Genomic DNA, 144,179 nt, shown 5'->3' with positions numbered 1-144,179 from the left:
GACTAGACAATAAGCTCCATGATAGCAAGGATGTGGTTTATCTACTCAGCAAGTACTTGTTCAATGAATGCTCTGCCAGGGGTCTCCTGGTCTTGCTCCTACCCTGGAGCATGATGCATCTGAGATGGGAGCCCTTTCTGCTTTGGTGACCCAAGTTTCCGTAAAAGGCAGGCAGATGCAGCTGCTTTCTCAGGTGGACCTATCCACTGTCATTTCAGTCGAAAATACCAAAAATAAAACTTTGCGGGGAATTGCTTGGGTCTCTCAGTTCTCGTCACTCCTCATGTGAGCAGACTGCTGGTAAGCTTCTCATGGACTTTTCTCTTCTCTTTCGGTTTGTCAACAACATTTCTTGGGGGGAATTGGCCATCAAGGCAGACTGAATCAGGGTGGTCCAAGCCCAGACTCCAATTGGAGGAAGGAGGGTTAGAATGGGACAGTGGACCATTCTATGCCTGACCTCCATTGTTACCTAGAGAAATAAACGTGACTTGCTTGGGTGGGGAGGAAGCAGGCAGTGAAGCAGAAATGGACTATGCTTGGAATCAGAGGTCCTGGGTTTAGTTAATCACTGTTATTTACAAGTGCAGTCCTTGGGCAAGTCACTTAACACCTCCGAGCATCACTTTCCTCATCAGTGAAAAATAGGGTAAGAGGAAGAGATCCCTGGCCTATTTCAGAAGTTGTGGTGAAGCCTCACATGAAATTATTTGTGTCAAAATCTTTTTGAGGCATAGAACATCACAAAGGTGAGTGTGTTCATTTCTGAGTGCCTGGGAGTTAAGGTAGTAAGTGAGGAAACCCGTGGACCCTTGGCATGCATTCATTCAACATACTTGAGTCTCCACACAGAAAAGACGTTACACTGACACTGTCTCTGGGAGTAGAGAGCAGAATGCAACAGCCTTCCCTGTCTTCCTGGTCTGCAGGAGGTTTAGAAGGAGGATGGATGAGTCGTATGAAAGGTGCTGAAAAGTGCTGAGGAAGGATGCCCCAGCAGCAGTGCCTATGAGGAATCTGAAGGCTCTGGCAGTACAGGCCTTTTGACTGACCCTGTCCAAGGTCATGTATGGGGTAGGGAATTCAGAACATTTGGGACAATCCATGTAATTCTGAGGCTGTAGAGAGGGGACATCTTAGGCAGGAGCTTGGTGCATGAGAGTGGCCTGTGAGTAGATAGGCTCCCTACTTAAGCCTAAAAGAGTTTGAGAGGAGTGCAATCACTGTGGGTGTCCATTCCAGGCTGGCTGTGGCTTCCTTTTTGTAGGGATCACTTGGCTCCTAGACCCTTTTGGTCTGGGGCTCTCTGGTTCTAAATTGAACAATCCTCTGCAGTCATCCTAAACATACTTGAGGAACTTCTCCTGGCTCCTCTTTGTCAGGGTATTCCCTGAAGGTCCTTTATGCTTGCTTAAAGTTCTGGGGAAATTCTAAGTGCCCATGGCCCTCCTTAGTCTTTCCTAGTGGCCTATGGTTGATGAGTGAGCTCTGTGAGGGCTGATGGGAATATGTCTCACAGAATGGGGATGCAGGGAGGGCACATGCCCTTTCTTTCTCCAATCAGACCAGAGAAATGGAGTCAGCCACCGTCTTTGGTCTTTGAGATCTTTAGACAGAGACATAAAGACAACAAGACTTAAGTCCTCATGGGCTGTCCAAGCAGTCTTACAAGCAAGATCAAACTGTAATGCAGTAGAGGTTCCACTTTCTCATATCTCTGGAACACCTTCTTTAAAACCACCTTTCCCCCTCTGCCCTGGGTGTTATCCAGATTGCTAGAATATATAGTGTTGATATTTCCTGGCTGCAGGGGCCTTTCAGTTCAAACATTGGTGAATAGAAAGCCTACATTGACATGCATATGAGTTCTCTTTGTTGGCCTATATTAAAAAAAAATTAACTACAATCTAGTGTAAATTGGTCGGGAAAACCTCTTTTGTAGCGTGTCAAGTCCTATTTTGGCCAAAGCCCAAGTTCTTTCTTCCTGTTTGGAAAAAAATCAGCCATTGTCTGTGAATGGAAAGAACAAATTTGAAAACTTTGACACTCAGACCTTCAGTATAGGAAGAACACTTGCTTTAGTGTTTAAATTAAGGATCTCAGTAATCCTTTAGCCGACCTGAGCTAAACTTTCCCAGGAGGCCTCAATGATTATAGGCCTAGAACATAAACAAACTTCTTTACGTTAAAGGGAAAAGTGTCAGCTAGCTTTTTTTTTTTTTCCAGTTAGAAGCTAGGGCAAGTTTGTTAGCCCTAGGCTTGAAGGCTTGAATTCCTATTGTTCAATTATTTGTTTTTGGTTTTGCTACAAGTAAAGAGAAAATTATTTGTATTTCTTCTTAATGGGTCTTTTTATAAAAATAATACTGAAGATTCAACAGCAAGAGAGAAAAATATTTACTGTGGTTACTTGGAAGGATTAATAGTGTATCACGTGTCCTTTTGGGTAGGGAGGGTTTTGTCTTTCAAAATGGCCCTGTTCAGAGGCCTTGAGGTGCAACCACTCAGTTGTAAATGGAAACTGGCTTCAGAGAGCTAGACAGTCAAGACGGGTAGGAGAGGTTTGTCTTCCTGGTTCCCTGGTGAGAAAAATGTGGGCTTATTCTGCATCCCACCTAGCCGTTAGTTACAGCAGCTGGTCCAACCGGTGTCCAAATTATTGCCTGGCTATGCTGGTTCTTTGGAAATCTGTAGCAGGACATTGGTTGGGAGGAGAGTCTTCTTTTAAGAGCATCTTGACGGCTGTTCTAGGGAACACCTGTCTGGAGAGGGCTCTCTTACAGCCTCCCAGAGCACAACTTCCAGCGACCAATGCCTGGGTGTCAGCTCTGCTAGGAAAGCAGAGTCCTCACTTTGGCATGAATGTGGTTTGCATGGGGTCACTAAATAAACAAGAGCTGACAATTTTGCATATTTCCTCGGTGATATTTAGCATGCCTTCATCAAGGCACTGGAGGGCCATGTTTATTTAAATCAGTAGAATCCACATATTCCCTAAGCTTGGTGCAAAGCAAGCACAGTGCCTACATGTAGCCAGAGCACTGTCTGAGGTGTCCAGTCGACTGGCTCGCAGCCGTCATGGTCTATGCTCTCCAGCAGAGCAGCAGCTGCAGAACTCTTATTTTTGTGATGTGGAGCATGTCCGGGTGTGTGGCAGGGGGAACTGAAATGTCTTCTGCTGACTTTTTATACCTTCAGATTTTCTAGTTGCTCTTTTTGAAAAAGGGAAGCCCTTACTGGGGCTGAATTCATAGGTTTTTCTGTAAATGAGTATTTTCCCCCTCCAAAACTCCACTGGTGACTGATTTCCAGTGGTGGAAAGGCAATATGGCAGAAGTTTCTGCCTGAAAAATGAGATTCTCAATGAGGGCCAAGGGGCTTGTGTTTAGGTGAAAAGTTTTTTCTCAGTGATGGATACTTGGATGCCCACAGGAGACTTACAGAGCCTTCAGACCACAGGATAAATGGTGAGAAAGCTTCAGGCTTTGAGGGGGGTTACCCAGAGCTGCAATTTCATAAGAGGGTATTATATTCCCTGGTCAACTCTATCTACTTTGGGAAATTGGATTTTTATCTTCTAATATTATTTAAATCTCCTGTTTTATTTTCTCTGGCTCTTCTTTTATTATTATTATTTTAAGAAATCATTTAACAATCAATTTTTTTCTTTTAAATATTCTAGTTTATTTGTTTTAAAGCGAGCTTAATGCAAGGATACAGAAGCTCCACAGCAAAGCAATCATGATTTCAGACAACCTTCTTTTCTTTTCCAAATTTGTATTTGTGGGCTCATTTCTCATGCCAGTAGCAGTAGGGAGTACAGTGTTTATTGTAGAATTAGAAATGTTTATTGTTGCTTTACTAAGGCTGGTGTGAAATGCACCAATCTCAAGTTTTCATCTTGCAAATACACTTGGCCGTTGGGCTCTTGTGGGAATTGTCTTGAGCTTCAGATTCTGATATTTCCCAGTCACTTTGCAAAGCTACAGTCCGAAGCACCCTCCCTGTTGCTCATTCACTGGAGTCAGTTACAAGATTCTGTGGCAGTTGGCGGTGCACTCACGGGTGGGCAGTCAGGACATCCTGGGGAGCTGTGGGAGTTCTGTGACTGCAATAGGTACTGCTCTCCATATGGTGGTTGTGCCAGGGCACACCTGTTGACACTGGGTTTCAAGGAACTCCAGACATCAGATGGTGATGCCTTCTGCTATAGCACCTCCCCAAGGCCTGTTTGTTCATTGATTCCAAAACAACAGGAGGCAGGAAGCCTTGCTTGACAAGATCCTGGAAATGCCCAGCTGGCCACTTTGCAGTCAAGTGTTAGGAGTGTCTATTCCTAGGAGGGAGCGGGATCTGGAGTGCTCTGCGTCCTTCCCCAGAAATGTACATGCAAATCGGGTGAGGGTAGGGGTTATATACTTCTCTTTGATCTGGTCTGAGATGTGTGCATGTGAGATCAAGCCTTTCTTGTCCCCAGTTGAATTAAGAGTGTGACCACAGTGCTCAGACCCCCAAATAACTCTGTGCCCTGAGTTTCCTGAGTGCAGAATGTCTCAGGCTACACTTTGTGCCTAAGAACAGCTGGAAACCCAATTGGAGACAAGTTTGGGTGAGTGATATGGGTACGAACAAAGCTGAAGTGGCCGTGGGCGACTATGAGAATGAGTAAGCAGAGTGTAGGACGGCAGGTGCCCCTGTTCTCTGCCATGGCAGGCCACACCTGGGGTCTGTGGTCAGCACTGGGCATCCCATCATAAGGGGAAGTGGTAAGTGGAACTTGTGCAGGAGTGGTGTGTGTAGAAGGAAGGTTGAAGGGATTCAACACATGTCATTAAGAAACAGCTGAAGGAAAGTGATATTCTTTCAGACTCTACAGAGGACCTGGTCTCCCATCAACAGATGCTGGAAAGGGCTGCTGCATTACTGCTAGTAATGAATATACAGGGTCAGGGGGAAAGTAGGTTTACAATTGTGAGTATGGAAAATAATACAGTAATTAATAAATAATAATACAAGAATAAACTCTGTGTTTTGTGTACTCACAACTGTAAACCTACTTTTCCTCCACCCTGTATTAGCTCACATTGATTCGATGCTTACTCGGTGCAAGCTCTATCCTAAGTATTTACACATAATTCTCAAATTACCTGACAAGGTACACACCACGATGATCATCTTTTTATAGATGAGGGAACTACTAATGTATCATGATTTGTGAGGTTCATTGCTAGGTAATTCAAGGGAAAGTGGTGCTTTGTCACCATGAGGCAGGTATGGTAGAGAATGAGATATTGCGGCTCTCCAGACAGGGTGGGAGCGGGTGGAGGGAGGGGAAGAAAAATAACATATATTGAACATCTGCCATATGCTGGACTTGGCTTGGGAGCTTCCCATGTATTGTTTCAGTTAATCCTCACAACTATTGTGTGAGACAGGAATTATTATCTCCATTTCACAGATGAGAAAACCGAGGCCCAGGGATATTAAATAAATCCTCTGAATACAAGTATTTTTGGCTCTCAAGTCCATTGTCGCTGCTACTTCGAACAAAGGTGATGGTGCACAGGTTGTCCTGGGGCACAGGCAACAACAGGCTGGCTCCTGCTATACACTCCCGTTTCAGCCTGAATTCACAAGTTGCAAGCGTTTTATTTATGCTTGTCTTTCCCACTGGACTGCAAGGTGCTTGTCAGCGGAGGCCACACCTATTTTGTTCAGCCATGTATTCTTAGTGCTGAGGGATATCTGAAAGAATGAATGAATACTAGTAGAAGTCCTTTGTTATGACAGGGGATGTTAAAAAGAGGAAATTAATCTCCTAGTAGATGTTGGAGAAAGTTTCTTGTATTAGATTAGGGATGAATTATTAGTGGTTCTCTCTTCTTAGCACAGCTTCCAAATCACCTGACTTTTATAAAATCCTGGGATTCCTAGGCCTACATTGGGCCCCTAGAATCAGACTTTCCAGGTGCAGAGCCTGGGTCTCTGTATCTTGTGTTGCTACTTGGCCAGGTTAAGAAGCCATCATGAATGCAACTGAGTTTGGGGTTCTCTGACTTCACACCAGGTGTTCCCTGGGCTCTCGGACACCCCTTGCCATGTCCTGCTGCCTTCTCTGCCTGCTGAGCTTTGAGGCCAGGCCACGAGTGTGCCTGGAGCACAGGTGGAGGCCTGGTGCTGAGTCAAGCAGGGGATCTTATCAGCTGAGTGTTTACCAAGCAAAGTTCAGCCAGGGCAGTGCTGCAGATCCGGGTTTTATAGATACCCAGGCTTCCGGGCCCTTATCGGTGGATGATAATGAATTCCCACGTGTGAGTCCTACAGGCCAGTGCTACATGTCTGGGTAGGCAGATTGTCACTGCCCAGTGATGGCTGCTTTTGTCTTGCTCTGACAGGATAGAAAGAACCCTATGGTCTTGTGCCACACTTTGGTTTCCTGGCTTTGATGACAAAAGGCAAAGGGAACAAGCCTGGATGCCCCTGGGCACATGGATCACCATGGGGTACTTGTCATGTGTCCTGGGAGCCATGGGGAGCATCGGAACCATTCACTTCAGCCCATGCAAAGGTCTGGGAGATGCAAAGGGAAGAGGAATGGCAGATAGCACATTTTAACTTATCATCCAATCAATTAATTAACAAGTAACTTACTAAGCTTATTATGAACATACTACTTGGGAAGGTATAGAGAAATAAAGTACCATATCTGACCTTGAGAAATTTATAATCTAGTTAGGGGCATCAGAAATTTATACCAAAAAGATAACATTATTAAATAGTAGACTAAAAATTAATTGAATGCTTACTCTGTATCTGATTTTATACTAAGCATATACTATGCTACCCATTAACTTATGTCAGTGACTCCTTATAGCATTCCTTTAATAAGATATTATTGCAGATTAGGAGGCACAGAGAGGTATAGTCACTTGCCCAGGACCTCACAGCTACTATGTCACAGGGGAAGGTTTAGAGGCCTGTGCAATCTCAGAGTTCCTGCTCTGACTGTCGCCCTGTACTGCCCCCTATGGTGTATACTAACCAGGTCTGGCAGTGTTTGAGTGACAGTAGGATAAAACAAATCTCTTTGGGCTGCTGGGGTGGTCCAGGAAGGTCGCCCTAACCTAGGGTTAGGAAGAATTAAGAGGTTAAGAAAAGTGAGAGGAAATCCTGACCATGGGAAATCCCAAGTAAAGATGAGGAGGTGAGACAGGCAAAGAACATGTAGAGAAGTCTAGATAGGCCTTCAGGCTGGAGTCAGAGTTCATGTCATATTTAGTGTGCAATGTGGTTGGAAAAATGGGTTGAGATCACCCTGTGAGGAACGTTCAATTCTAGACTAAGGAGCTTGTCCTTAATTGCCTGGGTAGAGGAGAGCCATAGAGGGTTGGGGGTAGGAGAAATACTGGGAGAAATATTCTAGGAAGTCTCACATGCTCATATACAACTTAGGTGAGCAGGCAGTCCCTTGAGGAGAGCAGGCACTTTGAGGTGGGGACTTGTCCGAGGAGGGAGATGAGCCCCAGTGACAATGCTTTCCACAGCCACAGCTCCAGAACAAGCCCCGGCCCCACCCCGGCCATACCAGGGTGTCCGTGTAAAGGAGCCAGTGAAGGAACTGCTGAGGAGGAAACGCGGCCATGCCAGCAGCGGGGCGGCGGTCACACCCACAGCGGTGAGACCACAGGGAGAGTGTGTGTATGGGGAGGGTGTTGGGCAGGAATGTACTTCCCCGCCCCATGGGATGCTCACTGGGGCACAAAGGCCACGCCTTGCCGTGGTTATGGCTGTTGCAGAATGGACTTGGGGTAGAACAAATTGGTGATTCCTTAAAGAGGGATGAGGGATGTGGGCTGGTGTGGCCACTGAGCAAAGCCATTGGGGCTGCTGCCAGGGCCTGGGTGAGTAAATGACTTGCACATCCTGTTGTGAGTTGGAAACCCCGAGGAAGAGGACAATAGCAGTCCCCTAAGTGCACAGCCTTCTTGCTCAGTGGAAGCAGGAATCCCTCAAAAGTGGAAGTGGTGGTGGTTAAGGATGGGGTGGGTGTTTTGTTCTAACAAGGCCCCCCATTCTCTCCTGCTCTGGGGCCCTCTGGGAAAATTTCCTGCAGGGGGCTAGTTGGAGATGGCTGAACACTGACCTTGGTCTTTTTCTCTCCCCCAGGTGGTGCTGCCCCATCAGCCCCTGGCCACATACACCACAGTGGGTAAGAGCTCCCCACAGCCTTGGGCTCCTCCAGGACTCTCACCCGGCTGGCGCCTGCAGCTCTGCAATTTCCTTCTTTCCACAGGTCCTTCCTGCCTTGACATGGAGGTCTCTGCCTCCACAGTGACAGAGGAGGGGGCCCTGTGTGCTGGCTGGCTCTCTCAGCCTGCTCCTGCCACCCTCCAGCCCCTGGCCCCCTGGACACCCTACACTGAGTATGTGTCCCATGAAGCTGTCAGCTGCCCTTACTCGGCTGACATGTATGTGCAGCCAGTGTGCCCCAGCTACACGGTTGTGGGGCCCTCCTCCGTGCTGACCTACGCCTCCCAGCCACTGATCACTAATGTCACGGTATGTCACACAAGGCAGAGCTGCACCAACTCATGCCTAGGGCACCCTTTTAGAACATGGGTGGCTTCCCAACTCCCAGTCTTCCTTGCTCTTGATTCCCAGAATAATTAGGTCATCTAAGTTCACCTTGTCCTCCTGGAAGGACTGCTGTTATTCCCATTGGTCTAAAATATCTTCCACAAAGAAGGCTCCTGGCCTCCCTTGCCATGCCTAATGCTCCTTGGGGTTGAGGCATTCTGCTTCTCTGTCCTAAAGCATCCCTGGGGCCCTGTGAGCAGTGAATCTGGGTTACAAGTCTAAGTTTTTAGTAAATGGGGTACCACGTGAGATCTCAGGGGGTCTCCTGCCAGAGTTAGACTTTTATTTCTATTCAGATAAGTTAATGGATGATCATTCCCTTAACAATGGGATTTACCAGAGACTTCTAGGCTGAGCAACAGGGGATACGCAATTTTAGAAAACTGTACTTTTGATGGAGTCTGACCCACATGCAGGGTTATTTTTTGAGTTATGCCTCTAGTATCAGATTGTTTGGGTTCAAATTCTTGCCTCTTCACTTCCTGGCTGTGTGACCCTGGGCTAAGTGACTCCATTTCTCTGAGCCTTGTTGTCTTCATCTATAAAATGGGACTCCTAACAAGAGAGTTGATGTCAGGATCAATGGAATGATGCATGTAGAGGTCTCAGCATAGTTTCTGGCATAGAGAAAGCACTCAATAAGTGCTAGTTATTATAATTATCTCAAATCAACTAACAATTTTAACCAAAGGCTGCTTTCAAGTGCCAAATGGAGAGGAATGGCCTGCTCCCCCAGGAATGAAGAAGGAAGAGAAATAGTTTAATGTGAATGGTATCTGTTTGATTAAAGAAATGGGAATTCCTTGAGTGTTCAGAGGACAAAAGGCCTATGGTTATAGCTATGTTCAGCTTTAGTCCAAGGAAAACTGGGAGGTGGACTTGAGGCCTCATGAGCAGTTGCAGAGCCCAGCCTTGATGGTGGAGCTTGCTTTAGTTCTCTAAGACCCCTTCCTTTCCCTCAAGGGCTCAGTGTTATCCTGATGTTCCCCTGCCCTTTGAGCATCATCCAGGCATGGCCTGCAGGAACCCTCCCACCCCATGCCTATCTGGCCACCCAGCATACAGGGGCCTGCATGATGCTGGACAGAAAGGAGTTAATTCAACACCTCTTCCAGGCAGCTAACTCATTTCCATAACAGGGGGCCTGGGCTGGGGATGGGGGACTTAATGGCTCCCAACCATTTCATGACCAAGGATTCCTTTCATTATTTATCCTTTCATCATTCCCACCTCCTGCTTTGAAAGTTTCTGTGTATCAAACAAACTATATTTACCAAGTAATAATTTATTTGTTTTACCATTTTGTAAATTGACTCATCAAAGCTGGTAAGAGCTACCCTGTGGGCACTCCCGATCAGCAGGGGATAAGATGAATCATGGCCCTGGGTTGATGTCATTCTATCCCTGAGCAAAGAAACATGCAGTTGCAATTGACCTACACAGGTGTAAAATGAAAAAAAATATGGGTTTCCATTTGGATTTTTGAAATATTGGAAATAATAAGGCATTGTTAGGAAGCTGAAGGCCTATAAGACACTTTGCAGCTCCCTCATTCCATAGGAGAAAACCCTTTAGCTTTGCTACTTAATCTGTGGTCCCTGGACCAGACACATTGGCATCATCTGAGATCTGATTAGACATGTAGAATCCAGGCCCCGCCCCTGACCTCCTGTACTGGAATCTTTGTTGTAACAAGGTCCCCAGGTCATTGAAATAAGCTCTTCCTAAATAACTAATAGTTTAGTCTCAAGACATGGTGGCAACTGGAGAGAAATATGACAGGGAGGGTAGGGGTGGTAGGGGCACACTTGGGCCCCTGATGCATCATTCCATGCAGAAACTTTCCTCTTCTATCTGCTTCCTCAACAGTGGGAGATAGTAAATGCGTGGGCCCCATCTCTCTCGAAGGCTTGGCCTGTGGTTTGCAGGGTGGTCGCTATGTGAGAGGCATTGTCTTAGAGTACCTGGGAGCATGGCTCTGACCTTTGTAGGTCGCTGCAGTGGCCATAGGGGCCCAGCTCAGAGACAGAGGATGCTGAGGTCGTGGAAGGTAAGTGGAGCTGTGTTGTTGGCCCAAGGGGCCCTCAGAATGCTGAAGGTGCTGTGTGCAGCCAGGATTGTCTTTATCTCTGGTCGGGACTGTGGCCACCTTTGTGACACAGCTACTGTGCTATGTGATAGTCTTATTGTTAGTATTTTCATTGATTTTAAGGTGCATATCCCCATTGTTAGCATTTTAATATCTCTGAAATTGGGATGAATTTTATAGTCAATGAAATTAGCTTCAGATGTGGAAGTGGCATGAGCAAAGATGTAGAGCTGGTGAGTCAGAGTCAGGGACACAGAAGTGTACCTGGCTTCTCCCTGCAGGGAGACCTTGAGTAGGTGGAGATGGATACCCCTGGAGTGAGACAGCAAGAAAGAGCCTAGTTAGGGGAAATAGAGATCCTCTAGAGGACAAGGGTGGGCAGTGAATACTCCAGGGCTGCTAACCCTCAGTCCTGTGTCTGCCCCATCACAGACAAGAAGCGCCACCACACCCACAGTGGGGCCCCAACTGGAGGGTCCAGAGCACCAGGCACCTCTCACCTACTTCCCATGGCCTCAGCCCCTGTCCACGCTGCCCACGTCCACCCTGCAGTACCAGCCTCCGGCCCCAGCTCTGTCCGGGCCCCAGTTTGTCCAGCTCCCCATCTCGATCCCTGAGCCAGTCCTTCAGGACATGGAAGACCCCAGAAGAGCCATCAGTTCCCTGACCATCGACAAGCTGCTTTTGGAGGAAGAGGATGGTGATGGGTACGCGCTCAACCACACGCTGTCGGTGGAAGGCTTTTAGGGCTGGTCTTACCTAAGAATCCTGGTCTCTGAAACTGGGATTGAACCTCAGATCTATGTCTGTATGGAGAAAAAACACACTTTTTATACCAAACTAGAATTGTAGACCGACATCCTTCCTTCTTCCCTTGCTCCCTTCTTCTTTCTTTCTCCTCCCTCCCTCCTTTGTTTCCCTCCTTTCCTTCCTTTCTCTCTGCCTCTCCTTTTCTCACTCGCATTTATGTTCCTTTTGAGGAAAGGAGTTATAGAGATTTTAGAGATAATACCGGATGGCAAGTGTTGCATATCTATTGTCTAGGTGCTTTCATTTCTGCCATGTTTCATTCCTGGGGAAGGCCCCTTCTCTGGAGCACCCACTGCTTCACTGGAGTAGCAGCCCTGCTGAGCTGTCTTTAGCTGAGCCAATGATGCCCTGCCCTCTGTCATTTTGAGATGTATGGGGTGTCCTGTGGGAAAACTGGCCCCGCCAGCACCTTCAAGGGCAGACTCAATGCCACAGTTCTTGAGCTGTCAGTTCTCAGAGTTGCTCCTTTGTTTGCCATTCTCAGTGTTGTCCTGATTTATAGCCTAGGCAGCAGAGTCTCAAGGTCTGGGGTTCAGGGGAGTGGGGGAGAAAAAGGAACACCAGAGTGGAGGATTGGGGTACAGTCAAAGGGACAGAGGGATGGGTACATGGTATGTGTATATGGAGTGTGTTTATATGGTGGGAGGGGGACTGTACGGGGAGGGGAAGGTTGGATTTTATAAGATAGTAGGAAAATGGAGTAATGATTTAGCTCCAGATTCGTTGATTGTTAAGGAGGATAAACTTAAGAAAAATTGCCTTAGCAGGTGGTTTTGCTACTCTCTTTGACGATACTTGCAAAGAAAGCTCAGCTCTAATAAAGAGGATGATGGATGTGTTTGCTGTTTCTTCCCATGTCCAGACCCCTGTGGTGCTGTGTGGAGGCCAAGACCCACTGAAGCACCCTGTGCCTGGGTCCTTGGTCAGTGCTGTCACATGTGCTTGTATCGTGTTTTAAAATCCTTCATAAGCCACCATTATGTGGAGCCAGGTCTTCCCCAAGCACCGTACTTCCTAGGAACCTTGGGAGGCTCAGCCAGAAGTACTATTAGATTGCTTTTCCTTCTTTGCTTCCTTGCTTCCTTCCTTCCTCTCTCCTTCCCTCCATCCCTTCCTTCCTTTCTTTTTCTTTTTCTTTTTTTGTCTGGAGGAATATAAGATTTGCAGGGGTCTTGGAACAGTTGTCACTGGGAGTGCTGAGCTCCTGAGTGTGGCTGTGTGGTTTGGGAATTGGCATATCTGTCTGCTAATGACATCATTATTAAGCAGACACACTAGTTGGTGGAATATGTGTAGAAGTAATGGCCTTTTCCAAGAAATGATGGTTCCTTTGACACTTTTTTTTTTTTTTTGCTTTTTAAAATAAAAACTCTGGAGAAAGTTGCCTTAAATTTTTTTTTTCTGGTTTGGATTTATTTTGACTCAAATTTCTCAGTATCAGACTAAAATCCTAATACAAATATCTTGAATTATTTTTATTCAGACTTAATTTTTAAATGTAAAAACTTAAGACAGCATTTTAGATAAATGATTTCCATCTTTGTTGCTAGTGATGCTGAGTAGGCCCTGGTGATGATTGAAAGCCCTGGTTTCATTCTGGCCAGGTTGCTCAGTTGGTTGGAGCGCCGTCCCATATATTTATAGAATTTGGGTTTGATTCCCCATCAGGGCACGTATGTAGGTTACAGGTTTGATCACTGTTTGGGTGTGTAAAGGAGGCAACTAACCAAACGATGTTTCTCTGTCACATCAATGTTTCTCTCTGTCTCTTTCTTCCTCTCTCTCTAAAATTGATAAACATATCCTCTGGTGAAGATTTAAAAAAAACAAAACCCTGGCTTCTTGTAAAAAACACTATGTAAATTTCTCACCTTACTTTTGAGGATTTGATAGGGCTCAGAAACAATCTCCATAAGAGCATGTAAATTGGCAAGAACTGGCAAAGAAATAAAGTATTTTACATGTTTGCTAACATTTAAATGGTGTTTTTTTCCCCTTTTTATCTTGAGGTAAAACGTTTTGGTTGCAGTAGTCACCTAGGTTTCTTCCTTTTTTTTTTTTTTTTTTTGCTAAGATGGGAACACTTTCAATAAAGACTTGGTCAGACTTTTCTGTGCCGAAGTATTTTATTATCAAATTAACCCCCCTTAGCTTGTAGTCCCATGTCTGGCAGTGTCATTATAGGAAGGAGTTTACAGCAGTCTTGTTGATTTTGCAACTAAATCTGCTGTAAGGGAAGATAACATCAGCCTCACTGTTCCTTTAGCCCCTTTCTCCCAAGCAGAACGGATGAGGCCAGTAGGTGGGTCTCTAGGAGAGCAGTGGTCTAAGGAGAGGAAGGAAAATTTTTAACCCTATTTTTCTTCCTATTAGTCATGTACATGGGGGACTTCTCATGATCCCAGGTGTCCTGGAAGAAGTTCAACCATTGACATTTCCACAGCAGGCTCGAAAAGCCCATCGGTCAGAACCTGAGGGCCTATGACAGGATGCAGACACTATGTCCAAAGGAAGCCATCTCTTAGGGCCACACATCTCATGCAATGGAAATTCAAGAAGCCAGCCAGTCCCCTGTAACGCCAATCCTTGGACTGAATAATGATTTGGAAGGGCCTCCTTTCCTGGTGGTTTTTACTGAGAGCTTCTGTGTTCACTGCCTTTATTGTTAATCTTTACTAGGTAATTATTATTATTAAAATCCATCTTATTCTTCCATAGCTCTTGTTTTCAGATTTTTGGGGATAATATTACATCTAGTCATTTAGCTCACTTTAGATGATCAGAATTGTCTTTTTTTGCTTATTCTCCATATTGATCATAATTCAGAAAAAAGACATGGAAGAAAAGGGATTTGAGATTCCTGTCCCCCTCAGCTTTATTGAGGCTCAACTGTAAGACCTTTTAAAAATGTGAAGGAAGTGTGAATACCTTGATCAGCAACTTGAGAGGAGTGACTGGTTTGGCGTAGATTGGTGCTTTGCCAGACACTAGTCCCTGAGTCTGTCCATTTCCAGCATGGAATAGGGGAGCAAGAAGGAGATGAGCATGTGGTGAGACGAAGAAGATGGACATCTACTGAAGAATGAAATCACACCAAGTGACTCAAATTCTCTGAACATTAGTCTGCACCCATGTCCAGTGGAAGTTTGAAGACATATGCTGAAGCTCAACATGATTTTCTTGGAATCATAAATCATAGATAACTTATTTAATTTTAATGTGCTTCACTTGTGGGTCAAACATGAGGTACTCAATAATTCCTCATTGAATTGAATTGATTTAAGAGGTTCTCTGTTACATTCATTCCATTTAGGAAACACTGATATGGATGATTGCAATTGGTTATACTGATATCTCCTTTACTAGACTTATAGATACATGATGCTTTTCTGAAGGTTTTTTTTTTTTTTTTCCTGAGTGTTTGTTCATGTAGAAAACTTTCATAATGGATGTTCTTAGTTTAATTGTCAGTTCTTTCATCTATAGCTATGGCTGCTGTGTAAGAGCTTTAATTCATTTTAATTAAAAATTGTTTAAAAGGTAAGAACACAAGAGATTTATCTTCTTTTTTAAATTAAATTTAATTTTTTTTATTCAGTTACAATTGTCTGCATTTTCTCCCCATCCCTCCACCCCACCCCAGCCAAACCCACCTCCTTCCCCCACCTCAACCCTCCCTTTTGATTTTGTCCTTGTGTCCTTTATAGTAGCTCCTATAGACCCCTCTCCCCACTATCCCCTCCCCTCTTCCCTCTGGCTATTGTTACATTGTTCTTAATTACACATTTTAATTGTACAATATAGTATTGTTATCTATAGGCACAATGTTGTACATCAGATTTCTAGAACTTACTCATCTTGCATAACTGAAATTTTATACCTGTTGCCTAGTACCCCATACCCCCAGCCTTTGGTCCTCAACATTCTATTCTTTGCTTCTTTGAGTTTGACTATTTCAGATGCCTCACATAATTAGAATCATGTAGTTTTTGTCCTTCTGTGAATAGCTTATTTCACAGAATGTCATCAATGCATACAGAAAAATATGGTATCTGCATACAATGAAATATTATTCAGCCTTAATAAAGGAAATTCTTCAATATGTGACAACATCTATGAATCTTGAGAAGAAGTTCATTTATTCATTGAACATATATTATTGAGCACCAACTCTGGGCTAGATAGGCATCATGAATTATTACAGATTTCTGCTTCAAAATAGTTTTCTGTCTCAATGACCTTTATTTTTAGTATGTGTTAATTCTTAACACAAGTATACTTATTTACTTATAAATTGTATCCCTGAACTACTCCATGAATAAAATATCCATTATAAAACAGTCATAATAATAGAAATTAAAAAATATGAAGTATAACATAGATAATATTTTAACTATTTCATTTATTAATAATAGAAAAATACTTTGACCTTATTATCTATAAATAATATTTAGAAGGAGGAAAGTTATCAAATATATCTAATTGCTTTAAAAAATATACCAATTTGAAGATTTGGGTTTAAGTTCAATTCATATCAGTACTCTAAATGGTTGTTGACATTACTGAAAAAGAGGCAACCCAAAGCCATTTAGATACAAATAAAAATAGTGTATTGTTGTTTGCGCTAAATATTATAAGAATCATTTTAAAATTTCTTCCATCAGTTATGCAAAGGTTGTATTTTAAAGTTTGGCTAATAAATTTGTATTTTAGCTGATGTCAACTATTCTTGCAACTGATTGAATGTGTTGCCTTTTTATATTTTTAACACATTGAGTTAAAGGCATTCAAATGGTTTATTTAGAAAAATTTTAAACAATCTAACAAAATATTCTACTACTTTTTAAGAGAACAGTGTGAAGATATGAGAGGTTTTATGGGTGACACAGACCTATATTGTCTTCGGCAAAAACATCACAGAGTGACAGAAACATTCCCAAACATCCATTGAACTACTTTTTAAATGTTTTGTCCATTGCATGGGTTTCTAAAAGCATCATTAAAATGTTGTCTTTATCTTGATGAGCCAGATTAAATGCAAATTGTGTTTATTACTTAAAAAATATCTGGAGCCTTCCCTGACCAGTGTGGCTCAGTTGGCTGAGTGTCATCCCGCAAAGCTAAATGTCGCTGGTTTGATTTCCTGTCAGGGCACATGCCTTGGTTGTGGGTTTGGAGGGACAGGGGACAGGGCACATACAAGAGGCAACCGATTGATGTTTCTCTCTCTCATTGATATTTCTCTCTTTCTCTTTCTTCTTGCTTTCCCCTCTCTCTAAAAATAAATAAATACAATGTATAAAAAATATCTGGAGCCCTGGCCAGGTGGCTCGGTTGGAGCATTGTCTGTACACCAAGACAGTGTCGGGTTTGACCCCGGATCATGGCAAGTACCGGAGGCAGCTGATAGATGTTTCTCTCTCTCTGTCAATCTCTCTCTCTCTCTCTCTCTCTCTCTCTCTCTCTCTCTCGACCCCGCTCTGTCTCTAAAATCAGTAAACAAACATATATATCCTCGGGGAAGGATGTAAAAATATATATCTGGAGGTAACATTTTTCCATAGTTAACGTACAAAACAAAAAAGATCAGCAAAAGTAATATGATATTTGTATTTTTAAAAAATACATAATTTATTTTTAAGTTTGATAGTTCTTTGAGATCTTTTACCATGAGAAAGTCATGGTAAGTCATTCTCTTACCATTATAAAGATGGTATCATTTAAAGATATGGTGCCTATAAAATTAATCACACTTATAGTCATCCTGTAAACCGCAGTATGTTGGAAGTCAATGAACTGACAGAGTGCATCATCATCATCACCCCTCCTCCTGTGAGTAACTCGTCCTGGGGGCGCTCCCAGAACTGGAGATCATACGTGACCAAGGTAGCCCACATTACTGTGACCAGTTCGTCCTGGTTTGCCTGGGACGTTATGGATTTGACATTAAAAGTCCTGAATTCCATCCTTCAATCAGGGGCCAACTAGTAGCCTGGGATATACAGCCATTACACGCCTCCCTAGAATTAAAGTCAAGTTTTCATAAATGGTTTTCTTTCTCCAACCTGGTCCTAAATGACAGCTATATTAATATGATAATGTGAACTCATCTGGGAAAATCTTAAGAGAAAGTAAATAGGGTTTTTTATTTTATATGTATTTTTAGCTTTACTGAGATATAATTGGCATATGTTTTTTGAGAAGAGAAATTTTGTTTATTTTTTAGTTGAAGTGTAGTTAGTATACAATATTATGTTATATTAGTTTCAAGTGCACCATAGAGTGATTTGATATTTTTATACCTTACAGTGTCATCCCCCACTAATTCCAGTAATCATCTGTCTTTGTGCAAACTTACCACAAAACTACTGACATTACCCTTCACCTTTTCACCCCTCACCCCTCATATATTCTTATTTAATTTTAAGGGGTACAGTGTATTGATTTGATACATTTATATATTACAAAATGATTTACTGCTGTTCCTAGCTAACACCTCCATCACATCACATAATTATCATTTATTTTTTTGTGTGTGGAGAATATTTAAGATTTACTCATTTGGCAATTATGAAGTGTGTAATACAGCATTATTAACTATAATCACCATGCTATACATTAGATTTTCCAGAACTCATTTGTCTCATAACTGGAAGTTTGTATGCTTTGTCTACCCTGCTAACCACCATTCTGGTCTCTGTTTCTCTGAGTTTGGCTTTTTTTAGATTTCACACATAAGTGATAGCACACAGTACTCAAACTCTTTTCACAAGGTCAAGGTGTCATCTTCTCCCCTGCAATTCAATTAGGTGGGAAACTGTAAGAGCAGTTCTGAACCTTGACTCCACATTAAAATCACTTGGGGAGCTTTAAGTGTCCCTGTGTCCAGATCACGCCTTAGACCAATTAACACGGAATTGCTAGGAGTGGGAACCAGGCATTAGGAGTCTTTAAAGCTCTCCACATGACTTCAAAGTGCAACCAAAGCTGAGAATCAGGGCTCGTCGACCCTTCCCCCTCCAGTGGTATTGGGATTGTTGTCCGGTCTGAATGCTGAAAGAGATCTCAGATGCAACTTGTATGTGCCACATAAAATTGATGCTCTTTTATTTAATTATAGTTGTTTTCCTATCAAACCAGAGTTACAGTATTGGCATAATCTCATCATTAGAAAGTGCAAGTCCAATGGCCTTAGCAGTCACTAGAGGCAACCTCTAGAGTGGCTATCCTCAATCGAGAGATAGCAGGTAAAGTTATTTTAGATGCTCATTATCTGACAGCAGGAGGATTTTCTTTTAATGTGTGCACACCCATAAGCAAATGCAAGAATGAAACATAAAGGAAATAGAATGTTGGAGATTTCCCCCCCTTAGTTTCAGCTGAGTGCTTTCAGCTGAAGTACTTTCAAACCTTAGTAATGAACTGATGTATTCAAATACGGAGCAGGTTGGGCCAGCCGAAAAGAAAACGGAGACAGAAGCTATGGTGGGCTCCTCCGTTTAAGTCTTTGCTGTGGTCAGCTCAGGGGCCTCCCTGGGCAGCAGCTTTGTGACATTCAAGACAAATCAAACTGTAAAGAATGAAGAATGTAGGACTGAGAAATCTGCTTATTGCAATAATAGGGATTAACTAAGTCATAAGTGATGGCCTTATTTGGTGTCCATATTTCAGTGGACGAAGATTTTGACGTCTGGAAGGCCTGAGAGAACTGAAGGGCTTGGCTCCCAAGAGCCTAAGGAAGGTTGTCACCTATGTCTGGTAAATAAGACTGGAGACCCATGCTTCATTTACCACATGCACTAGCGTTCAGTGTTGGGTGCCGTCAGGGAATTCGAAGAAAAGTCAGGCAAAGCCCTGGCCAAAAGAAACTAGGAGTTAGTAGGGAAAATGGAGGGTTACAATGCAGTAAAGTAAGTAGAGTGGTAGATATAAACACAGGTGCTTTACCTGGCTCACATTTGCTAATGAAGGTGTTACCACTATCTCAGTTAATGCTCTCAAAAGGCAAATAAGGAATGCACCATTAAAATTCCCATTTGTAAGGGGAAGAAATAGTTAATGGCCATGCTGGTGTTCACATTTTTTTTTAAGTACAGTTAACATTCAATATTATATTAGTTTCAGGTGTACAGCATAGTGGTTAGACATTTCTATAACTTATGTAAGTCTAGCAGCCACCCGACACCATACACAGTTATTACAATAATATTGACTGCATGTCCTATGCTGTATTTTACATCCCTGTGACCGTTCTGTAGCTGCCTAACCGCCAATGTACTTAACCCCTTCCCATTTTTCACCCTCCCCTCTGGCAACCATCAGTTTGTTCTCCGTTATCTACGAGTTTGTTTCTGTTTTGTTTGTTTGTTTACTTTGCTCTTTAGATTCCTCATAAAAGTGAAATCATATGGCATTTGTCTTTCTCAGTCTGACTTATTTTACTTAGCATAATACCCTTCAGGATTATCCATGTTTAAAATTTTATTCTTTTTTATGGTTGAAAAATATTTCATTGTATAGATGTACCATATCTTCTTTATCCATTTGCGTTTTGATTGTAGCATTTAATCTGTTTACATTTAATTATTGAACACCACTCTGGCCACCTCAGAATAACTTAGATTGTTCTTTTAACAAGCAAGGCTTTCTCTCTGGATTGAGTCACTTTCTGGGCCTGTGGGACTGAGTGACGCTGAGAGCCATCTTTCATTCTGGAGGTGGAAGATGGCTGAGGTACAACGTCTTCCCATCGTGTTTATAGCTAATATCGAAATTATATTAATTTTAAACATGTACAAAGGGCTACACTTTAATTCTAAAATTGCTTCTCATTCCTTTCCTTATATTGAGTTTTCTCTTTTATTCTGTTCAAGAGGAACAGCTTAAAACAAGTGCACACTTGGAATCTTTGCTGACTTTGCTCCTTTAGCAGTGAGCATGGAGGGTTAGTTGAGAAAAAAGCTTTATTCTCAGGAAAAGACTTGAATGATCATGTGATCCTATCATGTTTCAGTGCTGTGACAGCTGTGTGATTAGGGGAGTGACAATATTGTGTTGTACATGAGATGCCTGGTTTGCTTTCTGTCGTGGGAAGTAGAGACTAAAATATATACATTTCTCTAATTGAGTTGTTTAGAGGAATAACTAATGTCTCATATGATGTATTTACTTATTTTAAAAAGAGAACAGGAATGAGATGTCCCTGAACTGTACTTTTCTATCATTATAGGGTATTTAGGCATCACTGCATCTGAGTTATCAACATTGTCTCAAATGTTCTTACTGTAATTTATGTTCTTATATTTATGTATATACATTAAAACTGAAAAAAAATTTAAAGAATTTTCCTCAATATCTGTGCAAGATATATGTATAGCTTAAAATTACTTGTGACCTGAGGTTTGAATGTATGAGACCAGGGTATGTAACTCATATTTTAAGTGTACAAGATTGTGTGTATAATATATAAACATTAAAAATGGTTTATTGCAAAAAAATTAAATAGATTAATTACTGATAGGTATGTAGTCATTGCCATTTTATTCGTTGTTTTATTTTTTCTTAAAATTCTCTTTTATTTTATTTTATTTTTTTATGGTTGTTCAAATATAGTTGTCTTCATTTTCCCCCACCACATTCCCCCACCCCACCCATCCTTATCTCCCACCCTCCATCCTACCCCCCTTTGGCTTTGTCCATGGGTCCTTTATATTATGCTCCTTGACTACCCCTCTTCTTCTTTCCCTTATTATCCCTCTCCCCCCTCCCCTCTGGTTACTGTCAGTTTGTTCTTTACTTCAATGTCTCTGCTTGTATTTTGCTTGCTTGTTTGTTTTGTTGATTAGGTTCCACTTATAGGTGAGATCATATGGTATTTGTCTTTCACCACCTGGCTTATTTCACTTAGCGTAATGCTCTCCAGTTCCATCCATGCTGTCACAAAGGGTAGGAGCTCCTTCTTTCTTTCTGCTGAGTAGTATTCCATCGTGTAAATGTACCATAGTTTATTGATCCACTCATTTACTGATTGACACCTAGGTTGCTTCCAGCACTTGGCTGTTGTAAATTGTGCTGCTATGAACATTAGGGTACATAGGTTCTTTTGAATTAGTGTTTCAGGATTAGGGTATAAGAATCCTAAATCCCAGCAGTGGAATTGTTGGGTCAAAAAGCAATTCCATTTTTTTGTTTTCTGAGGAAATTCCATACTGTGTTCCATAGTGGCTGCACCAGTCTGCATTCCCACCAACAATGTATTAGGGTTCCCTTTTCTCCACAACCTCACCAGATCTTATTATTTGTTGATTTGTTTATGATGGCCATTCTGATCTGTGTGAAGTGGTATCTCATTGTAGTTTTCATTTGCATGTCTCTGATGGCTAGTGATGCTGAGCATCCTTTCATATGTCTCTGGGCCCTCTGTATGTCCTTCCTGGAGAAGTGTCTGTTCAGGTCCTTTGCCCATTTTTTAATTGGATTGTTTGTCTTCCTGGAGTGGAGTCAGGTGAGTTCTTTATATATTTTGGAGATCAAACCCTTGTCTGAGATATCATTTGCAAATACATTTTCCCATACAGTTGGTTCCTTTGTCGCCATGAGATCTAGAATCCAGATAGTGGTGTTTTTTCTTAAAATCATAACATGTTCTCTAGTAGTCCCATGGTATCTCAAACTTTCATCTCATGTCATGGTGCTGATTATTTATGTACTAATTTCCAAACCCTGTGGTTTTTACTACTAGTTGAGGTAATATCATTTTGGACCTATAACATACACATACAATAGATGAATGGGTGTAGATATACACAATTAGATATATTAAATGGGTTACACAGATTGTAGCTGAAATTCTCACCATTTTGTACTTTTGTAGTGTCTATGCAGCTTTGACTTCAAGTGACCTGCAGCCAATGGGTGGGTAGGCAGAGGCAGTGGCACATGTGCTGAGGCTATTCCTCAAGTATGTGGATTCTGAAAGTTGCCATTAAGATCCTGAGCCTGTCTTGCCACCTGTGGGCTCAGATTTTTTATTTTTCTCTATTAGTCAAAGGGAGTATCATTTGACCTTTTTTTAGGGTAAGGCATTCTGAGGATTAGTAGATGGTGGCTGCAAAGCATTCAATGCAAGCTGATGTGCTTTTCAAAATCAAGGGACATGATGGTGGTAGCTTTATTTCCATCATGCTTTGTTTTGGGCATTCCTTTGATATTTCATTCATCCATTTGACAAATGCTTTATGAGTTAAATTCTGCAACTCTTTCTTGACACTGTCTACCTGGTGATAGCATCAGATCCCATGGATTAAGGGCTCAGTCCCAGGAGACAACCCCTGCGCACTCTTCACATGCCAATTGCAAGTTCAGGTTGTCATCTGTGCTTCTGACTGACTGGCTGTAGATTGGAGGTTCCAACGACATCCTCCTTGGATTTAATTTGCTAGCGCAGCTCACAGAACTCAGAGAAACATTTGACTTAACAGCCAGATGGAAGAGAAGCACAGGGCAAAGGAATGGGGAAAGGCCCTGGAGCTTCCATGCTTTCTCCTAACGAGTCTGCGCCACTCCCCAAATCTGTGTTCATCAACCATGAAGTTCTCTGAAATGTGTCCCCACCTTCTTTTTGGGTTTTTATAGTGGCTTCATGACATCTGCACAAATGATTAAATCATGTCCAGTGGTGATAGATTCAACTGCCAGCCCCTCTCCTCTTCCCCAGAGGTTGGGGGGTGGGGCGAGTGAAAGGTGGGACTGGCAGCTCCAACCCTCTAATCACATGGTTGACTCCCCTGGCAACCAGCTCCATCTTCTGGTTACTTTGGGGCTTTCCAAAAGTCACTTCATTAACATAACAATAGATACCTTTCCACACTCAGCTCTCTTCGCTTGGGAAATTCCAAGGTTTTTAGGAGCTCCTTGCTGGTAATTGGAAGAAGACCAAATATATATTTTCCTTATTATTAATCACAGTATCAGAGAGGGCAGCTAGTGCCAGCCAGCCCTGGTGCTGGAATACTTTCCAAATAAAGAATTTGTTGCCTTACTTATCCTGACATATTTAATACAAATCAGAATATTTGAGGGGTTAAAATGAAATGTATTAAATATTTTGGTCAATTTCAGCCCAATATTTTGTTCTGGTAAATTACTTATTAAAGTCTCCAAATCTGTATTCTTGTTTAGAAATGCCTTTCAGAAGAAGGAAAAATGTGATCAATCTAAAGTATTTACAGAGATAATTTGAAATAGGTATTTCTCTCTATTGTGAAAGAGATTCTTTTTTGTTTTTCAAATGACTTAGACTTACATGTCCATGTTCCCCCTTTAAACAGAGATCCACAAGCCATTTGACTACAAAGAATCCCTTCTGCACAAGCCCATAGAGTCCAAGGGGGAAAGGTGTGCAAAAAAAAAAAAAGTAAATGCTATGGCCAACCTGGATTTCTAGAGGCATGCCTTTCTTCTGCTTAGGGAAATAAGTCAGGATTTTTCAGAGTTGCAGCATTTGGTCCTATCCTGAAGACAAGGAGGCAGACAGGGGACACTTGTGATGCTGAAGGGGCTTTTGAGCTGACCTGCCAGTTCACTGCAAAGTCCCAGGGACAAGTTCAGGCTGCTCTGCATTTGCTGCTGTGTTCCATGTCCAAGTCTTGACTAGATGCACGTTTGCAATGGAGTGTCGTGAGCAAGGGAGCATCCCTGAAAGGAATTACTCATTCATGTTTGCTTCTTTTCACGATGCCGGGTTTATTAGGGGAGACCTCCTCAATAAGCCAATAGAGTCACACGCATGCAGGTTACACAGAGAGGGGGAGCTGACACCCTAGAGGCAAGTAGAGTGAACATCCTCTTGGAAGCTGGGTCACTGGTGCCATCCACAGATGGAGAAGCAGGCAACGGTCTCAAGCCAGGAGGCTGCAGTGGCAGCACACATCTGGTGGAGTGGAAGTCCTGCAGGGCTCCGAGAACGACCCATGGTACAGCCAAACTTGAAAGCTCCAGCATTGAATGGTCAGAGCTCTAAGTTCTTGGAGCCCACAATGGGCAGAGGTCTCACTAATATCCATGTCCAGATGCAGTCCTTATCCCGATGTCAGACTTGTGGTCTTGGGCATTCCAGGCCCCTCTCCAGGGCTTTCCCGTTACACCCCATTACCTCAGTCTTGACAGAGCACTTGACTTAACTGTCATGGCTGACAGTGACTCTATACGGGATTACTAAAAGTGTTCAGAAAGTCTGCTCTGCTCTTGCTCTATACCTTGAGTACCAGGCTCTTCCACATATCAGAATCTTTGGTACCTCATCTAAGGTCCTGAAGCACGGTGGAAAGAAGAACAGTTTGGTGCAGATGCAGACAAAACTAGGTTTGAATGGGGATGATATATGCGATAATATAATTAAAGTCCCCACTGTAATATTTTACATGTCTTCCATAAGTGTTAGTTCCTCTTAAGTAGACAGTTAGAAGCTCTTCTTGCATCTTAAGGTTTTAAAATTTAAAAACAGCTCACCGGTATGTTACAAACAGTTTATATAAACAAGATTTAAGGACAAATTAGTTTTCTTATAGCCTATATTGAAATAGAATGTCCTGGCTAGAAAATAATTTGCCTTCCTGTTTATAGCAGTCATTTTTACCAGTTTTAGGTCTGAATAAGAGTAACTTTTATATGCTAAAATAATGTAGATGTCATAGAGTTTATCATACCAGTAACCACAGTTATTAAAATAGAATGTACACACAGATTTACTGTAAACACTGCATGTTCTTCTTCTGGGAAAATTCAATGCAGTGACGTGGGTTTATCAGAAGCCTGTCCATGGTGCAGGTGAGCTGGTGGGCTGATAAGCAGTGGGGAGAGGAGAAACCCAGCTACCAGAGGATGGATTCCTCAGGGTGATGCCCTGAGGTTACCAGGGAGCGTTTTGATATTTCACACCATTATTACTTTGTTTGTACCCATCTTTTATTATGAAAAATTTTAAACATGCACCAAAGCTTAAGGAATTGTACAGTGAACACTCATATACTCACTACCTAGATTCTACAGTTAACATTTATCTCTATTTTATCACAAATCTGTCCAATCCATCTATCTATACTCTATTACTTTGTTAATCTCTCTTAAGTTTAGATACATTTCAAAGTGAGTTGCAGACATCAGTATACTTACTCCTAAATACTTTAGGGTGCTTATATTAAACTGATAGTAGATTAGGGTTCTTGTTTTTTATTGTGAGGCCCAATTTACATGTAATGAAACATATAAATCCAATGAGTACACCTGTGTAACTTAAATCTCTAGTAAGATACAAAATATTACCATCAACTCCAAAACTGCCTTATGCCCCTTATTAGTCATTCTCCACTTGTACCTCCTTAGAGACAATCATTAATTTTTTCTTGTGACATAGATTAGTTGTAGAATTACTGTTGTAGAATTAACAGGAATGGAATCACACAATGTCCTGTAACTTTTCATTCACTCAGCATAATGTTTTGTATTCTTTCATGTTGTTGCATATGTGTGTAATTTGTTCTTTTTTATTGCTAAGTAGTATTCTACTGCATGAACATACCAGTTTGTTTATTCAATTTCTTATTGATTGTTTTCAATTTTTGGCTATTATAAATACAGTTGCTAAGAACATTCTTGCACAAGTTGGTTTACTGTGTGTGTATGTACATGTATGTACATATGTTTTTATTTTTCTTGGGCAAATACCTAAGAATGAACTTACTGGATCTTATCGTAGGTATATGTTTAGTTGCATAAGAAAACTGTCAGATCATTTTTCAAAGTGGTTGTGGCATTTTATATTCCTACCTACAACATATGAGAGTTCCTGTTAGTCCACATCCTTGCCAACATTTGGTTTATTTCACTTTGGTTTTATTTTGTATTTCTTTGAAGACTAATGATATTGGACACTTTGTTCTGAACTTATTGTTTGTTTATGGTTCTTTGTGAAATGTCCAAATCTTTTGCTAATAAAATAAATAGAGTAATTTGTCTTTTTTTGTTGAGTTATGGAAGTTCTTTGTATATTCTGAAGATGATTCCTTTCTCAGGTATACGTTTTGTAAATATTTTTCTCTACGCTGGAGCTTACCTATTCATTTTCCTTTTTCTTTTCTTTTTTTAAAAAATTTTTATTTATTTATTTTTAGACAGAGGGGAAGGGAGGAAGAAAGAGAGGGAGAGAAACATCAGTGTGTGGTTGCCTCTTGCGTGCCCCCTACTGGGGACCTGGCCCCCAGCCCAGCCATGTGCCCTGACTGGGAATTGAACTGGCAACCATTTGGCTTGTAGGCAAGCGCTCAATCCACTGATCCACACCAGCCAGGGCTATTTTTCTAATTGTGTCTTTTAATGAGGATAAACTTTTAAATTTGATGCTGTACAGTTTATTAGCTTTTCTTTTATGGGTGTTATTTCTGTGTCTTATTTAAGAAATCATGTCCTATTTTCTTCTAGAAGCTTGGTAGTTTTTTGTTATCTTAAGAACTAAGGTCCAATTTTTTTGTTGTTGTTGAAGTAAAATGACTATATAAGTGTGATTCTGTTTCTAGACTTTCTTTCTTATTTGTTAATAGATTTATCTATTCTTATGCCAGTATCATACTATGTTAATTAATGCAGCTAACTTTGTTTTCCCCTTTTCAAGATTGCTTTGAATATTTTAGGTCCCTTTTATTTTCATGTGAATTTTAGAATCAGCTTGTCAATTCCCACCAAAAAACACTGGTGAGATTATGATAGGGATTGCACTAAACTTGTAGATCAATTTGTAGATAACTGATATCTTGAACCATTGCATCTTCTAATCCATGAACATGGTATTTCTCCATACATTTGGATCTCTTAAATTTTTTCTCAATGAGAGTTTTTTAGTTTTCAATGTACAAGTTCTACACATTTTTAAAATAAGAATTTTGATGTTATTATAAAAGAAATTATATTTTTAAGTTTGATTTTCTAATTGCAGCTAATATATGCAAGTACAATTAATATTTGTGGGTTGACTTCATATTCTGCAGTCTTGCTAAACATATTTATTGTTTCTGGTAGCTATTTTCTTGTAGATTCCTTAGGATTTTATATGCCATCATTCGTATTTGAGCAGAGGTTTGACTTCTTCTTTTCCAATTTGGGTAGATTATTATTTTCTTGTTTTATTGCATGGGTTAGGGCCTTTAATAAAATGTTTAATAGAAGCAGAAAGAGGCAACTTGCTTTATTCCCAATCTTAGAGAGAAACTATTCAACATTTTACCATTGCGTATGATATTAGCTGGAGGATTTTAATGGATGCCTTTTATCAGATTGAGGAAATACTCTTTTGTTTCTAATTTGCTGACTTAAAAAAAGTCGGTGTTGCTTAACTTGTAATATGATTTATTTCTTGACTCATTGAGATAATCATGCAGTTTTTTCCCCTTCGTTCTGTTAGTATGGTGAATTAGATTGGCAGGTTTTATCTGAAAGTTAAATTAACCTGCATTCTTAGGGCAAGTCTCACTTGGAACAATGTAACTTTTGGGGTAATTTTTTTGTCTATATTAGTGAGGGCTATTGGTCTGCAATTTTCTTTTCACATAACGTCTTTAGCAGGTTTTGTTAATAAGTTATGCTAGCCTCACAAAATGATTTGGGAAGTGTTCTTTCTCCATTTTCTGTAATAATTCATATAAAATTGGTGTTAATTTTTCTCTGAAATGTTTGATATAATTTACCAGTGAAATTATCTGGGCCTATAATTTTCCTGTGGGAATGTTTTTAGTGACATATTTAATTAGGGTCCTGAATCTTAACTACTGACATTTTTGACTGATGATTCTTTGTTGTGGGAGGCTGTCCTATGCCTTGTAGAACACTTAGGACCAAACTCGGCCTCTACCCACCAGGTGCTGGTTGCTCTCCTTCACCCAGCTGTGACATCAAAAATATCTCTAAACATTGTCAAATATCTCCTGAGGAGCAAGATCACTTCTGGTCGAGAATTACATTTGATCTATATTTAAAGATCTATCTTAAGGTCACTGATTTTTCTTTTAATACATTTTGTAAATATATACATATAAATGCACATTTATATATACATATATATACCTATATAAAGATACATTACATTTAATATAGATACACACACACACATATAAAAGGTCTGTCACGAAGAAGTCCAGCCATTGTTAATATAATGAGAATGGTTTGTGTGACATGGATGTAACCTGGCAGCCAAAGAGAGTGAAAGAGAGTGGACTGGAATGCACACGCGTGAACAATGATGACTTCACTGTACTAGTCAGTGGGGGCAATAGATACCATTGCGTGAGCATGTGTACTGTGTGGCCATCACATTCAAAATGACTGAGTGAGTAGAGACCAACTAATCTGCATCAAATTTTGCATTAAGCTTGAACATTCCTTTGCAGAAACTATTTGGATGATTCAGAAGCCTGCAGCTATAGGCAACTGGTGACTGGCAACTTCATTACAACAATGCGCCCACTCATGCATCACATCTCCTGCAGAGTTTTTTTTGTGAAACGTCAAATTACCCACGTGATTCAACACCCCTACAACCCAGATTTGGTGCCCTGTGACTTCTAGCTTTTCCCAAAACTAAAATCACCTTTGAAAGGGGAGAAATTTCAGACCATGACAAGATTCAAGAAAATACAATTGGGTAGCTGATGGTGATTGGGAGAATTGTGTGAGGTCCTCAGGTATTTTGATGGGGACTGAGGTGTCATTGTCCTATGTATAATGTTTCTTGTATTTTCTATCTTCTTCAATAAATGTCTATTTTTCATAATACATGGCTGGATATTTTCTGGACACACTATATATATTCCTATACACAGTCAATATTTAGTTAGAAACATTTTTTACTTTCCCTTGTAATCTCTTACTTGGTCCATGGGTTATTTAGATGTGTTTTGTATAATTTCCAAATATTTTGCTATTTTCTAGATGTCATAATATTACAGGTTTGCAATTTAATTTCATTGTGAGAGTAAATACTCTATAAGATAGCAATCTTTTTAAATGTATTAGGATTTGTTTTATGGACCAACATTTGATTTTTTAATGAACATATGTTCTCTTTAAAAAGAGCAAATTTTTTAATTGTTGGATAAGTATTCTGTAAGCATTAATTCAGTTAAGATTGTTGATTGTATTATATTGATTGATTGTTTTTGCCTACTTATTCTATTAATTATGGATAGAAGGGTGTTAAAATCTCTAATTATGATTGTGAGTTTATTTTTTCATTTAATAAATGAAATGTTGACCTTGACACATGTATGTTGAATTTCTCTTATTAGGTAAACACACATTTATGATTGTTATGCCCTCCTTATAAATAAATTCATTTACCTTTATGCAATGTAGTCACTTTAGTCTCATTATGCTTATTGTTTGCTCAATGGTATTGGTGTTCCTTTGTAAGTAAAATAATACTATAATATTTTATATTTATAGTGTATTATTTATGAAGAGATTTAGCTTCTATGTTCTTTGATCTTCACATCAATCTATAGAAAAATGATGCCATTGTCTCCATTGTACAGAGATAAAATTGAGTCTGCAAGAATGCAGTGACTTTGCCAAGAGCATAGTGGTTAGTGAGTGCCAGCGCCTGGTTTCTGTCTTACCCTAATGCCTGGGCTTTTGGTCATTATGATATGCTTTTCTTCATAGATTATGTGGAAGGGGAATTTGAGAAATCCAATTTGACATGTTAAATGATAAGTGGTTCATTTTGTATCATCTAAAGACATGAATGTTCACAGTTTTACTCCAGGGCTCAAAGTTGACTTTAAAGTTTTTTGTTATAAAGGTGGTGAGATATTCACCAGAGGGTGAATGAACTAATTAAGAGCTTTATCAAAGGAAGGGCTGGTCTGTGAACAACAGTGACACAAAATACATCTGATGAGCATCGGCAATTTATCTTCATTAGGCTGTATGTACTATAGTTTGGCCTAGAGGCAGAGGGGATGATAAGATGATCACTGGTTGGCTGCCTGCCCTAAGATTCCATAATTCCTTCTTATGGTGGCTACAAGAAAACCTGATACCTCAGCTGCCACTCACCTGGAGAAAGTGACCTTCCTGGCTTCTCACCTGGTAGTCTAAGCCCCAGGTGGCCACGATGTTGGTCTTCCTGGGGCATGGCTGCTACAGCTGGACCCAGGAGCTCAACTATGCAAATATCAATTGCCAGCTTGTATTTGTGCAGACCTTACCTTCTGGTTTTAATCCTCTGATGCCCACCAGAAGGGAATTTTTGTCTAGGGAATTTTTTTCTTCTTCTTTGTCATCCAAGTGGTGACATGAACCACTTGGATGAACTTATGATTTTATTAAATATTCTTAGCTTTGTTAGTGATTTTTCTAACAAAAAATATGAACTTTGCCTTTATTTACCATCTAGTCCACTTCATTTTAATCACTTGCTGTTCCTCAGATAAGCTGTGGATTTTCCTGCCTCTGTGTCCTTGACCTGCCCTTTCTTTCCTTGTTGACTCACCTCCAGTGCTGCAGTCAAATACTGCCTTCTATGAGAAACCCTCACAACCTGGTCAGTCAGAGTAAATGAGTCTGAGCTCCCAAGGCCATTGAAGGCCCTCTCACATCCAGTGAGCCTCAGAGATCCCCTGGAAGGAATTTATTCCCCTTAAAGATGTACAGGCAGGCAGGTCTGGGGCTTCAGGCCCACGTTAAGGACAACCCCACCAGATGAGTTGTGTGCCTGTCACTCCAGCCCCAAGCAGTCTCACGCTCTGTTTATCAGGTTGTTGTGTTCTGGAAACCCCTTTGTATTGATCAGCAGTGTCTAACTTTGCTATAGCCGGGTAGAAAGGGTTAAGCAGTCAGACAATTCCCCTGTGGCTTGACAATTTCTGGAGAATCCTGGCATAAGTGATTTGCATAATGCACACTTATCTCCTGCAACCCCAATGCCAACAAACTTCAGCTGTATTATCTCCTAGGCTTAGGGGACCGATTGGCCTCTTCCTGGGAGCCCTTGCAGAATATCAGCCTTCCTCTCTCTGGCCCCAAGGAAAGCAAAAGTACAGACAGAACTCCTTATGTCTGGGGTGAGAATTATGCTGGAGGTGACTCTCCCTGCCTTCTCACCACATGGGATTAGGAGTAAGGTCAGGAGTTTGAAAGGGACAAGGAGGGCTAAGAGACTCTTCATCCTAGCCCCACTCTACTCCTTCATTTGTAGGCTTCATCATGACCACACAGATGTTCAAGGTCATCTTCTCCTATGGTCCCACAAGGCTTTTTATTATTTAATAAACACTCACATGGTGCTTACTATGTGCAGGCACTGCTCTAAGTACTTCATAGTATTAATGCATTTCACCCTGTAGGAACCTCAGCAGTTCAGCTCTGGAGTCTGTGACAGGCTGAGAGCATGACCTGTGAGGTCAAACAAGTCTAGTTTCAAATCCTGATTCTATGACTCAGTTGTCAAGTAACTAGGGGCAAGTGGCTTGGTGCCCCTCTGCTCTAGTTTCTCCATCTATTCAATATAAAATAGGTCTTCAAAGGACTGAGATGAAGATTCGATGAGATAATGTAGGTAAAGCACTTAGCCTAGAGTCTGGCATTTTTAGTGATTGTGGCTGGGATGACAAGGAAAAAGAAAGCCTATCTTCTCAGAAACTCCTCTCTGGAGCCTCTGAGATCCAATGTCTAAACATTCTCACCTAAACAGAAGACCATCTGCAGTGTTTTACAGACATGTGGTCCCCTATCCCTGAACTCTGAGACTCTTATCAGGGGATGACTGGGGTCCCACCTGCATGGCGATCCCCATCCCCTTAGACAATCTGTTGACCATTGAGGGGCAGAAGGGAACAAGGGATGGCATTGAATCAGAGATTCAGAAAAGTCTAGGACACTACGCAAATAGACACACATGCCTTTGTGCTGTGATCGGGTTCACTTCTCTGCCAGGGGAACAGAAATCTCTCACGGCCGCAGAGCAGGCCTCCTCAAGGGAGTTACAGGAGCCTCGATCCCCACTTCTTTATCTGCAGTGAACCTTGCCATCAGCACCCCTCTTCGGGAGGAAGACCCTGATGGCCTCTGTCCACAAGGAGACCTAGAATGTGGGACCACCCCCCCTCATCCCCAGGGAGATAATTGTACGCTAATCATGACCCTTTTAGCAGGTGCTCATGGCGAGGACAGGGGTCTTGATCAGGGACCTGGGATGTACCCAAAGAAGACACTACAAGCAGCTGTGGCACATGGTTTGATGGCCAGTGTGGTGATAATTGGGCAAGCTGGGCTGAGGACAATCTTTGTCCTTTAGAAATTTCACTCCAGGCTGGCTCTTTCCTTTAGACCAGGCACTCTTAGACTCCTTCTGGCCAGCAGGCCCCACTGACCTCTGGGTTGGAAGGCTATGCCTCAGGCATAGGCATCAGTTCCCAGCCCTTCCCTCCTTCCCAGTCCCCACTCCTCTGCATCTGCAAGGTAGAAAGTTAATGAGTGAATTATTAAGTCCCATAGGTGATATTCCTGCTCTTTGCCACCAAAACACAGGTGGCTGAAGGAGACTTTTATTTTAGGGTTTAAGAATTCGGAGAACTTATTTTGCTGAGAAGTTTGGATTGGGTTGGATGTATCTTAGAGCAGTTTCTTTGCTGTGATGACTCGTGAGGGGACTCTGGGGCATGCACAGCTCCTCAGAGAAGGGGTTTCCAGCAAATCAAGATAGGGCCGGTAGAGCTCTCATTGATATTTAATCAGAATACATGGGATTTGCCTCTATAAAGGCAGCACTCAGGAGCTGTGTTTGCAGACTCTGGCTACGCACCAAGGGAAGTACTTGTCTCTCCATGTTTTAAGGTCGAGATTATAGAGTTATTTTCCCCAAAATTCAGCCACAGGAATTCAGATGAGTACTCCATGCCATAGAGCCCTCGAGACCCCCAGAGCTCTAAGAGCCAAGCTAGGGGTTTGTGTCTGGGCTGGGCTGGGAGGGGCAGGGCCTGAGGCTTCAGCTCTTACTCTCTGTGAAAAGGTCCTCTGTCCTACCTGGACCTTGCCCCCATTTGCTCTGTCTACTTTGTCTGCTCAGCCAGCACTAAGCAGGGTCAACTGAGTGGTGGCCTTACAAGAAGGAAGAATGTTTTGTTTAAGTTCTTATATTTGCGTCTTTCTATTTCTAAATGACTCTTTTTCGGGATTTGGTAAGGGGTTCTGCCACACTGGGAATAGGACATTAGATACTGTGAGGCGGAGTCCTGGTCCTGACCCTGCTTCCATAAACATCCTCTGAGCTCAGCAGACAAGTGCTGTCTCCCTAGCTCTCCACCCTACTCTCCTCCTGGGTATCATGGCCCTCTCGTTTCTTCTCCTGTGGTGTGTGTCTGTGTGTGTGTGTGTGTAAAGGTGTCAGGGCATGAGCTCTCGGTATTTTCCAGATAGAAATCCTGGAGTTGTGATGGATATTTAGCATGTCTGCCAGCTTCACAGATCATAGTTCCTCAGAGGTTTTCAGGAGCAATAAAAGTTGCCAACAATTACTGATTATTATTTATGCTGTAGGCACAGGGTTAAGAACTTTACCCATTACCTTATTTAATTACTCACTACACTGTCTGTGTTATTATCAAGTGTTATTATCAAGTTCATTTTATAGATGGGGCTAAAAAGACACAGAGAAGTTAAGCAACTTATTTAAGGTCACACAGCTGGTGAGTGGTCAAGCTAGGATGAAAGCCAAATTCTGAGTTTAAAGTATATCCTTTACTACTACATGCTACCATTTCTCTAATGGACATAATTAAACCAACTTTATTTTAAATTCATTATGATTGTATAAGTAGCACATGGATACATTATTCTTGTGAAAAAATCGAAACTGCTCAGATGAGACTTGAATTCCCTTTGATGAACATCCCCTATTTCCTGTCACTTCCCCCACTCACTGGGTAAGAGTTTAGCTAATGTAATTTCAGAACGTTTCTTACATACTTACATACCTGTAAGTACATGCACAGAAAACATCAGCATCATGTGCTGTTGATTAACACACAGAAGCACGCCGCCAGCTTCATTCTGAGCTGCCGCTTTCACTTCATGATGGGTCTGGACCCCCATTCCGTGTAAGTGTAAGCAGATTCACTCATTCCTTTGCACTGCTGGCTAGCATTTCATATTGTGTGTATATACTGTAGTTTTATTTTTTCTATTTTTTTGTCATTCCCCAACTGGTGAATATTTGAGTTGTTATCAAATTTTCATTATCCTGATGTTTCAACCAAGATCTTTGAACATGGCTGCTGTGTACTTTCACGACTCTTTTTCTTGGGCAGAAGAAGTGGAATGGCTGTGTGATAGAGTATGCAAATTAAAAATTTTAACAGATACTGAGAAATGATCCTCCTAAGTGTCTGCACCAATAAGTATATAACTTTTTAACAATTGATCCACACGTGTTGTGGAAAAGTATGCTCTCTGTAGCAGAGAAAATGGGCTTACATAGCAAAAAGACACACATGCAGGCCACAGGCAGAGTGATGTGAGCTGTGGCTTCACAGCCTTCCCCTTGGGCACGGGACAACCTCGGAGCCTCAGTGTTCACATCTGCAAAACAGAGACAAAAATATCACTAACTCAGGTTGTTGTGAGGATCAATTAAGATGTTACATGAAAATCTCACAGCATATGACCATGTGTTTACATACATAGTACTTGATGGCAGTTATCATTGGCTACATGGAAAGGCAAGAGAACAGGGGAGGTTCAGGGATGTCTTTCCTGGAAAATGTTTAGGGACAGCAAGCCCGCACCTGGACTGGATCCCACTGCCATCTCCCGGAGGCAGAAGACTGGATAATACTGTCATCCAGCAAATTTAAAAGTGGAGCTATACGCCAGAAAAACCATGACCTTGAGCTTGACAGGCCAGCCTAGGAGAGGTAGAAAACCATACAGCATGGGCATCACCTTTATATGAAAATTACAAATTCACAAGAAATACTCTTGATGTTTTTGCCTTTAAAATAGCCTAGCTTTTAAACCCGAACCTCTTTAACATTCTGTGTGGCAAATGTGTAGGATTCTGGGTCATCAAGACAATGTGGTGAAGTAGTAACGCTCTCATTTTGTGGATTGAATTTTCCCATTAGCATGGTGTAGTCATCATGGCATAGCGAAGGCTCTGACCTTCACTTGGTGAGTGATCTTGAGAAAACTGTGGAACCCCTTTAAGTCCCTCCCCATCCCTTGTAAATGCTAGATAATATTATCTGGAAGAAAAGCTAATGCTTATAAGACACTTAAAATTTACCAGACATTGTGCTAATTAATCACTTCATGTGTGTTATTGGGTCATTATCTCACAATAAGTAGAAGTAGGTGGTGGTCCTAAGGGGCAAGTGTGGGCTCAAGTGCTCTAGCAGTATGATCTTGGGCAAGTGACGTAGTGTCTCTGTGGCTCAGGAAGTTTTGTTGGGAAGGGTAATGGATTGATATACAAGACTCCTGAAATATCCCATGGGCTTTCAAGGAGAGGGCCCCTTCCTGACCATGATGGGAGAGAGGAGGAGAATAGGTACAGGACTCACCAGTGTAGGATGCTGCCCACTGGGTGCACTCTGGCCGTGTGACTGAGCTGGGTTTGGAAGCCAGGAGGCCAAGGTTCTTGTGACAACCGAGGTAAATATAACCATGAAAGTGATAACTGACCCCAAATGCCAGGTTGGGCCCAGCTCTCCTGAGAAGTGGCCTTCTCATGGGCCTGGTGGGTAAGACCAGTGTTGGTAATCCTTGGCTCGAGAGAAACAAAGGGGTCACGAACTGTGGACCTGCTTCTTGGAAGCCTTCATGATGATCTGGTACTTGGCATGGCAGGTTGGGACTGGAACCAGAGCTCCCGAATCCTTATGAGCTTGTTAAAAACTATCATTTCCCCCTTCCATCCTGCTCTATGCCCAACTCCATTGTGCGAAAGGATTGCCCAAAGCTTAGTCCCCCTTTTTCTAGCTTCTAAACTCCAGTTTAACCTAAGGTAGAAATTCCACAGGAGGAGCAGCACTTCATCATCTTAGCACCTTGGATCTCATTAGAGCTGGATTTCTGTCATATGGGAATGTGAGGACAGGGCAGCGAGAGAATGGGACAACACAGAGCTCAGCTTTGATGGTGGAGAAGTTTGGACTCTTGCCCTGGGGCCCTGGGAGGGCAGGTCTAAGTATGGTACAAAAGGGAGAGGGGGGGTGGGAGAGAGACAAAGAGAGAGAGAGAGAGAGAGAGAGAGAGAGAGAGAGAGAGAGAGAGAAGGAGCTTTTGAAGAAAATCTTTATGCTTGTGAACATCCCTGTCTTGGTGACTCAGCTGTCTCTCCTTTAGCCCCAGGACTATGAAGTTAGTTCTCCCTTCTCCAGAAGTGACAACAGTCACACTGGGCACACACTGGGCAGCTCAGGAACTCAGATGGGAGCGCTGCCATCTCAAGTGCCTCTTGGAAACTTTTCTTTCCTGAGAGAGCAGGAAATGGGGGCATCTGGGCATGGGAAGGAGGGTCAGTCTGGGTACCAGGGGCTTTTTATCTGTAGGAAACTGCACACCCCAGGACCTTCAACAGTCATGCTGAGCAGCACCAGCCCATCACCACCCTTAAAGAAAAAGCATTTCGTGTGGGTTTGCTTGGCCTGAGCTGCCCTCTCCAAAACCAACATAAATGGTGATCTAGTCCAGGTGTACCCGATGGAGCACAGGACTGGGAGCCCTGAGACCAGGATTAAGTAGTTGGGTAACCTTGGGTAAGTCTGCTGGCACTGAGCTTTGGTTTTCTCATCTGTGGGGTGAGAGGCTTGGGAGATTGTCAGTCAGCTCACAGTGCATAAGGTCGAACACGTCTGGCAGGTTTGGCAGAGGAGGCTTGTCTCTTCCTTGGTGAAATTAACAAATATTCTCTTTCTATGAAACTGAGTTTCTAAGGAGTCATAAAACAAAGCCAGTGAGTCTGAGGGGTGTGAAGAGCTTCTGATCTCTGTTTTTCCAGGAGCACTGTTCCTAGGGTAACCAACTGTCCCAGTCTGCCCCAGACTAATGGAGGTTTGGGGGTGTAGGAGTTTGAGTGCTAACATTGGGAGAGTGTAGAGCAAACCAGGACAAGTTGGTTTCTACCCCAAACTCTCTTCTCCAAGGCCTTGGGCAAGACCTAGGACAATTGGCAATCCCACCCCCATCATCCACTCTTAAGAGTCAGATAACCCTGGATTTCAACCCTTGCGTGTGTTATTTCACCAGTTCTCACCTGGATAGCACAAAATGACACACACTGTCATTTTATCAGGTACCAGGCAATGTGCTAAGAACTGTATACATCTTAGTTTGTTATTTGTCACAGGAACCCAATAAGGTATTATTAGTATCTGTATTTGTCAGAGTTCTCCAGGGAAATAGGACCAATAGGGTCTGTCTATCTATCTATCTATCTATCTATCTATCTATCTATCTATAAGATGAATTTATTTTAAGGAATAGGCTTACGAGATTAAGGAGGCCGGCAAATGCAATGTCTGCAGTGCAGGGCAGCAGGCCAGAGACCGGGAAAGGACAGATGAGTATGTTATGTGCACAGTAACTGGTAAAGAGGAGACACTCCACACTTGGTAATTCCCTTCTCCCGGTTCTCTTCTGTCATTGAATATGACACACACATGGCCACAGTCTGGTTACTGTCACTATTAGACTTGCACACCTTAAGCCCTGAGAAGTGGGTTTTTAGACAGAGGAGCATGTGCCATGTGTCTCTGTGATGTTGGATGGCTGGAGGCAGTGGAGGTGCTGGGCAGGCCACCTGCATTCCTCTACCTGTTCCTTAGTCAGATTGGGGCCAAACCCTCATCAAGTCTGGAGCCTGGAGAGAGATAACAGGACCTGACCAGGGGCTGACCTGTAAAGTGTGGGGCCCTCAAGCCAGTAAGGAGATGGGAGCTCAGTGGCTTCAGGGGCTTTACGAGCCTGCCCTTTGTACCGGACTGTGGCCTTGGCATGCACTGAGCCCCTGTCTCTGCTGCCAGACACCAGGTACTGATGCAAGGACACAGAACCGGTTAGATGATGATCCCCGAGGCCACTTCAGCTGAGCCTCTGCCCCAGTTATCAGTCCATCTGACCTGAGGCCCAGGATGAAGCAATTGAGCTGCCTGGCTGTGGTTTGTGCAGGTAACGCTCTCATGCCCGCAGGCTCCTTGTGCTGGCCCCTGTTGGCTTTTAGGGGAAAGTGACCAAGAGCAATGAGGTGAGCTCTGGAGACTGCAGGCCTAGGCTCAAATCCTGACTCCATTACTAACTTCACCTCTCTAAGCTTTGGTGTCTTCATCTATAAAATGCGGGTGATTTTACTGATCTCTGAGCTGTGGTTGGTTCAGTTAAATGTGCTTACATATTTCAAAGGGCTTGGCATAAAGCAGGAGCTCCATTCTTCTTGTCTCTCCTTGGAATCACTCCTCATCTGATTAAGACGTTGGTCCTGACAATTTGCTCTGTCTTCCATGAGTCCAGAAGCATCAATAAGTGCCCGCAACAACCTGGGGTAGGCCCCATGCTTGCAGCCAGGGCTTAGAGTAACAGCCAAAGCCAGACCCGGCTCCCTGTGCAGCACCAGGATAGGGGAGGCCACACTCGGCTGAGAACCAGATGGCCAGCCGTGACAGTGTCCTGGCAGGGAGAGCACCACAAACCGCTGGGGTGGATTCTTGCACACTTCAGTTATATTTCCTGGGAACGAGCCCTGGCTGGCTCTGATTGATTTTTTTTTTTTGGCTTTCAAGTTATAGCACATGAATTTCTAAATTTCAAAGTCCTCCAGCTAATATGCAAATAGTTTTAATTTGAGTTATAACTGACAGGTGGAATTAAAAGTCATTGAAAGCCAGTACTTCCTGGTATATCCTTTCATAAGGCTAATTGCTAAAAAGCAAGATTATTATTTTCTGTAGAATTTGTTTGTGTCTCTTTCACCCTGGGGTCCTTTTAGGCTATGGTGTTGAAGAGGAAAACATTTAAGGGGAAGATTCTAAACAGAAGACAACTTTTTCCATGCCTTTGCTTATGATGCATTGTTTTCTGTGTGTGGGTTTCGCAGGAGTGGGTTTAGCTGTTGTTCAGACGATGACAGTTGGGTCAATCTTGGATCAGAGAGGAAAGCACTAGCCAACTCTGGGCGCCTGTTTCCCCAGGTTTTGTTTTGGTCCTTCCTTACCTATTTTTCCTTTTATCATTAAGTCCTGGTAGGCTCGTGTGTATGAGAGACACTATGGCCCAAAAGAAAATAGCCCCTAAGTAACTGGGATTAAGATAATGGTTAAATGCATGAGCTTTGAAGTTGGACAGATGTGGATACAAATCCTGACTTTTCCCACTTTCTGTCCTTGTGACTATGGGCTTCATTTAACCACCCTCAGACTTGGTTACTTAAGAAATGGAAATAAAAACAGAACCTACTTTATTTTGCCAGGATGAAATATACACTTATGTAAATCACACAGTACAACGCACAATACTTAAAGACTCTCACAGAATGTTTTATTCGGTTTAATGTATTGTAATGTAATACAATGTTTGTATTGTAATGTAATGTATTGTAATGTATTATCAACAAACTTAGGCACCCCAACTCACCAGCAACTAATGGGTCATACTGTGGTCTCAAACTGTGCCCAGTGCTCCATGGGGAGACAAGAGAAAGGTGGGCCTTATTTCCTGGCTGTAAGGAGCTCTGGGAGAGACAAGACTTACACTTGACTAGAAAAAGATGAGCTGAACAGATCTAAGCCAGTGTTTAATAAAGTGGTAAGTTGAATGAGGCAGGTGATAAGAATTGAAATGCAAGGATACAGAGGCCACTATGAGGAGGTGCCTAGTATTTACTGAGCATCTACCATGTGCCAGGCTTCACAGGGTTGGGCCCCTTAATTCTTACTATAGATCTTGGAGGTGGACTTTTTACTCGCATTTTATTTACGAAAGGGCACTGAGGCTCAGAGACATGACATAACCTGTCCACGGTCATATAGCTAGTGTCGGCATTGCAGTGTGTATAATGGAAGGCAGCTTGAACTGACCTTGAAAGAGGGGTAGGGTGGGGAAAGACAGAGGTCAAAGGAGAGTGTTGTTCCTTGGTTTCTTGCCTGTTGGGGTTGTGGAATTGTGGCCCATCAGGAAGACATTAGGAGTGATGTTTGGGGCAAGAATAGACCCCCTGGGAGAGCAGCACTGGGCTTGTCATGTCTGGCAAGCTGCAGGCATCAGTGCCAGCCAGTCCTGGCAGGTGGAGACCATGTACGGTTTCTGCCTGGCAACAGCCCAACAGTGAAACTCAATCATGTCGTGGCTGCACAAGGTGGCAGGCATTTGCCTTCTTATCGGCTGAACACATTCCATGGCCAAATGGTCACCTAGACTGCTTCCGTCAGGGTAGATCCACTTCTGGCTGTGTGCACATTTGCATGGTTGCTTGTTATGTGCATTTTGCATTTTTAAGTGTCTGGCCTGGCTGCGGGGGGGCAGGTGTGCTGGGTGTGCTGCCCTCACTGCCACAGAACCTTCAGCAGCGAGAGAGAGGCAGGGAGCCCCGGGACAGGCCCGGTGCTGGGGGAAGAGCACCTGGATCCAATCCTGCCAACCTTTCTTGGTTGCATGACCTAGGGCAGGTCACCTCAGCCCTCTATCCCTCACCATCCTTTGTCATATAATGGGAATGATAAAAAAAATGCTTACCTTCAGTTTCATTTTGAATACCAACTATTACCAAGACCTAGACCTACCTTGATAGTCGCTCCTTAAAAGTAATAATCATTATTTTAATGTTATTTAAATAATACCAATACCAATGGTATTTAAATAAATACCAATCTTTCAGCTGCTTCTGAAATATTGACAGTTCTGAGTTCTAGAATAGTGCTCAGAGGGGAGGGGGCTAGAATGAGTCAAGAGTGTGTTGTGAGGCTGCCTGATATCTGGCTTATTTGGCCTTGAAGGAGCCCCAGATCCTCAGCTACTAGAGGGAATTTGTGCTGCATTTGAGTGGGTAGAAATCTTGTGTTTCACCAGTTTGCTCAGAAAGGGCTGTGTGATTGTGATAAAGCTTTACCCCTAAGAAGTCTCTGCTGGGCTGAAACTGGGCTCAAGGAAAGTTTAACTCAGCAGTATTCCCCAGCTGCAGCGGTCGCCACGTGCAAATGCATGGAGACGTTTCTCATCCATCCTAACCAGTGCTTCGTGGAACGAACACAGTAAGTGTCAGACACCTGGGTTTAAAGCATAGTTTGCCACTGTGTGAACTTGGGCAAGTTTCTTCACTTCTCGCTGTCCTTTTCTCGTGTCAGGACAGCCGTGTTCCTTTAACCCTTTCTTCCCATTAGCGTTTACAAGAGCCCTGAGAGGTTGACATTATTATGATTGTTATTGTGGTGAGCTAACCAAGCTTTGATCACTTAAGTGACTTTCCCAAGATCACTTGCCTAAGAAACCCAGAGTGAGAGCAAGGTGTCGCACCAGGATGTAACATCCGATGTTGAAAACCTCAGCCAGGTCCTCCGGGCCCTCTTGAAGAAGTTCTGGGCCAGTGTCCCGTTTGGGACTACAGACTGGCCTCCCAGTCACTGTGCTTTTCCAAACTAAATTCCTGTTCTCTGGTGATACCAACTGGATATTTGCATAGTGTATCTCTGAGAACAATCTCAGGACAAAACTCTGATGCTTTATGAGAAGTTGGCTAATTTTATGAGGCACCATTGGTCGGCTGCCATGGAGCAGATAGGGCACACTGACTATTTCTGGGGCTTGTAAAAATCCCCTGCACAGCCTTTGCTAAAAATGCTCTAAAATGGACTGTAAGCTATTTCTACAGAGACATTATTTGGGGAAGGTAGTTTTATGGAGAGTCATAAGAGAGTTGTCTAGATTGACCTGAGGTTTTGATTTTGATGAACTCTTCCTGAAATAAACTTTATTCTCAACAGCCTGGTTGATCAGCCTGCAACTCTGAAGCCCTGGTCAGGTGAACACAATGCAGATTTGGGTGAGAGGGTGGAGGGCAGTTTTGGTTCACTCAGGGTTCTCTGAGTTTCAAAAAAGTGGAATGACCCCTTAGAGATGTGGACCAGTGGATCAAACAAGATAATTTTATTTTCCTCCAGCAAATGAAGGAGAAATTCACAGTGGCCAGAGGGGAAGCTGACTTCCTGGGGTGACCCCTGGCATGAGCTCCTTGTGATCAATAATAAAAAAAAATAGCATTCTGCAAGTTGTTACCAGGACAAAACCGATTTTGAAGAGTTTTTTGAATGAGTAGGTTTTACTCCACTGATTTGTGCACTTTTGTCACTAAATTGTAGCCTAGAGGTTAAGGCACTTGTCCAATATCACAGGGCACATAAGTGGTAGAATCAGGAATCAAACCCAGGTCTGTCTGGCGGCAGAGCACTTAAGTATAGGCAGTACCACTTTGTGTGGAAATGATGGAGTCCATATCTGGGAAGCTGGATCCCACTCTTCCTGCTGCAGGAAGAAGAAGTACAGAAGTGAATGTACCTTGCTCCCGAAGGACTGGGAGGGAACACCAAGGCTCAGGCTCTGCATGACTAACCAGATCATAAGGCTCAGTTACGTCCTCCACACATGGCCTCCTCCAGTTAATCATCGAGCTCTTTCTCTCCAGCCAGGGAGAGGCAGTGTGCCAACACAAGGTGGGGGTCACCAAGCAGGGGTCCCTCTGTAGCCATTCTCACAGCAGAGGACACGAAGACTTAGGAAAGGGCCGCCAAGCCCACTGTGGCTGTGATGACTCCTTACCCACTTCGAAATATTGGGGACAGATTGAAAATCTCCTCTTTTCTTTTTCTTATTTACTGGCTATGAGTGAGTGCTTAAAACTCTTAAAGAGATATTTGAAAAAGGTACAGGGAGATTCTCCAGCATGTACATCCAGTTCTGCTTACTAAGCCCGTGGCCGAGAGACAAACTGCTCAGGAATAGTCTGGCTCCTCCAACCCCATTCAAGTTGGCTGTAGCTGGTGGACTGATGCACAGGTCCCAGGAGTGCGGTCAGAGGAGGGGGGCTCAGGCTCAGGAGCTCCAGGGTTCCATCTGCCACAGCCACTTCCAGAAACCCTCAGTCCATTGCAGCTTTCTGGGGTCCAGACTCCAGTGAGAGTGTATATGGATGTCCTGGCTGTATTTTTCTGTTTCAGGTAAAGGGTGGTATGCAAAAAGATTTACTAAGGCAGGTGAGATGCTCAGACTAACAAGGGCTTAGGCTGGAGCCATATCACTCACACAGGGTCCGTTTTCCATGCACTTCCCTGGATGTGCCGTTTTCAACAAGGAGAAAGCAGTTTGAAGCTCATCATGAAGGAGCAGGCTACTGTAGAAGGAAGAAACATTTCTGTGGCGTACTCAGGGTAAAATCACGAAAATGAACACAATGAGCCCCATAGAGAGTAAGTGAGCTCTCCCACCAGCCTGGCTCAATGCCTCAAGTGGAAATGGGAAGAATGTTCTGGGGAGAGCATAGCAGGAGGTCATCTTACCAAGTGTGACTGTGTTCCCAGCCACTGAAAGGGCAGCAAGCAAAAGGAGCCACACGGAGACAAAGTCCAAGAATGTGAGGATGCCCATGTGCTGCCAGATGTGTGATCCCTGAATTCTCTGATAATAATACTGAACTTGGAGGGAGATTTATTATTGTCCAGGGCCCATGTTTTTCATGAATCTTAAAAAAAATTATGTTTTGTGCTTGTCCCTTAAGATAACCTAAAAAATTAGGCCTATACCCCTCTACCGCTTGCTCTAACCCTCAGATTTTTTCAATAGCACATTGTTGGCCTGTTACAACTTCATGCCTGTTAAAGAACCCTGGACAATAACCAGTCCACTGCCTTCCCTGCTGAAGCATGGTGGTGTCCTTGGACAAGTCACAGTGCTGAACTCAATTTCCTCACCTGTGGAATGCTGGTGGGTTGGATAGAAGCATTAGTGCTAATCTCCGAGATGAGATCATCTGGATCTTCAGGAGATTAAAGAAAGACTAGTGTTCCCTTCTTTGAACACCCCCCCACCAATAACACATAAATGCATGCATGTAAAATGGTGAAACCTGCATAAAATCTGTGGTCTAGCTAATAGCATTGTACCAGTGTCAACTTCTGATTCTGATGTTGTGGTGGAGTTATTTAAGATGTCAGTCACCGTAGAGGGGAGCTGGATGAAGAATGCATATGACTCTGTGTATTAATTTTGAAACTTCTTGTAATTTCAAAACAAAGAGTTAACAAAAATTCCAATGCACAAATCCCATCCCAGAGATTGTGATTCATTGGTCTGGGGCACGAATGTCAATGTTTTTAAAAATCTTTTCAAGTGATTTTAACATGCAGCCAAGGTTGGGAACCAGTGAACTGGATGATCTCTGGGTCCCTAAAATGCTATCAGTCAAATTAATCTCAAGGTCTATAAAACTATTTAAACGTTCAACTTGTAGGGGTAATATGGTTTTTTAAAGTTTATTACCTTATGTGTAAAAGCTCTCTTTTATTTGTCGTAAAGTATTGGAGTGACCTGAGTTCCAGCCTCTTTCATTTTCAAGCATTGTGATTCTCTGCTTGTGTCTTGGAGCTGCTGCTTCTCAATCCATGTTCTTTCCTATGAGTCTCATCTCCACTGTGGCCACCACTCACTGGCTGCAGACTACTTCCTGTTTGCTCTGGACCACAAGTCCTTACAATAAATGCCATCAGCTTCACACAAGTCTCAGCACTGCGAGTTGAATTGGGCAGGCCACATATCCCTGTAAAGTTCCTTCACTTTGTTCTCTGTACCTATACCCAACTATCTACCTGGAGCCAGACCTCCTGAATAGCAACTGCGGTTAACCAACAGGAATTATAGTGTGGGAGGGGAGAAATTCAAACATAGTGCTGAATGGCGTTGTGATCTCAGTTGAAAAGAAAAGCCCCCTAGAACTGAACCTCTCACAGGAAGCCTGCTTGAGGATTACCCCAATTCTTAGTCTAGATCCTCTGTCCCCTTACGAAACCTCCTTTCAGAGAATGCCTTCCTCTTTACACATGATTCTTACATGCCCCTCCCTAGGGAAAGTGTGACCTACCCCAAACTGGTCTTTTCCTAGGATCCACCACATCCTCCCATCAAGGCAACTTGACTACTGACAGTAGGGCTCTCCTTAAAATCTGGCTTATTCAATGAAGAATTTCATAATGGTGGTGAGAGGTGGTGACTTTGGAGCTTTGGCATTCAGGTCCAGTCCTGACAGGTTAAAGGGCAAATGTCTCTTCTTTCTTCCTGATTATCCAGATGGCAAAGGATGGATCACAGACAAACCCACACATGCCTGCACTTCCACCTTTGCCAAGGACCAGTGGCATGTTCTCTATCCATATTAAGGAAGACAAACTGTTTTCTAAGTGGACACATATTCCCGCCCTCAGTGAGGTTGATGCTTTAGTATTATGTAGAACTGAGTCCTCTCAGATTTGTCTGTCCTCCAGCCCCTATATTTTACCCAGAGGTCTCTTGGAACATATGCAATGGGGCAAATCTCCCTGCCTGTACAAGCAGAGTCCCCTAGCCCTGAATGGCCCCTCTCTGCCGTATTCAAATCTAGCCCCCTGGCTAGCCCCCTGTTTTCTAGGTAGGACATTCTCACCCTCTTATCTGTAAGAGGAAGGAAGGTAGTGTGCAGGTTCATTGCTTTCCTGGGCAGCCCTGCCAGGGCTTGTACTGGGGGTTACATGGGGTTTGAAGATTTAGAAATGATGGTAAGTCATGCTTAAGTTATAGTATTCACAATTTTATTATTTTTGATTCTCACTTTTTAAAAATAATTTTAATTTTTTATTGTTATTCAATTACAGTTGATTCTCACTCTTTTTAGCCTTCATCTCTCTTGACTGAATATGATTTTTAAAGAGTTTCTTTAATCAAAAGGTAGCACCCCACCCACACCTTCTCCTCTCCCCTCCCCTCACTGCTAGGCTCGTCATCTCAACTATGCTTATCTATACCTGCTTTCTGCTCTCCACCTGCAGGCTCAGGCCTGCTGCCAGGATGTCGCCACTCTGGGCCATTGCCGGAGGTAATAGTTTCCACATGCTTACTAACTACCTTCAACTTTGTCTCATTTTATCTATCTCAGGCTTGAAGGGTTGGCCCCTAAGTTAAGTTAAATTTCTTAAGAATTTGAAAATCAGTTCATACCAATCCTAACCTGCATAATTTTGTTTACCAGTTTCACTCCAATAAATTCAATAAAAAAAGGAAAAAATAAAATTAAAAAATTATGTCCTCTCACCTGAAAACTGTATAATTTTATTAACCAATGTCACCCAAAATAAATTCAGTAAAAGAGAAAAAAATTACATGCCCTTTAAACCTTTGACTGGCTGCATTTTGAAGACATCTAATCAATCTTGCATAGGGTAAGCATTTAATTAATATTTTGTTTCATTAATCTCTAATGGTTCTGAATAATAAAATCATTTGAACTTCCATAATAATCTTATAAATGTCTCTGTGGTATGAGGAACTGGCTACAGATATACATGCGACTTTTAAAGCAAAAGGTCAAATTCTTCCAAGTGTAATTAATGTTTGGAAACTTTACTGAGGCTTTTGGAAGTTCAGACCGTGGCACCAGACAACCTGAGTTGGACAGTTCTTACCCGATTTACAGGTTGTGTGACCTTGGGCAAGTTATTTAACTCTCCAAACTTCAGTTTCATCATCAATAAAAATGAGAACAATAGTATGTATCTTGTGTGGTTGTTTGAGCATTCACTAAGATAAGGCCCATGGTGAAGGCCTATAGAAAGAGCTGAGTTCGTGTAACTTATTCTTATTGTACTGCTAGGTCCTACAAGTGAACAATCAGACATTCACTGTCAGTGTTTTTCAGGAGTAGACAGAAGACCATTTATATCAGAATCGACTTAAGTACATTAAAAAATGCAGATGGCTGGGCCCCTCCACAAACATACTGAATCATTCTTTGTCACACTGAGGCACAGGCATCTGTATTTTATACAACTTCCAAGGCCTATGCTGAGGAGAGGCATTCTAGATTGCCCCAGTGCTGCTGGCAGTGTTTGACCTGCCGCTGTAGTTCTGTGTGTGCTGGGGTGAGTAACAGACTGGGTGAGCAGCATCCAGCCGCTTCTCTGTGTGCCACGTGACCTGTTAGTGCAAAGGTAAGGAAGATCTTAAAGATCAGTTTAAGGTGGATTTATTCATTGTGGTGCACAGTAGCTATTCAGCCCTTGTCTCACATTCCCTTATGAATCTTTTCTCACTTGATTCAGGCAAAAAGTCAGAGGCATGGGAAAGAAGAACAAGAAACAAGGAGGTAGAAATGTTATGTTAGAGCTGCAAGATAATTGACTCAGAAGGCAGAGGACACTAGTTGGGGATCAAAAAAAATGAATGATGTCCAAGAAAGGGGTATTTTGGTGCCAACCACCAGGCATCTTTCAGTTCTCTGCTTTCTGACTCTTGGGGGTAGGGTGGAGGGTGTGCAGGGGCTTTGGTCTGTGTGAAGATATTTGTTGACAACAGGCCAGTTTCAATTTAGTTTGAAGCTATTAAAATTTTAGTTTTTCTGGCATCTTAGAAAGGCAGTAATTGTTCTGTTTCCTTGGCACATTTGTCCCAGGAGGCAGGTTGCAACTTGTCCTGTTTGCCCAAGCCTGCAAGGGGGCCCCAGGGAGGAGGCGATCAGACAGTGCCATTTTGAAAGCGTGTCTGCCTACTGAGAGAACGAGGCCACTGAAGTGGCATTTGGTCAGCTTCTTCCCTGGTCCCTAAACCGAAAGCTCTTATGCTTCCCATCTTTGTATCCTACGGACAGGTTGGCCCTTCTGGGGAGCTTTGACTACTTATGATGAGGTCACACCTGTGTGCGCATGAGGAAGTTGGGGTTTAGTGGGGGATGATTCCACAGGTTCCTGAACATTCTTTCACAAACGGTGGATCAAACTTTATACCATCCCTGAAGAGTGAGTAAGAAGCATGCATTTATGTCCTTCAGACCCAAGTTTGGGTGCATATTGGCTGGGTGACCTTGGGCAGGTGACTGAACTTCTCTGAGTCTCAGACTCCTCATTTTGCTACACGTGTTGTTGTAAAGATTAAATGACATGATCTGTGACAAAACCCTTAGACAATTCTGGCACACAGGAAGCACTCAGAAAATGGCAGCTGTGGCCCGTCCAATGCCAATGGTACCAGTATTGCTGTAATTGTGCTAAACCTGGGGACTTGGAAAATGCCTCCCAGACTCCAGTACAGGGATTATGTCCTGTGCGTTAGTGCCCTCAGCAAACAGGTTTTAACAATATGGTCTAGCCTAGGTAGCTTAAGTAACTCTCTTCACCTTGATAGATGGCTGGGCTTGTTCAAATGACTCATCAGAAAAAATAAATTCTGAAATTCAGTTGTAAACAACACGGCCAATCCCATAAATCAATCTATAAATATAAGTGATGCATATTTAAGGACCTGAAGCAGAAATTCAGAAATAAGATAGCGACAAATTCTCAACTTCGTGATGTATCAACTGCAAGGCAGCTCTCAGGAGAAAAAAGATCACATATTTGCCCAGGAAGTTTACAAAACAATACTGTGGAAATAAAAAAGAATTACCTGCAAGTTAACATTGCTGTAGGTAAGATGTGCTTTTTGGCCATATTAATATTTCATTGACTAATGTTACATACGAGAAACTAATGATTCTTAAATGTCTTTCTCTGATGTTGCTCCAAGATGTACGTACACCCTTACTTAAAGGTGAGGCTGATTTTCACTTTTCTGCCATCACAGCTGTGTCTACTCTGCATCCCCCTGGGAGCCCAGGCACCTCACCACATCAAAATAATTTTAAATTCATTAATAAGTGAGATTAATCTATTGAAGAGTAATTAGTGATTTCCAGAAGTAACTGATGCTATTCAAAGCAACTGGAAACTATTATTCAAAGACTTAAAAAGTAAGCCAACATTTAGTAATACAAAATTATTTATTAGTAAAAAAGTTAGAATTTGTTCATTATACAGAAAAGTAAAACAATTGAATGTTCCCTACAAAACTTTTAACTGTAAGCATACAAAATAGGCACAAGGACTGGGTCTGATTCATCTTAATGCCTAAGTTAGTGTCAGAAAACTGAAAACGGTGACATGTAAACTGTGCCTGTGATATTTTGTTAACAAGTTGCCTATTTCCAGTTGTCATTTGGTGAGGCAGAACAAGAGACATATGCACGCCATGTTCCAAATTAATGAAATTCTATGAACTATAGCAGATGTCACAGTCTGTTTCCCTCGTATAGAAATCAGTGGTTGCTGCTGCCGTGGGATCAAAGTTCACAAAGTCTGTGCCGGGATAGGGAAAATACTCAGATGCTCTGACGGTGGCCAAGTGTTCTGACTCACAGGACACACAGTAGCAACCTGAGGTGGGGGCTGGGAAGAAGCAGTCGTCCTGGGCATGCGAGGGCAAGGGAGGGTAGGAGTAGTCTTCTGACGGATAGGCACAGTTTCTGGTGTCCAGAGAAGGGGGAGAATTGTAATTCTCCGCAGCATATGAAGGTAGATGTGCTGGCGAGTAACTGTAGTCTAAGGAGCCAGAGAGAGTGGAGGAATCTGAAGGTGATTCTGGAGTCTGGAGAAATGAAAACCAAGGAAAAAAGAGCATGATAACTTAGACAGGATTAAAAGGACTGAATAGAGTGGATTTAATAACTTAGTGTAAGAACATTAGGGGTAAAGACACAAAACACTCAACCCAACCCAAGTCTGCAGCAGTAATTTCGTTTGCTGATTGCATGATTTCATAACACCACATTCTGTATTTACCTATTTTTTTCCCCAACAATAAATTGCCTTGCTTCAGTGGCTTCCTTTGTTATAACCATACTTTAGAGGATGCTTTGTCCTTAAACCACAAAATCCCATTGTGCTTCAAGTCACCTGCTCATCAAATCCTACCGTGTGCCACAATATAAGCTTTAGGTACAATATAAGCTGCAGGTGGCACCTTGGACGTTTCTCCACACCTTCGGCTGTGGAGAACAAGGTGAACATACTCAGGCAGAACTGGGGCTGGAAGAATGGGGGCCCTGTATGCATATTCTGTGGAGTTCATTTCCTATCCCCTCAATATTCAGTCTGATACCTACACAGACTTTTGACAAATCCAAATAAAAAAGGATTTACATTAAAAAACACTTACTTTTTAAGGTTTAAAATATCTATGAGTCATCTAAAAGGCATCTTAAATGACTGGTATCCTCCTACTAATGCAAACCTTTCTGTAATTTTTTTTTCAAACATTTGAGGTCCATCAAGAACAGACCATCCAAATTCTTTCAAGTATTAGGGCTTCATTTTTACTAAACATCTGAGGCTCAAATGAATTCTTGTGCCTAAACCAGACCAAAACAACCAGTTAGTAGAACAAATTAAATGGCAAAATAAAACAAAGCCCATTTATCAAAATGATAGTTTGGTGTTGTGTAGACAGAGCCTTAAGTCCATTTTCAAGAACACCCTAATCCAAAGGCTATTGTTTAAATCAGTAGTGTCTAATTAGTAGATGTCTTAACTTTATCATTTAAAACCATTAAATGTATATTGCCAGGAAACCTTTTCATCGCCACACACCAACCTGGCACAGTAACTTGGGCGATGTGTGGCTATTTCCACCTCCACTGACTTGTAAATGGTTCTGTTTGCTTCCTGGATTCTTTCCTCGTTGATGGGATTTGTATACTTTCTCATGAGTATTCTTTCAAAGCATTATTCTTACAAGGCATTATTACCCCATAGCAAATAATAAACAGATTTTGTTAAGAACAGAGATAAATTACCAGGCTCTGGTTAAAGCAGAAAGGGGCAGCCTGGAAGCTGTCCTGGAAATAGTGGGGAGTACTTTGCATGGAATTGAGCAAAGGGTCCGGGTGTGTCTGTGTCTGAAGGTAGGAATCCAAGATCTGGTCAAGGCAGCTCGGGTTTTCTTCACAAGAAGCATGACTGGAAAATTCTTGGGGTTGAAAATAATTAGGTGTGGAAGAATTCGATTCAGTTTCAAAGTAGACTACAAGAGAAAGGAAAAAAGGTATTTTTTGTTTAAAAATTGCAGTTATCAATTTGAATAAAGTTCTAGTCTACATTCTGAATGTTTACTATGTATAAGGGAAAACAAGGCTTAAGAAGTTCCAGAAAAGTAAACAGTCAGGCACTTGGGATTTTTTAGTTGCCTTAGCTAACTGAAGGTCCAGAGAAATGACTCTGGTCAATAATGTGAGAATTGGCTGTGAATGTGGGGGGGGGGGGCTAAAATAAAATGATGGTGATCCAACCTGCGTCTGACTATCACAGTCAAAAATAATGGCTCAAGCCCCCACTTTCTTGGACCACAAAAAGCATCCACATTCAGCTCCTATCTGCAGTTCAAGTAAACCTCTCAGAAAGGGCTTACAGAGTTGTTTGAGGCTTTAGGAAAACTTCTGATGTCATGGGAAATAATTCTGTTGACTGAGGGTTATTCCTCTCCTAAACTTTTCACACTTGCTCAGTAACTTAAATTTTGAGGAGTGAAGTGATATAAATGGCAAGGCAAATTAGAAATAGAAACCAGGAACATAAAGGCCAAATTAGTACTACTCGTTCTAAATTACAAAAGGGAAAAATGTTTTCTTAGTGAATTTGTTAACATGATTAATAGAATTAAAATACGTTGTTAAATATCAGACAAGAGTATTTCTGAAACCATGACTCCTTTTCCATTTTGGTAATAATAGGCCCCACCTGTGTTTATTATCCTTAAACATTCAAAGAAGACAGATTTAGAGTGTGTCCATTAGAGGAATTTTTTGAAGTGTTAAGGTTCCTTTGAAGTTAAGTGTAAGTGGCAAATTCAGTGGTGAGCCACCATAAGCAGGTTTCCTTATATTTGAACTCTTAGCTGTTGAGTGGCACAGGTAGGAGTGTTTATGTAATAGAGTTATTCGTATTGGGCTGAGAAAACTTCCAGTTGTTTGAACTGCTTTCTGGGAAGAGAGAAAAAGAAGGGGAGGGAAGTCCCTGTCGGCTAGACACTGATTGAACAAGAGCAAAGGCACGATATAGGACCTCAGGAGTTCTGTATTCCATCTAAGGTACATTGAAAAAGACAAGTTCCTAAAAACAATTTTGCTCTTTTAGTCTAGTTTAGTTACTTAGAGATGAGGACCTGGAATAAATGAGAAGAACAAACTGGGGACAAAGTAGACAGCAAAGAATAGACAGTTCAGAAAGAAGGAAACATTTGCTCTTGTTCCCTTGCAGGGCTTCCATCTGGAGTCACTGTGCTCTTTTCACCTTCTGATTGGTTGGACTACAGTTAAATGGTGGTGCCTATCTTAACCCCTGAATCAAGCATTGAAAGACTTTCGAGATGCACTTTTGAAAGAGTTTTTGAGGAAATTGCAATGCTGGCTGTACTGACCTGAAGAAGGTGGTGTGACTGGATCCGAAAGGTGGACACTGTTCCCTCCAGACAGCTGCCAAAGCAAGAATACGACCATAAAGCAAAGTGAAATGAAAGTTCTGTTTAGGGAAAGCTAAGACATTTTGATGTGAACTATGTTGCCTCCTGCTCTAAGGTAAGCCAGATTCTTTCTTCTAAAAAAAGTTAAATAAAACTGATATTATATTTTATTTAGGTTCAATTTTTAGGTTTGCTTGGGGATATATATTTTTTAATATCAGATTCTCCCATTTAAATTTTAAAGCTATTAATTTTGATAAAAATTTAATTTAAATGATTTTTATATTACAGAAATGTAACAGTTCAAGAAAACAGTAAATAGCCTTTCTATAAAACTATTCAATTTAAAATGAATAATAACTTACATTTATTTAATCCCAACTTTCATGACTTAGTCAATTATTTTCTTCAAAACTTTCATATTCTATCTGGCTACTTAGCGTTAGGAATTTGTTTTCCCCAAAGGACACAATTCCTAACTCTTTAAATCCTGATAGCTCAAAATATTCACATGTTCTTACTAGCTATGAAATACTAAAAAAAGATTTTTGTTTCTTAAAGCTGTAGTCATCGAGTTGGAGCCCATCTATATTCTAGTTTATGGTCAGGCAATATTTCAACTCCTTGTATGTTTTTTACTAATTTTTGTACAAGTTGCTTTTTTCACTACTATAATACTTGAAGTTTATAAGTGTGTTCCTTTTAACTACTTAAAGTAAAGCAGTCTGTATTTTCTAGTTGAATTGATAGTTATACTAACCGAGTAATTTAGGATTTATTATTATTATTGTTATTATTTTTTAGGTTTCAGGTGGTGGCTTTAAAGTTTAAAGGGATCAGCATTGCTCTGTGACGCTGTGCTGGGAAGCTGAGCTCACCACACCTCTCCCTCTTGGGTTACAGGGTATACTTACTCCCATACCTGGAGCAACCAGGAGATTGTACAGCAGCCACTGCTGAAAATGGAGGTGGTGTTAATTCTGAAAACAATCCATGCTGTAATGTCATGAACCAGGAAGCTGGAATCCTTCACCAGCCCTTCATGCAAATATTTGGCTGCAGCTTGAGCTGAAGGACTTGGAAGGAGTGGGTTTTAAAAACTCATTGTAGAGTTCTCATTAACCCCATTTCTCCCCAAGAACGGTCTATTTGTCTGCCTCCCTGTCTTATCTCCCTAAGGTATATTTACAATATCGTACTTGATATTCTCTTTCTAGTTCGGGTTCATGTTCTACTTTGCTTCAAGAATACAAAGAAAGGCACCTCTCTTTTAGATTTCAAACAGCACAAAAAATCCACATTCTACAATTAAAAAAAACACAGCAAGCCTGTTAAAAAATTAATGGTTAAAAAAGGATAAATTATATCTTTTGATAAGTACTAACTCAAGTTTCCCTTTATACTAAAGGTAAGAGGTGTGTGTGTGTAGGGCTCTTTGCAAATTCACCTGGCCTGGCCGAAATAAGTTTTTGTGAATCAAATTTACAAATCTTGCATGCACTCCTTTCTCCTGGCCCCATATTTGTCTCAGTCGATAACTTCCATTCACAATTTCCTTCTTAAAATTTCAAATTTGGATACTACTCTGATTTTATAACAAATTAAGATAAATCTCTTCCTGCTTTGTGTATTTTATAAAATTAACTCTCTCCTTGGCTGAAAGCTTCCTAGAGGTGTCCTTCAACCACTGAACAATTTAGAGGTCATCTCTGTTGGACCAGAAGAGTCTACACCAAGAAGCAGGCATACATTATGCCCTGGTATCTGCCATCCTTGCCAGCTGACCATACCTTCACAGCTTTCCTGGAATCCCAGATCCTTCTGCTGGTTGCCACGGAAGGACTGTACAGTTAGCTCTCGTAATTAAATCATCTGTGTGCTACTCCTCCTGCCTGCGAGGATACAGGTGGATATACTACACAAGGAACCTCTCTGCAAGGCACCGCTTCAGAAGTATTGCCTTATCATTTCTCAAGGGGGGGATTGAGAAACGCTTAGTTAAGCCAAACCTCTCCAGGGAACAGATACTGATCAGATACACAAGTGAAATATTTAACCCTTGCTTTCCTTCCTGCAGTTAGCTAGCAGGGGAATAGTGGCCAAACCAACCTGTAAGCGGCCAACAGCAATAAAATCGCCATGCCCAGCGGGACTTCTCCAGGGGCAGCTGAAGCAGAATTCTACCTTGTACTAAAGCTCCGTAATGAAAAATTACATTTTGTTATGAACATCTTGATGATTTTTTTCTCCAGAAGCATTTTCCAGTTCCCTTGTTCCCGGTTTTATTAACTTTATAATTATCTGTGAATTGAAGGGGCTGATGGTTGAGGTTACCAGACTCCTGCTCAGCACAGCTGGATATGCTGAAACATGAATTTAGGGAGCTGATAGGTGGGAAGTTTTTTTTTTTTTTAAAAAATTAAGAATAATAAGACCTTGATTCTACTTTTAGCTCGACCATCAGTAACTGCAAGACTTTGAACTTAGCTGTAATAGAGGCATACAGATTCCTAATCTACTTACCTCCCCTGCTTATTATAAGAACCAAATGAAAAAAATGAGTGTGCAAAAAATGCTTTTAAAGAACCACTGTAGAACCCTTTACAAGTGGAAGGAAGTTTTATTGTGTTAGCTGAAGTACTGCATATAAAGGTACTAACTTTGCCACCAAATTTAAAATTTGCACAGTACAGGCCATATCACAGAAAATTCACACCTGAACCTCTAAACTCTGAGCAAAGGGTACAGATGAACACTACTGAAAAGCTGGCTTTCAAGCCTTGGTTGCAATTTTATTGTAGCTGCTTTTCACAAATGATAATGATAGCTAGCATTAATTGAGCACTTACTATGTGGAAAGCACTCTTCTAAGTGATTTATATGCAATAACTCATATAGCCCTCTCACAATCTTATCTTCAATTTAAAGATGAGAAAACTGAGGCAAGAGAGGCAGAATAACTTGCTCAGAGGATACACACCCCATTGAGGTGCTGAGATCTGAACCTAGCCCACTGGCTCTGCTGTGCTCACCACCCCTAAATCATTTGCCTCTTCTCACAAAGACCCATTTCATGAAGTCCTGCACTGCGCACAAACAGCACCAGGCACAAAACCCATTGCCGGGGCATGCACCAATAAGCTGGAGGAGCACCAATGCTGGTGTTGGCAATATGGGCCCTAGCTGTCAGATCCGTGCACAACTAAACCAACCCACAAGCAATTGTACAATCAAGGGCTTGCAGTGATGGATTTCCCTCTCCTGGGAGATAACCTGACCTACTTTATTTGGTTCTGCTGCTGTCCTGAGAGCTCTTGGCAGCACTGTCTGTTTAGAATGTACATAAATGGCAGGGTACTCTTATGACTATCCAGACCTATCCTGTGAGGATCTGGAACAACAAAAGGCTTCACTACATCTTAAGGAGGTGGTTCTTTATTCCAAGCTGTCTCTTCTGCAGAGACATGGCCCCTTTCCATTGGGAACTTTCAGTTTGGTGATTTCCAGATAAATGACTTCAGAGGCCAGGTTCTAGAAGAATGAAGAGGGAGGGGGTCGGTTCCACAGAGATTCTGTCCTTGAAGGAGCTTCCTAAAACGAAGTTTCTGGGAGAGATTTTTTTTGGATATGTGAGGGCACACACACTGTCTTCCTAACAGAATAACAACCTACTTACCTGCTGGCTGCTCCTCTCCCTACACAGGATCAACAAGCCCTTCTTACTCAACTAGGATCAGGGAGGGATGGGCTCCCCCAAATCCCGAGCCCCAAACATGCCACAGCTGTTCTTTGTGTCTTCCTGTGGTGAACTAGGATGAAGCTGGACACGAAATTTACAAAAACACCTGAGGAAGGCCAGGTCTGGGTGGTGACTGAGGCCCAGGGTGGTCTCTACACATTCCCAGATGCCTAACAGGAGTCGGGAGTAAGTGAAGGGTTTATGCTTACTGTTCCCCCTGAGGCTGCCTGGTGAGCCCTTCTCTGCTGCAGCAGCTCCTTCACTGTGATCTTCACCCGGACACCTTGATACACCTTTGGTTTTTCTGGGGAAAGACAGCTGGGTCAGTGGTCAAGTGTGAGGTTTGGGTGTCAGTCTGAGGTGTGGGGGTCCTCTTTATAAATCTTGGCACCTGAGGCCAGCTTTCTAGGTTTGGAGAACACAAAGAGAATGCCTAAAGGCAAGTGGGAAAGAAACTTATTTGGAGGGGTGAAGAGAAGCTGGGCAGATTGCAGGGCCTCAGTGGGGACCAGAACATATGGAAATCTGGGGGGCCACCCACCTCAGGTTGGGTTCTATCCCTAGACCAATAGCATACAGGTTTTTCCACTTAGGAATGTGGAGACCAGTCCAGGGGAGTTTACCATCTTGGCTAACTAAGTTGGGGGTACCTAGGCCCAGCCCACTGGCCTGGCAGAGGGTATTATGGACCAGAGGAGGGGCTGCGCACAGTTTCAGGGGCACGCTCTGATCTGTAGTTGCTGACCTGTTCCACTCCCTCGTAATGCTCCCACTGGTATACAATCACTGATTCCCTTCCTTCTCCACCAAGCCAGATGTGGCTTCTGGGGAGGCTTCGGCCTCTACGTGCTCTTGGTCTGGAGGCCAGCGGGGCAGGTTGTGAGGTTGGGGGAGACTCATCCTTGGGCCGGTGAGGGACCTGCCAGACTGATTCCAGTACAGGGCCCAGACCCTGGGAACTCCGTCCCTCTCTTCCAGGATCTTTTTCTTCTGCCTTCCCGCCCTAGCCCCCTTCCTCCGCCTTTCCTGCTCTCCATCTTTCCCTCCTCCCTCTTTAGGCCCGGCTCCCGCTCTCCCCTTCCTCCCGTCTCTCCCCACCCCCTCCCTTTCTGGTGCTGGCAGTTCTCCGCCACGAGTGGAGGCTCCGAGTCTAGTCCGCGTAGCGCGAGTTCCAGGAAAGCCGTGCAGGGATCCCGAGGATTGGGCGCGCGCGGCTGGAAGGCTGCTCTACGGCTGGGGCTGCCCTCCCGGCCGGCGCGGCAGGGCCGGACCGTACGTCTCCGGCCGGCTGAGCGAGCCGAACGCGCGCCTGACGGTCGGCGGGGAGGGAGCCGGAGTGCGCCGGGAGCTGGGCCGTCCCGGGGCCCCTCTAAGCCGCAGTGAGTAGCTCGGGCCGGGCTGTTAGGTTACGCGGGGCCGAGTGAGCGTTCCCGGTCGGGAGTGGCCGGGGGAGCCTAGTGCGACTTCCTATCTGACCTCAACTTTGGAATGAGGGCCGCCGGGGTAATCGCGCGGGGAGGGGTCGGGCCTTGAGCCTCGGGGCGGCCGCGCGACCTGTCCGGGAGCGTGGCGACAGTGCCTGGCCGCCAGCGCCTCGCCTGGTGGTTTCGGAGACCGCAACTGGACTGCAGGAAGCCCCCAGGCCTAGTCTTGGGAGTTAGGGGGTCTCCTCAGGAGAGGAGGTTGCGCTATTTGTCGCCCAATCCCAGGGAATCCCAATCCCGTCCCGCAGAAAATGGGGGCCGCGTCTTCTCCTCGGTCCAGTCTCTCCCCGCGATTTTCTCTCCGGGTTTGCGGCTCCGCGGGCTGCGGGCGCGGCTAGGGGTCCGCACAGAGACCGCCACAGTTCAGCTCCGTGCAACCCGCGCGCCCGGCTAGCGTCCTGGGCTCACCGCGAGCCTCTAGCTCCCCCGCGCCGCCGCTTTTGGGCGCGCACAGCCCGCGCCGCGAAATCCCCGTGTCACAACTCTGGCCAAGTGGGAGGGTGGGTGGGTGGGGGGCTGGCGTAGGCGGACGACCTTAGCATTCAACTCGGCACCTGGGCCTCTGCTCTCGGGAGCAGGCGCCGAGTGGGAGCGGCCACAGTGTGGCCTGTGCCCCCTCCGGATCCCCGGCACACCCTTGTATGCTCTGACTTTGTGCCTCTCTGTTCTATGCAGGAAAAGCTGTGGAAATACACCCATATCAAAACGCCCCTGGCCCGCGTGACCCTGCCCCAGGAGAAGCAGCTGAGTTACCCGACATGGTGGTCAGCAGAAGCTGGGTCCGTGGCTGGGTGCTTCAGCTGCAGGGACTCAGCGCCTAGGAGGGCTCCTGTGCGAGGAGAGAAGCAGAGATGCAACATTTTTAAAGTTTCACAAAGCATCCAGCTGCATCCAGGTTCCTGGAGCAGGAGACAAACAGAATTAATGTTTTATACCTTCGGGTATAGGTTTGAGTTTTTTCCCCCTCATGCCAAGTATTTAAAACCTCTAGAAACCCATGATTTGACAATCAATGATTGCGCGGTACTTTCAATTTGAATATTCAAAGGCTTAACAAAATGGACTATCTTCTGCAGAAATCCTGCACACAGACACCCCACAGAGGGTCCAGAGAAACAGGGAGTGACACCCCTTTGGGTCCTGACCCTTGCTTTTATTCTATTTTGAGCATTTTGCCCACCTTCCCACAGACAGAGCAGGAGTGCTCAAAGATGCTCTGTATTTCTGCCTCAAAGGCAGCTCCGGGAGCCCTGAGTGACTCAGGCTGCCCTTGATGACCACCTGAGCCAGGCTGGCTGGCCGGATTGATCCCCACGTCCCCTCTTTCTATTTTAGGGGGAAAAATCTTACTTTTTGCACAGTGAACATGGCAGCCAGTAGGTATGGCATAGCAAGGAGTCACTCTGGGCCCAGGTTGCAAGCCAGAGGCCCAGCAGAAGCCTTAGCTCTGCACCGCATCTCCTTCTGGCCCTGCTTGGCTACCAGCAGGCTTCCCTCCCCTTTGGCCTGCTCTCTGTCTGGGGCCCGACCACCGGGGTTTCAGCAGAATGCCTGCTCATTAAGATCCTTTGCTCTTCTGCAAGGTGCTGGGGGCTGCCCATGGGGTCTTGCAGTTTGGAGATTTTCTGAGACTAGTGGTTTCTTCACTGTGAAGTTTCCTCTTCTCCCCTTTTTCTCCCTCTAGAGCATCCCTGCTAGTTTGCTGCAGGAGCTTTTGTTGAGAAGTAATAATACATTTGACTCCTGCTCAGTCAAATGTATTATTTGAGCTGAAAGAATGTGGATGCACTTAAGCCTTCACACTTTGGCAAGAGAGGTGGGGGGTGGGGGCAGGTGGTCCAGGCCTGAGCCCCTCACTAATGACCTGGGGCTGTGTTGGGTCATCTTTTCCAAGCACTTACTGTGCCTCTTCTGTGTGACTTGGAAGCTTGAGAAGACAGGAGTGGTTCAGGAAGGGAGAGAGTACCAGGCCAAACCTTCTCCTAGCCCCTGAGGGAAGGGGAAAACACTGAAAGACAGAGGCATGGTGAGATTCCCTTTGCAAATAAGCCAGACATTCCCATAAGGCCAGGCCCGGGAATGGTTATAGGCCTCTACTGGTGTTCCCAGAGTTCTCTGAAATGCAGAAGTAGAATTGAGCCCCACAGGGCACCAGAAAAAATCTGAATGCCCTCAAATGTGACTGATGCAGGGTGGAGCCTAAGGGAATGAGGGAACAGGGCTGTCTGGTAATGACAAGACTTCGGAGGCTGTGATGGGTAGGAATTGCTTGGCAGCTGAAGCCTTGTCTCTGGTGGAAGGGACCAGGGCTGGGAACCCCTGAGGTGGCACCTGACAGTGGAGGGCAGGACAGGGTGTGCTTGTCTCCAGCCCAGCTGGAATCTGTAACAGCTTCTGGAGCCTCTTTCTCCAAAGGCCCCTGAGCTTGTGTCCTGAGTTTCCCTGCTGGAAGTCAGACTGCAGACCAGACTCAGGAAGAGGGGAAGAACACGAGGTCAGAGGGTTCCAATTTCCTTTCTCCCTGCCCTGCCCTGCCTGGGCACTGCTCCTTCTGCAGGAACAGTGAACGAAGCAGCATAGATTCAGATGGTGTTTTGTCTTACTAGCTTTTCCCACTATTTCTTTTTCCTTTTGTCATGTACCTTTTTGTTTTACAATTATTATTTTTTTTGGTTTGCTTTTAAAAATCTTCCTCTTTTTTATTTGGCCACTTTGTTTATTTTTTCCCAAGTTTCTTTTTGTCTGCCTTTCACTGCTTTCCTCCATTTCTTGCCTTTTTTTTTTTTTTTCCTTTCTCCCTGGCTCCCTGTGTGTGTGTCTGTTTGCCCCTGTTCTGAGGTGCTGTCTCACGTTTTCAGGCTCAGTCTCCTTCCTTTCATGTGGAGATGGGCAGGGATGGCAGGAAGCCATAGCGTTCCCTTGGCAACATCACTGAAGTTGATGTTGATATTGGCTGCCCTGTGAAGATGGCGGGCAGCGCTGGGTGAGAGGTAAGCTCCTTGGAAATCACAGGGTCTGTAGGGACAGTGAAGACCTCTCTGTCCTTCCACCGGAACACCTCTGCCTGAGCCACGGCAGCGGTTCTGGGGGCTTGAGTACTGTCACCTGCGGCTGGGACAGGTGTTCCGGTGCAGTTGCTGGCCTGCAACTTCAGACAGCTGGGTTTCCTCACACCTGAGCCCTATTTTGAGAAAGAAGTCCTCATTTTTTAGCCCAACATTAAGAACTCTTAGTTTCTGCTGTTTCTATAACTGCAAGACCCCAGCTCAGGTATTCAGGAGCCAAACACCATACTTTTGGGCATAAGGGAGAATCCTTTCTAAATGTATCCTGTGAAGCCTGTTTTAGACCTGCATGTGCCATGAGGCCTGGGGCAACCATGTCTGCCCTGGGACCCCATAGACTTGGGTGTTTCGAACAAGAGACTTTGAAAGTTGTCATTAATTGAGTGTTGATTGGATGCCAGGCACCGTCTGGTATAGTCTTCTCATTTCACAAAAGGGGGAACAGGCACAGAGGGGTAAGCAACGTGCCCAAGTGGCCCCCTAAATGGCAGGAGTGGGAACCAAACTTGGATACATCTGATGCTAAAGCTTTTCCTCTTAACTATCATTGCTGTCTTCCTGATCTTTCACAGCACAGGCTTTCAGGCTTTTTCAACTTCAACCCACAGAAGAAATCCACTTTGCATGTTCACGTACTATACCTATAACAATATCTACATATTTACGAAACGAAAGTTTCATGAGACAGTGTACACCTGTGTGTATGAGGCACTCTGAAATTTTTTATTGTATTCCATTTTTTCCATTTCATTCTGTTTATGAAAACTCTATGTTGGCTGGGAGTGACTAAGATAATTTAACGGCCCACTAATGCATTGTGACTGGTAGTGGAAAAATACTGCCTATAGGACGTGCAAACGCACATGTCTCTGTTGTGCATGTGGAGGTGGTTGGTTTGCTGTCTGTTTTACTCTCTGGTTGTGGGAGGAGACTAAGGTGGCGCAGCAAACTGACTTGAGAGTATTCTGTAAACACAAGACATCAGAACCCAAAGAACAGGCTGGCCAGAAGGGAGGGTGAGCTGTTAATTATGCTAAGTACAGTTTGTGCTTTGCAAACTGGGAACTTACTCCCTTTTGCTGGGGGCATTGCCACCTCTATGGTGTCCTGATAGGCATTTTTGGGTCTTACAAGCATAGAAGGCTGAAAAATATTGTGGGGTTTCAACAGCTTCAACAGGCTCACTTGCTTAAAAATATAACATAAGGTCCTGATGTTTGCACGTTGGAAGGGATCTTTAAGGTGCTGAGAAACTTGTCAATATCCCTGCTGGTGGTTGTCCAGCCTCAGGCTCTCTCCATTGCTTGCCGGGCTGCTGACCCACGAAGCTGAGGAAATGGGAGCTCACTATTTATCGGGCAGCCTGTTCTACTATTAGACTGCCTTAAATATAATCATTGATGGAGCCAAAAGCCAGTTAGGTATTAACTGAGCACCACCTATATGCCAGGCATGGTATCAAGTACCAGGGATGCAAAGATAAGTAAGTCCTGCTTTCTATCATCAACTGCTCTGTGAGTAACGTGGAATAACTGCTTCCTACTTCCACACTACTGATTCCCCACTAGGGGTCTGTTTGGCCATTCATTCACTCATCCATTCATTCAAAAAGCATATACTGATTATCTACTCTGACCAGGCTGTGCTAAGGCTGAAGAAATTACCATGCCCACCCCCCACCCAAAGCTTTTCTTTTTGAGGCTCCCCATCTTGCGTTTCTCTAGTTCTTCATGTATTATAGTTCTGCAGGACTCTGGGCCACTGCACTAAGAAACCCTTTAGTTTGTCATTGATCTTCATAAAGTCACTCAGCATGCAGAATAATGAGAATAGAACACATTTCTTTTTAAAGTTTCAAATTAACTAGTTTAACTCAATTTTTGTTAGTGTTTTGTATGTAAATGACACTGCAGAGCACTATATTTTCCCCACAAAAGAGGAGATTTTATTAAACTTAGACACAAAGATGAAAAGGCTTTCAGTGTAAGGAAAAGGGGGAGTTTATTCTGTTCAAATTTGACTACAGCTCTAACCTCTATTAATGCAAACTTCTTTTGTCATTTTGACTTTGGGGTACTGTTGCCAAACCTTGTGGCAAATATCAAGTTCCAAAAACATGGAGGAAATAAGTAGTTACTGGGCCCAGAGTGAATGTTTGGTCCATATGAAAGTGACCAAGCAGACCATTAGGTAGAGATCACTTAATAATTTGTACTAAGTCAGTCTCTTCCATATTCAAAGTTTTAACTTTCCCTTCAGAGGCTGCCATAGGGAATGAACATTTGATAATTTTTCATTTCAATAAGGGAAATACATCACACAAGATGAATACCATTACAGAGGATGAAAAGTTCATCTTCTACTCAAAACTTTTATTATGCAACATATGTCATAGAAAACATACCTAAAAATTACCATGATAAAAGCCTGTGAATATTAAGATATAACACAGTTGATACATAGTTGAGTTTCCTTTATGACCAAGTTAATTTATTAAGCATTAAACTTCTGGATTATTCCACTCAAGACCCTTGGTTAGGGTGAAGGTCAGTAGGGACATCTATCAATTTTCCTAACGCAAAAGAGATAATTCTTAGGTATTATTTGGTTTGTCCACATTTTTTTCCTTTTGAAACTTCTAAAATTTTTTGCAGATATCTCCTCTGAGGTTGCAATGACATTGCATACTGCAAACTACACATCTGTTTATCAGGGGTTCTGATTAGAGGACCCTTCTACATCAAATGTCAAAAATAACACTGCATCATCATTTACAGATAATTGTAGAAGATTTTTTTCCCTATTTAGTCTGATTTTTGGAGATTCTGTTTACTACTCTACTTTTGTATTTGTTTTAATCACACTGCAGATAATACCAAACATTGGGAACTTTTATTTATAATACTTCCTAACATAGTACATAAGGATACAGAATGAATATATAAACATTCTTCTGTCCTACTCCAAATATTCAGTAATTTTTCTTTTTAGAGACATTTAAAAATACTGAATTAACTTTTAAAAATATATTACCACCACAGCCCGATACCCAGTGCCGTCGGCATGTGCAGGGTGTCGCTGTGCTGAACCCTAAACGTGGCTGAGATGGTGGGGAGGAGGTGCCTGGGGGAGCTGTCACCCACAAAGTCAGGGTCTCGGTAGTTATTCATCTTTGTGGTGTAACTCCAGTTTAATTTAACAAAGATTTTCCTGAGCTTCTGCAGTGTGCTGGCCACTGAACCAGCGACTAGAGACACATGGCTGAGCCCTTCCCGACTCCCTGCCTTGGTGAGTCCGTGAGATGGTCACTCTATCTGGAGGGTAAGATTTTGTGCCTTCGCTCTCTAAGTCAATGGTTACTGAGTTTGGTGTATAAAAGGAATCGGGTCATGTTGAATAGAGAGGATACTTCATACAGAACCCAATAATAGAACCTAAAGAAAATATAATTTAGGTGTGTGATTGGTAGAATCATGATAATGTAAAGTGACTTAAACTTGGGACATCAATTGTTTTTTCAGTTCTTTTTTAAGTTTATTTTTATTATAGTTGGCATACAATATTAGTGTCAGGTGTACAACATAGTGATTCAACACTTATATACCTTAAATGTGATCACCACAAGTCCAGTGCCCTCTGTCACTGTGCAAAGTTATATCGACGCTTTCCGCAGGCCGTACATCACATCCCCATGGCCTATTTGTTTCATAACCGGAAGTCTGTACCTCCTATTCTCCTCACCTTTTTCTTCCGTCTGCTCCCACCCCCCCACTCCAGTAACCATCAGTTTATTCCCTGTATGTATGAATCTGTTTCTGTTTTATTTTAGTTCTTTAAATATAACTAATGCCTCACTTCTTATGAATGTATCATTTAGATTTATGTATTGAATAGTGGGTCACAAAGCTACTAGTAAAACTTTTCTATCTATTACGTATGTATGTATGTAAATATGTATTTTACCATTGGGGCTAACAACTCTTTTCCCTTTGTGGAATTTACTGTCGTGGGCTCTCGTACGGAAGCCACGGAGCGTTTCTTCCCCACCCCTTCCCCTGTCACAGCAGTGCCGTATGGTGTTACTGACCGAGCTGCAGCAAGTCGTTTGCTCCTTTAGGAGCATTTGTTCAACAGCAAGGTAAAGGTGTGGTTTTCTTCGCTCATTTTTAGGGTTTGTGTAACATATAAAGAGACACAAACACTTCCAACTACTACTGTAATGTCTGTTTCCAGTGATTTATGGGAGGGTTGTTTAGGTTGCAGCTTTTGCATAGGCAAACTTTGCTTTCAACTTCTTTTTGATATTATCACCTAGTAAGCTTTTTTAAGCAGCTTGAACTTGACATCACTACCTCTGCTTAATCTTCAAGGACCTGCAAGAGCCGGGTGTTTTGAATCCGAACTCTCTAATTTTCTCTTGCTTCCCCAGAATAGTTGTGAGTGGGAGCACAGCAGGTCTAAGAAGGTGAGGGAGGGAGAGTGCTCACTTTTTCTTATGCTGGCGTTGTGCATTATTATGAGAAGTTAGGCCCTGGCCTGCAGCAGGAAATGGAGAGCAGTCTGATGGGAAATGGGATAGGGAAATACAATTAATTTCCTTGTCATAATTTTATGCTTGGTTTTACTTTTTAACAAAGTATTGTAAATTCCTAGAACAATAAAATAGAACTAAATTAGTATATGCAATATAAAAACACACTGTCAAGCTAAATAGAATTCTTAAAAATCATTTACATGTGGAATTATTGGAACCCCCCACTCCCCACCCCCACCCCCTTTAGGCTAGCTAACTTAAATGGATTCTAGATAGAATATAGGCCTGTGTATGTCTCCTTTTTTATAAATTAATTTTGTCAAACATGATGAAAGGGCTTGGATGCTTTAAGAAGAATGCAGACACTGCTGGTTGCTGGGCAGTACTTACCTGGTAGCCAGTATGTCCTCCAGTTGTGAAGGGATGAACATGACACACGAGAAGATGACAGCGAACTAGGAGGAGTGAGCACGCCCACCATTTGGCATTATAATCAAACAAAGGTTAAAGTGATGTGGAGATACACCTATGATTTACACAGCCATTCTTGCGTATGCTGTTTAGTAACAGGGGGTGAACAGATGACTACAGTTGTGAATTTTATACAGCCAATGTAGAAAAATGACTTTGAGACCCTGCTGAAGACCCCTAAATCTATAGAGAGGGCCAGCGCTCCTCTTTCTGATGCAGGAATTGCTGTCCAGATGTGAGTGACACAGGCTGACAGGTGGCTCTCCCGAGGATACTGGGAACCAGGACTGAGGTCTCAAATCTCAGTGGACTGAAAGGGCAGCTCTCTCTCCCACAGTAGAATTTGCCCGCAACCCATTGAAGAGCAAATACTGAGCAAAGTAAGGATCAGGGAATTGAAAGGAGGGCGGGGGCCCAGGAAAGTGCGGCCCTTTAGCCAAGGACCACAGATGCCCTCAGATCTGCTCCTGCAGGGATGTTCCCCCAGGACTGTGCTCAGAGGTGTGAGGGAGAGAAAGTTGCCCTATCCAAGCACTTCGATCGTACTCTACACATCAGGGGTGTGTTCACTTAACCAGAAAATACTCCTGAAGGCCTGGAGAAGGAGTAAGATCAATTATTCACTTCTCAGCGTTAATTAACGTCTTCATTTGATTTTCCGGACTCCTACCTCACTGAGGTAGAGCATGGGGCACTGTCACAAGGGATGTGATGGAGACTCTTGAGGGGCTTTGGGCAACCAGGTAGAAAATGAGAGGACTGGACCCCTAGGAGATGGAGGGAAAAGGCATTGGGTAAGGAGGGACCAGAGGGGTCAGAAAAATGTGTAAGGGAATAAAGGACGGAGGTAAGATGAAAGAAGGAGTGTGGGTGTAACCTGTGGGCTGTGATCCATGCATTGCAAAGTCAAAGTGTGTGCGAGGCATTCAGGTGGCCTAGAAGAGGGTACCCTGCTTGGTGGAAATTACTCTGGGAACTTAATTGGCGAAGGAATCCACACCGATCAAACTTACATAAGAGAGACGACTGCCTCAGGTGTCAGTTTCTTCATTCAAACATAGAAAGAGCTGTGCAATTCTGACCAATGAGCCATCGACAAGATCTCCCTTTAAATGGGGGATGTTATGTGTAATGCCACTGGCCCACACCTGAGAGTACATCCGCCTCCAAGTCCCTTTGCTTCTTGGTGTTCTGTGGTCTGCGGTTTCTTGCTGACAGCTCAGTCCTGCTCTCTGCATTCCCTTTACAACACATTTATTCTTGTTTGATCACTGACTGCCCATTTTGCTAACCCACTCTGATAACTGCAGGTTTATTCCATCAGAGAGACAACATGTAGCTAAATTGTGGCAACCATTGATCAACATAAGTTTTTGCCTTTATTGTTTTTTTCCATAGCCTAATTTTTGGACACTCTGGGCTTTAGGGAAGAGTCAAAACTATATATTTATGAAGCCATAGTCTTCTGACCTCATCCTATTTTAATGACAAGAAAGCGTTCATATATGGTGATATATTTGTTACTGGGCCTCTTTACAAGCTGCTGTAAGGAGAGAAATGTACAGAACAAATGCTTAGTGCTTTACAGTCCCACGGTATAAAATGGAGTAGTTTTAGTGCCCTAAACTACATTGTGTCCTATGCATTCTCTTTACTAAAGAACACGCAGAGTCACAGCTGGGTGGGGAGGGGGTGGTGGCGGGTGGAGGGACTGAGCAAAGTGGGAAAAGGACTCATGGACACTGACAACAGGGTGGTCATTGCTTGGGGGGAGGGAAGTGTAAGGGGACTAAATGGTAATGGAAAAAATACAATAAAGATTAAATAAAAAATTAAACAGAAAAATCAGTATGTTTTATGGATCTGCATAAACTTTTAATGTAATTTAAGAAAAAACATTAATGCCAAAAATGATACTTCAAAGATAGGAGAAGAATCAGAATGCATTGGGTTACTAAAGTTCCAAAAAGACCTCATTCTCATTAGTATATGGTCCCTGACAAGTTGGGGAAATAAATTCCATTGTCCATTAACAAAGGGAGGCACCATGGCTTATCTTGAAAATCCAGTTCTGAGTGAGCTGCCACACCAAAAACAATCTGTGGCACATAGAACCCAAGTTAAAAAATAAAATGAAAGCATAGATGCTCTTCAGTGCGCCCCTCAATAAGCTCTGCGGCATTCATATGACCCCCACACCATGTTCCCATCTTCTTTGGTCCATGGTGAAGGGTCCTGAGGGGCAGAGGCATCTGCCCCCTCGTCTGGGGCGAGGGACACCACCTTCGGTGGCAGGTCATTGGACATTGCTGTGAATGGGGTGAAGGGGTATGGGGGCGGGGTGGGATACCCTGGTGTGTGATACAGATCCTCCAGTGCATGCAACGAGTAGGACTGAGCCCCAGCCACGGGTCCCCCCCAGCTCGAGTTCCTGTGCTGGGTGGTGCTGCCTGACTCCAGCTGGGAGAGGCAACTCATGCTGGGTGGCAAGGTCTGCAGGGCATCGGTGGGCACGGGGTCCAGCTGGCTGAGGCCATCCGGCACTGTCTGCTCCCATGAGTCTCTCTGAGGAGAATGGAAAGGTCACTGGGGTTAGTCAAGAGGTGATACTCTGATGTGAACAGATTTCCTCCCCCACGTGGGGTGCTGCTGGACGAAGGCCTCTGCTGTCTGAGGCCTCTGTACCAGGCAGCTTTTCCCTTGGGTTATTGACACCAGCAGTGAAGGTTTTAGCTCCCTTTGTACTCCAGAATGAGGTTCTCCATATGTATTAAGATTCCTTTCCCCAGAAAACAACATTAAATGAGTGAAATATGAGAATAAGAAAACAAACATTCATACAGCATTTTGACATTTACAATGCACTGTGTCTTGCATTCGTTTTGAACTTCACAATATTAGGTGTGCTGGAGTGCCCTTTCCACAGTGGGGAACAGGCCAGCGGCCCCTGGAGGGAGTGGGCCTTGGAGTAGGCTGGGAAGGCCACCTGATCTGGTGAGCAAAGCTGTGGGAATCTCATTGGCTTGGAAGTGGCAAGATTTGGGGTTCCACTCATGGCTGTGATACCTACTAGCTTCCTGACTGAGCACTTCCCTTGGTTTACAGTAAAATGGGGCTTTAGTAACAATATCCTGGGAAGTTGTGAGAAGTAAATGACCAAAGACACATAGAAGGTCCTGACTGGAATGGGGACTCAGAAATGTTAATTCCACCCTGCCTCCACCCTCCTTTTGTCTAAAATTCCATCTTTAGAGAGATTCATTCCTTTGTGGTTGAAGGCTCTCCAGTTTTCTAGAAGGAGGGTGTTAGTGTTCTTCAGATCTTTATGAACATCTCTTTGGAAGGACTGAGAGTGAGCGAGGGTCTATTAGGGTAGAAGTGCTGTGGGGAGCAGAGGGGGTTACAGTCTAACTTGTCTGAAATTCAACTTCATGGCTCTTCCCTTGCTCTGGAAGAATGGTGGGAGACCATCTGGTCAAGCCCGCAGGGCATTAACCCAATGGATGTAAATCCTGCCTTGTTAGCCATCCCCGCCCAAGCCCCTGGATCACCCCTCCTGCTGTCCTGGGCGGCAGGGATCTCTGAGGGAGGGAGGCTCCACCGGAGAGTATCCTGGCTGTCCTGGCGTCTCCAGGGCAGGTGTAGAGCAGCCTCCCGGGTGTCCAGGGCCAGCCAGGCCTGGCTTCAGCCTGGTTGCCAAGCGTTTGGGCTGGTGGGACCACCTGAGCCCTCATCTTAGTGACTCCCTAACCATGGAATATATACACACTCACCAGCACAAAGTGTGTGGGGTCGCTGGGGAAGGGGGGCGGCAGGAGTGGTGGCAGGGGCGAGGTGCCCAACAGAGGGCCCGTGCTGGGCGTCAGGGCCGGTGGACGGTGGTCCCCATAAGGCTCCGGGAAGTAGGAATCCAGGAGGGTGGGGTGGCTCTGCCCCCCGGAGGATTCGCAGGGGAAGGGCTTTGCCACGCTGGAGGTGCAAAGGTCGTTTGCAAATTGTTTGGTGGTGTGGAAGTCGGAGTCAGACAGGAAAGATCTTCTGACACCATAGTAACCTGACATGACCGGTGAACCTGTTACCAAATGAAAAGCAAACAAGCAAATTTTTCCTCTTGGGAAAGTCAAGGCGTTTCTGTTGCAACCGAGTCCCTCCATCTAGGAAACGATGTTCCCAAGACATGCCTCACACCAAGGCTAACATTTAAGTAGATACATGCCTTGAAAGTGTTGAATACTGCTGCGTTACCACTTTTATCTAGTCCAGCTCAAACAACGTGTGTTTCACGTTCACTCTGCCTTTGGGGATGATTTCACTTCAGGTGGTGCAATCGTTCACTGCTCAATCGTTCAGTCACTCAACACACATTCATCGCGCACCTTCTTTCTGTGTCAGGCACCCGTGCTAGGGAGGGGTTGGGCTTAAAGAGATAAGTAAGCTGGCATTCACATTTTATCCCACGAAGCATCTTTCCCACTGCTTCTGAGCTCTGTCCTCATATACACAGGACCATTAACAAGAGGCTGCTTCTGGGCATATTATCTGAGATTCAGTATCTCTAGATAAGGTGATACTATAACCTCACCCCAATTCCGAAGTCAGGTTGTATTCTTCTAATCCTCTGTATACGGACGGACTTTCAACATCGCGTCTGGCATCTAGCAGGCAAGGCTTGCTTGCTTTGAAATGATAGGGCTTCTGTGCAGCCAAATTTGGGGAAGGAGCACAAAAAAAATATTTCCTGGTTGAGGGGTCTCGTGTTATTTGCCGCCCTCTTGTGGCCATAGTGTGGGCACTGCAAGTTTGGAAAGAGAAGGCCTGGCACAGAAAGTTTTCCTTGGGGAAAACAGGAAGAAGCTGAAACTGAGAAACGTGGTATTCAAGGCAAGGAGAGTGAAATGGATTCAGAAGGGAAAAGATGTGTTTGCTAAAACCTTTCTGACTCTCTAGTTCAGCTGTCAGCTGTCGCAGGGAACACATTATCATTTAGAACATGTTCAGGGGCATGGAGTCAAAGCCTGTGAAACAGTTTCCAGCTGGTGGTGGGTGTGGGCTCGTTTGCTAAGACCCACACCTCCAGGCCACAAAAGGGCTAGACTGGGAGGAAGATGCAGATGCTTGACGTTCTTACCTCTCCCAACCACAGGGGACCACTTCTGAGCTTTGTTCCTGCCCACCCTGCCCAGTCTTCCGCCGGGTAGAAGTCCAATGCATCCTGTCCTTTGCGTCCTGACTCAGTCATGTGTTACTCCACGCTCGCTGCACTGTTGCCCTTGTCACACCACGTGGCCCTTCACGTTCTGCTCGCTACTCCTGCACCTGAGTTACATACTCCATCCTTCTTACATGCTGCCTGAGGGGCAGAGCTTCTGTCTTACACATTTTCTGTAAATCCAGTATTTCATTATTGTGTTCAACAATTATATATAAATTTATTCATTCATCCAGAAGAAATCAAAAGCCCTTGTCAGAACTTACAGCACAATTCTACTTACTCTACTTTCATCTTAAAAGTTATAGACCCAAACACCTAATCTGCCCATGAATTCGAAAGCTGCTGTTAGAGGTTTTACCATAAGCATATTTCCCTAGAAAAAAATTGGAGCAAATGATAATTAATATCAATACTATGGTTCTGTTTCACACCACCAATCTATATCCACAGGAGTGGTTAAGACTAAGAACAGAATTAAGACTACATAAACAAGGCTCTCAGGTCTTATGGCTATGTTTCCAATTTCCAAATAAAAATAAGCACACAGAAAAATGCTCTGCTCTTTTAAGTACATAATGTTTTTCTCCTTAAAGAGAAAAAGAATCTTGTAGGTGGTGAGAGAAGCTACAGAAATGTTTCCCCGGTAAAAGGGAGCAGAATCCAGTGACAGTAAATGTGATCGGGAAACAAGGTGGAGACATCCAGGCACGCAGATCTTCTACTGCTCTTACTCCTTTCCCTTGTTCCTTTCTGAAGGTCACTAAAATCACTGAGAAAGACGATGCCACTTCTGGTTTGGGATCTGGAAGGGATGTGTGTGTGCACGTATGAGAGTGCCTATGTCTATCATCAAGAATGCCCCCTTTCTGTCCCTATGGGGCTGTGTAGTAAGCATATGTGTGGAAGTGAATACAAGACGCTTAGCTCAGTGCCTGGCATTCTGAGAGAGCACTCATTACATGACAGTTTCCTCATCTGCCCACAGGTCTCTCTGTTTGTGTGCTGAAGCAGGCACATAATCCATCAGACCGTGTTCCCAGAATTTTAGACATTCTGAAATTGTATCAAGGGCCTAAATGCCATTCATTGCTTTTGCCCAATAAACTTCTGCTAGGCAAGTGATCAAAAGGCTGCCTTCAAAACAGAATGATTTCTAAATTCGAGAATGACCGAATTAAAGGAGCAATGTTTTCAATGTGCTGTAAGACAGTTACAGGAGAATGGAAGCCCAAATGGCCTGTTCACACTCAACAGGGCATGAGTGAGCAGCTCGTTGAGCCGAAGTACTCACCGGGCATCTGGACGAATGGAGACGGAGGGGGGCTGGCGCTGCCCTGGAAGGCAAAGACAGTGAGAGTTTCTTTTGTTAGTTGCACATTTGGATTGAAAAAAAAAGATCAGGAATATATTTTACAAGATTTATTTCCTGATACTTAAAAAAAAAGGTTATTTGGATGGTTAGAGTGGTGGGAGTCAATCGAGAGTGAGAATGCAAGTACCGGAGAACAAAGTTTCACAAGGGACAAAGAGAAACCACAGTTGTAGATTCTAGTAAACGTACCATAAAGCACTGGCTGGATGAAATGGAATAATTAACTCTTTGGTTTTCACTGTTTGCATTAATGTCCTTCATCAAATATATATTGAGTATCTGTCTGTCTCTCTGTCAACATTCCTTGGCATTTGGCTTCAACATTGAATGGTCATTTTTTTTTTTACTACCTGCCTCCATGTAGAACTGAAATGCCATTAAGGGTCGGAATCTTATCTGTGACTTGTGTTCAGTGACCAGATCAGAGTGTGGTTCATAGTAAACACAATGAAAATATGTGGAATAAACATATAATCCTCAAAGCCACAGTCTGGTGAGCATGGGAAGCTGGGGATGTTGTCAGTTGAGTTAATCGTCCCAGAAGATATACCAAAGTCCTTCTTAACCTTCAGTACCTGTGAATGTGACCTGATTTGGAAATAGAAACTTAGAAGATATACTAGTTAAATTAAGACGAAGTCATGCTGGATTAGGGTGGGCCATAGAAGAAGAGGAGAGAGACACAGGCACAGAAAGGGGAAGGCCATGTGAAGACAGAGGCAGAAATGTGAGTGATACAACCTCGAGCTCAGGAACACCAAGGATTGCCAGCCACCACCAGAAGAAGCAAGGGAGAGGCAAGGAAGGAGGCCACCCCCAGAGCCTTCAGAAGGAGCCCGGCCCTGCTGACACCTTGATTTTGGATTTCCAGAACTGTGAGACAATAAATTCCTGTTGTTTCAAGCCATCCCATCTGTAGGTTTGTTACTTCAGCCCTAGGAAACTAGTATAGGGAGCGGCTTACGATGAAATAGTTGACTACAGTGCGAGAAGTGGCATGGTCTGGGGCAGATGCAGGGAGGAGGGCACTTGAGCAGGTATTAGGGGTGGAGTGAGGAACACATCCTGGAGGAAGTGATACCCAGGCTAACCTCTGAAGGGAAGTGTATCCAGGTGTGTAGAGTCTTGAAATATACAAATGCAAATCTGGCTTCAAGATGCTCAGGAATAAAGTTAGGTGGAAAATGTAGCTGTTTTAAGTTATCCAGTTCCTCAATATCCAGTTCCAGTTCTGTGGATCTGAGCTCTTAGCTCTGACCCTCACAGTTCTATAGACTCTCCAGTGCAGAAGAGATTCTCATGGAGGGTCTCACCCAACCACCCACTCCACGTTGGGCGCACTTAGCCTCTGGTGATAAAGAAATCAGCACTCTCTGAGAAAGCCCATTTCTTCTTTGGAGACCTCTGACTCTTACAAAGCAGGCCGAGAAGAGTTACATTATTAATTGTAATCTCTTTGTCCATACAGAGTAAGATTTACCCCATACGGCCCTTCAAATATTTGAAGACAACCCATCACTGCCCAACTGTCTTAATCAGTTTGGGCGGTTATAGAAAGTGCTATGGACTGGGTGACTTAACATTTCTCAACAACAGCAAACATTTCTTTCAGTTCTGGAGGCTGGAAGTTGGAGACCTGTCAGTGAGAAGGTTAAGATATTGTTTGTAGTCTTTGTTAAATATGCAAGGTGAAAATTTATGGGTCACTGTACAGAACGGACACAGAGGCTGGCAGTTTGCAACCAGGCTGCCAGGATGGTTGGATTCTTGGTGAGGGCTCTCTTCCTGAGACGGTTGGCTGCTCCTGTGTCTTCTTGTTTCAGACCAGAGGTCATCTTTCTCATGTGTCTCCTCTTACAAGCACACTCATTCCATTCACGAGGGCTCCACCTTCACAATCCAATTACCTCCCAAAGGCCCCATCTCCAGACACCATCGCCTTGGCTCTTAGATCTTTAAGACAGGGATCCTGGAGGGACACAAGCATGCAGCGCACAGCACAAACCTGCAATTCTATCTCCTCCAGGCAAGATGGCCTCCAACCACTGAGACGCAGTGTAATATTTAAGAGTGGAGACATTGGAACCAGGGTGCCCGTGTTGGAATCCCAGCTCTGTCTCTTAGTAGCCGTGTAATCTTGGGCACATGAAGATTAAATGACATCATATATGTCAAGCACTTAGAATAGCGTAAGCAGGATATCAGTATTAGCTATTATCATTCAAATGCGTTTTTATGTTCCTTCAAATCTATGGTATATTTATCTAAATGAATTCTCATTTATGTTTTCATGTTTAATAAGTTAACACCTTTAAGTAGCAGAAGGGAACTCCGTGGGGTCACAGGTGAGTGTAGATCAGGTGCTTTGTGCAGGGAGGAAAAGAGGCAGCGATTAATTCTGGGAGCATGTTTCCCCACCTTGTCCAGCGCTTCCTTCCAATTTTCTGTCTCTGCCTAGCATGGTCTTTTGTTGAAGTCCTGTGCCAAGACCTATATGCTCTGGCTTCTTCTGTCTCAGCCTCTTTCTGCAGGTAAGTAGGGTGTAGCAGGCTGGCAGCTGTCCTGGTGCTGCCTGGGATGATATTCCATTGCCCTTCTCCCACCTTCCCTCCCTGCCTGCTTGCTGTCAGTTGCTCTGGCCAAGGCTGGGGCCAGGGGGCAGGCTTCTGTGAGACCCCCTACCTGTGCCCAATTAGGTGGATGTAAGTACCTATTGTCCCCTCAGCATCTTCAGCCATTCTTTCACCAGGTGTCATGGCTGTGCCTCTGGCCTCCACCCAAGGCCTGGGTAAATCTCAGCCTATGGTGCCAGAACCCCTTCAGCTCCAGACATCTCTGCTGTAAAAGCTTTCCTCGATTTTCCTCCCACCACCGGCGGTCCCCAGAATCTTCTTACACCCTTTTTTCTTCTTTTTTCAAAATATGCCCATTGTAACTACTACTGTGGAATTCCCAGCACTGTATCCTCCCCAACGCAATTTTAAAACCTTGAGAGTCTACACAGGTTTCCCAGTCACCCGTGTGGTTGTTTTTACTCATTACACGATCAAAAGAAACCTCTTGTGTTCGTTTCTCCTACCTAATTTTGCCCTCTACCTGCTGTGAAAATTGAACTATTTCCATTCCCATTACGGTTGCCCATAAAATTTTACCTTGTATATTTAACAAAGACTGCAAAGACTCTTAAACCTCTCACTGATGGACCAGGTTCTTAGAACACTCACTTTTATTAGTGCTCTCCTCATTTATATGTGTACATTTTCTTCCATGTTAGCTAGTTTCTTTTTATTAACTTATACAAATTAGACCCTGTAATTGTCATCGTGTTATTAAGTAAACCTGCATTAGATTTACTTACATATTCATAATTTTCTTTGATTGCTCCTCTTCTAGACTTTCCCCCTAGATTCATTTTTCCCTTCTTCTAAAACAGAGGTTTTCAGTCTTTTTCATCTCATGGCACACATAAACTAATGACTAAAATTCTGCGGCATGCCAAAACACATATATTTTTTGCAGATCTGACAACAATAGGTACAATTTTGATTTATTCACACCAGACAAGTATTGTTGTGTTGGCTGTTGTCATTTTTTATTTGACAATCTAGGTAGGGGAAGAGCGGTCAGTGCCCTAACTAAATACGCAGGTATTGCATGTTTTAAAAATCCTTGTGGTACACCAGTTGAAAATTGCTGTTCTAAAGTAAAATTTTAGAACATTCCTTTTATGAAGGTGGTATTGGTGGTAAACTGTTTCAGTTTTATTTATCGGCAAATATCATTTGTTTTGCCCTTGTATTTGAAACATAATATTGCTGGGTTCACAACTGTAACCTTGTAGTTATTCTACTATCGGCCTTTTGAGACTTCATTCAATGATTGGCTTCCATGATTGGAAGCTATTGAGAACTTTGCTACCAACCTCACATTCATTCTTTGTGACAATCTTTCTTTTCTTTTTGAGTACATTTTAATATACTCCCTTTGTCTATGAGATTTTTCAAGTTGACTTCATTTTATCTAGAGGTAGATTTAAAAATTTTATTCTGCTTGTTATAGGATGTGCTTCATGTGTCTGAGGACTTAGGACTTTGTGTTTCCTAAGTTCTGGAAAAGTTTTGTCCATCTTCTCTTTAAAGTTTGCCTCGTCTGTATTATCCTGTTCTCTCCTTCTGGGACTCTGTTTAGATGAGTGTTAACCCTTTTACTTTTATCCTCCATATCCCTTAACCTCTCCTTTGTTTTCCTACATTCATGATTCTCTGTTTTATATTTTGATATAGATTAATATAGATTTTTCAAATCTATATCCAGTTCAGTTATTCTTTCTTCAACTGTAGCTTGCTGTTTAACTCATACAATGAGTTTTAAAAAGTATTAATGATTACATTTTTTCCATATCTATAAATTCCATTTGATTAAAAAAATATGCTTGGTAATTCTTGAGTCTTTTGTTGAGTGTTTATTATTGATTAAGTTATTGGTAATTCTAATATCTGAAAGTTCTTGGAATTTAAATGTATTGTTTATTGTTCATGCTGACTCTCATTCTTAATGGTATATTTCCTTGAGCATTTGGTGATCTTTGATTGAAACTCATACCTGGTCAACCTTAACCTGGGAAAATCTGGGGGCCTAAATTGAAGTTACTCTTCTCCAAAAGATTTATGTTTACATTTCTTGGGAGCCAGCTTCCTTCCAGGCTTCCCAAATTAATCCTGGACTCCCAGGTTCAGTTCTTCAAACTTGGCAGCAACTCAAAGACCAGTCTTCACATGTAAAGCTAATTTGGATACCTGTCCTCAGGGGCACCTGCCTTTTGATGTGATCACTTTCTCATCATTCAATGTCTTAATTTCTGCTTAAATCTTTCCCCAACCTCTCATGTGAACCCTATCCACCCGCAGACCCAGCTTTGGAGATCTTCCTTACTTCCTGCCAGCTCAGCCACTCAGTAAATGTGTTTCACGCAGGACCCAGTTTGTCACGGGTGAGGTCTCCCCACCCTCAGACCATCTAGTCTGCCTGACACAGAATCAAATCCCTAAATACTGAAACCAGTTATAGATAGTTTTCTGATTTTTACACAGGACAAAAGCTTTTATTTTTTCATGATTTGCAACATTTTCCACCAGATATTTAAATTATAATACAAATAACCAGAAGCACATACTTGTAGTAATTTCATAAACACACTGTTAAACACATGGGCACAAACATCACACTTAATAACCACAACAACCCCAGAAGGGAGTGACCCAAGCTCCCCTGCAGGTGGTGGTGGTGGTGGCAGGAGCCAATAAGGGCCTTTTGCCTTCTAAGCATTTTAATAACTCAAACATTAAAATAGGAAAGCATCTTAGTTAATTTTTTTTTACTACAAAGGAGACTTAGGGACATCCAAGAAGGATCACATAATTTTCTAAAAGCTCACAAAAATGACTGAGTAGGATTTATACATCCTTGTCTGATATTTATCTGTCAATCAGTTTCTTAGTCTTTTGATGAATGAATGAATATTCTATTTTTGGAGGGTCATCTTTAGTGAGGTATAATTTACATATAACCAAATGCACAAAGTTTAAGTATACAGTTTGATGGACGAGGAATTTTACAAACTCCTGTGACAACCACATTTCCACAAAATTAGTTTTTTTATAGCTATAATTAGTGCTGCCCTCTCTGTGGTGGTCTGGGAAGTGTTTAGAGGGACAAATGTTAAAAGCGATGAGAACGCATCACTTTAGTTCATCTCACAGAACACAGAAGAGTTCTGAAGGGCCTACGCTGCGATTGGGGAGGATTTCACTGGGCGGATTTCAGAGCTGACTCTTCCTTCCCACCCCTCCCCGGGTTTGATAGCTGAGAGAGAGCAGCCTCAAACACGCGCCTTCAGCGTGAGCACTAGTTGTCGTTGCTCATGCGGAGGGAAAGCTCACACTCCTTCTTCCTCGTTCAAGACTGAACACTCCCACAGATGCCTCTCACCATATGAATCCTCCAGAAATAATATTAATATTGAAGAGCCCATAACTTTTGACTAAGCGAGATGGTATATAATTCTTATTTTGCATACTCCAAACAACAGGATCCTGCCATGCCAGGTACCCAAATTAAGAGGTTTATATTTGAATGAAATTTGCTAGTCTGCAACTTCCTGTAGCTACCCCAGCAGCCTCACAGCTGCCCCCAAAGCCCTTCCGTGGAAATGAGTTAATTTGAACTAATAGGTCACCAAGGTAGTAAAGTGATAAGAGGTTCCTTTGAGAACATTTATAGTCATTTTTATGACCCTATAATAATTTTAGGTGCCAACCTAGATGAAGGAACATATTGAAATGTACCTAGGAAAAGATCTCTGATTAGCATAAGACTTTTCACACTGCTGAATAATATACTTTTAAAATTCTGATAATATAATTTAGAAAGTGTCTGTTTAAAGATATTGTTATTATTAAAAAATAAATAAAAATAAAGATATTGTTATTAATGCTTAAATAATAATAATCATAGCCACTTGTGAATACCTGGGGTCCCTTTTCAAAGAATTTACAGTATTTTTTGTATTTAATTTCTTATTGTCATTATATCTATGGTTGGGAGAGGTGGAACTGATGTTATTATACCGAACATTCTAAACCACATTTTAATACCTGGATTTAGACCCACCCTAGGTAATATGATTTTTCTCCAACTTTGAAATGAGTGGAAAGCTAATGCTGGGTTTAAGACAACCTTTACATAGGTACCCGTGTTAGACTGAGATACCTTCTCCCTCCAGAATAAAATGGGCAGAGAGAACTACTTATTGTGACTAATATGTAGTAGAACCAGGGCTATTCTAGTTGGTGTGAAATCTTATACAATGACTGAACTGTACCAAAGCTGTTCTAATAAATCTTACTGTTCTGTAAAGTCTGAAACAGGTTTTGATTTTTGGATCACTTATCTGAGTTATGTAGTAATTTAATCATGAATCTGAAAAATACTCCATCATGCATAAGAACTATAGTTATAAGGATCTATTATTTGCCAAGTTTTTAATATAATGTTATCTCATTAAAAAGTAGTTATTATCATCTCAGGTTTACAAAGTATGGAAGCACAAAGAAATTAAGTAATGTGCCTCAAATCATGCGTCTAGTAAACTATAAAACTAGGACATAAACCCAACTTCTCTGACTGGTCCCTCAGCCTCTCGGTGACTTAACAAGCAGGTTCTCTGCACTAGCGTTTCCGTCAAACCACAGATGCGTACTGGGCGCCCCGATGCACAAGGCATAGCGCCGAATGTTGCAGACGCCAGGAAAAAATACAACCAAACAGCTTCGATTGGGATGTACTCAGGGACACAGGCCATTTATATTAGATTAAATACGGCCACAGTTTCTTTGTAGCTCCTCCCATCAAGCTGTGGAGTCTATCCCTTCACCCCTTTGAATCTGGGTTGGTTGTAAGACTTGTTCTGACTAATAGAATGTGACTAAGGTGATGTTGGGTGCCTTTTAGAGTCTAGGCTTCAGGAGGGTTTGCAGCTTTTACCTTTCCTTGCATTGAATGTTGCCTTACAACTTCCTTTTAAGAAAGTCCTGGATGATGAGTGACAGCGTGGAAGTGAATCCAGAGACTCCTGCTGACAGCTGGCACCGATAGACAGGCACGTGAGGCTGTCTTGGACTTTAGCTAAGTGCAGTGCACGGGCGAGCCCTGGGGAAACCTTCAGAGAAACTTCTAGCCACCCCACAGAATTATAAGAAATCATAATTATTATTATTAATTACTGAGGTTCAAGTGAATTCTTAAATAACCGACACAGACACACCCAGGAAAAAGTAGATCATGGTACAGAACAGCATGTACTAGTTTCTAGATGCATGGCCCATACTCTACATACTCCTGAGGTAAGAAAAGGGAGCAATCAATTTGCTAAGGATTTGGCACTGAAGGATGAGAGGATGCAGAAAAGAGAAAGAAAACTCTCAGGTGCAAGGAATTTTGTGAATGAAACACGGAGGTGGGAAAGCATACCCACCTCTTATTTGTTAAGGAATCATAGCAAGTTGGTTTGTTAGGAGCAGCTTTAGTTAATTGATTAAATAAAAATGTATTATGTGCCCACTATATATCAGGGTTGTGGTAATTTCCAGAAATACAAAGAGGAGTAAGGCATGGATCTTGTTCTTAGAGAGCACACAGACACAGCACCACAGTATTATATATAACTATGTATATAACTATAACAATATAACTATATAACTATATATATATATATATATATATATATATATCTGCAATAAAAGTAAGGGTTGAAAAGACTAGCATTTCATGAATAATTACTTCATGGCAGACTCTGTGCCAAGCACTTTACATATATTAGTGTGTGTTTCATCATTTTTAGTAACAACTAACATTCCTTTATGTCCTTTGCACTATGCTAGATGATTTACATGTATTCTCATTAAATTTTACCATGAATCAATGAAATAGATTGTTACAAGTTATTATCTCTAGGTTTATATTGGAAAACTAATAAGCATTATAAAGGACTTGTCCAAGGTCACAGAACTGGTAAACGACATAGGCTAGATCCCAATCTAGATCTATTATAACAGTGATTTAGTGCATGTAGGGGTGGGGGGCTAGTGGGAGGTAAGAATGAGGGTAGGGAGGCCGGCGGGTTGCTGTATTAAGAGAAGGTGATTGAACACATCATACTGTAGATGATATTTGAGTCTAGTTTTGCAGGATGAAAGGAAATGAGTAAGCAGATAGGATAAGGGATGTTATAGTTGGGGTCCAAAGCAAGGCTCGAATGTGCGGATAGCATGTCACAGACATGGAATATGTTCTGGAAGGGTCAGACAGAGAAGCTGAAGAGAAGCAGGAGGAGGGTGTAGGAGCCAGGTCAGAGAGAGCTTTCTGGAGGCATGCTAAGGAACTTGGTCTTTGTCTGGTAGCAGGCAATGATCCTTTGGACGTTTTTGCAATACAGATGTGGTGAAAGTGGCATTCTAAGTAATTTAATCTGGTACTGAAAACGGTAGGTCAGGAATGGTTGGTGGGGTGGGTGTTAAGTGATTTGCTTAAGGCCTTCAAACATACAGAAGTAAAATGAAGACTAAAAGACACATTTAAATTCTATTTTGGGGAAGGGAATTCACTGTGAAACATTAATTTATGCATTTGGTAAGTGCATGTAAATATCTAACACTGATTTTGATCTTCATTAACTTGATGGTACAGCAACTTAATTTCTTCATAATATAATCACAGAAAAGTTCTGGAAAACTGTACATGAAACTCAGTGTGGTGAGCCCTGGAACGCAGGAGGGGGTAGGTGGGGGGCGTGGGGGTCAGTAGACTTCTATTTTTCACTTCATACTCTTTCATTCTGTTTGAAATTTTACCATGCATTATTTTTGTAGTTAAAACAACTAGCTAATAAAAGCTGAAAAAGTGAAATTTAGGTCTTATATCTTTATCGTAAATCTAAAACCTCTTCCTTTTTATCAGATTTATTGGGGTGACACTGGTGAACAAAATCACACAGGATTCAGGGGCGCAGTTCTGCTGCTACACGTCTGTGCGTTGTACTGTGCGCTCACCGCCCAGTCAGGTCTCCTTCCCTCACCGTCTGTTTCTCTGTACCCTCCTCTAATTCTTAGTAAAATTATGAATCTAAGTTTCTCCTATACAAACTATTTTTATTTATTTATTTAGTATTTATTGTAAATATGACATATATTCTTATTTATTTTTACTTCATTTTTATTGTTGACACTATTACAGGTGTCCCCATTCTCCTCACCCCCCGCCCATTTGCTTTCCTCCACACAGTTCTCATTCACCCTTCCCTCTGGCCAGCACCGCACTGTTGTCCATGCCCATGGGTCATGTGGATATGTTCTTTGGCCAATCCCTTCACCTTCTTTCATCAGTTTCCCCTTCCCCTCTCCCCTCTGACAGATGACAGTCTGTTCTGTGTCCATGTCTGTTTCTATTTTGTCAGTTTATTTTTGGTATATGGACCATTGTATATCCTTCAGAAAGCTAACAGTTACAGAATTCCAACTCTCAAAGTTTCTCAAAATTTTACTGTTAAAACTCTCCTGCTTGGCACAAAATTATGCCCCAGCTGTCTCTGTAAGGAAGTGATTTCTGTTGCCTAAGTTACAAACTGAAACACTTTTTTTTTTTTACCCCTGGGTGTTCCTGTGCCTTTGGAATGCTTTTCGTATTTATGCAGCTAAGTTAGAACACAGGAACCACGGGGATGCAGGTTAATAAATGGTCTGGCATGCTTGGGCCAGGGCAGAATCTGCAGGAATCCATCCCTGCCAGACGGGCTTGCCACAGCTCTTGTGCTGCAAACCTGATCATTTCTGCAAGCTGTGTGAAAGAATTCACCACCAGGAAATATTTTAAATTTCATAACATTAAAAGAAATGGCAGACCCAATGGAACAGCTGAAAAAATAAGATGTTTGCAAAATTCACTTTTATTATTATTATTTTAAAAAATTTCTGCAATTGTGAAGGAGCAGGTGGTTGGTTGGGGAACCCAAAGGCCCGGGAAATGTGGTTCAGTTAGCTAAACAGGGCAGGACAGTGGGCTAACGTCAGACAATGGGTCATTTTGAAAGCCTTAGATAAAACATTCATTCAAATGAATGCCAAGGTTATAATGTGTATATCTGTATTCAAACATTCACATTTTGAGTTTACAAGGCATTGCCTACTCAGAAAAAGTGTTTTGTTTTGGATTTGTTTTTTTTTAAAGATTCCTGCTAGGCTCATGAAGGGGGTTAGTTGGCAATGTTAACAAGCAATGTGCAAAGCACTGTGCTACAAGAGTGAGTAAAAAAGTGCACCAGGGTAGACACTGATTCCCTTTATCAACAACCTTGCAGACCTGGCAGCCAAAGGGTCCCTTCTGCTGGCAATTCAGAAAAAAGCAGGAAGGGCAAATGAGATGTACATATTAAAGAAAAAATGTAGTTTTCATAAGAAAACACAAAGAGAAAAGGTACTGCTGAAAAATAAAAAGAAAAACAGTACAAGAGAAATAATGCACTAGCCAATAACATACTGGCCACGTGATGACCGTTTGCCTTGCCCAGACAAGCGTGAAAATCTTACTAAAGCTGGAACACATGGTAGGATAGGTTCAATTTATGAGGCTTGAAGAGATGACAAATAATTTTTATGGTAAATTTTAAGAAATCAGAGGAGAGCATGGATATATCTGGGATGGCAGTGGTGCAGACTTTGTTGTGCTTGCAGGTCTTCAGCGCTTGGGATGCCTGCTAACCGCGAACTCAATATAACATGCATACGCTCTGCTCTTAGATTTGATCATGTGGCGATGGCTGCAATGGCCGCGATTTCTTCCTTGAATTTGTGCATGGCCAGCTTCCTAAGTTTAAGGCATGGATAATCAGCTTTTTTATTTACATCAGCTTCTTTCCAGTCTGCTTCTTTCTTCTTTTGGCCTTTTTATTGTTGTATAGCACTACTATTACAATACTACAATATATAAATTGTCCAAGTTTTAGCAGGGCTTGGAGGGTATATCTTGATTAAAATTAAATTTTATGTTAGTCAAGGCTTTCATATATCTTTTGTATGGATTACTAAAAATAGGCTTTGTACTTAAGAATTGAGTCCATTGGTGGTCCCTATCTTCCTATCTCTTCTCATACTTTCATAGGGGAAGAGCATGAGGAAATTGCCCTTCCCTTTCCTCAGTGGCTATTATATTATTAAGAATATGCATATGACTCTTTAGTGTGTAGGACTATGAGAGAATGCTGGATACCATGGAGGTTGGGAAAGCATCTAAGAGGTGGATCACTGGAGACAGCAGGTAAAAGCTGGTAAGCTCTGTGCTTTCTTGGGCTCAGATATCCCTTCCAGCCCTCAAAAGGGAGGTGATACCATTTCTGCCTTCTAAGTGGGAGAGTAGCATTTGACATACAGTCCTAGGCATGAGCCATGGATTACCTGCCTCTCAGGTCAGCTTGGCAATATTCAGAAAACAAATCACACCTCATAAAAAGTAATAGCAGGAGAGTAAACTTCAGGCAACAAGAAAAGGTCAGTACCAAAGGGGTTCGGTGAGGTAGGCCCTAGAGGTCTCTAGGAGAACAGCAAAGAGTCTTGTGTAAGGTCAGTGTGGAGAACCTAAGAGATCAGGGGTCCAGGAGTGGTGGGGAATGACGCAGAAGAATGGTATTCTGGAAGCAGGCTCTGCGATGGAACTAGAAATAGGTTCTAGAAAGAAATTAAGGACTTCTTGCACCTAGATATCTGAGTATTATAGGAAAGAAGGGCTTTGGTTCTAATTTGATCTGAGCAGTCTATAGAGTCACTGCAGGACGGGCAGGGAGACAGACGTGAGGTGGCGAAGGAGTGAGGGTCACGACTGGAGCCCAGCCGCATGTGTGGAGTGTGGAGGCGGAGGTGAGTGGTGAGCAGAGGAGCTAAGCAAGGTGGGAATTCCAAAGCTAGTCCTTCCCTGGACCAGCAATGTCCATTTAAGAAGGCAATACATTAGGTAAAATAAAGACCTTGGAGTCCAAAAACCTGAGTCCAAATTTAAGCTTCATTGCTTTCTGTGAGCCTTAGTTTCTACATCTGAAAAATAGATGAGTGCCACCCCGTTGCATTGTAGGGCTTCTTGTTGACAAGTGGTATATATTTAGAAGTGGATACCTGAAAATATTTGTAAAGTTTCTATTTAGGAACCTTGCAGTAAATAATAACTATTATTATTATTATTAAAAATTCTTATTTCTCCAGAGAGAACAAGATGATAGAAGGGGACCCAGGCCTAGAAGTCACCTCAACTGTGCCACCCGTGCCGACCTTTGACCAGATAAGAAGTGTGTGTCACATTTGCACTCTACATAATGGATCCTGTGCTGTGTGTGATTTTTCTGTTTCCTATTTTTCTGGCAAACTCAATCTGCAAAACTTTAGTGGAACTAGAGGAAAGAGGACTTATCTTTCTTAGAGGAATGAGAGTGTTCAGCTTGGCCTTGGAAGTTGGGGTGCCAGTGGACAGAATGTGTTCTGAAGTTGGGAAAAACTATCCAGTCAGGATGCCCATAGGGAGAAGGGGAAACTTGAGAACACTCTGAACACTAGTCCTCTGCCATCTGTACCATTCATAATATCATACAATTCTTTGTAATTGAGGAAATGTAGGTTTAAAAAAGTAACATTACTTCTTAAGTCAACAAACTGATTAAAATGTTAGGATTTTTACTTCCCTCTTCCTACTATTTGAAGTTGGAGTTTTCATAAAGCAGTAGCCCATGATTGGGAAGTATAATACTTGGTTCATTATCCAAGACTGGTTAAGTGTTTGGATATTATGACTGCAGAGTGAGAGCAGTTGAATTCATATCAATGAAATGCACCAAGTCGGAGCTTCAGCTCTAGCCATCTTTGGAATGGAGGACGGTGGCATTGCTGAGTCAGAATAAAAGTGAGGCCGCTAACTGAGGCTTCTGCTGCTTTATTATTCCATTCCTCACAGTGAACCAATTCCAACCTACAAAAGGTACCCAGTGGCCTTTTAATAGTTTGATTTCTTTATATTATGTTAGAATCTATAGTAATGAAAACCGGGGGTATCTAACTGCCAAGGCTGCTATTCAGAGCTGGCCGCAGTCTTGTGAATATCTACTTTTGCAGAGCATACTTTTACTGCAATGTGTACGTGATACCATGTTCCAGGTACTGTAAACACTGTAAGAGCTGCCATTTCTTGACCACTTACAACATGCTATGTACCAGCTGTACCAGGGGCTTTATATACTGTATCTAATTTCATTTTCATGACAGCTTTATGGTGGTATCACTATCCCCATTTACATGGGCAGAAACTGAGGCCCAGAGAAGTTAGATCACTCTCACATATTGGAGTCAGATTGTCAGTCTGTCTGACTCCTAAACACAAGCTCTTAACCATTCTATCACACTGCCATTCCTCCTGGGCTCGAGATTCCACAAAGAACAAATGGGAGTAGAAAGACATTAGCCAGTTGGGGAAGAGATTTAAGAAAACAAACAGTCATAATGCAATGTCATAAATATTTTAGCAGATAAATATGCTGGCATCTTGGGGAGTAGAGGGGAGTGTCTGGAAGACCTTAGCAGACAAGGCCAGCCCTGAATTTTGAAGGGTCATGTGCCAGGTCAGGCCTCTCAATCTTGTCTTTCACTGCGCCCTGAACACCGGATATCGCACCCGCCGCACATCACAGACAGACGCCCCTCTCTGCTAGACTGCCTGTGTTCTGTTGGGACTCCCGCCCTGCCTCACTGCTCACTTGAGTTATCCTGTGCCTTCAAGGCTTATCCTAAGGCTCATCCTCCTTGAAGAAGTCTTTTGCCACCTGCCCTGTCCATGCTTTGCTCACCCCCTTCTAACCCCACATATTCAGCGGTGGCCACTATCACATGTTTGGCACTTGGAGCAAAGCCATCATTTTATTTTTAATCACTTATTTCATGTAGAATTCCTTCTTCCACAGCTGGACTATACATTTCTTCAGGTCAATCAGTTTCTTACATCACTTTGAATTCTAATGTCCCTTGCGTGCAGTCAGTGATTAACAACAGCAGCACTGATTGAGCATATACCGTGTAATAAGCCCTTAACAAATATTAAATTTAATCCTTATGATACCATGCAGGGCAGGTATCTCCTTCCTTTGACAGCAAGATCAAGTCATCACACAGCTGCCAAATGGCAGAGCTGGGATTTGAATTCAGGTCCCCTGGATCCAGAGCCCAAACTCTTCACCATGCCGTGCTGTCTGTGTTGTCCATGATGAGCTCCAGACAACCCAAGTGCTGTGGGTTCCCAGATGACAGTAGTCTCAGACATCAGCTCAAAGGTGCTTCAGCTTGGCTCTGAGCTAGTTTTCTGAGACTCGGATCTATTTTAAATCCTAAACAGTGAAATGGGAACATGTGAAACATGAAGGTGATAAAGAAGATAAAGAAATGGTATAACTATTGAAAGTTTGAGCACTAAAATTGAGTACTGAAATGGGAGAGGTCTAACTCTCATCTTTTAGAGAGGAGCTCAAAGAGCAGAAAGGAATTAATTGCCCAAGACCACTGAGAGCCACAAGAAGGGGTCCAAACAGACCTAGGAAGGGACGATTTCTCCTTTGATGTGAAGAGATGTCTTGGATGCTTTTCCCAAACTTCAGAGAAATCAAAGAAACTTCAAGATGCTATAATATACAGTCCCCAATTGTGTATTATTTTAAAATATTTCACAAGAAATCCAAATGCAAATCATAGATACGGACATCACAATATTTACACTCAGTGGTAACTGAAGTGTGCCTGCATTTGGTGCCACGAAACAACAGCTGGATATTAAACTAAACAAACCGCTAACCAGCAGTCCTGACAGCAAAACAGACAGGCATTAGGCATGGAGCTAGACAACGCACATCTGCTCCACAGTTAGCGTTTATCCACTTCCCAACCAAGATCAAACACTTTCAATTACTCTATGCCATAAATGCAGTACACGGCACCCACTGACCGTCTGTTCCTCCCAATTTCCCATCAGTACATATTATTGTCATACTTCTTTCTGGCATACAACGGTCTTCTTCCAAAAATATTTAGGAAAGATTTTAATCATGATGCTCAGCTAACAATATGGTCTTATCTTATGTGTCTTTGATGTGGAGATTTTAGCAGCTAATTTAACTGTTGACATTTGGGAAAACATAGAAAAAAGAAAATATTTGTGATTCAAAAAGCAAATACTCAAGGTTGGTATAAAAGAATAATGCCAAGAGAAAATAATTAAATTTTGGTCTGTATATGTGTAATATGTATAATTCAAGGCTGATATATACAATCCAAATACATTTTCCACTTGGGATGCATGCCTTCAATATTTTGCTCAGTTCAGACTTTTCAAAAGAACCAGAAATCTTCACTTATTTTCCTTCATGTTTATGTAAAATATTAACCTCAAGTAACTTTCACAGCCATTTCCTTATTGTTCATCACCATCGCATTTTGATGACTGAGCACAGCAGGACAGCTATTAGCATGTCCATACCACCCCCTCCCCCTAAAAAAATTTAAAAAAACAAACCCTCCAAGACCCCCAAAATAGATTGATCATCAAGATCCTGATTCCCAGGCCCATTTCAATCTCCCCCAAACTACAGTGTTCCTCTTTTCCATGACCCAATTTTAACTCCAAACTGACTTTCATTTTCTACTCAGCAAGTTTAAAAATATTTTCCCCTCATGCCAACTGTTGTATATTCAATAATTTTAAATGAATCTTTATGATAGCTTAAAAAATTAATTAGAAAGCTCAATAACTTGCAAATTGTTCATTGAATTTCAAACCAAAATGAAAAATTATGGCTATTAGGCTTAGTATTTATTTTTCTTGTTATTCTTCCCCCCTCTGCTATATATAACTGAGAGTTCACTGAATTTTGTGACATTATTAAAATTTTTCAATGATTAGCCTTTATGGAACTCAATTAAAATAGTGTAACTGAAAAAAACCCCCACAACCTACATCAAAAGTTTAATTATATATATATTTTTGGTACTAGATGTTGATGAATGGCTCATATTTTAAATATCCTGGTAGAAGATTTGGTAGAGTAGTAAGGAATAACAGAAGAGTTTTAGAAAGAATGAGAAAAGCCATTATTTAAAAACAGATATCCACAATAACAGCGTGAAACCACAGGATTATGGCTTCCATGTACAGAGTGGTTTTAAATGCAGTCTTGGGTGAAAGTCTTTTTTGATGGGAGGGATTGTTCTCCAGTTTGATTCCTGCTGCAAAGACGTGAAAAACATTTTATGGTGTCACAAACCGATGCTCTTAGAGAAACTGTGGTGAAGATGGGTCGGCGCAACTTGTGGAAACCTATCACAGTGTTGCTGCAAAGAGCAGAGCAGCAATTTGGATGTTAGATAGGAACTTCCTAAAGGCTACTTATTCAGGGTGACATAGTTTCATTAATATACATGCATTAGCTTCCTAGGGCTGCTGGTAAAAAATTACCACAAACTGAATGGTTTAAAAAGACAGAATTTTATTCTTTCACAGGCCAGAAGTCCAAATCAAGGTGTTGGCAGGGCTGTGTTGCCTATAGGACTCCAGGGGAGAACTCAATTCTTCACGTCTTTCAGATTTTGATGGCTGCCCTCCTTCCCTGACTTGTGGCGGGCGGCATGACTCGGCCTCTGCCTCTGTCATCACAGTGCCTCTTCCTCTTTTGCGTGTCTCCTCCTCTGTGCATGTGTCTCTTTCACACTCGTCCTTACAAGGATGCATATGATTGCTAATCCTGGGAGTCTCCTTCAAGATCCTTAACTTAATCACTCATTTTACCATGCAAGGCAACAGGCACAGGATCCACGGATTTGACCTGGGGTGTTTTGGGGTTCATTTTTGGCCTAGCACAGTGTGTATGGTGAAACTTCATGGTAGGACCTCCCATCTCCTCCAGTTAGCCTTTGAGTAGTTATAATCTATCTTGTCAATAGCAAATTTTGAACTTGTGTAAGGTTGGCTCCACTGTCTGAAATTATCCAAGAATCTGATTCATTGCCTCCTCGTGTATTGGTATGAAAAATAAGAGGTACTCTTAGGCCTGCCAGTGATGTGATTCTCCATAATTCCTGCTCTTTGGTCATCCAGAGTGGATGATTACTGAATACAATATCCTTCTTGGGATATAGATATTCTAGAATGGTGGTTGAGAAGATGAAACATGAGCAGGTAGACAGTAAAGTCATTTTATTAAGATACCTAAAGTCCAAATAACCACATTTCAACTTTATATGCATTTAATTACTCACATTTAAAAGGCTATTGATGTGACATAAGAGTAAGATACTAGCATTGAGACATTGGGTAATGTATATAAATGAGGTTAAGGTCAAGTTCATATGACCTATGTATTTGATGTGTAAGAGTAAGTGTCACAGTTAGAGCTGGTTTGCACTTTCCTAGTCTTAGAAGTTCTTTCTACATAATATATTTTCTTATGTTTTGATTTCCTTTGTTGGCATGTGCCATGGTCTGAGTATTTGTGTCCTCCCCAAATTCATATGCTGAAATCCCAATGCTCAATGAGATGGCATTAGGAGGTGGGGCCTTTGGGGTGATTAGATCATGAAGGCAGAGTCCTCATGAATGGAGTAGTGCCTTTATAAAAGAGACCCTAGACAGCTCCATAGGCCCTGAGTGAGAATACGGCGAGAAGTGTACAACCCAGATGGCCTCACGAGAACAAGACCGTGCTGGCCACCTGGTCTTAGACTTCCAGCCTCCAGAACTGTGAGGAATGTTTGCTGTTTATAAGCTACCCAGTCTGTGGTGTTTTGTTATAGCAGCTCAGATGGACAAAGACAGCATGAATGAGAGATTTTTCTACTCTAGTCCACAGTGATCTTTCCATTTAAAAGGAATATGGAATTAGGATTCAGAAAACCTGCCACTTGCTAACTGCACCTTGAAACAATCAATTCCCTTTTCTTGTTCTCAACTTTTTAATCCGTAAGATGGGAACCCATGTCAATATCAATGTCACAGAATTAGTGTGTCTATCAAATGAGATAACACATAAGGAAGTGCACTTTAAGTTGTCCTTATGTTAATAGTATTACAGTCTTCCTATCACATGGCCATGCTGCCTGGTCTTTTGTCTTTAGCATTCAGTCTAGTGCTTGGCTATATGGTCTTGTAGTTAGTGTATAAGTATTTTTCTTTTCTACCAGGTTATTTGGTGTTTAATGGCACAGGCTATGTATTACACATTTCTTGTAGCCACTTGAACTATAACACTTTCAGGGTCACTGGGCCAGCAAGCGTTTATCTGGGTAAAGTAAGAACTGTGGCTGTGGAGTGTGAGGCTTGGATGCTTGCTCTTTGTTTGATGGCAAAGTTCTCAAAATGTGATGTGTAAAGAATCACCCAACAAGCTTGGTAAAAATGACCATTCCTTGGCTCTAGCCCAATAACTCTATGTTAGTAGATGTGAGACAGGGACCAGGAATCTGCATTTTAAATAGAATAATGTGGCTTATTATTATGTTTATATTGGTACATCTTTTAAAAAGTGAAAACATCAAAAAATAAAGAAAACACACTATTTGATAGTTACATATCTTGAACAAGAAGTCATGTTAAATAATTTTTAAAGAAAAATATATTTATATCCACCATTTGGACATATACCTTCTGGTCTTTTTATGTAACCCTGTTGGGTACAGGTATTAATAACAATGCCTGGGACTGAATTACATCCTCACTCACATTGGAAAGATACACTGTTAGCTCCTTGATTAGGGTGTTATCCTAATTGTGACTTTTGTCTTCCCAATTGACAGTTTGCATGGAACTTTCATTTAGTTGCACAATTTTAGCTACAGTTGTGGCCAAGCAATTCACATGACTTCTGTGAAGCTGTGGTTCATTTAGAGTAGACTCTGAATCTCTCCTCCCAGCACCCCCCCTCTGTCTCATAGATTGGTATGGATATATATTTTTTATCCTCACCAAAGGACAATTTTTTGTTGCTTCCTTTAGATTTCTCTTTATCAGCTAAGCTCTATCTGTTGAACTAAAAGAGAGGAGGTGGTTTAAAAGAAAAGGAGGCAGAAAATATGCAGCAAAAGGTGTTCTTGGATAGGAGGAAATCGAATCTGGGGTTGTTGATTTAAAACATGTCCTAGAAGTTTGATTTTGGAGTAGTGTTGCACGTGATGCTGGCATTCAGAGCAGACACGCCGAGGAACCGGTGCCTGCCGTGTACCAGCCCTCGTGCTGGCTGCTGTACACATTGCTCTAGTTGCTCCTGGCCACGTGCTCTCAGGTCCTGCACCCAGCAATGCCTGACAGATGCCTGACATTCATGTTGTTATATTTTCCCAATAGGATCATGATTATATACCCATCTCGATAGTCAAATGTTATTTCCATTCCAGAATCATTTTTATTTTGGAGAATTGGATGCCGTTACTTAAACATTTTAGTCACGGAGCGTAGCTATTTATGAAGATATACATGGCAGATAAGGGATTTAGACTTAAGACATCTCTTACTAAGATTCATCTTTTGTTTTTGAATTTTTATTAAATTTATTGGGGAGACATTGGTTAATAAAATTATATAGGTTTTGAGTGTACATTCTATAACACATCACCTGTATATTGCATTGTGTGTTTACTACCTAACGTCAAATCTTCTCCCATCACTATATATTTGACCTTCCTTTCCCTCAGTAACCACCGTACTGTTGTCTTTGTCTATGAGTTTCAGTTTTATACCCTACATATGAGTGCAACCATAGGGTTCTTGACTTTCTCTGTCTGACTTACTTTGCTTAACATGATATTCTCAACAAGGCCCATTTATGTTGTCGCAAATGGCAGTATTTCATCTTTTCTTATGGCTGAGCCCTACTTGGGTTTTAAAATCAGACTTTGCATGTTACTGAGAGGACTCTTCTAAGTTGTTTCTATCAAGTTTAAAGTAAGATGTGATAAAGGTCAGCTTTATTTTCACCACTGAGCCTTTGTTAATTCATGACTAAGGGGAAAGGAAAAGTCAGGACATATTTTTCCTTCATTGCCACTAGCTGTAGTAGTCAGCCAATAAGTTTGTAGGGCTCTTGGAATGCTTATATGTTGTTTGGCAGATGTGCCATAGTGTTAATAATGGTAATTATATAGTAAGTGCCATTGAGGGAAGGCTTGATATCAGACTCAAGAGGTGGGAGGTTGGTGTGTAAATAAAGGGAGAAGGGAGATAACTAACCTTAATAGAAGACGTATCCCCCCCTGCCCCCACCAAAGACTTCAGAATGTATTAAATTAAGACTTACATTAAATCTTGAATTACTCGTCTGCCTGGATCGCTTTTCTGCCAGTAGATCTTTGACTGTGTGCTTCACTCTTACGCCTTGATACACTCGTTTGTTGTAGTCTCCTGGGACTTAAGAAAATAGAATAGTAACAATCAAATGTAGATGGAGTAATTAGGTTAACCTCTGGAGGGAGGTATTCAGAGTTGATAATTGTGATGCTATTTTCTCGTTAGAGTAATAGATGTTTTTTATCCTTACTTGAAGATATGTTTTTATTGGCTTTATAGAGAGGGGGAGGGGAAAAAAAGAGGAGAGAGAGAGAGAGAGAGAGAGAGAGAGGGAGAGAGAAACAGAGACAGAGAGAGAGAAACATGGATGTTAGAAAGAAACATTGATTGGTTGCCTCCCATACACGCCCTGATGGGGATCAAACCTGTAATCCAGATATGTACCCTGACTGGCAATTGAACCCACAACCTTTCGGTATATGGGACGATGCTCCAACCAACTGAGTGGCCAGGGCAATAAACTTGAATTTGAAGAGGCTTCAAAAAAGGTCATTTATTCTTATCTCTGGTCCTTAATGGAAACTCATCCAAGCTCTGATTAAGAAACACCACTCCATCTCCTACACAACAACTCTTCTAAGTGTCCTCTTTTTTGTACTCTGATTTGTCAAGATTTACTCAAGGGAGACTTAAAATTTATGCTTTCATTGCATGATCATGGATTGGATACAAGTGGAAATAATGCTTCTTAACATATAATGCAAAAGTTATATTTGCATGGTTTAGGTTACAGTGTGACGGTATTCCTGCTGCATCATGTAGATGAGCAGGTCAACTGGACTATTTTAGGAAGATTATGTTATTAAGGAGACAGTTATTTGTTTCTGTATGTATTTTTTTAATTTTTGAAAATATAGGGATTCAACATGAGAGTTGCTGGGTTTTTAAAAATTTTTATTGTTATTCAATTACAGTTGTATGCCTTTTCTCCCCATCCATCCACCCCACCCCAGCTGAACCCACGTCCCTCCCCCACCTCCACCCTCCCCCTTGATTTTGTCCATGTGTCCTTTATAGTAGTTCCTGTAATCCCCTCTTCCCACTGTCCCCACCCCGCTCCCCCCTGGCTATTGTTAGATTGTTCTTAACTTCAATGTTTCTGGTTATATTTTCTTTCCTTTTTTCTTCTGTTGATTATGTTCCAGTTAAAGGAGATATCATATGGTATTTGTCCCTCACCGCCTGGCTTATTTCACTTAACATAATGCTCTCCAGTTCCATCCATGCTGTTGCAAAGGGTATAAGCTCCTTCTTTCTCTCCACTGCGTAGAATTCCATTGTGTAAATATACCATAGTTTTTGGATCCACTCGTTTGCTGATGGGCACTTAGGTTGCTTCCAGTACTTGGCTATTGTAAATTGTGCTGCTATGAACATTGGGTTAGGGAAAACATATTTGCTGATGATACCTCAGACAAGGGCCTGATCTCCAAAATATATAAAAAACTCACACGACTCCACTCCAGGAAGACAAACAACCCAATTAAAAAATGGGCAAAGGACTTGAGAGTTGCTGTTTTGAAACTAGGCCAAAGATAAGGGAAGAGTCATTCGTTAATTTTACAAATACTTATTGAGCACTTAACACATGTAGTTATTGAACTTATTATAGTGCTTGACAATTTACATGTATTATTCCATTTGACCCATTTTCCAGATGAAGAACCTGAGGCTGGGGACTAAGTTATTTGCCAAGGTCTCATACTTACTAATAACCAGACTTAGTAGCTATGACCCAGACATAGGTCAAGTTGTAGCTCTAACAACCTGAGAGTTCCCTATTTTTACCCTGATGAAATTACAGAGATATAACAGATGATAAAAGAAAACATTCTCCCAACATTCTGAAATTGTCAACACTGCTTTGGGGAATAGTGAGTTCCTGTCATTCAGGATGATCAAACAAAGACAGGAGACCATTTTTGTTTGGATTATTACAGAAAATACTTAAGCACCGAATTAGCAGTTAACTAGGGGGATTATAAGACATTTTCTAACTCTGACACTGTTGTTCTGTAGAAGGTTGGATGGTTTTGATTCATTGAGGTGTTGCTGGCTTACCAGCAATTTCAGCAGCACAGACTTCAGCATCATGGGTCTGGCAGACCCTACTAGCATACGTATGTATTAGATATCTAACCAAACTGTTATCCAGTCTGGCTGTGTTTGTAGGTAGTCTAGCATGTATCTGACTTATGAGCCAAATCTCATCACAAAGAGAGTGAAAGAAGGGAGGAAAGGAAGAAACCAAACCCAAACCAGAGGCAAAGTGATGCATTGGAACCAAAGGCTCCTGGCCTAGGAGTCTGTGCTGCACAGCCACGTGCTAGTCACTGACTTGGGAAAATCCTGATTGTTTGGCCTCATTTTCTTCATCTTAAAAGGGGTATAATCACTCCATAGTTGACTTCAGAATTTTATAATATATGTATATGAAAGTTCTCTGAAAACTACCAAATTTTATACAAAGTACCTGTACAAAATGGAGAAAAAAAATCTAGGTTCCAAGACAATGTATTATTTAATACAAATAATGCCACATATAACCTAATTTTAGCAAAACAAAGTTATTTGAATGGCCCCTTGGGTCTAATTTGGCCTGGATTTGGACTATATATCTTTTAATTAAAGTAGCTTGAAGTAGATCTTTCAAATCAGCCTCAAATTTAAAGCTTAATGACCTTATGTATATTCCAAAGGAATCTAAGTGTTGCTCCTAGAATTATGTGTGACATCTTATCTTTTAGAAAAGCTTAAAGCTATATTTATTCATCATTATTTATTGAATGTTTTCTGTGTCAGGCATTGTGTCAGAACTGGGGATATGAAAGAACATGCTATCAAGTGGGAGGAGAGAAATACTTAAAAAATAATTATGATGCAATGTGCTAAGTACAACAAGAGAAATATGCCCCAGATATTCAGAAAAACATAGGCTGTGGACACAGCCTATGAGTGTGGGCGGGAGTTAGGGAAGGCAGGGTGGCACCGGAGCTGAGGCCAGGGTTGTGTGGAGACGGCAAAGTGGGCAGGGACATTCAGGCATAGGGGACAGCACGGGCGATGGCTGCAGGCAAGGACAGAAAGGTGTGTGAGGGAGGATGTGGCAGACAGTGAGCCTGGGAAGTAAAATGACTGGGGCTCGTTCATGAAGTTCCTTGTGTGAAGGAGTTTGGACTTCGTCCTGTCGACACGGAGGTCACAGAGGCATTGGAGGCTGTTGAGCGTGGGGGTGTTGTGGTTAGATTTACATTTTAGATAGACTTATCTGGCAGCTCTGTGAAGGATGGATTTAAAATTCCCCAAACCACAGGGAGATCAGGCAGGAAGATTCTGGAATAATTCAAGCCAGAGATAATGGGGTCTGAGTAGCGGTAGTATAGGAGAACAAGGAGCAGATGGACTTGGAAGTTATTTATATGTGGGAGGGAAAGGAGAGGGAAAACTCAAGGGTGATTCTCAAGCTTCCTCCATGGGTTCGCTCTGAATACATAAGGTCAGAGCCATCATGCTGTTGATGGTGATGAAACCAGGAAAGAGGATGAAATCTCTTGGGGAGTATTTGAGAGATAGAGTCACAGGATGGCACACATAGAAACAGCACGTGTTGGGCTGGAATAAACAGGCCTGGCCATCCCCAAGGTCTGAGAGGATCAATATCCTGGGAACTCCTAGAATACCGATTCCTGAAACGCGGGTTGGGAAGCTCTGGACTAAATGGTCAAAGATGGAAACCTGGGGGACATCCTTGTTTGGAGGGCTGTCAGAGGAGGAGAGAACCCTGTGAAGATGAAATGGCTGAAGAAAAACCAGGAAAAACCAGGGGCATAAGATACCACAGAATTCAGGGGAGGAGATTTTAAGAAAGAAGGAAAAAGCACGAGATGCAATAGAATGATCGAGGAAGATAAAGACAGCAAAGCAGCCATTGCTTTCCATTGCTTTCAATTTCATGATTGGTGTTAGACTTTATTAATGGCAATTGTGGACACGTAGAACAGCTAGAACCTTGTTCTGTGATACCTCTTCCCTCATCTCCCAGTACTCTTCCCTTTACAGAAAATAATGTCAAGGGAAGAGGTGGAGACAGGGAGGGAAACAACTTCTTGAAGTTTGAATGAGAAAGGGCAGCAAGACATTGGATCGTAACTAGAGAGAACTACAGTGTCAAGGAGAGGTTTGCTTATGGTTTTATATCCATTTATGTACTTATGCGTGGCAGAGATTTGAGGATATTTAAACAGGATAGATGAAGGGTATAAAGATTTAGGAAAGAGGGAGAAAATGATGGAATGACATTTTGAAAAGGAAGAAAGAAATTGGGGTCAAGGGCACAAGTTGGCTCTCAACCTCTGAGGCTGGAATAAAGAAGGAGGGGGAGGGGTGGTGGCTGAGTGGTACACACGGTGACCAAGACCCCTCTAGTGCCTCTAAAAGTAGTCTGGAGTAGGAGAATGACTCAGGTACTAGATGTCAGACCAAGGTAGAGGTCAAAGCCAGACAGACGAGTCACAGTGGGAATACACACCAGTGATCCTAGAAGTGTGGTCTGCAGACCAGCAGCAACGACATCAGCTAGGATTGGAAACATGCAGATTCTCAGTCCCTCCTCTAGATGTACTGAATCAGAGACTTTAGGGGTGGGGGCCCAGAAATCCATGTTTTAATAAGCCCTCCTGGTAATTCTGATGAGAACCACAGGTAAACATAGGAATAAGGACTTCAGATAAGGTTCCTGTGGAGGCGGGGCCGGCTCTAACACAGGCATTCCTGGCTAAGCAAAAAGGAGAACACCTGACTGGTTGCTGGCAGGTGTGTACTTGGGTCTGAGAAGGAACAGAAGGTGGAAGTTGAAGAGGTTCAGGCTGGATCCTTTGTGTGTTTGCAGAGAGTCTTGGCTTCACTTTTTCCCAAAGGGCTTTTTAATTGATGTTTTCAATCTGAAAGATCTACTTATACTTTATGTGTATGCCAAAAAGCCTAGAGGAAATACACCTATTCTAAATAAGTTTAACAAATAACCACACAGTCATGAATAGAGGGATAAAGTTCATGAGATGGCAAATAACCAGATCAACACTTCTGAAGTTTCGTCATAAAACAATCAGTCTTATGTACCAGTTGGCATTGACTTGGTGCAAAGTATCGGGCTATATGCCACAGGGGATGCAAAATAAGTATAGAACACATAACAGATGTCCTCAAAGAGATCCTATTTTAGTGAGAGAAATCAGACGTTTACATGTGAAAGAGTAGGGGAGGGGAAGGAGACATTTTTGATTGTTGATGAATGTTTTGTGGGAAAGGATGGGACTTCAGTTGGATTTAGAAGGGTGTGGATGGGTTAGCAGGAGGGAGAAACGTATTTTAGACATCAGGCATGGCATGAGCAAAGGCGGAGGCAGGAAGGAGCAAGGCATGTGTAGGAAGGGTAAAGACTAGTGTAATTGTGGTGGCTTAATCAAATAAAATATCTTATATATGGGATAGGAACTTTGACTAGGATGAGAACTGCACCTCTAAGGATCATCATTAAAACTATGGTAACTAAGGCTATGAAAATATTCTCCAAGGAAGTCTTTGTAGTAAAAGAAGAATAGAAATCCAAGCACGGAGTATCAGGAAAAGGCTAGATCTCGTGCTCAGGGCAAGGCAGGGGACTGGGAAGTGGGGTGAGGGAGCCAAGGGGTGGGAGAGGTCAGAAATGTACGTGTGCAATGTTCCATCAGAGTAGCACCAGAGAACTGAAAGAAGGGGGGAGTGTGGAGAAATAGAAATCGCCAGTGGCGTCAAGTGTCTGGAACCTAGTGGGTGCTCAATAAATATTTCTGGAGTAAATTAAATGCCTTGGAGAAGTTGAGGAAAATGAAAGCCCAGAAAGACCACAGGGTTTGGAAAGGCGCAGGTCTTTTTTAGAGTGTGGCAGAGCAGTTTCATAAGAATGGCAATGAAAGCCCTTCTCTGGTTGTGAGAAAATAGGGGCAGTGGGGATAAACAATGATCCGAAGCAGTGGTACCAACATTTTACACAGCACTTTAGGTGAATTAAAATAGATTTTAACTAAGCAATGGAACCTACTACAAATTCTTTAAACTATCATCTGAATATTCTTCATGTTTTTGAGAATTCTGAAAGTGCCTTCACTCACCCTGCCCTCCCTTTTTGGAGTTCCCTGATATTTAGAGTCTAAAAATGTTACCAGTATCCCTACTCCCAAACATCAGTTTCCCTGTGCGTTGTGTCTATTTAAAGACACCACACCTGCATAAACCAGGAGAGGCTTGAGTTTTTATTCAAATACTCTAGATACAAACTTGCATTCAGATCGGTTGTTGAGAAAACAAAGACACATGTTTTCGGAGAAAAAGCCCAAACAAATTAATTAATTAATTAATTAACTTAATAACAGACTTTATTTTTTTAAATTATTTTATTGTTGTTCAATTGCAGTTGTCTGCATTTTCTCCACACCTGTTCCCACCACCCCACCCAAACCCACCTCCCTCCCTTGCTTCCACCCTCCCCCTTGTTTTTTTTTTTAATTTTTATTGTTATTCAATTACAGTTGTCTGCATTTCCTCCCCATCCCTCCACCCCACCCCAGCCAAACCCACCTCCCTCCCCCATCTCCACCCTCCCCCTTGGTTTTGTCCATGTGTCCTTTATAGTAGTTCCTGAAAATCCTTCTCCCCACAGTCCCCTCCCACCTCCCCTCTGGCTATTGTTAGATTGCCAAACAAATTTATTAGTACAAATCAATTTATCCTTTAGAATTTGGAAAAATTGTACTGTAGTATTGTGATGGGGTGTGGTGTAGCACTGTGTAGCATTGTGTACCAAGGTGTATGCAGCAGATCGTCTCCACCACATCCTGTCCCTGTTCTGTTTACTCTGCTGAAGAATTCGGCCCCTAGTAAATTTAATGGTGTTTTTACTTTAATATTGTTTTGAAAATTAAACATTTTCTGCATCAAGTCAGATTCATATATTTTGAAATTGAATATTTAAAAATGTAGGCAATTCCTAAACTGTTTTTAGTTATTAAATATCAAATACATTTATGGTGTTTGAAGCACATTCTTATTTATTATTTTTGATGACATTCTCTGGAATACATTTCCTTGCTTTAAAATTTTTAGAGTCTCAAAGCAGGTGCTTGTTACATAGGTAAGGGAATAAAGAGAGAGTTCAAAACAAAACAAAACAAAAGAATAAAATAAGACCCGGGCAAGATGGAGTCATAGGTAGAAACCCTTTGCTTCCTCACACAACCAAGAGGAGAAGAACAACCAGTCTAAAATCAATAAACAACCAGAAGTGCCAGAAAATCAAACTGTATGGAACTCTGACACCCACAGAATTAAAGAAAAACTCAACTAGAAAAACCAGACTGGTAGGGCGGTGGACGGAGAGAAACCGTGGTGAGGTGGTGGACTGTGGGGGTGGGGCTGGCTGCAGCGCAGTGGCAGGCTACTTGGGAGGGGCTGACTTAAGGGGAAACTGAGACTCAGAGCTCACCGTGGACTATGGCAGGGGTTGCCGCAGTGGGAGAAACTCTCAGTTTTACATGAGAGTTCATTGGAAAGTGGGCTAGAGACCAGCAGGCGAACTGCATTGTTCCCTCTCTGGCCCCTCCCTCAGAGGCAGCTCCAGAGCACCGCAAGGAGGGTTGCCCTGCCTGGGTGAAAACCTAAGGTCCCACCCCCTTACAACTTATCAGGGGCCCTGAGCAAAGAAATAGGCCCAAATGAAAGAACAGTGTAAAACCCCAGAAAGAGAGCTAAGTGAGGAGGATATAGCCAACCTATCTGATGGAGAATTCAAAGCCCTGGTAATCGAAATGCTCACAGAACATATTGAGCTTGGTTGAAAAATGAAAGAACAAATGAAAGATACCCAAAGTGAAATAATGCAAAATATTCAGGGAACCAACAGTGACAGGAAGGAAACCAGCACTCAAAGCAATGAGTTGGAGCAAAAGAAAGAAATAAACATCCAACTGGAACAGAATGAAGAAACAAGAATCCCCCAAAATTAAGAGAGGCTGAAGAACCTCTGGGACAACCTGAAATGTTCCAATATTCAAATTATAGGGGTGCCAGAAGGAGAAGAGGAAGAGCAAGAAATTGAAAACTTATTTGAACAAATAATTAAGGAAAACTTCCCCAATCTGGCAAAGGAAATAGACTTCCAGGAAGTGCAGGAAGCTCAGAGAATCCCAAAGAAGTTGGACCCAAAGAGGAACACACCAAGGCACATCATAATTACATTACCCAAGATTAAAGATGAAGAGAGAATCTTAAAAGCAGCAAGAGGAAAGGAGAGAGTTACCTGCAAAAGAGTGCCCATAAGACTATCAGCTGATTTCTCAAAAGAAACCTTGCAGGCAGGAAGGGGCTGGAAAAAAGTATTTGAAGTCATGAAAGGGAAGGACCTACAGCTAAGAATACTCTCTACAGCAAAGCTATCATTTAGAATGGAAGGACAGATAAAGCACTTCCCAGATAAAGTCAAGTTAAAGGAGTTCATCATCACAAAGCCATTATTATATGAAATGTTAAAGGGACATATCTAAGAAAAGGAAGATCAAAAATATGAATGGTAAAATGACAACAAACTCACAACTATCAACAATGAACCTAAAAAAATAAAAGAAAGAAAAACAACAAACACAAAAACTAAGCAAACAACTAGAACAGGAACAGAATCACAGAAATGGACATCACATGGAGGGCTTTCAGTGGGGGGGGGGAGGAATGGGGGAAAAGGTACAGGGAAGAAGAAGCATAATTAGTAGGCATTAAATAGATGGGGAGAGGTCAAAAATGGTATAGGAAACAGAGAACTCAAAGAACTTATATGTATAACCCATGGACATGAATAAAGGGGGGATGCTGGAGGGTTGGGGGTTCAGGGTGGAGGGGGGATAAAGGGGGGAAATTGGGAAAACTGTAATAGAATAATCAATAAAATATAATTAAAAAAGAATAAAACAACCCCCCCATCTCATAACTTTAGAAAAGAACAATTTATACTTTGAGTTATATCATTAGACAATGCCAGAATTGAGATAGTAGATGATGTCTCCTTCAATTGTAGACCCTGAAGGTATGGAATATAGTCACAATCTCACTCAAGACAGAACAGAATGAAAATCCTAAATGATGAGTTATTGGTGGACAGCATCCATGTTGGTTGTATTTCTCTGCCTGTCCGGAAAGTGCCAAGAATGAGGTGTGGACAGGCCAGTGACAATAGTGTGTTGTTGCACCGTCTGGCTCTGGTGCCACCCTGGGCACTGTGGGGGTCCCTCTCCTCATGCTGCTAACCCAGGTCGGCCTGCCTTGCTGAGGAACAGAGCCCCCTCATAGGGGGAGGCAGATACCCACCTAGGAATAACAGCACTAGGTCTACCCCACGAGAGGCTCAGCATTGGTGGTTCCACTTCTGACATGGGAAATTATGTCATTGTCATTGTATCATGGGAAACCTCCAGGAGAATACAAGGAAAGGCACACTGAGCAAGTTATGCTGAAATGCTCAAAATATTAATTATTAAGTAGAAAATAATATATACTGCTTATGAAATCTTAAACTGGAAATAAAGCCCAAAACTTTTAAAGAACTGAAGCCAAATTACTTAACCTGTTAGGATTTTGTTGAAGTTTGGTTTGCCCACACAGCAGGCATCTACCCACAGGCCTTCCCTGGAGCCGCCCCTCTTTCCCAGCTTGTAAGACTCAGAGGAGCTGGATCCAAAAGCTTAACAGTTTTGTCAATAACCAATTTCATGCTGCAGAACATAGATGCTTCTATGGATCGTACTGTCTTATCATTTGAGACCAGACCTTGAAGAGCTGTGGTATTTTTAAAAATATTAGTTTTTCTTGCAGGGTACTTTACAAAGCATTTTTGAAATACTTCTTGTCATTATTTATTGATATGTAAAATGCTAACCTTTTAACCTCAAATTTGGGTTTTACTCTATGATTTGTATCTTCAGACTGAACACACAGAGAAAGGTCTCCATACAGTGTGAGTTCATGCAATAGCGGCTCAGGCTCTTCCTCATCTCAGGTGTGTGGGAAGTCCTTCATCCTTAGCCTGAGACCCCGAAGCAAGCTGCGTGAATAAAGGATAGTTCGAGTTCTCTATATGTGTGGATTCTGCTCTTGCACTTTCCTTAAAACAAAGGGCTTGCTGGAAGTCATTTCATTTACCATAAAATTTTAGTCGATTGGAAAAGAATGCTTTAATACCCAAGTCCTCATTTTATAAAAGTTATGTTCAATAGATTTTATCTTTCAGAATAAATACCAATCTAAACTATATGCAGAAAAAATAAATCAACAACTAGTAATTAAATGTGACTAGAATTATAAAAATGTTACCAAGAGTTCTAAATAGTTGGTCTCTGGCATATGTTTTTATATTTTTATATCTTCTGGCCAGAGTTAAGGATATTTCTCCTTGTTCTTTGCTTCAGTTATGACTTTGTGATGTCAAAAATAAACATTAGGATTATTGAAAGGCTTTTTTGTCTTTTTTAAATTGTTCCTTTCCAGTTGTCCCAGTTTTTTCCCCATTGTTCTCCCCTGCCCTGCCCTACCTCCCTCAGTCAGTCCCCACCTTGAAAGTTTCTTTTAAAATTTAATAATTGACACTGACTCACCACTTTCCATTCTTGATGATTCTGGTGAATTTCCTTAACAGCAATGTAGGGTTTTTGGTGAATGGCGTATTTTCCTTGATCAAGAGTCCTGTCTCCTGGAAAGGTCAGGCTGATCTTGATGGGAAGGGCTTCTCTACACGGTAGTGATGCTTCTGAATGACTTGTTCTAGATTTTATTAAATGCAAATCCTCTGGTGTCTGTTTCTCTCCAATTTGCATCCCCAATGTAGATTATATATGAAGGTACTGTTTTCCTCCCCAAGAAGATTTTTATTCAGTAACAATGAGTTTCCACTAGGAACACACGCTTTCAAAAGTTTATTATGGAAACAAGGAATCCATTATTTGTCTATGAATAGCAGTGGAATTTTCTATTCCTTTAATTTAGATTTAGGTTTTAAAAAACAGTATGTGTGGAAAAGAACTATAGGAAATATAGGTACTATGCTTGTAAATACTTAGATTATAAGTATGTGATTTTAAAAAGCTAGGTATCTTTCAGAATCCTAGGAAGATATTTTTGCATAGGAATAACAATAAAATGAATGTCATTTTCATACAATTGATTAGCCTTTTCATTATGTACAAAACATAAATATAGGACCTATGGCAGAATTCCTAACCTACGCAGCACACCGAGTCCTCGGTGGAGCTGGTTAAAAAGACCTGCGCCCAGACCCCACTCTCATTCAGAATCTTCTGAAGGGAGGCCCAGGGTAGTTGTATTTTTAAACCAAAGTTTCTGCTGTTTTTACAAAAGGATCTTTTTCGGTCAAAATTACGAACACTAAAATGAAAATAAATACATATACATTAACAATTTAATCTAAAAAACAAAATAACTGAATAAGCGGAACAGAAACAGACTCAGAGATGCCGAGAACATTTTGATGGTTGCCAGATGGGAGGGGGTAGGGAGGATGGGTGAAAAAGGTAAAGGGATTGAGAAGTGCAGGTTGGTAGTTTCAGAATAGTTTGGGGATGTTAAGTACAGCATTGGGAAAATAGCCGATAATGTTCTAAAAACTATGTATGGTGTCAGATGGGTGCAAGATTTGCTGGGATGATCACTTAGTAAGTTATTAATGTCTAATCACTGAGGTGTACACCTGAAACTAATATAATAATGTGTGTCAACTGAAATTGAAAAATAAAAATGATTTAAAAATGGGAAGGGAGTCTTTTCTGATGTACAGTCATCATAATGAACTCCACTAGAGAAAAATTTAAAGAAATGAAAATTCAGGTATTTTCTGACATTTCTCTATTCATCTTTACTCACAGTTGCTACTTAACCTAATTTTTGGTTCTGTCTCCTGCCCTTAAACAGAGTTAGTTCCTGGACACCTTTCTTGTCTCTCTGGATTTGTGTAACACTTGGTGTTTCAGGGCTTCAGATGGATGTCATGCAGTGGTCCTCCAACCTGGGTCGGAATCTCATGTGCTAACCACCATTCAGACCAGCGGAATCTAGAGAACAGCAGCTCTCAAAGTGAGTCCAGGAGAATCCCAGGGGTCCCAGCAACTGGTTCAGGAGATCTGCAAACTCCAAATTAATTTCGTAACAAATTAGTTTGCCTTTTGCTCTCTCATCTTCTGGTGAATGTACAGAGGAGTTTTCTAGAGGCTATCTGACTTGTGATATGCTAATAGATTAAATGGAGAACCAGATATGAGAATCCAGCTGTTTTCTATGGAGCCAGACATACCAGGACATTTTTACAAAATTATAAAACAGTGTCACCTTTTTTAATTTGGAAAACACTTTTTTATTATAAGGTTATTTGTCAATATGTAGTGACTCATTATTGTTATTTTAAATGAATAATAAGTGTTTAAAGATTTTAGTATATATACTAAGAATTTTATATAATGCATATCAATACATATATGTTATATATTTATTAACATAATAAAGATATCTTAATCAATTAATTTTAATTTATTTATATTTTAATAAGTCATATTAAAACAAAGCTCTTTTGGGTCCTCAATAATTTGTGAGAGAGTAATAGTGTTCTGAGACCAAAATGTTTGAAACCTTCTCTTCTGGAAAAACAGCTGCAGTTTCAGTGAGTTTCTTGAATGTACCAATACGCAGTCAAAATTGAGAACTTTTTGTCTGTGCTTCTCTTACTGACAGAATACATCTCTCTCCTGGTTGCTGCATTTCTGAAGGAAACCCCTGCCCTTCCCACTGCTGTGTTCTTTTTTAAAATTGAATTTATTGGGGTGATATTGGTTAATAGAAGTGTGTAGGTTTCAAGGGTACAATTCTATAATATACCATCTGTCCATTGTATTGTGTTCATCACCCCAAGTCAAGTCTCCTGTCACATTTATTCCCCCATTTACTCTTTTCTACCTCCCCCCCACACTCCCTTTTCCCTTTGGCAATCACCATATTGTTGTCTGTATCTATGAGGTTTTTTTTTAAATCTCTTCACCTTTTTCACCTAGCCCCCCTCTCCTCTGACAGCTGTCAGTCTGTTTTCTATAAGTCTATTTCTATTTTGTTTGTTAGTTTATTTTTTTCATTAGATTCCACATATAAGTGAAATCATATGGTACTTGTCTTTCTCTGACTGGCTTATTTCACTTACCATAATGTTCTCCAGGTCCATCCATGCTGTCACAAAGGGTAATATTTCCATATTTATGGCCAAGTAGTATTCCCTTGTGTAAATGTACCACAGCCTTTTAATCCATTTATCTGCTGATGGACACTTGGGCTGTTGCCAAGTCTTGGCTACTGTAAATAATGCTGCAATGAATATAGGGGTGCATGTATTCTTTTGAATTGGTGTTTTGGATTTCTTCAGATACATTCCCAGAAGTGGAAAGTCTGTCAACCACGTGATTCTTAATGAATACTGACGGTTGAGGGCCCCTGCTCTAGCTGTGACTGACAACTCAGTGGTTTTCAATATTCAGTGCCAATGCTACCTTCTCCACGTAGTTTGCTTGTACACTCACCAGGATGGATTCAATGGCCCCTCTCATGGTGTGTCTTACTTGACTTTCTGTAATGACACTGATTTCATGCTGTTTTCCGTCCTGGTTATTGGCTTGCATATCTATCCTTCCAGCCAGAGAGTCTCTTTCTTCTTCTCTGTATTCCTATAGCACTTAACTGTGTTTATGGGGCTCTGCACATAGTGGGTCCTCATGAGTGCTGGCCATGCTGAAGCCTGCCATTGGATCCATCAGAAACGATGGTCTCTGGGTATGAGCAGCAGCACATAAAAGGTGAAACAGAGCAGAGGGGATTCCTTAATTTTTCATGGTAAAGAAACATTACGAGTATAACCCCTTTCTCTTTCCACAAGCTGAATACAACACTGAAGAGTTTGTAACCTTCACCCTGTAGCTGGTCTGTACCCCAGACTCAAAGACATGCTGATTTCTTAGGGAAAGTTTGATGAAGAAATGCCCAGTACCTTGCAGAAAAGCACTGTAGATCTTAAATGTCATGGGAAGAGCTCAAATGCATTGAACCTGAGTAACTGATTTGCAAAAGATACATTTCTGTGCTTTAAATGACCCTCTAGTACACTTACTTCATTTGTATAGAACTCCAGAATTGTTTACATAGAGCTAAACAAAGTTTTAAAATTCCTCAGAAAGGTTGTTTTCATACACTAAGGAAACAAGTCTTCTGCAAATCTGAGTGGCTGGTTGCTCAGTGGGCTGGCGATGGGTATTGTCTGTTTTGCTTCAGTGGCTGGTGGGTTCAGAAACGGCACACATGCAGCCAGGCGGGTTGTGGGGTCGTGGTGAGGTGTGGGGATGGTTTGGGCAGCCTGTTGGGAAAGCAAGGGTAGGTTTGGGCACAGTAAACACAAACCCGCAGAGCGCAGGCATGATTAGTATTGGGCTCCTTTCTCTTGTGTGGGGAACACCCTGAGATACTCCCAACCTCAAGTTTCTGTAGCAGCTTCCCTGTTCATTGCATGGCTGGGCACCCGCTGCATGGGTGGGCTAGCTCCTGACAACTTGGCAGTCACGGGGGAGGTGAGGGTGTGGAGAGCAGGTGTGAGGGACCCTGGAGTAGGCACCACTGTGTCCCTGACCCTGCCTTTGTTCCAAGGCTTTCTATTTCTGAGTCCTCTCTCTGGGGGAGAGTAGAAGGGAGCAGTAAGGCTGCTGAGTGGTTTGGGCAATGTCACGCTCCACTCCCACAGTGCATAGGGGCCCAGAGACACCCTTACTGTAAGGTAGGAGAGAGGATTCTACTGGGAGGTAGAAGAGAAATGTGCTATTGATAGTAACCCATGAGATACCTCTTAAATGGAGAAAAGAATGAAATTGTGACAAAATTAGAAATATATATTTGGTTTCTGCCCTTACTTCTTGACACAGAGATCCTAAAACCCTTGTAATTTCCTGAGCTATATGAGTGCTAGGAGCATCTTTTCCCCTAATAGTTGGTCTTTGTTTCCAGTTACTTCCATAGAGCTCCAAAATCCCTTGGAATTTCCTGGGTGATAGGAGTGTCTTTGTTTCAATGAGGCAACACTCGATGGCTTCTGGATGGGACTAGTCACCAGGAAGACCAAGCCATGATTAGAAACTTGGAACTCTCAGCCCTGTCTCCCATCCTCCAGGAAGGGGAGAGGGGCTGGAGATTGAGTTAATAACTATCACACCCGTATGGTGAAGCCTCCATAAAAATCCCTGACCTACAGGGTCCAGGGAGCTTAAAGGCTGGTGAACACACTGAGGTGCTGGAAAGGTGATGCCCCCAGAGAGGGCATGGTGTCTCTGTACCTTCTGCCTTACTCATCTTGTCCATTTGCCTGAGTGGAATCCTTTCTAATAAATCAGTTAATAGTAAGTAAACTCTTCCTCTGGGTTCTGAAGAGATCTAGCAAATCATTCAACCTGAGACGGGTGTCATGGAAAATCCTAGATCATAGCTGGGTGCTCAGTAATACACGCGTGTGCTGGCTTGGGACTTGCGACTGGTGTCTGAAGTGGGGAGGCAGTCTGATGGGACTGAACCCTTAACCTGTGGGGTGTGTACTACCTCCGGGTAGTTAGGGTCCCAGTGGAGTTTAACTGTAAGTCACCCAGTCAGGTTCTGCCAAGAATTGGAGAGTTGCTCGGTGTGTGAAAATGCACACATTCACTGTCAAAAGTGTTGTGAGTAGAGAACTTTGTCACTTTTTTTTCTTTCAGGCATGAACAAGCACATGCCCCGTGGGCCCAGTGGGCCCAGTGGGATTCTTACATGCATACAGAATTTTCTTTCCTCCCTTCACTTAAGTGCGAAGATTGGTGTGGCTCAGTCACCCCTGAGGGGGTGGCAAGTTTCTGGGTCTGCTCCAACTGCTCCATGCTTTGTTGGGGTGGGCATAGTCATCCTGATGGAGACTGAGCAGGGAGGAGGGGCTTGACCCCCTGAGTTTGCCATGTAAGGGTGAAGATGTCTTGAGAACAGAGCCAATGGTAAGGCTGAGGTACAGTGAAGGGCAGGGAAGATGCTGGATGTGGCCACCCAGAACCAGCTGAACTGTCATTTAGAGGGACCTGTCAGACACTGAGCGTAGCGTGTCCTGGCCACTTATGACCTTTCTGCATGTGGCCAGCTTCATGGCCATAAACTTTCCCTTGAATGCAAAAATAGCTGTTTTGCAAATACTCTGGCATTGGGCATGTGGACAGTCAGTTGAAGAATAAAATGCAGATAACAGAGTGTTGCCACTGGAAAGAACATTGATTAGGCAGCCTATATTCCTTAATTTGCATGGGAAAGATTGCTATCCTAGACCTAGATCCTAGATCACCACCCGTGGGAAATTGACTAAATCCATCCTGGCATTTATTTTGGTATCAGAGGCACGTTGGAGCTGTAGAGGAGAGGCATCTGGGGCTGCTTGTGGCAGGGCCGGCTTCGGGGGGCGGCTGACCCCTAGCCCCAGGAGAGGGTGAATTAGGTGGCCTCAGGAAGCCTTTGGAGATTTTATTTTATTTCTCACACCATTCTGTGACACCCACTGGTCCCTCCAGGAAGCAATGAAATTGCTCAAAGTATCTCTGGGGCAGGGGAGGGAGATGGGTTTATTTGCTGAGCAGTACTCTTAGACCCTGAGCCTTACACTTAAAGACACCAGTCAAATTCTTGAGCCTATTCCCAGAATCCATCAGGGGATTTTAAGGATAGGGGAAACATCTGAATGAGATGCTGTGGTGGTGCAGAAGGTGGATGCCTGCCCTCTCCCACCCCTGACTCTCGTGCCTTTTTCTTTACTGGAAGAGCCTGCCTCTGAGTCCTGTAGCTCTAGTGCAGTGAGGGGAAGAAGCACTGACGAAGGGGGAGTCGAAAAGAAACTTTCCCCCTGACCACAATCCTTGATTAACAAAAATGCCAGGATTTTAGGATCATAGGTTCCCATATCTTAGGTATCCTGGATGCGACTGTTGAAGTGGAGGACTTCACTATCCACATCAAGAAGTAGACAGTAGATTTTATTTGAATAGGGATTTCACCTCCCATTTCTTAGGTACAAGAGGCAGGTAAGTCCACTCAGAGATTCTTGCGTTGAGGCAGAAGCTGGGCCTGAAGGTGGCCTAAGCACACCTCTGGTAGGAGTTGAAGGCCCTTGAAAAACCACCCCGACAGACAGCTTCCAGTCAGAGACAGCATGGTCCGCAGTGATGAGGACGGCCTTTGCATTTCTGTGGGCAAAGTGGTGCATGTCTTGAAGTTATAGTGCCATGGACTGTAACGCACACCGTGATTTTGTGTATCCCAGACAGAAAGCAGACTGCCATCTAAGGTATCAGTGACAACAGTCCTGATGTAGGAATTCATCACAGAGCCTCTTCTTGCTTTGAAAGATCTGCCTTCAATTTTGAGGGATGTGATGATTTTTCCTGCCTTTAATCACATTGTTTGGCATTTAAATATATTTACTAAAAATACACTCTCCCTGGCCAGGTGGTTCAGCTGGTTGGAGCGTCATTCTGTACATCGAAAAGTTATGGGTCCGATCCCCAGTCAGGGTACATACTTAGGTTGCAGATTTGGTCCCCAGTTGGGGCTTGTATGGGTGGCAACCGATTAATGTTTCTCACATCGATGTTCCTTTTCTCTATCTCTTGCTCCCCCTTTCTCCCTCTCTCTCCCTTCCTCTCACCCTAAAATCAATAGACATATCCTCAGGTGCAGATTAAAAATATTAATAAATATGTTTTAAATACATTTACCACCCAAAGTATAACACACCTCTATAAACTTGAAGTATCTATTTTACTTAGTTTTTGCTTTGTAAGAAAATATGGAGTTATAATCATTGCTCCAAAAATGAATATTTGTTTTACTAATATCAAATTTATGTCCCACTGCTGTTTTCTGTGCTTCTTGTAGACATGACATTTTTAACCTCAATGCTTATCACAGTGTCCTCTCTTTGAAGACATTTTTGAGTGACATTTAAGTCCAGCATACATGGTACCAACAAGGTGCATCACCAGGGTGACCCTCTGTCCGTGTTTGCGTGGGATGCTCCCTGTTTACACTTGTCATGGCATCCTGTCTGGTTAGCGTTCCCTTTCACTCAAAAAAGAATCTCGGTTTGAGCATCAAAGTCTGTGGTCACCTTACACTTACCTCAACTGAGGTGCAGCATGAACGGCTGGGATCAAGTCGCAGTGACACAGGCAGTGACAGCTGGCCGTGACTGCTGCCTGGCAGGCACCACTCAGTTTCAGAGATGCTGAAATGTGAAAACATTTGTATCTTAAGAGACCATGAAATAAGATAGAACTAACTCATAAGATCTGTGTGTCTTCGTATTCATTTTCCAAGCTGCCAACCTTTTCCTCTGGTAAAGAATATAAATTCATTCTCTTTCAGTTCTTCACGGATTCCTTACTGTGTGTGAGGAAACTGCACAAGCCATTCATTCCTATAAGGGGCTCATGGTTCAGTGGGGAAGACAGGAGTAGGTGAATGATGAGCATGCCGTGTGACAGGTGCCCTTTGAAGGTGATTATCCCTGCCCTTAAAATGTTTATGGTACAGTGAAGTGTTTCTCAACCATTTAAAAATTCATGTTTCTTTTTGTTAAACATTAAAAATCTTCCCCTCCTAAAGATTTAGAAGGTGACATTTTCCTCCCTATTTTTCTTCTCTTTCCCCTCCTACTCCTCCTCCTTCTCCTCTTCCTTCTCTGTGGACAAAATAATTTAGCTCAATTTAAGGAATTTAAAGAAGAGCATAGATTCCCTAACATTGTCAGAATGTCTAATATTGGCACAAAGTGCCTACGAGTGGCCTCAAGGAAGTGTTCAGAATGCAGGAAGGGCTCCTGGAGAAGGAGGCATTTGAGCTGAGTCTTAAAAATATGTGTGTTGGTATATAATTAAAAGTTTCCTATCAACCTATCCCTTTGGCCCTGTAGATTATCATTATTATTCATTTCTTGTATATTTTTCTAGGGATCTATATGTATTTACTAGTAAATATAAATATAGATTCTTATTGGGCTCCCCGTTTCTCCAAAAATGTTAGCACACTGTGCACACTATTCTTGCACATTCCATTTTTGGCTTCCTAACTTTATTGTCTTGGAGACTTTTTTCCAAGTGTCTGCATAGTATTGTTTTCTATGAATGTACCATCATTAATTCAATCAGTTTTCTACTAGTAAACATTTGAGTTATTTCCAATCTTCTATTACAGACATTGCTACAATAGAAAATCGTGGGTATCCATCATTTCATCTATATGAAAGTATACCTGTAGAATCAACTCATGAAATAGAATCGCTGGATTGAAGGTTATGTGCATTTAATTCATTTATTTAAAATTTTTTAATTTTTATTTTTTCAGTTTTATTGAGATAGAATTGACATCTAACATTGTACAACTTTAACATATTCAGCATAATGATCTGATATATGCATGTATTGTGAAGGTTATATACATTCTAAATCTTGAGAGGTATTGCCAATTGTTCTGCACAGTCCTTGCAGCATTTTCCCTCGCCCAGCCGTCATGGGGTGCCTGTTTCTGACAGCCTTGCTGGTAGTATATGTGGTCAGGAGAATAAGGCCTCCCCCTAAAGTTGCCCAAGTTCTACTCCCTTGAACCTATGGATAAGTTAACTAACATGGCAAAGAGGAACTCAGGTTGCTAACCAGCAGAGCTAAAATAGGGAGATGTTTCTCCCTAGATGTTTCTCCCTAGATGTTTCTGGATTATCTAGATGGGTCCAAGGTAATCATAAAGGTCCTTAAAAGCAGAAGAGAGAGGTATGAGTTCTGTATATATCTTGGATATTAACTCCTTGTTGGAGCTGTTGTTTGCAACTATCTTCTCCCATTCAGTTTATCGCCAGTTTTGTTTTGTTGGTGGTTTCTTTACTGTGCAGAAGATCTTTAGCTTGACATAGTCTCATTCATTTATTTCTGCTTTCACTTTCCTTGCCTTTGGGGTCAAATTAATAAAATCCTCTCTAAGACCAAGGTCCATAATTGTACACTTGAAACCTATATAATTTTATAAACCAGTGTCATTCCAATAGATTTAATAAATTTAAAAAATACATTTAATAATTTTTTAAGTAGAAAGGGGAAGTTGAAGAAAAGTCAGTCAGAGGAAGATGTGACTACAGAAGAAACGCTCACAGAGATGCAATGCTGCTGCGTTAAGGTGGAGGGATGGGGCCACCAGCAAAGGAATGTGGGCAGCACCCGAAACTGGAAAGAGCAAGGACACAGATTCTCTCCCAGAACCTCCACAGAGGAATGTAACCCTGCCGACCCCTTGATTTCAGCTCCAGGAGACCCATATTGGGCTCTAACCTATAAAACTGTGAGATAATTAATTTGTATTGTTTAAACTTAAATTTTGCGGTAATTTGACACAGTAATGATAGAAAACTAACACTGTTACCGAATTTATAGATAATTGCCCATCTAAGGTGATGAATGTTATCTCAGTATAGTTTTAATTTCCATTCTCCTTACTATGAATGAGATCGAGCTATCTTTATAGATTTATTTCCTTTTTTGTGATTTGTCTGCTTTTATATTGGGTTGATTGTGTCTCATTTTATCAAATTCTAGCAGTATTTTATAAATTGAGATCAGCTATTTCTGTGATATGAGTGGTAAGTAATTTCCTCCAGGTTGCCATTTATGTTTTAATTTTGCTATGGCTTTAACTTTTGTAGGTTTTTTTGCACAGTTTTTATTTAGCAGGATTTATAAATTTTTTCTCTAGGACTTTTAGTTTTTCATTTCAGTGAGAAAGGCCTTTCATGCCAGGTTTATAAAGGAATTCTCCCATGTTTCCCTTTAGTATTTTAATTTTTCATTTATTTTTAAATATTCAACTCTTGGATCCTATCAGAGTTCTGGTGGCAAAACTATTTTTTGAATAGTTAATCTTTTCTGAACTGATTTGAGATGACTCTTTTATCATAATCTAATTTTCTTATATATTTTAGTGTATTTCTTGACTTTATATTGTATTCCATTAGTCTACTTATATACAAAATCACCATTTGAATTATTGAAAGTTTATGTTTTAATACCTGATAGGGATCGTCGCTCTTCTTGGTTCCTTTCCCCCAAGGTTTTCCTAGTTATTCTAATTTGTTTTTTTCTTTAGTGAAAGAAAGAGAAAGAGAGAGAGAGAGAGAAGAAAAGGAAGAAAATTCTTCTGGTATTTTTGTTTATTGGGTTCATGTTACATTTACAAATTAATGCTTTTTTATTTGTTCAATAAAAAATATCTTGGTGTTTTTCTCTAGTGTTTAAATTTTATTTGTATATTTTGCCTATTTCCTATTAATATTATTCTAATAACTTTACCTATTTTGTTGATATTGAAAATGGAGTCTGTTCTTCCATTATTACTCCAACTTATAACTGTTTGTATATATGAAAAGTTGATTTCTATGTATTAATTTAGCACTTCTGTATATTGCCAAATTTCTTATTGTTTCTAATAGTTTTAAAGTTATTTGTGTTGTGTTTTGCAAATATACAATCATATCATACAGGGATGTTATGGTAAATTATATATACATAGAAAATCTTCCTTTTAATCTGGATTTTCAAATTTATTTGTTAGAGTTGAGCAAAGTAGACTATTGTGGTTCTTTTAATATCTTCTTTATGTGTGGTGATTTCTCACTTATTTATTTTTATGTATATTGGTGCTTTATCTTTTTGTTAACTAGTTTAGCTAATAGTTAATTTTTTTAAGATACATCTTTTCATCCATTTATTAGTTCTATTTTCTAACACATTAATTTCTGCTTTATTAATTCTTCTACCTGCCCTTGGTTTGTTTTGTTGGTCCTTTTCTGACTTTCTATGTTCTTTTCCTAACTTCCCCAACTGACTGATTAACACATTTGTTTTTATCTTTCCCAGTTTACTCAAATACACTCAAAAGTCAGGACCTGCACACTAAGTATCCGATCGAATGTCTCCTCCATCTGCATCGTCCCAGAGTTCCCTGTGTGTTTGGTGTGGTTGGCCTTGTTGGGAGCCTTTTTTTCTTTCCCAGGACATGGCACACTTAGGACTTTTTAATTTAGCTTTTCAGATGTCTTCCTTTTCTTATTTCCCCCTGAAGATTCTTCCTTGCAGTATTACTGTGTGTGGGTTTTCTAACCCCTTTCTTCTGTAACCTGTTCTCTTATCCTTTTGGATATCTTTCCCTGAAGCCTACTTTTAGATCCAAGTCTTACACGTAGAAATAACTTTATCTTCTCAGCTGCAGACTTCCATTTTGAACTGCTTTTAGAAACCACTATGCAAGCCGGCCAGAAATTTCAACTTAACATTTGGAATTGCAATGGTCGCCCTTCCGGCCTCGCCCAATCTCGTTTACCCTCTGGCGTTCAGAGCTCAGCAGCAGCACCGTTTGTTGGTAGCTAAACCGTAACCACTCTGAGTTGCTTTATTTCTCCTTTTCACGTCCAAAATTCAACCAGTTGTCAAATCTCATTGGTCCTGCCTCCATTGTGGGTTTCCCTCTGGCTCCTTTGTCTGCCCTATACCCTGATTCCAGCCACAGTTGTCTCCCTGACTGTTGTGGTGATTTTCTATTAGTTTCTTTATCTCCAGGCTTCCTCTTCAGTCCACCTATCTTGGTTAGCTTGAGTTCTCACCATTCATTCTTCAACTTGAAATCCTAAAAGATACCCCATTCCCCACCATGTGAAGTGTTGGTTCCTCATCCACCCTCTGCAGTGAGGGTCTCTTCTCCCCTCTGAGCCTTGCTCTGTCAATACACCATATGCTTAGGCTCCTTGCTTCCTGGATTTTTTACGTTTTATTGTCTTCAAGCTTTTGTTCATACTGTTTCCTCTACTGGTAACATTTTATTCTCCTCTTCTTTATCTATTGACATGTAATTCATCCTTCACATTCCATCTCACTCAGGACTTCCTCGGTGAAGGCTTTCCTGTTGCCCCTGAATTGAAGGCGAGTCCTCCCCCACTTCATCCTTGCAGACTTTCTATTGTGCTTGTTTTTCTTCCTTTAACATAGGTCCTCATTTCCTTGTGAGGAGGCTGAGACTGTACCTCCTGGGGAATGTAACCCAGCACCTTTTAAACAGTAAGTGCTCAGATAGGAGAATTCTCTAAAATATGGTGAAGAAATAAAATAGATGAGACTTTGAATGACTGTGCCCAGAAAACAGCTTGTAGCTTTTCTGAACTGAATGTAACATGAGAGAGAAAGAAACTTCATTCCTAAGCTACTGTAATTCAAGGTCTCTTTGTTACAGCAGTTTAGCTTTTCAAACAACTACAATGGGGAAAACACATAAGCAGGGGATGCCAGTAACATCTACAGAGGAGGGCTCATTCATTTATTGATCTCAGGGGATGCTAATAGCTCTGTCTGACAAGTAGATGAAGACCCAGGACTGACCCCTCCACCCTGAAGGAGTGTGGGGAGCTCAGTGGTCTGAGCCTTTGCAATAGACAGAAACAGTGGTCTGGCAGGCAGCAGGGATCTGACATGGGGCGGAGGGGCTCCTGACGTCTTCAGACCATGTGACTGCTGGTGAGCCTGAGCCCTGAGCTCAGCTTAGAACAAGAGGTGAAAAAGCCACACTTCACCAAGGACAGAACCAACCTTGAAAAAGGAAAATACAGATGAGCTAAAATACACAAGAGAGAACTGGCGCTTTAGGGACTTGACATAGAGACTAATTACGAAGGTGAAGGAGTGGACTGCAAAGCCAGTCCAGATGTGTCTGAGGGTAAGAATTTTGAGGCTAAAATAGGAGAAATACCATTCCCTGCCTTGGTCTGAATGCTGGGGTTTTGCCGGGGCTGGAGTGCCTGCAGTGCAGTTGTAATAAAGCCCAGGGACAGAAAGACACATCTGGAGACTCATTCTTAGAAAATGTACCAGAATCCTGGTTCCTTTAGGGTCAAGGGTCTATCACTACATCTGGCCGCTTCCTGAATCTACTGTCTGTTTAGACCTTTCCCATCAGATCCTTTAAATACCTGGGTTTTCTCCATCTCCCCAGGTTTCTTGAGGGGAGGGAGGCTGCTGCCCAGTGTCCTGGGGCTGGGTCCAACACAAAGCCTCACCAACCACCCTGAATTCACTTTGCCGGTTACCCGCCTCATGTGCACCTGACACTGGAGCGTGGGACACTGCTCAGAATCCCAGAAGCTGTGCTTACACCCGGGTCCTCCAGATTGCACCTCTTAGCTGCCCCGCTTTCTTATAACTCTCCATTGTCACATGCCTGACCTAGGCCAGGGTTCTGTTAGGGGAGTGGACCTGACCTGCCTGTCTCTCTGCCATAGAATTGTGTGACACTTCAGTCTCAGGTGAACTGCCTTGCTCCTGCTTGATCACGTCCCCTCTGGCTGCTCCTTAACATGTGCCAAGTAAGGGACCGGGGATTTCCATCCACTAATAACCCCGAAACCACAAAGAAGGAGGGGCACACCCTGTAACAGTGCATTCTATGGCCCTTCCCTTTATTACTCTGAGGTTTTTGCATAAGATCCTTGGAAACTGTTCTTTGAGAAGGAAAAACCTTCTCTTTCCTATTTCTCCTTTGTTTTCCTGCTCCTTCATTGTCACTAACATCTCTGTTGAGTTTCCTGCAGATGTTGAGTAAGGTGCGCAGATATCCAGGATGGTTTTCAGTTCTGGGAAGATACTTAGGAGACACAAAATTTTCAGTCTACCGGGGAGTAAGTGACTGGGGTCTGGAGTTAAGGTCACCTGGATTCTAACTGGTGCTTTGTTCCTGATACACTGAGTAAACCCTTGAACAGCATAGCATAAATAAAGACATCTTTTAATGATGTGTTGCCAGCGGTTACAGGAGAGACTACAGCAAGGCTTGGGGCGTGGGTAGCTTTAGCTTTCGATTTTCTTTTCCTGCCTTGGACAGATCTCCCGTTTATCTCCTGGTCTGGTTTTCCAGGATCATCCTTTGGGAGTATTTTCAGTTTCAGCCACTAGGTGGCACCTCAAGCCCATCAGTCACTCGCCAAAGCGATGGATCTGACAGCTGGGTTTTGAGCCAAGGGTTTGAGGGGAACTGCAGTGATATGGAAGGAATTTACCCCTTTCTTCCTGAAAATCCTGAAAGTCAATCAACCTAACGTGGTTTTCATGGCTGCCTGCAGAGAAAGAGGTCATTTCCCCAACTTCCTTGCCCATTCCTCTAACTCTTTCCCTTGCCCTTTGCTGCCACTTGGGGTAGGTAATAAATAGCACGTAGAGTAGGAGCCTGTTTTAGGGAGACCCTGGGGTGGGAACTCCTCTCTTGTTCATGTGAGGCAACAAAGCCAGGCTGTTAAAAGCACAGGCTCTGGATCTGTTGGGTTAGGTCTGAACCTGGTTCCACTTATAAACTATGTAAACGTGGGCAAGACACAGGACTTGGTTTTCTCATCTATAAAATAGGGATGAGGAAAGTGACTGGCCTCAGGACTGCTACACTGTGGTGGCATAGCTATTATTTATTAGGCCTGTCCAGGTTAGATACTAAATCAAACCAAGCAAAATTTAGTCCTTGGCAGGATTAATCTGCCACCTCACTGGCTCTCATGAGAGAATCAGTTTATGCATTTTCTGGTCTTTTCTCTTGGTATGTCTCCTGCTCTTAGGACTGGGAGAGCTCCACCTCTGACCGCAAAGTTGGGAGAAGACTGTTAGGCTGCTCTTTCAGTCTTGAACTTCTTCCAGTTGACCATGTGCTTGCATGCAGAGTCCCCAGACCATACACCAGTGTTTCAACTCAGGGCTGGCCTCCTCCCTTCGCTCCCGACCTCCCCCTCTTCCCTGCTCCCATCAGCCTGCTCTTGGCATTTCCTCCCTTTGTAACCATCATGTATCTAACTTGGTATTTTTTTCCTTTACAGTTTTTGAGACTCTGCTAGATGTAACACTTTTGAAATCAGTTTGGTTTAAAAGACTTAATTGGTGGCTTTCATGTTTAGTGTCGGTTGGGCTGTGGTGACTGGAGTGTGCCTCCCCACTGGCGCAGCCTGGGGGTAGGAGGCAGCTCTCTGCTCATAGGGACAGGAGGGACTGCAGTTATCAGCTCACTGTGTAGCTATCGGGGATACAGAATGGTGAAGGGAGCGAGCAGGGTCTCCTGGATACACTAATCCTCTGTTCTCCATATAAAGTTATAAAATAAAATCCATATCTTCTCAGGGGTCCACCCTGAAAATCAGAGGGGATACCCTAACAACTCTCTAATTGCTAACAACTCTCTTTACTTCTTAAATTCTTCTAGTTGTCCATGGTTGATGGACTTCGGTTTTGTCCTCCAGTTAATAGCTTTTTGACTGACTTTTTGGGTTAAGTGGGAACCTGAGAATGAGGGGAAGTTGAATCCCCCTGGGCTCCTGTGTCTGAGGGGGCACAGGAGGGCACTGAAGCCTGGAGGGCCTATTCCCCATGAGGATCTATTCTCCATTTCAAACAGCTGTTTGGTTTCCTCAACTGGAGAATAATCCTCCCTGACTGGCTCACAAGAGAGATGAAACTTCTGGATGGGAGAGGATTTCTGTGACTACCACAAAAAAAGACACCGTCTCACTCATCCTTGACAAACAGATTGGTGCTTTGGATTCTCTGGTGAAAATATTCATTTTTTTAAGCTTGTGCATTTTTCTGTTGAACCCTGCTAAAGGATGTAGAGTGATCTTTCTCCTGATATCTCAAAATGGGCACTAGGGCCCACAGCAGAAAACAACAGGCTGGAACTGCCTGCCAGGGTGTTAAGAGCCACCAACTCATGGAAGCCCCTGCAAGTCCCCTCCTTTAGGCTCATTACGAAGCAATCAGGCACTTGCCACCTCACCTGCCCAAAGACTGTAGAAGAAGACTAAAGAGGGAGTGGGGAACAAAAAGCTGTGGTTGTGCCATATTCTGTGGAGAAGTTATTTCGTCTCCTTCCCCTGAGACAGGAGTGAGTTACATGCAATCCTTTCCTCACCCCAAAGTCAAGACGGATGAGGCTTCAAAGGATGACCCATAGAGATTGGAGAAGGGGAGGTGGGAATCTTGGTCTCTAATTGGATGACTTGCTGATCTTCCCTGGGCAGATCCCATCTGATCCCAATTGAGCAGGGGAAGGAGGATTAGGAGTTGGTGGGGCTGAGAGAGGGGTGGCTGTGGTGAGGATACACTTGTCTCCCACGGGCCCAGAGTACACAGTGAGGCTGGGCATCACCTAGGAGAACTTCCCATGGACAGGGCACCTGGGAATGAAGGTGGAAGTGGTGGCAGAGGTCACATCTGTCTTGATTGATTGAGTTCAAATACTTGGCCTCCAGGAGCTCCAGTTTATTCTCTTATGACTAATGGAAAACGAATGGAAAGATGCACCTTCTTGGTGTGGGTCACCACTTTTGCCTGGATACCAAGCTTGGCTTCTCTTAGCCCGTGGTTACTTTTCTTGCCTGACCTCTGGCCATCAGCTGTGACCTTAACTTTGTGTAACATTCCCTTCTCATTGCCCCTGACCATGACCTCAACTTAGCCTAACTGATTAAATTCTGTTGTTGGGCCATGACCTTTGCTCTGCCTATTAAGCTCTGCTGTCTATCTTAGTTAAACATTTTCAAATTGTATCACTTTTTGTTTTCAAACCATTTTGCTTTTAAAGAGTGCCGCATGGGGGGTGAATAAGGAGAGCAGTTTTCACCAAGAAGGAAGGGTACTGGTTGGAAAACATTTATGGCAGGGCTATATCTCATAGTATTAAATCTGTGTTTTCTGACATATGTTCAGTACATCTTTACCCCCTGCTCTCTTGCTGGTGCCCTGGGGGCTGTTTCCCTTCCCCAGACCACACAGAAGCAGAAGCAAAGACTTAAAGGAGCCCTGGCCTAACACAGAAGAGAAGACTCTGATTCATGCTTACATTTAGCTAGAGTTTTCCATCCCCAAAAGTAAGGTGAGTTGGATGTATGGGAAAGGAAGAGAGAATCGGGAGACAAAGCAGACTGGAAGAGGGAAGAAACCCGGGCTTGGTGAGGATTATGGATGGAGCAAGTGGTTGGTCTCAGGACCCACCAATTCATCACTGCTGTGCATAACCAGTTGTCTTATAGCCCTGGATCCCTGCAAGCCCCCTGAACAGAGGGGCAGGGATTTGAAACATCTTATGTGAGGAAGGAGTTACAACAGGAAAACTTCATCCCCTGCCAAGGAGGAACTGTTCAGAACGTTTCCCCTCCGACCCAAGGAAACCGTAGGCATGTTCCCACTGCTCAGTTCCCTCAGGGTGAACTGAGCTGGTTTGCTAGCTTGTCAGTAAAAACGCATTTTACCTGAATTTTAAGTTCTGTGTCTGTGAATTCTAGAGGGGCTAAAGTTCCAATTCAAAGTGTTGGTATTTACAGATTCAAATGAATTACCAGGTAGGAAATGATATTTTACCTGAGCGATGCCTTTTGATAGTGATTTGGGTATTCAGTTTGCTCTGGGCGCAACACTGGTCTTTCCATTGATCTTCAGGGACTTCATCTGGTTCTTTCTTTAGCCGAGGACAGTTGGACTAACCAGCGGTAGCTTTGCAAGTGGCCAGCTATTGATTTAGCTGGAAACTCAGCAGTCCAAGCTCTGGCTCCAAATTATGTTTCGACCTCAAACTTGATTGCTTTTGTAGAATTCATGCTTGATTGCTTTTGTAGAATTAAGTATACACTGATACGTCATCAATGAGTCAGCTACCAGTATTTATTGAGTCAGTGTTGGAACAGAAGTTATGTTTCTGTGTGTGCGCATGTGTTGCAAAGAAGTAGAAAGTATGGTTACAGCACTTGAGGAATTTATAATCTAGAGAAATAACATACAATTAGTAGGTTTACATTTGGGATTGTGTTTTATGGCTAAACATTTCTTAATATCTGAACATGTACTTGTATATATTTGAAACAGGACATTAAAATTGAAGTCTTAAGTGAGGCATCGAGACAAAAGATGCTGTATACCAAAATGAGATGAGAAGAAAAAATCACTGGAATCATACAGTGTGTATGACATTTTCAGACTGGCTTCTTTCACTTAGCAATATTTAAAGATTCGCAGATGCCCTTCTGTGTCTTGATAGCTCGGTTTTTTAATCATTGAATAATATTCTGCTGTATGGATGTTCTAGAGGCTGTTTATCCATTCCCAACTTGGTTGCTTCCAGTTTTGGCAATTACAAATAAAGCTGCTACAAACACTTGTGTGCACATTTTTGTGTAGACATAAGTTTTGAGATAATTTGGGTAAACACCTAAAAGTATATGATAAAACTATATTTAGTTTTCTAAGAAACTGCCAAAGTGTCTTTGGTATGGTTTTGCATCCTCATCAACAATGAATGAGAGTTTTTACTGCTTTGCATACTTGTCAGCAATTGGTATTGCTGGGTTTTAAAAAATTTTTAACTGTTCTAATAGGTGTATGATGGTACCTTATTGTTCTAATTTCAAATATTCTGATGACAAATGATGTTGAGCATTTTTCATATGCTTATTTGTTATCCATATGTCTTCTTTGGTGAGATATTTGTTCAGGTACTTTGCTCACTTAAAAAAATTTTGGGTTGTTTGTTTTCTTATTGTTGAATTTTACAAGGATTTCTCCACCCCCAGTTTGGATAAAATTTCTTTATTAGACAAGTGTCTTGCAAAGATTTTTGCCCAGTCTGTGGTGTGGGTTTTTATTCTCTTCACAGTGCCTTTCATAAAGCAGAAGTCTTTAATTTTAGTAGATTCCAACTTACCATTTTTTCCTTCATGGATTTTGCTTTTTTTTGTATTTAACAATTCATTTCCAAATCCCAGGTTACCTAGATTTTCAATTGTAAGTTCTTCTAGAAATTCTATGTTTTGCATTTCACATTTAGGTCTATCCTTGACTTAATTTTTTAAAGGTGTCAGGCTTGTGTCTAGATTTATTTATTTTTCTTGTTTTGCATGCAGTCTTCTGCTTTTTCCAGAGACATTTTTAAAGAGGATATTCTTTTCCCATGGAATTGCTTCTCCTCCTTTCAAAGTTCATTTGACTGTATTTGTCTGGGTTTATTTCTGGGCTCTCTATTCTGTTCTGCTGTATGTTTCTCTTCTTTCACCAATACCATGTTGTTTTGATTGTTGTAGCTTTTCAGGTTGATTTTTAGGTAAAATACACAGAATAGTACCTGCCCTTAGTAAGGACTATAATGAGTGTAAGGTATTACACTCATTACCTTACACTCATTATACTCATGTATAAGGTTGAGTGGAGATTGAAGTGCTGATTAAAGTCCCGAACTGGATTCTTATTTTTGAAATGAGACTGTATTTTGTTTCTTGACAGTGGCAGTGTCCATTACTCTAAAATGAAATAAAAACTCATTAGACCTGCTAGGGCAGGAGCAAAGCTTCATTCACTGAATAGTTTCAAAGGGCATTGGGGAGACAAAAATAAAAGTTAAGTTTTAATGAAACCCCACTCAATGAGCCGATTCAACATATGTGTCCACCATATAATTATTGTAGAAATCATATAGCATTTTAATAGTTATTTCTTGGATTTGGATTAACATAGGGCAAGTTGGTCCAAGTAACATTTAAGTTTTGTTTTCTTAAAGACATAAAATTTTGATTGTCTTAATAACATTACAGGCTGTTAATTACAAGCCATTTCTCAGTGTTTGTAATTTTTCCAAACTGTGGGTCTAATACCGCATCAATTATGCCTTAAATTGTATAGCATAATTATTATTTAAGGACTTTTCTATCTCTTATCTAATATTGTGTCTGAGACAAAATCGTAACGTGCACTGTCCTATGCGCTTTTCTTCAGAGAGACGTCATCAAGATGCCTTGTGAGGGGCTTGTATAACTGCCCTTGTCCAGGGGAAACAATGGCAGCTGTTATGAATTGACCAGTAATATTAAAGTAGCTCAGAAATGACTAGGCATTTGCTCACTAATCCATTATTTTCCATTTTTTCCATGTTTGCATTTTGAAAAGAAAGATATTGTTGGAATTCACCTCTTTGTGGAAATAATTTTTTTTAGGTAAGAATAACTAGTTAGCTTAGATCAAGGGTAGGTTAACTTTTTAAAATAATATTTTAGGCTTTCTGGGGCAAACACTCAATGTCTCAACCATTCAACTCTGCCATTGTAGCATGTGGGAGGTGTCGGGGGGCTTTAACGCAGCCCCCCGGGTCCGCCACGGATGAAGAATAAGACTACCAAGACATGATCTGCTTGGGGAGGAAAGGTGGCCGCTTCTCTCAAGGGGAGAAGGGCCCAGATACTCTCTCTCCAGGGGCTTTTATTAGGTTCATTCGCATAGGAATATGGATAAAGCTCATCAATCACTGTCAGCCAGTAAGGGTTAAACAATACATGATTTACAGAGAACTCTGAGGGCTTATTCTGAGTTACAGCCAATTAGTTAGAGGGCCATAAAACTTTAGGCACCAGACTCATCTCAGGTCTGGACCCTTATCTCTTAAACCTAGGGTACAAATTAAGTAGGTTTCACAGGAATGTATGTATTTTTGTTAGGCCTGATTCCCCAGGGAATCCGCCCCTCCCAGCACAGGACTGCACTGCCCTCTGTTATTGCTTCAGGCTTAAGTCAAGCAAGGGAAGTAAGGCAGCCAAGAGATTAGGAGACTTCTTGCAGACAGAATGAGGACTCAGGCTATTTCAAAGCCGAGGGGTGAGGGTCCATCACCCCCCTTTTTCCACAGCCCCCCGAGTCCTTCCCTGCGGGCCTCTTCCGTGACCAGAGCCTGTCTTAGGTTGATCCTCCCTTGAGGATTCTTACCCATCGTTGGCTAACTGGCCAAGCTCAGGGCCAAGCAGGGTGAAGTGGGCAGAGGTGGCACTTCTGCCAGGGAGACAAGCTTTGTCTGCTTAGTGGCTTATGGTCCCAACTCTGACTCAGCCTTAACCATGAGGGGGTACAGCCTCTGAAACCAGGCAGGGCGGTTCCCAACAGGGAGGGGCTCCACCTGCAGAGCCCCACTGTCCTCCACAGATGAGAACAAGTCTACCAAGAACATGATCTGCTTGGGGAGGGAAGGTGGCTGACCTCTCAAAGGAGAAGGGCCAAGAGCCTTTTCCTCAATGGGCCTTTGTTGGGTTCAATTTTCACAGGAATACAGGTAAAGCTCATCAATCATTGTCAGGCAGTTAGGATCAAACAATAGATACCATTCAAAGAACTATGAGGGCTTATTCTGAGTCAGGGTCAGATAGCTAAAGGGCCATAAAACTTTGGGGAAACAAATTCATTCTATGCTTGGACCCTTATCATTTAAATTGAGGGTATTAGTAAAGCAGGTTTCACAGGATTTTATGCATTCTTTCTTAGCCCTGATTGCCCCTGGGAACCTGCCCTTTCCAGCACACGCTGCACCCACCTCCGGCAGTGTTTCAGGCTTAAGTCAGGCAGGGTGAGTAAGGCAACCAAGAGATTAGGAGACTTGTTGCACTCAGGATATGTCAAAGCCAAGGGGCGAAGTTCCATCACCCCCTTTTTCTATAGTCCCCCAAGTCCTTCCCTAAGGGCCCCTTCGAGACTGTGCCTGTCTTAGGTTGTCCCTCCCTTGAGGAATCTTACATGTCATTGGCTAACCAGTCATCCACCTGGGGCCAAGCAGGGTGAAGTAAAAGGGGGCAGAGGCAGCACCCTTGCCAGGGAGATAAGCTTTGTCTCCTTAGTGGCTTATGGTCCCAAAGTGTCTACTCAGCCTTAGCCATGGGGGGTTACAGCTTCTGAAACCAGGCGGGGCAGTTCCCAACAGTAGCGTGAAAGCAATCACAGATTATATGTAAACTAATGAGCTGAGTCCTAATAAAATTTTAGTCATAAAAACTGCCAGCATTTGACCTGCAGGCTGTAATTTGCTGACCATTGGTTCAGAGAGTAGAATGTCTACTTCTAACTTTCTTTATTTAAAAGTAAATAGAATTAAATAAATGCTGGTAGGCAACTTATAAAATCTAGTATGGAATAGTAACGACAATGGGTGCTTTTGCTACCTTTTTGTCAGGAGTCCTTTAAGAAAACTCTCTGAGTACCAGAATTTTATCTGAAATTTTTAAAGAATAAGAAAAAAACTCATATCAAATGCCACCTTGTCTGTGCAGAGGAGCAATCAAAAGATGGGCAAATTCTACAATGGTGCAAATAAGCCACCAAGATTGATTCACCTTGGACTTGCAAACAGTGGTCCCGTGCTTAGCGGCAGCTCACCATCTCAGAGGGAGCGTCGAGAGCCTCAGTTATCTGGGGCAGGAAACAGACACACATGCCGAGCTTAAAAAATGGTTCATGCACCCACGTTAACACATTTCCTCCACAGGAAAGACCCTAGCCTGTCAGTAACAGCATATTTATTCTTACTTCGAAATAAATTACCTAATTTCCTAGATGGATCATGATCAGCAAATTAGCAAAAGGGACTAAAAACGCCACCAGAGGCTGACAACCCAACAGTAGAGGAGGACATAGGCTTAAAACAGGCACAACCATTAAAGCCCTCAGGCTTGTAGTCATTCACTGCCAGGATAAACAGTCCTTACGTATGGATTACTGCTTTGGATTTTGTGGAAGATAATTGTAAAACATGGACCAGATCAGTCAGGAGCACTGCGGAAATAAAGGGGTATTGGCACATGTGTGCTTAGGAATAGATGTTGCTCAAGCTTAGTGAAACTGACTGAAGTAATGGCTTAAGTGGATATGGAAAGGGGTAATTTTCTAGAGAAACATTCATAAATTGTTTAGTAGCCCAAAGTATATAGGAAACTACTATTATATGTATATTTCCAGAAGACAAAAGTGAACAAAGGTCCTTTGGAATTATAAGAGAAAATGAGATTAGGAGCCTAACTGACCTTGACCCCAGGTCAATATGGAAACCTTAATCATATTCTGTCTGCTGTGTTAAGAAAGGGGAGAAAAACATCCAAATGTGTAATAGCTTTCCAAAAATGATTCTAATCCAAGTGGTTAAAATTATTAATAAAAAAGTCTTGGCACTTAAAGGCGTAAAATTATTTGAAACACTTCATTTCACAATGATGTTAAATAAATAAAGCATTACTCTCCTTAAGTAAGACCAGGTGTAGAAACAAATTACTTTTTTGTTGTTGAACATTTTGGAGATTTGTACTTGCATAAGATTGTTTCCACATAGCACAAAGTGAAGTGTGGACTTGACTGCTCTTTGGTAATTATGACCAATTTTAAATGCCCAAGAATAACTTATTCTGCAGATGAATTAATTTTATGCAGATTTTCAGTTTAAATGTCTAATACTGATACATTAACTGAATAACTGCCAACCATCTTTCTTTTTTCTAAAACAATACTTACATTGTTAGGAGATTATTTGCAGTCTTTAAGTTATCTAAGGTTTCTAACCTCATTGCCAAAAAATGAGTAAACATATTTTTCCTGTTTTTAAAAATTTACCTGTTCCTCATGTTTAACTCTTTTGCCTTATTTCACATTTCCTTCTTTCCTTTTTAAAGTAATAAATAAAACATAGTAGATACAGATGAAGACCATTTGTACCCATCCTCTGCCCCATTAGCCCTTCTTACCCCGTAAACAAACTTTATCCAAATTCATGTTTTTATTTTTTGTAGATATATTTCAATTGCTATATACCATTTCAGTGTATTAATAAGCCAAAATCAATTTTCTGTTTGTCTGTTGATGGACATTTTCTGTTTATACCAGTATACTGGTATAAACAATAATGAAATCAACTTTGCAATGTTTGTTTCTGTGTATGTGTATCTAGAAGTAGTATTTCTGGGCATGTTTATCTTCCACCAGGCTTTTTTTTTTTCAAAATTGCTGTTTACTGTGGCTGTACCAATGTACAGTCCATCACTGTGTGAGAATTCTCATATTATTAGGCTTACAATTTAAAAATTTTTGCTAATATGATAATATTGAAAATGATGGATTTTGTTTTAATTCATATTTAATTGCTCATCACATTGAACATCTTCCTATATATTTTGTTTCCTTCTTATATTTTTAAATCATATTTTATTACTTATGTTATTACAATTGTCCCAATTTTCCCCCTTTGCCTCCCTCTTTCCAGCTCCTCCCCCAATCCCTCAGGCAATCCCCACACCACTGTCCATGTCCATGGGTCCTGCATATAAGTTCTTTAGCTACTCTATTTCTTATGCTGTACTTTATGTCCCCATGATTATCTGTAACTAACAATCTGTACTTAAACTCTTTACCATTTTCACCCATCCCCCTGACCCTTCTCCCATCTGGCAATCATCACAACGTTCTCAGTATCTATGATTCTGTTTCTGTTCTGCTTGTTTGTTTGTTTGTTTTTTTAGATTAAATTGTTGATAGACATGTATTTATTGCCATTTTATTGTTCACATTTTTGATATTCTTCTTAAAGAAGAGCCTTTAATGTTTCATATAATATTGGTTTGGTGATGATGAAATCCTTTAGCTTTCTCTTGTCTGGGAAGCTCTTTATCTGTTCTTCAATTCTAAATGATAGCTTTGCTGGGTATGGTAATCTTGGTTGTAGGTCCTTGCTTTTCATCACTTTGAATATTTCTTGCCAATCCCTTTTAGCCTGCAAAGTTTTTGTTGAGAAGTCAGCTGACAGTCTAATGGGAATTCCTGTATAGGTAACTAACTGCTTTTCTCTTTTAAGACTCTCTCTTTGTATTTGTCCTTTAGCATTTTAATTATTATGTGTCTTGGAGTGGGCTCCTTTGAGTACATTTTGCTTTAGACTCTCTGTGCTTTCTGGACTTGTATGTCTGTTTCCTTCACCAAGTTAGGGAAGTTTTCTTTCACTGTTTTTTCAAGTACATTTGCAATTCCTTGCTCTTTCTCTTCTCCTCCGGACACCCCTATGATGTGAAATGTTGTAATGCTTGAAGCTGTCCCAGCGGCTCTTTTACACTGTCCTCATTTTCTTGGATTCTTTTTTCTTCTTGCTGTTATGATTGTTGTTTTTTGCTTCCTTATGTTTCAAATCGCTGATTTGATTCTCGGCTTCATCTCCTTTACTGTCAATTCCATGTAAATTCTTCTTTATTTTAATTAGTGTATCCCTCATTTCTGACTAGATCTTTTTTATGCTGTTGAGGTCCTCACTAAGTTCCTTAGTATTCTTATAACCAGTGTTTTGGACTCTGCATCTGATAGATAGCTTTCCTCCATTGTGTGTAGTTCTTTTTGTGAACTTTTGTTCTGTTCTTTCATTTGGACCGTGTTTGTTTGACTCCTCATTTTGGCAGGCTCCCTGTGTTTGCTTTTATGTATTAGGTAGAGCTACTACATCTCCCAGGCTTGATAGAGTGGCTTAATATAGTAGATGTCCTGTGATGTCCAGTGGCACAGCCTCCCCTATTACCCAATTTGAGTATTCAAGGTGTACCCCCATGTGTGAGCTGTGTATACCTTCCTCTTGTAGTTGAGCCTTGATTGCTTTTGGAATGTCCAAGTTCAGCTACCACCTGTGTTGTTTCTGAGGTCACACAGCATGAGCTACAAAAAAATCTCCAGATGGCTGCTACTTGTGCTGGGCTTGGAGTTGCCCAGGAGAGGCCAAGATGTGAACTGTGGCCCATTGCTGCTAGTATTGGGCCTGGCACAGCTTAGCAAGAGGTACAAGGGTTGCTGAAGTCATATGTTGCTTGTTTGAGAGAATTTAGGAAAATCTAAAGCATGGGCCAAGACAAGCCATTCATATGGAAAAGCCACTGAAAAAACCTTGGGGATCTTGAAAGTTAGGTGAAGCAGGGCCTCAGGGAATCACCAGGGTGGGGCAAACAGGTTGATGGACTCTCAGATATGGCACCCACCTGCTGGCTCTATGGGGAAAGGGCTCAGAAAAGGAACATTGGCCTCTGCTAACACGTCTGTCAGGAAGGAAACTGTCCACCACCTCTCACTCTGATGCCAGACAATACAGTTCCTCCCTGTATATCTCTGGTGCCTTTAAATCTGCTGCCCTGGCACTGGGTCTCAGAGGGAATGAGTCTGAGAAAGTCTATGTGTGGGCTCCTTAAGGGGAATTGCCTGGGATTCCCGCAGTTTCTGTCTTCCACAGCCTCAAATCTCACTGGTTTTTATAGCCAGAAGTTATGGAGATTTATCTTTCTGGCACTGGAACCCTGGGCTAGGGGTCTTGGTGTGGGGCTGGGCCCCATCACTTCTTAGGTATCCCTCCCAGTTTTTATATACCACATGTGGGTTTGGGACCAGCCGATTAGGCATCTCTGCCCCTCTTGCCAGTCTCAATGTAGTTTCTTCTTTAATTACGTAGTTGTAGGACTTTCATTAAGCTCAATGTCTGATGGTTTTGAATAATGGTTGTTCTACAGTTTAGTTGTAATTTTGATTTGGTTGTACGAGGAAGCAAGCCAAGTTTATGTACCACACCATCTTGACTGGAAGTCCTTCATATGTTAAAGACCATATGAGACAACAGAGAATAATTATATGTTGGGGAGCCAAAGTTTTCCATGGCTAGGACTCGAATTCCTTAAAAACTGTTGGCACTGGCCCTGCCATCCTTTTAGAAGAGGTCAGAACCCTGTGTAGTGGGCTGGTCCTCTCGATGGTATGACAGCTCCCGGGGAGAGAGACTGGGCTTGTTCTTATTCATTTGTGGGTCCCATGAACCTGATGTGGTGTCTTTTTTCTGAGTCAATAGTTTCCTCTGCTTCCTGTCCTTTAAGAGGCCCAGATAGCTGCAATCAGAACCTAGAGTCAGAAGCACTTGATAATCTTTGCTTCTACAGTAAGGTTAACTAAAAGAATTCAGAAATTAGAAATAAAGTTCACTAGAGAGTTACCTTCAAAAGTGTTTTTCAAAATATTTGTGTTTTAGCTATATAAATATGAGACTTTTGGGGGGTTTAGCTTATCAAAAACAGGAAATTAGTTTTATTATTTAAACATGGCTTTCCACTGGGACTATATTCTATGCAGACAACAATTTTGAAAGAGTCATGGATGGTTTGGCTTCATATATTGCATAGAGTGTGTTTACTTTAGGCACATTTATGTGCAGTTAAAGGGATATATTTTGGGAACATTTGTTATTAGGAGTGTTACTGATGCTTACAAAAATCAAATCCTATACATTTTATTAAAACCTGGTGTGAGTAAGGAAAATAAGTTTTCTTCTGTTGTGTTGCATCCAATTTATAGCAGTAAAGCAACTGCAGCATGGAAAACCACACACCACTTAATCAGTATACTACTCATAATTTCTTGGAAATTAGTGAGGACTTTTCAAACTTACCAAGTGAGTAAGACAAACTTGCCAGCGATGAGTTTACAGAGAGGAATTAAGGCTAGAACCTATTTGGTCCAGTGCCTCATGTGAGGTAAAATGATGAGAAGGCATGTCCTGCTCCTGGATTTTGCTTGTCACATTGTGGCCTCTTGTTTTGGGTGTCTGCTCCCTTTGCCCAGATGGAGAAAACACATTTCTTATAACTGCAGCTATTTAAATACTTAAATGTGTGTTTAAATATTTGACTATTCAAACTTTGGATTTATTGAAAACTATTGTAAGAAATTAGAGAGCCATCTCTCAAGAACAGTAGATCTTACTCCAGTTTATCTTCAATTCTACCCTTTAATTTTTCCTATATTTACACCGTGCAACTGATTTTTTGTTCACAACAATTCAAAGAAATGAAAATTTTCATTGAAGTAAGCGTGCATCTGGTTCACACCTTCAGGTCAAGGCAGTCATTACTGAAGGCCTGTATAGTTCGAGACAAGGTAGCATGCTTTTAGTAGGCTCCAATTTGCTAACCTTCATTCATTCAACAAACATTCGGTGAGTATCTGCTCTGTGCCAGCATTGTAGAAATGCTGGTGATACTGCAGGGAATAAAACTCTCATGAATGCCCACCTTCAAGCTTAAATTCTGCACTGAGAAGTACCTAAGCAGAGAACTTGCTTCCTGGTCTTCTTGGTGTTCTGGTGCTTCCTGTTGTCTTCAGACACAAGTCTGAGACCAAGGGGTGATGGTTAAATATAACTACTTAGATAATTTTTTTCCTACTCTCTGGGATTTAGGAGATGTCAGAACTGGTTTCTATTTATGATTGGAAATTTTAAGGGCAAGAGGCTGGCAAGATGACCTGAGAAAGAGCATAAATTGTTACAATGGGAAGAAGCGACATTTCTACTGGGTGGGGATAATAATGAATGTTCTTATGGGCCAGAAGTGGACTCTGTTTTTTTTTTTTAAAAAGATTTTACTTGTCTTTTAGAGAGAGGGGAATAGAGGGAGAAAGAGAGGGGGAGAAATATCAATGCACAAGAGAACTGTTGATTGGTTGCCTCTTGTAATCCCCCAAACGAGGACCTGGACTGCAACCCAGGCATGTGCCCTGACCCAGATTTGAATCTGCGACCTTTCAGTTTGCAGGCTGGCAATCAACCTACTGAGCCACACCACCCAGGGTGTAAGTAGCAGAATTAACACATACAAAGAAATAAATTCCTGAAAGTGCCAAGGAATGGCTTAGAGGTTCAGTATCATAGGAGTATATAGCACAGGAGGAGTTTGAAAGATAAAATTAGAAAGGTGTTTTCGGGACCATATTAATTATCTATTGGTGTGTAAAAATTACGTCAAAACCCACTAGTTTAAAAATGAGAAATTACTTCACAGTTCCTGTAAGTCAATAATTGGGGAGCAGCTTAGCTTTGAGGTTCTGGCTCTGTGTTTTTCATGAGGTTCTAGTGCAGGTGTCTACTTGGGCTTCATCATCTGAAGGTGAGATTGGGGCTGGAGGAGCTGCTTTGGAGCTGGCTCCCTCACACACCTGGCAGGTTAATGCTGGTTTGTGGCAGAAGACTTCAGGAGTTTATGTCAGAGACCATTCCAAAGGGCAGTTTAAGTGTCCTCATGGCATGTCAGCACCATTGCTCCCTCTCAGCCCCTCACCCCACGTACAGTGTCACAGCACAGCGACCAGCATTACCCCACCCCCGGGAACACCTAAGGCTCTGCCCCTTTACATAACAGGCGCACCAAGACAAAAAAAATGGCCCAAATGAAAGAACAGATCAAAGCTCCAGAAAAAATACAAATAAGCAATGAAGAGATAGCCTACCTATCAGATGCACAGTTCAAAACACTGGTAATCAGGAAGCTCACAGAATTGGTTGAATTTGGTCACAAATTAGATTAAAAAATCAAGGCTGTGCTAAGAGAAACAAAGGAAGATGTACAGGGTACCAATAGTGATGGGAAGGAAACTGGGACTCAAATCAACGGTGGGGACAAGAAGGAAGAAAGAAACATCCAACCAGAAAGGAATGAAGCAACAAGAATACAGAAAAGTGAGGAGAGGCTTAGGAGCCTCCAGGACATCTTTAAACATTCCAACATCCGAATTATAGGGGTGCCAGAAGGAGAAGAGGAAGAACAAAAAATTGAAAACTTATTTGAACAAATAATGAAGGAGAACTTCCCTACTCTGGCAAAGGAAATAGACTTCCAGGAAGTCCAGGAAGCTCAGACAGTCCCAAAGAAGCTGGACCCAAGGAGGAACACACCAAGACACATCATAATTACATTACCTAAGATTAAACAGGAGAGAATCTTAGAAGCAGCAAGAGAAAAGGACACAGTTACCTACAAAGGAGTTCCCATAAGACTGTCAGCTGATTTCTCCAAAGAGACCTTACAGGCAAGAAGGGGCTGGCAACAAGTATTCCAAGTCATGAAAGGCAAGGGCCTACATCCAAGATTACTGTATCCAGCAAAGCTATCATTCAGAATGAAAGGGCAGGTAAAGTGGTTCTCAGATAAGGTCAAGTTAAAGAAGTTCATCATCACCAAGCCCTTATTATATGAAATGTTAAAGGGATTTATCTAAGAAAAAGAAGATAAAAAATATGAACAGTAAAAATGACAGCAAACTCACAGTTACTAACAACCACACCTAAAACAAAAACAAAAGCAAACTAAGCAAACAACTAGAACAGAAACAGAACCACAGAAATGGAGATCACATGGAGGGTTTTCAACAGGGGAGTCGGAGTGGGAGAGAGGGGGAAAGGTACAGAGAATAAGTAGCATAAATGGTAGGTAGAAAACAGACAGGGGGATGGTGAGAATAGTATAGGAAATGTAGAAGCCAAAAACTTATAAGTATGACCCATGGACATGAACTATAGTGGGGGAATGTGAGAGGGAGAGGGTGGGCAGGATGGAGTGGAGTGAAGGGGGGGAAACGGGACAACTGTAATAGCATAATCAGTAAATATATTTAAAAAATTATCGTTATTATTTTTTGACATTTTTTCATTGCTTTTGGTGTGGGTGGAGAGAGAGACAGAGAGAGAGAGAGACAGACAGACAGACAGACAGACAGACAGACATCTGTTGGCTGCCTTCTCATACATACCCCAACCAGGGAATTGAACCTGTGAGCTGTTGGTCTATAGGATGATCCTTCAACAAACTAAGCCACAGTGGCCAGGGTATCTACAATATTAATGGTTACACAGGTCAGTCCTATTCTGTATGGGACAGGACTATACACAAGAGCATAAATACTGAAGGCAAGAATCATGGTGGTCCTCTTAGAAGTTGGCTACTAGAGGACCAGACTGTGAAGTGCTTTGTATGTAGAGTTAAGTGGTTAGAATTTAAAAAATAATCATGAAAAATTTAGTGGAATTTATTATTTTAAATAACATTTGTAAAAGTAATATATGCATACTGTAGAAAATTTGGAAAGTGTACAAAAGTGCAAAGAAAAAATACTTATTTTACCACCAGAGGGGAATCACTGTTAATATTTAGTTTATTTCTTTCCAGTTTTCTACTGTTTGTTTATAAGGCTTTTGTACCCTTTTGTAAGCAGATTTCATATAATTAAAAAGTCAACAGTAACTTTAAAACAGAGTGGTTAAGGAAGCTAATCTGGGATTTTGAGAAACTTGTGATAGAGATCAATAAGGAGTTTGAGAAATAATGAGATAGACAAAGCAACGGTCATAAAAGATTTGGGAGAAATTTCTGAGTTGGGATCCACAAAATTAAGTGACCAATTGGATATTTGGCATATGGAAGGGATATATTAAGGACAATACTAAAATTTATGGAGCATCAGTATAGTTGATGGTATGAGTGTATGTGAGGTAGTTAAGGGTCTGTGTTTGGAATATATTGATGGAGATGCCTGCTGGATATGTTGACACTCTGCAAGCATCAAATAATTAGAGCATAAGTTGGTGGAGAGCAATAAACTGAAAATCCAGAAGAAAGAAATGATAAGTGATAGAGCAGGGCTTTAGAGGAGGCATGGGAGGAGGGGAAGTAGGAACATCATGAAGGGCTAGCCTTGGTGAAGATAAGGTCCAACATTACTAAGTATTCTCCATTTAGCGCTGAGTATGTGTTATTTCATTTAATACCTACAACAACACAGTGGGAAGGTGATATCAGCCTCCTGTAATTGGTGTGAAGATTATGTTCAGAATGATTAATGATTTTTTAGGTTCACCCTGATAGACTTAATATTAAAACCCAGAACAAACTGACAGTAACTAGAGGGGTAGAGGGAGGGGAATTACGGGGGAAGGAAGAGGATGGGTCATCAAGGAACATGTATAAAGGACCCATGGACAAAGCCAAAGTGGGGAAGGATTGAGGGTGGGAGGTGCTGGTGGGTGGGGTGGGGGAAAGTGGTGGCAGGAAAATGGAGACAACTGTACTTGAACAACAGCAGTAAATAAATAAATAAATCCCAGTTCTTCTTGAAGAGTGTAATCAACTGACTTTATTTTTAATGTTTGACTGCTGGCAGTGTTTCAGCCTTGCTACTTCCCATTCACTTTCTACTCTCATCTGGACAAGCTATAAGGAAGCCTGGGTCTCCTTCTTAAGGGCTGGTGGGAAGTCCAGACCTCACAAGCCCTAGCTCATGCTAGAAAGCCCTCACATCAGCCCCAATGCCCATTACACAACAGCTAAGCCAATGTCCTCCCCTTCCTCTCTCAAGGCATTTTTGAACCTTCTTGGAAGCTTGCCCTACTCTTCACAGAAAGTCCTATAAGTAAGTAATAAACCTTTTCATGTTCTTTTGGTGCATGTGTGGCAGCTTCAGTCTTGACATTTGAACCAATGTTTGGGTTGGACAATCCATCCTCCTCTGTGAACCACAACTGGTACTACAGACAGAGTGTCTAGCTGATGACCATCACCACCAGGGCTTGCTCTTCTCTTCCTACAGCAGAGTGGTGTGATGTTTCTTTCCCTGAGATGGAAGTTAAGGAAGGAAGTTTGAACATTAATGCATAAGTTTAAGGAGGTAGTGAAGCAGACAAGGTTGTTGGGAGGAAAGAGGAGAGTGGTCATTTGGTGAGCTTTAACAAGATGGTGAGGCTTGTATGTTTATTGGGGGGGATGGTTGGAGACACAGATATTTGACTCAGAAAAAGTGAGAGAAGTGCTGGGCAGCACTGTGGGTCACCCACACATTGAGGTGGCTCTAATTTTGATGGGTGTGTAATTTTTATCTAGCAGTAAACTGAAGTCAGATAATCTGCATATAATTTTAAGACATTCATATACACCCTGACACCTATCAAGGGGATCAAGGACTCCAAGTTAAGAGGTCCTCTGACTGAGAGGACCCCATGAAGAACAGGTTTAGTTGGAAGGAGATTATGGGGGAAAATAGGTTACTATAATTAAAGAATAAGATTATACATTTTGTAGACAGACCAGCCATCTCCAGACATGGCCATGGGAGCAGCTGGCTGAAGTGAAGAGGAGGAGAAAGTCATTGGAAGGAGGGACACAGGTGCCCAGGACCTTGAGGTCAGGATATTAGTTGACTCAACTATACAAACATTGAAGATATCCAAGAAAATAGCAAGAATTGGGATGAAAAGAAAAGGGACCCATATCCTCTGTGATGGCCAGGTGGTGATGATGGAGAAAGGTCAGCACCACTGACTATCACAGGTCTCAGAGAAGTAGATAGGCATTGAATGAGGGCAAATGAATGTACACAGGCAATCTGGCACCAAGAGGGTGTCAATCCTTGAGTATCCTTCTCTTGGGATATTTTTCAGAGAAAATCACTTAAGGTGTATAGTTTCCTAAGGCTGCCATAGCAAAGTACTGCAACTCGGTGGCTTAAAACAACAGAAATGTATTCTGTCCAAATTCTGGAGGCAAAAGTCATGGTGTGGGAAAGGACACCCTCCCTCTGAACACTCTGGGGAAGAATCTCTTTTTGCCTCTTGTAGTTTCTGGTGGTTGTGGACAATCCTTGGCATTCCTTGGCTTGTGACAACTTAACTCCAATCTCTGCCTCCATCTTCATATGGCGTTCTTCGCAGTCTCTCCTCTGTGTAATGAGTATATGTTCGTGACACAGTCTTTCCTATACATCAGCTGGGCAACTGCTTGGCTCGCTGCCTGCTGAGCAGCCTGGCACCAAGGAATAGACAAGAGTCACATACAGTAACTATGCTGTTCACTCAGCTTTTATTGAATGTAGTTCATTCTGTAGAACATCGACGTACATTAATATCTTACTCACACTCTAACAATCTAAGAGAAATATAACACACACACACAGAGCAATCGATGGGGGATAATGAACCCAAGTCCCAGAGTCTCAGTTTGCAGGTCTGGGAGACAGATGGTGGGCAAGTTAATTGTCAGCATCTTGCAAGGAAGGATCTCTGGAGTCAGGTGGGGAGCAGGGCAGACAAAGTCCTCAGTCCAGCAGGACAGGGACTCTGGCAGCCGATGCCAAGGGAGATCAGCATGGCATGGAGCAGCACCCTGGTATGTGGAGCTTGGGTGCCTCAGCAGTGGTCTGGAAAACTCCCTCAGTTATACCTTGAAAGTGATGTAGTCTGCCCTTCTGGGTCTTTTCAATAAATGTCTTGATACCCTTGATGGCAAGTGTGGAATTTCCCCAGGAGCCTATCTGTGAGCAGTCCTGCTCTGCAGACATGGCTATTCTGATCACGTGTGCAGATATCTTGGGTCTCCTTGCCAGATGTGTCTAGCGTGGTTCAGGTAGTTTCCTTCTTGAACCAATGTGTCATGGTTGACTGACAGCCATCTTGGCTGACACAAGTGACTCCATTTTTAAATTTACTTTGTGCTATCTTGATTGGACCAATGCCATTTTATTGGTCTTGCTCTCCACACTCTGTGTCTACAGATCTCTCTCTCCTTATAAGGTCATCAGCCATTAGGTTGAGGGCCACCCTCATCCAGTATAATGTCATCTTATTTTAAGTACATTTACAAAGATTCTTTTTCCAAAAAAGATCACATTCAGGTACACTGGGGGTTAATACTTTAACATATATTTTGGGGGGCACAATTCAACCCCTAATAGAAGGGAATAGAAGAGACATTGTGAAATGAGAGAGAGGGAAGAGGTGAGTTTCCTTATAGTCTAATAGAGTATAGACTGCAAACCTCTAACCAGGCTGGATTTATACCACGGATGGTCAGGGGTCGTGTGACTAGGGAAGACAGGTATAGGGGACAGGCAGGCAGGACGAAAATGTAATGTGCTGCTCAGTGTTCCCATTGGCATGCTGCCTCTCTCCCTGCTTACCTGGTAACATGTTAGACTGAGCCCTGGGCCATGAGAATCTTGTGATGGTTTCTGCTGAGCAGGCTGTTAGAAGTAGGTTGTCTTCTCTTTGCTAGAGATAGCTGTGGCCCTGCTTTCACAAAACTGATTGTTCATTTGGGTGGACGACACTATTGTACCCAAGATGGGAAGGTTTATTGTGCAACACCCCTGTGTAGCCTGCCAGAGCCTTCAAGATTGAGAAGATGTAGATACACAAAAGAAGTGAGATCAGGGTATTCCAGGAAGGGGAACAGGGATGGGGTAAGAGGGGGACGGCAAGTGCAGGAAGAGTGAGGAGCCACTGTGACTGCAGGGTGTCAGGAGACAATGGGAGTCCCCCATCCCTGGTTTACCTTCACCCTGCCATCTTTGTAAATAATCCCTTCAACAAACTCTCCTTCATTTTCCTGTTTGAGTGTGCCATCTGTTTTCTGTTAGGACCCCAAATAAATAAATACACAAACACCCCCCCTCTCTACATATATGTATATATACATACACACATATAACATATATGTATATATACAACACACGTGTGTGTAACGAATATACACATTACACATACATAGATGTTATGTATGTACTATATATATATTATATACTATATAATATATATATCTTATGTTCTTTGACTTTAAGAAGTCTTTTATTAGGTTTAGTGTTTAGCATTGTTAAAATCAACCAGAACCAGTGAGGAGCTTCCAATGGAAGTTTCTCTGACTGATTCTTTCTGCCATCACCACAACAAAGCAACAGGGGATTCTCCCCTAGAATTCTTACTTCCTAAGTCTGTGCCTTTGCTCTTCACCTTCTTGCTATAGGGGTCTTCTTGCTATAGTTCACTTATGCTCAGCCAGTAGAATGTAAAAGCTAACTCTAAGAAGATCCCAGATAAAAGAGCATAAAGGTACAAATTGTAATCATGGAAAAATCAGCATGAGTGAATACAGCAATCAGATTTTTAACAATGTCTGCTGACACTGACACTTTACACCTGATTTACCTTTATTACGTTCACAAGATGAAAAACAAAGTATTTCCTTCCCTGTTTTAAACCCAAGGAATCAAAGCTTTGCTCCCAAGTTTACCCTGGTTCCAAATCAAAGCTGTGGCCTCTGCAGCCCTCTGAGCCATCAATCTGGTGGTCTTTTTGGTTCTCCCTGCCTGCCCCTTTCCAGTCCCTTTCTCTCTCGCTTGTTTTTTGCTTTTTGATCTCTTCATCTAGAGTTCAAGAGTTGGGTTGGCTTTAGCTCAAGTGGTTACTTCGTCATGGCAGACACTAGAGTTCAAGAGTTGCTCTACAAATTACAATTTCTTTTCTCCTCTTTCTTTTTTTTGAGCTTCTAAAAATAGTTTTCTTACACTCCCAACAAATTCTCATTCATGACCAACCTCCAACTAGCAGGACCATACCCAGCCTGCCCCAGAGTTATGTCACCATTTCTAACTCTTAGTGTTTTTAAAGTTCAGACTGTAGCATATAAATGAGCAGATCTGCAACCCACCTTTCTTTCCACTTCTTTGACCTGCGTTTGGTTGATTCCTCTTGAATTATGCAGGGCAACTGTGTGTTGCAACAGGGAATTGTGCTGGCCAGTAAGTAAGCATGATGTGGTTTCCATATCTTCCATATCTTTCCTCATCTGAAAAATGGAAGGAAAATATAAGTGTTTTTGCAGTGCACACTCTTGTCAAACAAAAGATTATATTTATCAGTCCACATTTTTAGCATTTACATATCACAAAGTCAATCAATAAGGATAATGAATTCTGCTTTTAACAAAAAGATAAATTTAAATTGAGAAAGGTGGTGGTAGAGGAGTGTGGGCAATGAATGAAGGCTCAGATGAGCCTCATTTCTAGTAAATGTAAATCTAGGATTGCAGAACCTGTCCAGGACTCTCCAGAGAATCCCAGAATTCTGAGAACACAGTTTGATAGCCACTGGGCTAGGAGATCTCTGAGACTTTTCTACTCCAACTGTGACCTTGGATAATATCAGCTTCACCTGGGAGCCTATTAGAAATGCAGAGTCTCAGGCCTACCCCAGGCCTGCCCTTCAACAAGATCCTCAAGTGATTTGTTTTCTCATTAAGGTTTGAAAAGTGCTGTTATGGAACTCTTTCTCAACCCTAGCTACGCACTGGAACCATACATAATTTCTCAAGCCTTAAGTCCCTTTAAACTTGAAGGACATCATTGTCCTAAAGTCTTATCCAGCCCTGAAATTCCACAATATTAATATCTAGCTTAGTGAACTTGATGTAGAATAAAAGATTTTTGACAAATAAACAACTAATTTGATCATTTAGCCTTGATTCTTTAAAAAAAATCTAGTGGTGAACTAGGTAGTAAGGAAGTCAGAGTTTTAGATATTAGTGAGTCACCTTTCTTATCGTTATTATATATCTAGATAATCCCTAGGACATTAACAATGACATCTTGGCAAATGTATGGACTTTGTCAAAGAGAAACACCTTCAATATAAAAGTTTTTTCATGGTGAGGGGACTAATTTTTGAATGATCCCATCTTAGACTTTTTAGTTTTATTTTTACTCTCATGTGAAAGTACTATCATAATTCAACATACTTCATTTCAACAGATCTACCTCCCTTGGAAGTAATGCCTCTTTGCCTTTGGTCCAGCGCACAATGTGGTGATGAACTGGCTTTACCTGTCTCACTGAGCCTGTGGGAGGTGGTTTCTCCCAGTGAGGGCTGTTTTGCCAGTCAAAGGAAGCAACTGTAATTATCAGTCTTTTTGATATGGAAAAAGTTCTTACTCCTCTTTATTTATAAGTTCTGCTGTAAACTATACTTCAATACAGATGCAGCCTATGAATTTGATAACGTTTAAAGCCCCACTCCTCCACATTCTTTCCTTTTGTAAAAATTGTATGTATTTAAAAGCTAAACAGGAAGTGTGCTGACTAATGAAAACAGCTATTTTTACCTAAGCCAGAAAGCTATTTCCAGTAGAATTACTGTTGGCAAGATAAATGGGCTTATCCCTAGGGATGCCACCAACATGGTTAACACATGCTGTAGAATGTCTTCCGTGGCAGCACACAAGGTTCTGCTTGAATGAAAGGAACTGGGGCTATCTCTCAGGTGTAAGGGCAAATAACAGTAGATTTTAGAGTCTTAAGTCTTTCAATCTTAACTATCGAATGGGTGAATAAACTAGGATGTCCTAACTACAAAATGAAAGCTACCGTATAGGATAGAATGAGAAATGTAATAATTGACCTTTCATTTGAAGAAAACTTTGTCTAGGTGTTTGTGACATCAGATCTGTCTTTATTGTGATGTTCCAAACACACTGTCTTTCACCAAGAAGGGAGTCAACTACCTTCTGGTTATTGGATTACAAACTGGCCATAATCTTAAATAAATGAATGTCAGAAGGTTTAAAAAAAAGTAAAAGTGTAAGTAAAAATAAAAAATGTTAAAAAACCCAAACCACTGTATATGAAAGCAATTCAAATGAAATTGACAGTAATGTTTTAGTTATATGGAATGTTTGTCAGTGTGAATTTGGGAAGAGTCCCAGCTCTATCCAACAGCATTTGTATATTGAATAACTGATGTGTTTAATTTTCTGGGTTTTTATTTGTTTGTTTTTAAAACTGTACTCAGTACCAAATACTGGGCATTCCTTTTTGTTGGGTAAATGAGATTTTAGTTGTGACAAAACCAAAACTGCAATCTAAGAGGCGGTATTCATATTCACTAAAAAGAATTAGCGCAAGATCAGAGGGAAAACATGGGTCCTCTCTACTCCTTGGGGGCTGAGTGTAGATTCCCTTGTCTCTGTAGGAAGACTGGGAGATAAAGCCTGCTCAGGAAGGCTTGAGGCACTTCAAGGGCTGGAACAGCTGGAGCTGTTTGTCCATCAAAGGAAAGTGTAACCAAAACATTAAGGAAGAGGCATTTTTCAAGATGGGTATGAATCTGGCTGAGAGTGACCACTCATGTTCAATTTAAACTTCTATGGATTCCTGTTGAGGGGCAGACGTTTGAATAATAAAATAACTGACTGATCTAAACCATCTGTCTTAAAAACACTTTGCTTATCTAAAGAGGTTACATTATGCTGTATTAGGAAAGTTGAATCTGCAACTCTGGTGTCTATGTGAAGCAAGGGTCGAGTTATAAAATCTTAAAGTGAGAGCAGTCCTAAAGGCAATGACCCCCCAGGAGCCAATGAATCCTTATAGCAGAGATTAATATCAGAAAATCTTATGTCAGATTCACCAATAAGCAGAACAGTTTAACTGAGCTTGAGGGATGGGTCTGGGGTTCAGACAAAGAAGGACTCTTTTGATAACTAAGGGGTATGATTAATAAGAATATTTAGTGTTTCTAAGTATTTATTTGGTGGCTAAATGTGGCTCTAG

At 42.0% G+C, this 144,179-nt stretch overlaps 3 protein-coding genes and 1 long non-coding RNA gene across 9 annotated transcripts in view; 2 read left to right on the top strand and 2 right to left on the bottom strand.

Annotated features, from left to right (window-relative positions):
* The window catches only part of POU2AF1 (POU class 2 homeobox associating factor 1), a 24,453-nt gene extending 10,878 nt beyond the window's left edge, over positions 1 to 13,575 (top strand). The window contains 4 exon segments of the mRNA XM_024570906.4: positions 7,545 to 7,675; positions 8,167 to 8,209; positions 8,294 to 8,559; positions 11,159 to 13,575. Of these exon segments, the coding sequence (XP_024426674.1) occupies positions 7,545 to 7,675; positions 8,167 to 8,209; positions 8,294 to 8,559; positions 11,159 to 11,473 (755 nt within the window). The 3' untranslated portion in view covers positions 11,474 to 13,575.
* A 36,053-nt stretch (positions 13,576 to 49,628) lies between these two features.
* Positions 49,629 to 59,212, bottom strand: POU2AF3 (POU class 2 homeobox associating factor 3). The gene is made up of 5 exons (XM_053925229.2): positions 59,108 to 59,212; positions 57,080 to 57,174; positions 53,090 to 53,144; positions 51,471 to 51,697; positions 49,629 to 50,263 (listed from the first exon to the last, which is right to left on the bottom strand). The coding sequence occupies exons 1-5, from the start codon at positions 59,112 to 59,114 to the stop codon at positions 49,889 to 49,891; spliced, it is 759 nt and encodes a 252-aa protein (XP_053781204.1). The 5' UTR covers positions 59,115 to 59,212; the 3' UTR covers positions 49,629 to 49,888.
* Positions 51,499 to 68,074, top strand: LOC123480807 (uncharacterized). Of its 5 annotated transcripts, none has more exons than XR_011651218.1 (4): positions 51,499 to 51,578; positions 52,930 to 53,246; positions 54,035 to 58,249; positions 59,030 to 68,074. It is a non-coding gene; the product is annotated as an uncharacterized lncRNA (long non-coding RNA). The 5 variants fall into 5 exon arrangements; XR_011651217.1 differs by lacking the exon at positions 51,499 to 51,578 and adding an exon at positions 51,645 to 51,718; XR_011651216.1 differs by lacking the exon at positions 51,499 to 51,578 and adding an exon at positions 52,632 to 52,760.
* Positions 68,075 to 68,287: 213 nt separating this feature from the next.
* On the bottom strand, positions 68,288 to 104,775 carry POU2AF2 (POU class 2 homeobox associating factor 2). Of its 2 annotated transcripts, none has more exons than XM_045204104.2 (5): positions 104,640 to 104,775; positions 93,917 to 94,020; positions 72,928 to 72,970; positions 70,198 to 70,496; positions 68,288 to 68,989 (listed from the first exon to the last, which is right to left on the bottom strand). In XM_045204104.2, the coding sequence occupies exons 1-5, from the start codon at positions 104,647 to 104,649 to the stop codon at positions 68,588 to 68,590; spliced, it is 858 nt and encodes a 285-aa protein (XP_045060039.2). In that variant the 5' UTR covers positions 104,650 to 104,775; the 3' UTR covers positions 68,288 to 68,587. The 2 variants fall into 2 exon arrangements, with proteins under 2 accessions (XP_045060039.2, XP_024426559.3); XM_024570791.3 differs by having other exon boundaries at positions 93,917 to 94,026; positions 104,640 to 104,773.
* Between the last annotated feature and the right edge of the window lie 39,404 nt (positions 104,776 to 144,179).

This window comes from Desmodus rotundus, chromosome 5, assembly GCF_022682495.2.
Source record: "Desmodus rotundus isolate HL8 chromosome 5, HLdesRot8A.1, whole genome shotgun sequence".
Lineage (NCBI taxonomy): Eukaryota > Metazoa > Chordata > Mammalia > Chiroptera > Phyllostomidae > Desmodus > Desmodus rotundus.
This window is presented reverse-complemented; position numbering and strand designations above follow the sequence as displayed.

Coding starts and splice junctions, on each gene's coding strand:
- POU2AF2 (XM_024570791.3), bottom strand. Junction 70,497..72,927: donor TCCATTCGTCCAGATGCCCG/GTGAGTACTTCG, acceptor ATTTGGTAACAG/GTTCACCGGTCATGTCAGGT. Junction 68,990..70,197: donor ACCCCACACACTTTGTGCTG/GTGAGTGTGTAT, acceptor CATTCTCCTCAG/AGAGACTCATGGGAGCAGAC.
- POU2AF3 (XM_053925229.2), bottom strand. Junction 53,145..57,079: donor AGGCAGCCTCAGGGGGAACA/GTAAGCATAAAC, acceptor TTGCTTTGGCAG/CTGTCTGGAGGGAACAGTGT. Junction 51,698..53,089: donor AGTCACACCACCTTCTTCAG/GTCAGTACAGCC, acceptor TTTCTCTTGTAG/TCTACTTTGAAACTGAATCG.